The sequence below is a fragment of the Chaetodon auriga genome, chromosome 15 (genome assembly GCF_051107435.1).
Source record: "Chaetodon auriga isolate fChaAug3 chromosome 15, fChaAug3.hap1, whole genome shotgun sequence".
NCBI lineage: Eukaryota > Metazoa > Chordata > Actinopteri > Chaetodontiformes > Chaetodontidae > Chaetodon > Chaetodon auriga.
Window position 1 is genome coordinate 7,378,880 of NC_135088.1, and position 144,179 is coordinate 7,523,058.

Sequence of the window (144,179 nt, forward strand, 5' to 3'; positions counted from 1 at the left end):
GGGAAATTTTTTTTTAACTTTTACTCCACTGCATGTATCTGACAGCTTAAGTTACTTGTTACTTTTCAGATTTAAATTTTCTCATACTCTTTCTGTCCAGTGATGTGGTATTATTACTTGTAGTGAAGTAAAGGGTGTGAATGCCGTGTCCATCACTGCACTTAACTAATTTAAATGTGGAAACTCGGGAAGATCATCAGAAGCAGGGAATCAACTTGATGTGCTTGATTCTCACCACAGTACCTTTGGACTTGAAGCTTCCTTACATAAGAGCCTTTTGTGTCCAGATGGATGACACAACAGATTTAGAGGGTGAAGCCAGCTGTGAACAGGCAAATCTAAACTTGTGGCAGTACCTTCCTCATTTCTTGTCTTTTTTTTTTTTTTTTGTGGTAACATGAGCAAAGATTAGAACACAGATGTGAAGCATACCAAATAACTTATGCACTGTATGTGTGTGGTTACTGGCTCTGGTCAGCTGAACTTGCGTGAGATTACAAGGCTGTCTGAAAACGCCTTGTCAGCTGCCTAAAGCACACTTGTGGGGGCTGCTTACAAGGCAATTTGTGCTCTTGTTTTAGTAAATGATAATCTTCACTGACTCGTAAGACCAGAGCTGTTTCGGTGCGTTTACAGCGGAGACAATGTGAGTCTCTCTTGCAGCTGTGACAGTTTCAAACCAGGCAATGTGGCTGAGACAGAAAGCGACTTGTGGTTTTTAACTGGCAGTCTCACACATGGTTTAATTTCATATACTGAAATGTGTTGCCTGTGACAATGTTTAATGCGTCCCGCAGATGGTTCTGAGTAGTAGAAATGTCTTTTTTAAATAAAAGGTTTGGCTATACATTGAGAGACAGAAAGTATTTGCAGACACCTGTAGCTTCCTCAAACTTTGCTACACTTTTGTTGTTTTGTTTTTTCCTCTTTATTACTGAAGCATGTATTACTTATGACACAAATACAATCATCAAGTGGTAGTGTCTTTAAAGAACAGTTCACCCCAAAATAGAAAGAACATTTTTTTCCTCTTACCTGCAGTGCTATTTATCCATCTAGATTGTTTTGGTGGAAGAGTCCAGGAGATATCAGCTGTAGCAATGTCTGCCTTCTTTATATATGATGGAACTAGACAGTCTGCTTACTTTGCTTAAAGCGCCGAAAAAATTAGAAAAACTGAACTCTCTTCCTCTGTCAAGTGAGCTATCTGGGCGTCCCTGTAATTGTGTTAAGAATGAGCTTATACATCAAATCCTTTATATTTTCAATTGAAAACCTGGCTTAACTTCAGTGTGCACACCACAAACAGGAAAATATAGAGATCTCTCACTGAACCTTCAACTCATCTATTAAAGACAGTTTTCAAATATTTTACAGCATTTTCACTCCCTACATGTAATGTTGAATTGATTTGTTTGTACAAACACCGTGACATGAATGTACTAGAATAACAATATAATAACATGATTTGCTTTATGGAGCTGCACCGACCCACTGACAATCTATGTAACTCACCTCCAGAGCTGGATCTACATGTCTTTGTATATATCTTGTCTTTGTGTCTCTGTCCATGGTGCTGACTGATTCAAACTTCTTTCTCACAACTATATTTGTCACTGCTGCTACTGTTTCTGCTCGTATTACTGCTGACATTATTAGTGCTATCTACAACGAAAGAAGAAACATATCACACCCTAGCAATCACACAGCACAGCGCAGCACCTGCCTAGAATCACCACTTCAATCACCACATACACATCAGTGACCACCTCGCAACAACCCCAAAGAAACTTGGAACCACCAAACAACACGTTAGAAATATGGACGTCAACGATTCACTGTTAATTGGTTAACCACCGAGAATATTTCTGCTCTGGAGACATGTACGCCGTGTTTTTTGCTAGCTGTCTCACAGAGAGAGAAACAAAGCTGTGGTTTGTAAGTGTCAGTCTCACACATAGTTTAATTTCACATAATCTGAGTTTCCTGTTAGAAACCTTTGATACATATGGTTCTAAACTCAAAAAAGCGTGGCTGTCCTCATCGACACAAGAAATGTTCATTTTGTCTTGTGTTTTTGTAGAAATACATCACCTCATCTCCAGGCAGGTTTACAATGTGTTTACAACATAGCTAAATTAAAATAAAATAAAATTGAATATTTGCCACAATATATGTGATTTTTAGTATTTTGGTGGGTGTATTAAGACACTCTGTAAAGATGCTAAAAAACAAAAGTTATTTACTTTAGTTTAAAAAGTACAAAAAAAGGGATCCAAATCCAAATTAGACTGTTCCTTTCATTCTGTTCTCAGTGTCTCAATTCAGCACAGACTTTTCAGCTATGTGTTCTCTTGTGTCCCTCACAAACAATCACCAAGCACCAACTTACTGCCTGCATGTGTGTGTGACACATGTGATTTGTCACTGTCTGTGTGATAACTCCCTTCAAAAATGGTTTTATTTTTTTAAGAAGAATCAGGGGGAGACATTCCCCTTTATTGTCACACACACATGCACACAGCACACGGAGGTGAAATTTGTCTTCCGCCTTTGACCCATCCTGGTCGTCCTTCCTCCGCGGCAGACCAGGAGCGGTGGGCAGCCAGACCGGCGCCCGGGGACCCATCTTCTTCGTCACCATTGGTCAGGTCAGGTGGTGATCTTCTTGCATGTTTTTAGTGGGGGTATATTTTTACGGAGGATACCCCAGGTGAACACGGGGAGAACATGCAAACTCCACACAGAAAGGCCCTCCTCGAGCAGCAGGCACCGAAGCATGGTGGAGGACACACCCAGTGCCCGCAGTGAGATTCGAACCCGGGACCTTCTTGCTGTGAGGCGACAGTGTTGCCACTGTGCCACCGTGCCACCACGGCACGGTGGCACGTAGATTTCCATCTACGTGATCTTCATCTCTCTGGCAGCAACAGCTCTGGCAAAAGGTATTAAAGTAGTATTATATACATTTAGGAAAATGTGATCATTCACACAATGACTGGAATGTCTCAAACAGTACAATTATTTAGAAATATTAAAACTGAAGACAGTAAGAAATCACTACCAAAGACGTAGATTATATTGGACATTGTTTCAAGTTTGGGGAACCATCATTTATATCAGCAGTGTTTATCTGAGTACTGTCAGATTTTCATGTTTTGATGTTCATTCAGTTCAGAGCTGTCAAAGCAGTGAATCTTAGTACTTTGTTGACTGACAATACCACAACCGCTTCCTTGATGACTATCAAATAACAAGACAACAAACAGGCGAGCATAAACCAGCCTTCTGTCAGTGGAAAATTCACAGGTCAGTCTGACACGTGGAGAAGACATCGCACCATCGTGAAGGCAGTAAGTGAGCGACACTTCTTAATTTTAGTCCTGTACTTAGATTATCTAAAGTGAGTGGAGAAATGTCATTATTTTTCCATGATTTCACAGTTTGTAAAAGTTCTACATTCTTATCTGATTATCAAAAATAATATCAAAAACACAAATACACACACACACACAGACTTTCATATAGAATATATAGACTTGTTAACTTCAAACAACTACTCTTAAATTCTGTAACTGTACAGCATATCAGTGAAATTAAAATCCAAATAAATGTGGGATTTAAAATTTGATTCATGTGTTTTAACAGAAAAACAATGATTTCCATCTACGTGATCTTCATCTCTCTGGCAGCAACAGCTCTGGCAAAAGGTATTAAAGTAGTATTATATACATTTAAGTATTTAAAGGAGCACAAAAATATGTTACTGCAGTTAGCAGTATGATGTATAGACAGTAATATGATCTATGAACATAGAATGATAGAACACAATACATTGAAAGGGTTTCGTATCATTTCCATCTCCCTACTGCGATGAAATGCCGGACATAAACAATAACAATTTGTTCTGATCTGATTGTACATGAAGCCCTTTATTGTTTTTTGTTTGCTTTTAGGGTCTATTGAATGCAGTTTCCTTGAAACGACTCGAGTGCAGCAGTGTTTTGGAGCAGTGGGACAGCTGTTAGTTTTTCATCTATTGAATACAGCAAATACAGATGTTAGGTTGAAAAAGGATAATAAATATATGATATTTAAAGTCAAAAAACACAATGTGGCACTGCATGAGGAATATGTAGATCACCAAGCATCATTCACCGATGGAACACTCAGACTAGGAAACGCAATGAAGAAACATTCTGGAGATTACGTGTTGGAAGAATTTGGATCTAATGGTGCCTTGTTGAAAAATGTGACTGTGCATCTAGAAATACAAGGTAGGTAAAAAATAAATAAATAAAAAAAAAACATTTTACAAATTATTACAATTACAAATTATTTTCTGAATCAAAAATTGCATTAAGTACCGATTGCGGATGCAAAATAAATAAATAAATAAATAAAAGTATTACATATCTAAAACCAGAATTACAGAAGACATTTTAACCTTGCCACACATACAAAGTATGTAAAAGATTTACAATTCCTACCAATAAATATATAAATTTAGGTCATAAAGTCATCGGCCAACATACTGTATAATTGTAAACTGTATGTAAATACTGTGTTTTAACAATCAAAATAGGAATCGGAATCGGTCATTGTTCCATCCATATTTCATGGAATTGGTAGACGATACTGTACGTTATTCTGTGTTTGTCTTCCAGCTCCAGTTTCAAAGCCAGCTGTTTCTCAGGAGTGTTTGTCACCAGAACAAATGAACATCGGCTGCTCCTCTGAGGGAGATGCAGTACAGTTCATTTTAACCTTGGAAGGTCTCTTACCGAACCAGACCAAAGGCCACAGCCAGTCCCCAAGCAGCTGGACGGCAAATATGCAACCACAGGCTGTAAACAACAATGAACGCGGCAAACCCACCATTTCAAATGTTATCATCAGCTTAGATGGTCAGCCAACGGGAAACGTGGTGTGTCAAGTTTGGAACAATGTCAGCAGAGATGAAACAGTTATTCACCTGCAAAGCTGCAAAGGTACAGTTTTAAAGGATGATCAGACCCCAATTTTTGCTTCCTTCATTTAGCTTCCCTCTGCCATTTCGCTCATTTTTCCATGTTTCCAAATGGCCAAGCCATATTAACTAGCTCATCTCATGTAGAATAGCAGCTGTTCAACTTGAAAGGTGAATTGTTGTTGTCTTTAACCTAATATAATCAGAGACATTAGCCGCCATTGACAAAAGCCTAACTATGACCTCATTCTTCTGGTCGTGACCCAGGACTTTGACAGTGTTGTTGGCTGTATTACAACCGCTGAACTGAACCTGCAGTTTGTCTCATGATAGCTTTTTTTAAAACTGTAAATAAATCAAAGATTATCTTTTCCTCCACATGAGGTATTTTCTGGGCTAGATGGTACACATCAGCTGTTTCAAGCATGTTTTGTTTAGTTTTTTTGCAGTTAATATTGAGCATTGAGAATCAAATATGTGCCCCATGACACTGTCTAATTTGGTCTGATATTTGTGTTTTCCAGCTTTCATTTCTCACTTGTATGTCATTCTGGCAGTCAGAGCTGGTGTTATCACTCTACTTATTTTGGCTTTATCTCTTGGTGTCTGCTATGTACATAAGAAAACAAGGCCCATGACTGTCAAAGAAGGTAAGAGACTACAATTTAAATGGTAGCCACTGCTGCTATCGTCCTTCTTCTTTTGCTTCCAAGTTAGTATATTGTTGTTAGCCTTTCTATTATGTACTGTATGTATGTTTGGGCTGAGGTGGTTTGAAAATCATCACATTACAATGAGAAAGTGCTTTGAATATAGTACACACACTTAATTTTCATTGCAATGTTTGCCATCCTCCCTTTCTTTTACATGGGACTTTGTCTGTTTTCTTGTCTATTAAAACTAAAATATGCCATTAGCATGTTAATTAAGAGATCGTTATATGAACAGGCTGAAATAACACAGACACAAAGTCATTTCTAAAATCTAATTGTAAAATTCTAAATATATCTCTATTTATGCTCAGTTATGTTATCTAAATTCAGCTTTATCATTTCCGTACATTTAACATCAGAAAAAGAAAGATCCAGCAAAACGCTGAAGGTTTTCAAAGCTTGTCTGAATCTTGGACATCTCTGTCGTTGCATCTCAGAAAGAAAAGTCATTCACCAAACAGTCATACATTGTTACAACCTTTAATTCACATAAAGTTACACTAATATTTTTACTAAAATTAGAAGCTTATACTTTTTTTTTTTTCTTTTTTAAACTCATCCAGGAATTTCCAGGATGGCAGAACCATCCTCAGTGTTTCCTCTAGGATTTTCTTCAGCAGCGGGGGAAGGCTCTCCGGGGAGCCGTGGCAGCGTAAACAAATGACACTTGACAGCCGATTTACTTTTACAACCTATTTATTGAATGGTCAGTTGAAAATTGCTTTTTAAAGGCTGAATGTAAAAATAAAAATAAAATTAAATAAACAATTAAATTAATAAATACAAATAAAAACAATAAATAATAATTTCTTGATGGGGCTGTAGAATCAGTGGCAAACTTTTGGGATTGCTATTAGTTTGACCACGAAGGGTTATGTAATGTTGATCTTCTCAAAAGCTGTGCATTAATATGAAACCAGATGTATAATTGCATTGTTTTTTTTATTATTTTTTGGGGCTTTTTAGAAACAGCTGAATGTCTGTGATTCCCACGCCAGTCCTTTCTGTCACAAATATAGTTATACAATATTGCAATATAGACTGTTTGTAAATTAAGCATTTTTTTTCTTATGATTTATCGAGTACAATTTTGATATCAAATTTTTAAGCCCTTGTGCATTTGCTTTCCAAACATGACAATGCTATTTTTGAGTGACTTGCTTTGTACTTGTCTGGCATTGCATAAGATTTCTTAAATAAACATCTATTGAAAAATGTACTTGTATCAACTTGGATCAACGCAGTCAACAGGTTTGCTGTTCACTCTGGTGTTCTATTGTTCCTTGTCACTGTTTCACCATATAAACTAACAAATCAAGGTCAAATTCAAATAAAGAGAGAATAAATAAATGTTTCCAGTCTCCACAGACTGGGTAAAAGAAGGTGGAGAGAGATCTTTTTAAGTCAAATGGAATTTTACTGAGATCAGGTAAACAAACAGTTCTGGTCAATGCTTTACGATCACCTCTAAGAATAACATATTAAAAGACTGTGACATTAAAAGCTGTCTAAAAAATTCAACCCCTCAACAACAGTGCAGAGAGCATGTAGTTATTACTGGGGAGCTTCAAGTATGAGCTCCAAGTCATGTAGAGATCATTATTTGACCACAAGGTGGTGCCAATGCTGCCACCAGGTAACTACGTTTGGTCCAGTGCAGTACAATTTTACTTCACCATTATTTGACAACAATGTTACTTTGCAGGTGAAAGATATGGCAGAAGTGCTGATCTGAGGCCAGTTTGCTTTTTATGTCACTGTGAAGTATGACTTGTTAACATAAAGGGTTAGGTTAGTCCCCACACCACAAACAGGAAATGAATAGAGATCTCTCACCGAAAGCTCATCTATTTAACACACTTTTCAAATATTTCATAGCATTTTCACTCTGAAGAGAAACAGGCTCAGATTGTTATTCTAAGTGTCGGACAACATTATGGAAACGGTTTTTACAGAGTAAAGAGTAAGGCCTTTTGTTTAACCAGAAACAGCCACTTTATCTTGCCAAAGCTACCAGCCAGACGCCAGGGATCGTAAAACACACTTCATTCAAACTTGACAGAAACAAATTAAAACTCACCAAAACATTCTTGGTTTGTCTTTTAACAGTTCCACCAACAATCACCAAACCCTTAGAGTTAGAGGTCAGAGTAGAGTGGAGTGAGGTGGAGGGGGAGTGGACATCAGAGAAGCAGCGGGGGAAAACAGCATTTAGAGCCAGGATATTTTCATGAGCAGAGTGATCTAAATATGTCGGATGTAAACATATTTTCCTGGTAAAGAAACGGTAATTACTGGGTAACAGAAAGCCTGCTGTGGATTATGAATATTGCATATTATCCTGTAATTTAAGAAGAACTGTTTGAAGTTACTGATCTGAAAGGCAATGCTGATTTTCTGATTACTCTTGTTTTGATGTTGTTTTCTCATGAGAATTTAATTCATTTAATTCCAAATAAAATAAATCTTTGCTGAAAAAAGCACGCTGAAACATTTTGTGTTGCTCATTAAAGCTTGATAACATGTTGCTGATTACATATTCTCACATACATCATATCTGCAAATGCTTAAAATGCAAAACAATCTCTGGTGCAGTTGTTGCACCTGATTTTGTTCTTTACTGATGAATATAAGAAAATAGCACTTTTAAAAAATCTAATTGTTACCAGTCTGCTTTACTGTATTGTTGAATGCAAGATGAGGTGAATCCCTCCCTGGGCCTGTGAGCTTCAACTGAGGCACTGTGGTTGAGGAAGCGACAGAGACTGAAAAAAGCAGTGGTTTTTAACTGTCAGTCTCACATACAGTCGCGTGTGAGAAAGTTTTGTGATGATGTTTCGAAGTAATATATAGTGCATGGTTCTGAAATAAAACTGTGGCTATACTGTACAATGAGGCAGGAAGTGTTCATTTCTTCATGTGTTCTTTGCAGAAAAACAACTGCCCCTCTTCAGAGGGTTACGAGGCATAGTTAAAGAGTTCATAGCTAAAAGAAAAATGTAACAACAGCATTTTGCCTGCTCTGTGCCCTAAATTATAACCAATCCAGTTCTTTTTACCATTTGAAATGTCTTAAAAGCAGACAGCAATCAGTTTGTTGGCAAAACACCTTGATCAATGACAGCACAGAAAGCTGCCAGGTCCAGTAGAAAACTCCCGAGATAACTCCCTTCAAAAAGGGTTTTTAGGAAAATGTGATCATTCACACAATGACTGGAATGTCTCACACAGCACTATTATTTAGAAATATTAAAACTGAAGACAGTTAAGAAATGGCCACCAAAGACGTAGATTATATTGGACATTGTTTCAAGTTTGGGAAATCATCATTTATATCAGCAGTGTTTATCTAGAACTGTCAGATATTCATGTTTTGATGTTCATTCAGTTCAGAGCTGTCAAAGCAGTTAATCTTAGTACTTTGTTGACTGACAATACCACAACCGCTTCCTTGATGACTATTGCATAACAAGACAACAAACAAACAGGCGAGCATAAACCAGCCTTCTGTCAGTGGAAAACTCACAGGTCAGTCTGACACGTGGAGAAGACATCGCACCATCGTGAAGGCAGTAAGTGAGCGACACTTCTTAATTTTAGTCCTGTACTTAGATTATCTAAAGTGAGTGGAGAAATGTCATTATTTTTCCATGATTTCACAGTTTGTAAAAGTTCTACATTTTTATCTGATTATCAAAAATAATATCAAAAACACAAATACACACACACACACAGACTTTCATATAGAATATATAGACATTTTAACTTCAAACAACTACTCTTAAATTCAGTAATTTTACAGTATATCCGTGAAATTAAAATCCAAATACAATGTGGGATTTAAAATTTGATTCATGTGTTTAAACAGAAAAACAATGATGTCCATCTACGTGATCTTCATCTCTCTGGCAGCAACAGCTCTGGCAAAAGGTATTAAAGTAGTACTATATATATTTAAGTATTTAAAGGAGCACAAAAATATGTTACTGCAGTTAGCAGTATGATGTATAGACAGTAATTCGTAATAATTCAGTTAAGAAAAAAATAAATCATTCAATAACTGAAGTAATGAAGATCAGGTTACAAAGACAATAATTGAATTTTGAATCTAGTGAATAATAGATTTAATATTTACAGAAAACGTGTGACTTGTGGCAGGAAAATGTGATCTATGAAAATAGAATGATAGAACACAATACGCTGAAAGGGTTTTGTGTCATTTCCATCTCCCTACTGCGATGAAATGCCGGACATAAATAACAATAATTTGTTCTGCTCTGATTGTACATGAAGCCCTTTATTGTTTTTTGTTTGTTTTTAGGGTCTATTGAATGCAGTTTCCTTGAAACGACTCGAGTGCAGCAGTGTTCTGGAGCAGTGGGACAGCTGTTAGTTTTTCATCTATTGAATACAGCAAATACAGATGTTAGGTTGAAAAAGGATAATAAATATATGATATTTAAAGTCAAAAAACACAATGTGGCACTGCATGAGGAATATGTAGATCACCAAGCATCATTCACCGATGGAACACTCAGACTAGGAAACGCAATGAAGAAACATTCTGGAGATTACGTGTTGGAAGAATTTGGATCTAATGGTGCCTTGTTGAAAAATGTGACTGTGCATCTAGAAATACAAGGTAGGTAAAAAATAAATAAATTAAAAAAAAAACATTTTACAAATTATTACAATTACAAATTATTTTCTGAATCAAAAATTGCATCAAGTACCAATTGTGGATGCAAAAAAAATAAATAAATAAAAGTATTACATATCTAGAGACATTTTAACCTTGCCACACATACAAAGTATGTAAAAGATTTACAATTCCTAACAATTAATATATAAATTTAGGTCATAAAGTCATCGGCCAACATACTGTAAAATTGTAAACTGTATGTAAATACTGTGTTTTAACAATCAAAATAGGAATCGGAATCGGTCATTGTTCCATCCATAGTTCATGGAGTTGGTAGACGATACCGTACGTTATTCTGTGTTTGTGTCAAAGCCAGCTGTTTCTCAGGAGTGTTTGTCACCATAACAAATGAGCATCGGCTGCTCCTCTGAGGGAGATGCAGTACAGTTCATTTTAACCTTGGAAGGTCTCTTACCGAACCAGACCAAAGGCCACAGCCAGTCCCCAAGCAGCTGGACGGCAAATATGCAACCACAGGCTGTAAACAACAATGAACGCGGCAAACCCACCATTTCAAATGTTATCATCAGCTTAGATGGTCAGCCAACAGGAAACTTGGTGTGTCAAGTTTGGAACAATGTCAGCAGAGATGAAACAGTAATTCACGTGCAACGCTGCAAAGGTACAGTCAGACATCAGCTCTTCACTAATATTTCACATTTTTTTCTTCCTCAATTTTGACTTGATTTGATTTCTGAATTAATTAAATTCACTTGGCTGCATGTGACAGCTCAGCTTTGAGAGGTTTTGGTCTCAGATTTTTATTTCATACAGTCCTACAGCTGTGGAAAATACCACCTGGGATGTCAAACTGTCCCTGGTATAATTTTTTTTTTTTTAAATAATTTTAAGAATTACACATCCATTGCAACTGTACAGAGCTCCAGAATAATTTTTTCCACTGGTATCGCTGGTGATCCCTTCTAAAAAATGCATTGTTTTATCTTCAAGGAGTAGTCGTGTTTTCTGAGGAAGCCATTTTCCATGACTTTTTAAAGGGAAACTGCAGCAACTCGTAAAACCAGATATTATATAAAAAACCATCAAGTTCAAACTTAGTGTTAAAACTAGTGTTTTCCCCTTTCTTACTGTGATAGACGCTATATGTGTAGTGAACAAGTATTTATGGTGGTAAAGAAGACTTTTTTCTCCATTTATTATCAGATGCATTAGTCCATTATTAGATTCCTTGTGATACTGACTCTATCACACACAAAAGGGAGGAGGTGTGTACGAGTAAGTTTGCCAAGTGTCCCACCGAATCCAAGTAACAGACAACAAGGTCAGACAGACCCCTGGAGAGAGTTCATAAGTGCTGTTAAAAATGCTCACAAAATGCAACCGGTAGGTGTTACTATATGGCAGACACCTGATGGAAGACAAAGTAATGGACAAGAAATATCTGAGAAACATCCTGGTAGCTTAGGAACTGTTATCATTTCATTTGGTTGAGAGTTTGTTTGTATTTTCTAGATTTTTCCTCCTTCCCCGTTATGACTGTGGCTGTGACAGCGAGTGCTGCCACTCTCCTCCTTGTGGCCCTGTGTCTTGGTATAATATATCTTCACAACAAACCAAGACCCACGACCGTTAATGAGGGTAAGTGAAAGATTACCTCCTATGTCCCGTTTGTCATTGTAAAAGTAGGTTACCATAGTTTTCTAGATTTTTGAAATCTTTTTTCATTTCAGATAGTTATTGAGGTGACACTTTATATCTAGGTACACATATTCACCATAATTAGTTGCTTATTAGCATGCATATAAGTAGCATATTTGCTTCTTATTAGTCGTTATGAAAGCAATAATTAATTCCTTATTCTGCGTAAACAAATTCAACAACTACTCTGTCATTAATAGAGTTTTCCCCCAGTAATCTCCTAATAATTGCTTGTTGAAGTTGTTGTACATGAATTGCAACCAATAACCTAATTCAAACCGTTAATAACCCTAATCCCCTAAATTTCAAAATAAGGCATAATAAATGCTTTATAATGCCGAATAAAGAGCCAATATAGTACGAATGTGCACGCTAAGAGCAGTGACGTAATAGTGAATATGTGCACCTTAATATGAAGCATTACCATGAAAATAATTTTGTCAAGCCTTGCTTGAAAAAGATTAAAAAGAAGACATTATATCCTCTGTGACTGCCACTCCAATCCACTTTTCAAGTCTATTTTCATTTTTTATAGGTAACTCTGAAAATGAAGTTGTCTACGCAGATGTTAGAGTGATAAAAAATACAAGGAACACCAACTCACATAAGAATGCAACATAATCATCTCTTAAAACATTATTAAGCACCTGAACCTGAATGTTAATCTTGTTGGATATGAAATCTAACCCTTAAAATAAATAAAATGTGATCAGGGATCATCGTCTTTGTGGCTTGGAAAAAATGTGAAAATAATATCCCTGCAGACTGAAGTTTTTTTTTTCTGTGTGATTGGGACACTTGTTACTATATAGCTATGTTACACAATGGACTATTTTCGCAATAAACATAATTGTTTTATTTTCTCTTTTTGAGCTTTAGCCATTAAAATTGTGGAGTTGCTTCTCAGAAATGCTTGCATTGATGCTTTTTTTTAATCTTAATTTCCTGTTTTTTGCCTTGCAATTGTGTGAGACTATGGACAATTTTTGAAACATTAGGTCAAAATGTCTTTTTATTCCATGTATTTTTCAAATAAACATATATTCATAATATTGATGATATCCTTTTTTTCATACAAATCATTAAGGTCAAACAGAATGAAAAGGGGATGATAACTGTTTTAAGGTTTTTTAAGAGTCTTTTGCTTTGTATTGATCTTTGGTTTATAATTGGTCAACAGTGCAACTCATGAGTGACATTTAGTGGATACTGTTGCAGCGATCTGCCTGGAGATGTGGCTGCGCATGCTGCCCTGCTGCTCCGCGGCTCAAACAAATGTAAGCCATGCACAGGTCGTTTGGCTGGCAGTCAATGAAGCAGAGGACGGCAGAAACGGTCGCAGAGAGACAAAAGAAATCATTTCAATCACACACGGATGAAACACATGGTAAAGGACTTTTGATTCAGTGGGCTACCGGTAAGCTCAGCTTGCGAATTTCACATGGTCTGTTATTGATTGGAGATCTGCATAGTTTAGTTTTGATTGGGCATTGTGCTTATGTTCGTTTCTTTGCTACCGTGTTTATTTGTTTGAAGAAGCTGTGGCCCACATTAGTTTGCTCAAAAAGCCTTGTCTTAAAAAAGATAACTTGAGTTGAATTTATTTATTATTATTGGGGTTGATAAAAAAACATAAATAGCAGTTAATAGTAGTTAAAGGTTTGGTGAATTTTGCTTTGTTAAAATGCAAATTAAAATGATTTAATTTATGTATAAAAAATAGAGTATTTCTGTTAAAAAAAGGGCGGCACGGTGGCGCAGCAGGTAGTGCGCGTGCCTCACAGCAAGAAGGTCGCTGGTTCAATCACCAGGTCGGGCAGGGCCTTTCTGTGTGAAGTTTGCATGTTCTTCCCGTGCATGCGTGCGTTCTCTCCGGGCACTCCGGCTTCCTCCCACGGACCAAAAACATGCTCATTAGCCATAGCCACACCATAGGTGTGAGTGTGAGTGTGAATGGTTGTTCGTCTGTCTATGTTGCCCTGTAATCGGCCGGCTCAGGGTGTACCCTGCCTCTCGCCCATTGCCAGCTGGGATAGGCTCCAGCCCCCCGCAACCCCGAAAGGGATACGTGGGTATAGAAGATGAACGAATGTTTAAAAAATAGTGTTAAAATCGATGGTAAATTTGGTTCAAATATCTGATTTCGTGTGAGTTAAAAATAAGTTTATTTAAAATTGTGATAGGAATACAGAACTAGGTTTCTGTTAAAGATGTACTTTTTTGAAAATGACGAATTTCATTTACATGTGTTTATTTTTGTATGTTTGTAGGTTTTTCACCTGCTTTTTGCAGTGAAATCCAGAAATTTGGTCAAGTCCTTCCTTTGTCAAGGGTAGGAAGCCATGCTGTTGTAAGGACACTTGACAGATACACAACGTTGCTGTGCTTACTAACAGCGTTAGGTACAGCCTGCAAGCAACAAAATTATCATTTTTACCACAAAATGAAGCCCAAATTCCTTGCATGTACAAGTATGTAACAGTGATGACATACACTATTTATCTGTCATATTTTTATCATTTCATTATGACTTTTTACTGTACTTTTGCAGGAATGCAATGCAACATCATATACCAATGCACTGTGGAGGCCAAATAAACAAAACATGAACAATTGCTAGTAGATAGGACGTCATATTTCTACTCAAGAGTTCTAAAAATTCTTGTCTCAGAATTACAAACTGTCGTGCAGTGTTTTCGCATGTGAGAGATCAAACTGGCAAACTCCTGAACCGCGTTCAATTTTCTGAAGGGTACCTGTAACCACCACAGTCCCCTTGTTTGGTCTAATGCAGCTCTATTTTTGGTCTGAACATTTGCTTAAAGCCAACATAATTCATTTTCACTACCAGTTTTCTTCATGTTGCTTCAGTCCACAGGGTGGCAGCAAAATTCCAAATTCAATTCACAGATATATTTGTACACTCAACAAATATCTCAATTAGTATCTGTCATTTGTTGTGTACACCAGAGGTAAAGTGATTCTCTGCTGTGAGAGTTCTGTGCCTGGCAAAAGCATTGAGTATTAAGTTGTGGCTGAAATTACTAAGGCTTGTTTAGTCTTCACTGTGTTCATTCTCCTACATGTTAAGCAGCAGGAAGTGCTTATTTCGTCGTAGTATCTGTTGCAAAAATATAAAATTTCTCATCCTCACACAGTTTTAATATATGCTTGCATTCTAGTTAAGTGAGCAATAAAAAGATGACAGGTTTCTCTCCATGGGGTAGAAACGCTCAAATCTTGATTCCACCGGGCACGGCTGTGTCATAATAATTGCAGTGGAAAGTGTATTATACACCAACTGAGCATAGGAATTTTAATCTGTTAAAGGATGCCAAATAAGTTATATGCAATAGTAATCAATCGACTTAGATTTTTTTTTCCTATTTTGACCACAGGGTGGCAATAACATTCAACAAAACATTGCTGCCATCACAGGCCTTGAAAATCCAATTTTCATGATCTGAATACATTATCTTTTTACCTGATGAGAATGATTGCATGGCCAATACATTTAGACAAAGTCTAAAAATCTTTCAACCCCCTGAAAACTATTTCAATCGTTATGATAGAGTTTTAGCAGTGTATTTGGGGAAAATGCCTTATAGAAGTACATGGTGTTTAGGCAGATAGGGAGAAACGGGGTTTTACTAACATCATAATTAGGGGGTGGTGGCTCTAACTCTTTTAGCAACCAGGAGTTTTACCTGTGGGACAGAGAGATTTTGGACCTGAAACTTGGAGGACACCAAAGGCAAGCCAATTTGAAGACAAAAGGATGGACTTCATTTCACCCGCCACCATGAACTGTGTATGTACACCTTTATAATCTGAACAACCACATCAAAGAGTGGTTTGACAGACTGAAGCGACAGCATGACGCCCGAGGTAAGGCAAGTGAGATCGCCTGGTCCGAGTGAGCTGGTCATGGTGGCAAGACGGTGACCTGGCGGTGAGTTAACCACACACACCCTCAGATAGGAACCGTTTCATTCAACAGGGGAAGTGTAGGTCACATTTTCACAAGTAATGTAACACACAGGGAGACGAAGTAGGTTACAGACTTGCTAGCCTTAGACTTAAGATTTCTGAGTTTACAGATAGCTGTAGCTGTTTCCAGTGTAAGAGAGGACAAATGTGTATGCTGTTGTTGATGTCTAAGAAAAAACTGTTTTCCTTTCTCCCACCATGAACACAATTTTGACCTATTCTTAACCAAGCACGTTTGGTTGCTTAAACTTTAACCAGATCTTAACAACAGCGCTGGAAGATCACAAAACACATATGAGTTTTTAAAGAGCAATCATATTGGTAATTTTAGACAATGAAGAGCGACCTACAGTGTGACTTCATTACTGTGCCATTTTCTTTTCTTTTCTTTTTTAAAATTAGAACGTCCTCATAGTTTAGGAACACCTGGTGGCACGCCAAAGTATGATTTTGGCAGTCCATATTCAATTAATCAGTTGTTTCAGCATTTTGTAATGACAGGTTTCCTGCATCACTTCCTCGACTAACTCCTCTTACAATGTCAGACAACGACAGGCCATCACATCACTTAGTTATTACCAGATTAAACAACTAATCACATCTGCACTGTCAGGAAACCCCTTATCCCTTCAGCTTCATGGAGGAAAGTGTCTGTCACTCTTTGGTTGAAGAGGTAACTGAGTAACAGAGAAGGAGAGGATGTTGGAGGTTTAACAGAGTGCACTGGGTGATAACTGTTAACTCTATGCATGATTCCCTGTAACAACTACTCACTCTCACATCATTAATTACTCCTCACTATACAATTTAGTGCAAACCACATCCTTCTACTCCACAGACGCTCCAGACCTCCTCTGGAGCTGCACTGTCACTGTCTCTGTTCAGTCTGCAGTCTTTCACTTCTTCATTGCATGCTTTCTTTTGCAAATGTATTTTTTAATATTTCACTATTCATTACACACTAAATATCCTAAGCAGGCAGCCTTTTCATTGCCCTTGAAAAGAGTCTGTTATTTATGTTTGGAAAATCTTTAAACTGTATTCCAATTCTTACATGACTTGAGATCTACTAGTATAATCAACATAAACCTGTAGACTTGGTTTATTATCTTTCATTTATACCATCTTAGACCCAATCATCTCTTTCCATCTATAACGTTTGCTGTCATATCTACAGTTGCATGGCTAGAAAAAGGGGATTCCCAATGTATACTACAATCTTCCGTCAACCATCTGTCTTTCCATAGGCACCACACTAGAATATATGCCAAGCCATACCCACAGCCTCAACATTTGAAACTGATTTTACACTTAGGTCATATGGAATAACACTTACGACTTTCCCTTCTCTCATCCTACTCCATGCCACCCTCCCTCTCTCATCCTCTGTGTTTTTATGTGATGACTACAGGAGAAAGAAGGAGGGTTTCCCCCTCTGCTTGACGCCCCTGCTTGGAGAACATGTGGCCTCGGAATAATTGGGTTACAACTGCAGCAGTCCAATGAGCTGGCCTTGATTTGGAGAATGACTCCATTTACTTTTGTCAGACTGCCTGCTGCTTCCACAGCTGCAGCTTTTATCCTCCATTCAGGCTGAAGATTTTACTGTATAGGTCTGGCAGCCAGCCAGATGAGAGAGTGGAACACAATCCCAGCATTAATATACTAACCCACATTCAGTGGGTAAGACAAGTAAATAGTATGGTCCCTTTCTTCTAAGTCTAAGAATTGATGTCAGGCAAAATCCTGGTACTTCTTAAAACTGTTATTCTTTAACTAAGTCTTTGTTCAGACTGCAGGAAAATCAGACTGGCTTCTCTAATCAGATTTTTAAAACAGACTGTCCAAACTGTTTTTTACAAGAGGTCAGATTGGATTTGTGTGTCACATCAACAACCTATCTGCATAGCTTACTGCGGTAATGACCTAGGTGTCAGAAATGATGTATGCTGCCGACAGCTTTCCAAGGCGGAAGCATAAGAAATGGACATTCATCATTTTGCCAACGCTGTCACGTTGCAGAAGACTGTTCTCTGTGTTGTTTCCCTTTCCACTCTGCTAGTAGCAGCATGGACTGCTCTCTCACCCTGGATTTGATGTCCAGACTGAGACACACCAAGTCCAATTTGAATGGCGTTCAAACCACCCCCAAATGTGGCTTGGATTCGATTTGCAAAAATTGCACTTCATGGGGCTTTTTTTGTTGTCCAGACTTTCTAAAATCAATCCAGATACAATCTAGATATACTGCTCACTTTAGCAGCAATTGTGGACAAAGGCCACATCCTGTGACTCAATTCCCAATATAAAACAGTGTATATATAGAGAGTGAAATGCTTTTGACAGGTAAGATGGCGCTCATGTATGGTAATACTGAACTCGTGTATATATTGTCACCTGTGTACATTTTATTGTTTATATAGGACCATTATTAATCACACCTGTGCATTGCCTGCTGTGGCAAAAGTAGCTATGAAAGTATTACAACACTAACTGTTAGTGAAACGAGTGATTTTAGCAAATGAACATTTTAAAAGTAGACCTATTTTTCAGTATCAACGTCACAATCAAAACATGGTTAAGATTAACGTTGCATTAAATTGGGACTTAACGTTAATTTACGTTAGCTACACGTTACAGCTAATGTTTGCCAGTTGGCCTAACTTAATAGGTATTATACTTAGGTTAAATTTTAACTAAGTTTTACAGCAACAAGTAACACAAGGAATTATAATTTAAAATTCAGTAGTCACGTTACAGCCAGTAGTCCCAGAAACGGTCAGTTACACCGACATGTCTTACCGGGAGACGGGACCGTGTAAGTGGGTACAGCGGACAGACGTTAGTCCTGCTAGCTTGCGTTGCAAGACGCGAAGGAGGCGGTTAGCATCTGGAAAGAGACAGTAGGCCTTCTGAGTAACTCCAAAATTCTCGTTAACTGTTGCATCTTTTTAGCTGGCTATCTGCCCACCTTGACATAGACGACTTACCTGAGTTTTGATACATGATGGAGGCTGTGTTGAACTGTTGACGACGGTAATGTCCCTTCAGAGGTGCTGCGCCTGGTTTTCACCGGGCCCAAACTAGCCGTTGATGGAGTAGTCACAAAAACTGACGTTTCACCTCCACCACACACATTATTTGACTATATCCACCAAGATATTACCAACTAACAGTTTTACCTGATGGTCAGGAAGGAGAACGTAAAAGGTGACTGGGCACATACAAAACGCTCAACAGGACAGGTGAAGTTCGTCAGAAGCGCATCACTAGGCAACCTTCGAAATCTCGCGTGAATATGAAATATCGCTTAATGTAGCACAACCCAACGTATTTAACTTTCCGTAAGTTTATATTGCAGTAGTTATGAACAACAACAACAACAACAACAACAACAACAACAACGAAACACAACAATATAATTATGTATGCTGTAGTTTGAAATAATAAGAATCAAAGGAAATTTTGAATGAGATGGTGGATGGTGAACTGCATCTAAACTGTGGCACTGAAACCTGCTGAACTAGATTATAAAATAATTCTAATTCACTCATGTCACACACCATCATTTGTTCAGACATGTCATGATGATAATTCTAGTATGATGGTCTGAGAAATACTGAACAGAGGGAGAAATGCTCAATAACAACAACATATTTCCAGGCTGCTGTTGAAACAATAGTGGATGCACTGGGTGACCTTCCTTTGGCACTATGAAAGCAAAAGATTATACCTCCCAGGGTCATCCTTGTTGTTTTGTTTTCCTGGCAACCTCTCAACAATCCCCGCCTGTTGATTGGCCCGTCACACATTCATGACATCAGAGGTCAAGGTGCAGCAGTTGGTCACCAGATACCATCGGATTCTCTCAACAATGTGTACATCATGAGCCAAGGTTGTGGCAAAAACTTTCCTCACGCCTTCTTTTCCTTATCGGAAACTTCTCCACCAATCAAAAGAGGCCAAAGCTCGCTCATCCCTCTACTTGGACCACAGTAGCTGTTTCTTCTCAGCTGGAAATGAGGTAAAGGAGGGTCAAGGTCTGTGAGCATTGTAATTAATGTGGCATTATTCACGTTTGGAATGAACAGTAGTGGGTTTGGTCTCAGTCAAACTCTCAGGGTCATTCAGACAATGAAGGCTCTTATCTCCCAACAAAGGCTCCTTGGTCAGCGAAGTAGGTGAACAACCTAACACACCCAGTTAAGAGGCACTTAGTGGGGGAAATGCCTGTAAGTACTTAATAAAAAATAATGAGAAAAGCAGCCTTCAAGCCACCAGTGCCTTTGAATGAAATAAACAGTAATTAATCCAAAAATTAAACATTAATTTAGTTTGTTAAAACCTATTTTTCAGAAAGTAATTTACTTATTAAATGTTTTGACAACCAGCTTCAAAGCTTTGCCACCCATTATAGCTTTTCATGGTCATTACCCAGCCTGAATCGCAAGTGAATAAAATGGTCAAGTAAGCATTCATGTCAGCGTAGAACACAATAGGTCCAGTGTAGTCTCTGTCCAGAAAGGGAACCACTTTGATGCACAAACAGAACCTGCCGGAAAGTATTGTGTCACTGGGATTTCAGAGTAACAAGCCAGTGAATGACTTCACATCCCAAATGGTCTCATGGTGCGGGAGAGAAATGAGACATTATGTAGCTCCATTATGTAGCTCAGTAGGCCAAAAGGGATAGTCATTTAGACTAGCCCACACAGGTTGGAAAGTGCATGCACACACTCAAGCATGCATGCGCAAACACACATGCACATGCCCAAATATGCATGACATGTTCACATCAATATTGTAAATAAATACACGTGCATGGAGAAAAATATGTTCTCTTTCCTGCAGTCACTCTCACCCACCCACACAAACCTCCTTTAAGCTCCTGCCCGTGGAAACCATGGAAATGCCAAGCAAACAACTGCTCTCATTTGGCAGTCAGGCAGCACGCTGGCTTCCGTCTATGGGAACGACTGCATGAAGCTGCTGTGTCAGATGTATGATGGGACACCATTGAGGCCAGAGTCAACCATTAAACTGCAGTGAGGGTGGTGACGTAATTCACATGGATATATTTGCCCTAGATTTACTTACTCTATGTGCATATTTTAAATGATTAATGCCACACAGATTAAAGCACGAGTTAAACAAATTACCAACAGCAGCCCACTTGTGTGTGTGTGTGTGTGTGTGTGTGTGTGTGAGCTGCGGTGGTAAGCTGTTTTGTATTTTGGTTATGATAAGCTGATAAATAAAATCAGGAATAGACCCTAAGGACTAACTTGGACGAGCTACATTGTCATTTTCCTGGAAACCATTATAAATGCTGGCTAGTAACGCAATATGGGAATGCCCGGGCTTAGCATTCAAGGCTAACAAAATTTCTGTTTTGGATGGATTTGATCACTCAGCACCACTGAATTGCTTGCAACAGCCGTCGGATTTAATACAGATATTTTCATGCTGTGTGTCTTATTTTAGCTAACAATGTGTTCACATAGTATATAATTGTGCAGACCAAGATATTTGGCTCATGCTAAGGAATTGTAGCATCCATTTCTGGGCAAGTTGAAGCATTTCTTCTCCATTATGGCCCTGAAGTTGTTGTTCTGCTTGTTTGGTTTTGACTGTGGAAAATATCTGCTTTTCAACGGCCAAACCAACACAGACGGCCAAACCAAAACAGTCCTGTTTGACTTTCTCATAGTTGAGGCAGCTTGAGTTGATGATTGAGGATGAAAAATTTGATGGTAGACCAATTACAACCTAATTTTCAGTAATTGGACCAATGTCAGCGGCTTTTTGCAAGCTGGATGGTCTCCTTTCTCTTTGATGACCTTACAGCTACAAACCTCTCAGAAGTTTGATGTGAACTGGACAGCAACCAAGTTAAGTCCACAGCTTTCTAAATTCTGTGCTGAAGCCTCCTTTTTGAAAATAAGGTTACATTTTCATGGCATAAGCAGCAAAGATTGGTCTGACAGCTGCTGAGATATAGTCAGTACCCCAAGCAGTGTGCAGTGGGTTTATTGAAGGACTTGTTCTCTGGCAAGATGAAGCTGCAAGATATAAACCTTCCATATTTTAGCTTTCCACAATGCTGGAACTGAACTACAGCGTCCATGCAGATGACCAAAAAGCCAAAGTTGGACCTATTTGTTGTTTCCCTATAATCTTTGTTGTTCCGTGAGGCTTAAGACTGACTTTCAGAAGTGCTCAGTGATCCTGTACAGGCACTGCAGAAGTCACAGTGGTAGTTGTTTCTTTATGTTTTAAGGGAAAATACTGGAATAATATGCAGAATATGTGACTCCCGTGAGACAATTAAGATCAGAATATGTTTCTTTTTTTTAATTAATCAGATTTTATTCTTACCCAATCAAATTTTCACTCACTATTGCACATGTTACACATGATTCATTTACGTTTAGGTTTTTAAATTCGTTTTCAGTTGTACTTTAGGATCAGCGCACAGTTCACAGCCACGTCATCATCATGTCTCAGTCCTCAGCAAAGTGTGCATGGGTAGCAGATACAGCAGTGTGCTGACAGAAAGCAGAATTTATGAACCCGAATCATCAGTAGCTTCTCTGAGGCGAGGTGAACACCTGCACCAGCAGGTGAACGGGGCTTCTTTCAGGTCCAATACCAATCTTGACTCAGTTGACTCTGGAAAATGTAGGTAAGGTTTGTGTGTCTGTAGATGAGTGTGTGTTAGAGAATGAAAAGAGAGAGATGAACTATTGTAATATTACTTCTCTGTCAGTTGTTTTTATCTTACACATTTCAAGCTTTGTTACTCAGATGTCTTTCAGTGCTGCTCATCTGCCAGTCCGCTCCGACACCTGTGACATCACCCACTACTCAGATTTGTTCTGATCCGCTTGCTCAAATGGATTTATTAAAAAAAAGAAGAAAAAAAAAAAAACCTAAATCAAGAGATCGCATGTGTATCATCTTCCCGCTGCTATCGTAAAATGCTATATTTTACAGATACATCACCTTCTGAAGTGAATATGACTTGAGGGAAAAAAAAACAGGAACTCACTGTTCTTCTTCTCCAGGGCATCAATCAGCAGCAGAGTCGGTGCATCTGGTCCACAGATCCTGCTCCCATTCATCTAATGTTATTGGCAAGGATCTACATAGCTAGCTGAAATGGAAAGTTCACACCAGTGTGATGTGCATACACTGCAAATATATAAATGTTTTCATGTAAACTGTATCATGTAAGCATGTCCAGTTCACTGGAGCTGAGGCAGCTGCAGAACCTTGAGCACAGACTGTTCTCATGAACATACTGTAATGATAATGATAATGATTTGTGATAACACTTTTACTGTCTCTGTCTGTGATGTTTGTTTAGTGTTTCCATGTCTTGCAAGGTGCTTTACATCAAGATAAAGAAGTTACAGCATCGACAGACCCCATTGCTTGTGAGCTCTTGTCCCTGTGCCTTAGTTAATGCCTAACCTGTTATACTGCTCTTTATCTGATCCTTCATCTTCGCAAAGTTTTCACAAGACCCACACTTTGACATTTGAAGTTATTTCTCATCATTACGAACCTGCTTTCAGCTTGATTTCAACACTGAGCCCATCATGGCTTTGAGCGATTTCGAAACTAGAAACAACATTAAAATCAAATTTCAAGCGCTGCGCTTCCTTCAAGATATTATTCTTGGTGGGGTGGCGTGGCCTCTGAAATAACATTTATATGAGGTAACATTAAACCTCTGCCCTGAAACTAATCAATATTAATGAAATTCTGTTCATTGGCTGGCTGCCAGCTCCTCAGGGCAGCGTCCACTGTGGCAACTCAGTGATAGCTGGAAAAACTGGTAAGCTTGACCGTTTCAAACGTGGGGCTCTTTACTCAAAGGGAGAACACATAGGGTCAAAAAACATTTGCAAATAGCTCTTTGTATTTGTTTTAGATTATAACATGATGAGAAAGCACTTTAACGTTAATTCGATACACTTCTTCATGCTTGAAAACCTATGTGACACAATCCAGGCCTTCAGCGCACAGTGGGCCTCACCTAACTTTCACTCCGAGCATGTTAATGGATCCTTCTAGCTGCAAATCTCAATTCACTGTGTTGATTTGGAAGAGGAAGACGAAATCTTCACTCTTGACTGCACATAAATGAGCTTTCAAGCTCCAAGTTTGAGTCATAAGTCTGGAGATGGAGATGAGCTCATGTTTGCTGGTGACATGGTGTAGCTGCATGTTTTCATCCGGGCGGTAGAAAACCCCCACACATCTGTGGATGGATTGAACATTATGTCATATTAACACAACTATAATTACACAATCCCTGTCATTTACACAGGGTGGTTTACTGTAAACTCAGTGTGTGTGAGCGGATGAGTTTGGTGTTCTCAACGTATTTATTTTTATGAACTGTTCAAATCACTCCCATTTACCCTCAGGGAGACGAGTCTTGTGTTTCGCATCTCCCCCTTTCTGTATGCATCTCCGTATGTTTTTATGGCGAGTCTTAAGGTGAAAGCGAAGCTACATTTTCACATTGTGTACAGTTTTCAGAATGTGTTACCTCATAATTCATTGTGACAAGTTACTTTTTATCAGGTTTTATGGACCTATCTTGCACAACGTCCTGCCTCTGGTATAAATCCATTCTGTAGAGGAAAGCATAGTTTTACGACTTTTTATCAGTAAAACATGGAGACGTTTCTTTCTGCTTTAAATTTTTTCAAATGTGCAATAACTAATTTTTTTGGCCACAAGATGTGAACACAACACTGACATATCATCACTTTTTAAGTTGAAATAGCAAACAATGTCTTATTTACACATCCAGCAGATACAGAATCACATTATCGCTCATTTAGAATCGTGCTTATGGCTGCCTGGCGAATGTAAGTAGTCCAATTCACTCTCTTTTAGCTCTGTTTTTGGTCTCTACTAACTGTATTTGAATGTGTTTTAATGGTAATTTAAAGCTGAACTGAAGGTAGAACCTCAGCTTGCCTGGGCAGATTATTACAAATCCATTACAAATAATGTAATATTCAGTTTAAATGAGGCAGACCATGCTCTAAAATGATCAAAATATATATAAAAAAATGTCACTCTTGCAACGTTGATCTCATGATCTTCTGTTGATATTGTATTCCTTCGTCTTTAATATTGGCCATTTCCGTAGACCCCTTGTTGACAGCATACAGCAAGACTCCAGCCCTCCACAACCACTCTTAATCTTTGAGGACGTCAGCAGTGGTGTTACATTTTGATAGAAAAAAAGTACACACACACACACACACACACACCCATACACACACACACACACACACACACACACACACACACACACACACACATAAATAATGTTTGTGCGAAAGTCCAATGCTGTTGCTGGTTTTGTTTTTGTGAGCAAACCTCTTCCACCTACTGCCTGTTTGGTCTTGAAATCTTAAGGTGGAACCAAAAAGCAGACACAGCAGCGTCTGAAGCTTCTGTGAAAACTTAGATAAAATGCTTATGAGTGAAACCATAAAAATGCAGAATGGACAAAAAGGTGTCAGCGTATTTAAAGGTGAGGTGAGTCATTCTGGAGGAACTTTTTCATATTGCCATCTAATGCCATTACAGAACTGGAGCTGTGTACAAAAAACTATTAATGTGGCATGACTATTTCTGTTTTCATAAGTGGTCTCAGTGTTTTATTTGGTCTAAAACCTGTTTTCATTTTGGTGGCATGTTATCTTAAGACACCAATCCATAATCCAATGGTCCCAGGCTTCTGGCTGCCCTTATGTTCTGACCTCTTGCTGAAATCTGTTTATGTCTGTGTGTCTCAGAGGGACATGAAGAGAAACAAAAATGCAGCAAGCCTGTAAAATGGCAGTGAAATAGCTCGAAACTTGAAAAAATAGCTTCCTAAACAACAGAAGAATTACTCTAAGTAGGAGTTTTACTATTAATTGTTACTTTTACCTGTTCATATTCAGAGATGAATACCATCCTAGCTGTCTGTGTTTGAGTGATTCATACTGTAGCCAATGCCAGCAATACAAATAACTCCAGTAGACAGGCTGGGCCCACCTCCCTCTGTCTCCCTGATAGAATTATGACTCTCTTTGCTCCATACTTAGACCCTCAGACGATTGTATCTCCAGTCCGTCTGCTGCATGAGATCCAGACTGAGTTGTTTAGGGAAATAAAGGCCTTTTTCACTCAGTTAAAGATGTCTGGGAAGGATGAAAGACACAAAGGGGAGAGAGAAAGAGAAATAAAGAGAAAGGGAGGGAGAGCTGGCACTCGCATCTTGTAGCATTTGTCCTGTAGTGCCAACCGCTTTGGAACTTTTCATACAGTCACTATGGTATCCGCTGAAACATGTAGCTACTTCTTGTTAGGGTATTGAGAGGGGGGTATGTAAAGAGAAGTGTGTGGGAATGTGTGTGCTTCAGTTGTGTCTTTAAAAAGAGCACAGACAGGAAGAAGCAAAGAGTAGCAAAGAAAGCATAAAGGAGGAGGTCCAGTGGGTAGGATAAAGGGGAAAGAGAGAGGCAGAGAGAGAGAAACAGGAAAAAGACGAGAGAGTTCTTTAAATTTTGTTGACATCTCTTTGCATTCTACTGATTTGGTCGGGCGGTTGTGATTGGTTCAGTTTAACGAGGCTTTCCTGCTTCATGTCTCTACCTCTCTAACTTTGCCTAAATGTCCTAAATGAAGAGCCGAGACCAAGACCAAGCTCCTAATAAGATAAGATAAAACTTTATTGATTTGTTGCAATTATGATGACACATATGAAACGTACAAATTTAATGTATCCAGCAGGAATGAACAATATTTTTTGAAAAGCATGCTTTTGTCTTTTATTAGATTATTAAAACAAAGATTTATAAAATAATTCCGATACGATGTCAAAATACAATCAGCTAAACAAGCTGCTTTAAAGGAAGAAACACTACTGTTGTGTATAAAAATCCATCCATTGCTCCAATCGGTCAGACTCAGGAGAGCAGATATGCCTCTAAAACATGAGCCGTCTGTTTAGTTTTCATATCCTTTTTTTTTACTTAAACAGACTTGAGAGGACGGAGATGTGTTGCTTATGTTTGAAAATGAATAGAAAGTGTATCAAGCTCTTCTTGATGACTGGATCAGTGCCACTTGGCTATTTATACTCTTGAGAGTAAACAAACGACCTCAGAGGGAATCCGACATATGATCTATGTTCTGTAGATCTTATCCATGCAATCTCAAATAAATATTGACTGTAAAACATAAATGTTCTTCTGACAGACTGACTCTGTAGCTCTCTTCCAACACCAAATCTTTTGCACCTTTAGCAGTAAGGATTCTGTCACAGTCTGATCAAGTTGGCACAAACCTCAAAACACAGATAACATTTTGTAGACACAATTTCCAAGCACCTTATATTCTTCACAGGACATAGGATTTCCCTTCTGGACAGTTTTCATGTGGCTCTGTTAGCTCATTGTTCAATGTAAGCACTTAATCTAAACTTAATGCATACATCTGTCATTCAGCAAATAACATAAATGAGTCATTTCTGTATTCTAATAGAGGGAAATATTTTGATATGTTTAATCTTAGCATCAAAAATAGTGATACATACCCATGAGATAGGCGCGCCAGGTCGTATATCACTCAAGTTAGTTCATGAGAAAGTGAGTTACGTGTTCTTTGGCCCGTGATCCTACATTCCAGCACATTTTCACTGGAATCTGACCACACAGTTTTAGCCAGTAGCAGTTCTACCTGAACGCGGAAACCGCTGAAACTGACAACAGTTTCAGGAACTGTCTAGCAAGCCAAACAATTGGCAGTCCTAGGTCCACAGATTCAGGAAGGGCAAGGCGATAAACACAGTCAGGTACAGAAGGCCGAGGTAACTACCTGCGGTGTGATTGAGTGGTGAAGATTGCTGACTGAGCAGGTGTGTAGATGAGAACTGCTATGTTCGTTACCTTAGGATGAGCTCTTTATATCTTCATATATTACAGAGGGAGCTGGTCTACTTGGAATTTGCCATGTTGCACCCCATGTTTCCACAGTAGTCCAGAATGAACAAACCAAACACCATATGTTCTCCTATGTGCTTAGAAGTGGAGAGGTGAGGGAAAATTTGATGAAAAACTGCTGAATTGCACAGCTGACAGTCTGTTGGCACTGGGTGAGAAATCAATTTGCATCACTACAAATTTTGGGAAAATGATATTTCTTGCACCTTGTTCTAATTTTGCACACTTTTGCACAGCCCCAGGGACAGTGAACCCCTCATTATGGCAGCATCGGTGTCTTTTTCTGTCCACCAACCTATTCAGGACCACCTGGTGATATTCCTCACACAAATTTATGTCTCGTCTGAGAGCTCAGCAACTCTGAGGTCATCTTGTGGGTGTATTAAGATCAGTGACTGTCTCTTTGTAAATCCCCTTTTAATGAGAATCAAAGCAAAGCTCAATCAAAGTTTCATCCCTTCTCAAGGCCAACCAAAACAAGAGGAGGATCAAGGGGCTTCTTGTGATATACACAAAAATCCTTGCAAGCAAACCATGAGGGTACTGTATATACACAAACTGTGCACCTTTTCATCCTCCTGTGTAGTTTTTGTAATCATTTGGAGATATACAAGAATACACACACATGTGCATCCATAAATACAGACAAAACACAACCCTCATCAGACTTAAGTCCATGAAAGCTCTGCCAATTTTTGAATGAAAGAACCTGGAGTCGTTTTTCCATTTAAGCCACTCTTGCAATCTGCCTACGTGACATTTCCACATCCTTTTCTGCATGGTTCGAATGTGAGTAAAAGCAGCCGCATTCCAGCAACTTTTCATCCCAAAAAACAATTTGAAGCAGCAGATTTCACTCTGGAGAAACTTCAAGAGGCAGCACAAGCATTTGCAAAAATGCCCAGAAGTTGAAATAAGACAAATGTTCTAATGTGTCGGAAACCTGATGAGCCAGATGGTTTGTTTGTCAGAATCATCTGGAAAGTTGTCCTTGGAAACTATTCGGAAAAGGACTGGCACTTAAAAAGAAAAAAAATCTGCCTATCACAAGCTAACTTCAGCCAATCAAATCAACAAACCCTATGATGTAATGGGAGAGCGAACTCTTGCCGAAGCCAGTTGGGAGAAGAGCGGCAACATCTTTTCCATCCAGAAAATCCCTCAGTGCCATTATTTGTTCATCTGTCAATGAAGAAACGCTCTCCAGTTCTGATATAACTGATCTTATAACAGCATCCAAACCTCTTAAGGAACCACCATTGTTGTGTTCGACCACGCTTGTAGCTGTCAGTAGTTTCTCCTCGGACGCTGACTGGTCTGACATGACTGTGGTTTGGCCACAAGCGCAAACCTGAAGCCGGGTAAGATGGATTCTTGGCTCGCGTGATGTCATGTGATCTCATGATCTTGTGAATCGAGCTGCCTCGTAACGAAAATCTGTCCCTTTCTCTTTTGCCAAATACAATGCAAGCATTGTGACTCCATCTGTAAAAGTCTTGTCACATTTGATTGGAGTCAACCCTGAACTTTACCATTAGAGTGTGGAAACCAACAAGCTTTTAGTAACAGATAGAAGAACCCAGAAATGTTGAGGAGCTACACGGGCTCTGTATGGGCCCTACACGGCCCATACAGAAAGGCATTTTCTTCTTAATACTGTGCATTACATGCACACAGTAACTTCTTCTAACACGTGAGCTCATAAAAACAAAAATTTCTTGCATCAGTGCTCCAGTTTTACCAGAGCCATCAGAATGGAGCTTGATTACAAAGCTGTCAGCCCTCTAATATACACTAAACTGTCGGTGTTATTATGAAGCAAAACAGAAGATTATCTGGAGACTCTTTCATCATCGACCAAACACTCCTCCAACAGAGCTCCGTATTATACCCTCTAAGAACCCTCACTGTAATAAATTTTAAGTTTCGCGTGCTGCTTATGTACCATGCACCTTTTGAGTTATGGTCAAGTCTTCAGTTTATATCTGAGGAGGAATGGCTAGAATGCTGCCCTGATGTATGTAGAGTCTCTTATATAAAGGTGCAGCAGGCACTCATCCAGTAGGACTCTACAAATCATGGCTGTCACAGACACAGACAACATGTTGGTACCGTATGGGTCCACAGATCAGGAATGAGCAGCCTGCACCATAAGGATAGAAGGTGTACACAGATAAATGAAGTAAAATCGAGAGATCAGGTCCTGTTCTAAGGTTTTGTTGTGGACTTTGACCTGCAAACAAGTTTTTTCTAACTGAATATTCCATCGATGAGCATCATTGTGATATGAATTCATTGTTAATTGCAAGAGAGATGTACAGAAACTAAGTGGGGCAGGAGACAGGAGATGGATCCCACTTGACGGTTAGCTACATCAGCAGAAAGAGCTGTCAAACATCCAAATCAAGTCCTGGAGCAGCAGACACAGTGTCAGCAGTCTTAGCAAGAGAACGTAGGAAGAGCAAGGGAACGATCACAACCAATTTTTTAGGTTGTTTCTGTGCTCTATAAAAGCCACCGAACCTGATGCAATACGTATACAAACTTACTACATTTATTCATATTTATTGTGATATTTTTTATCCCATGGTCATATTAGAACCTTTATATTATTGATAGCTTGCAGGATAGCACATGCATGTAAGCGGCAAAGAGAGGTGTGGTTGTTTGTTTGTGTACGTGGAGATAAATAAGAGGAAGAGCAGGCAATCAGTTAACCAGTTCATGTCTCCATACAGGCAACAAAGTGAGGAATTTGTTCCTGGTCATCTTGGTTGTAAGCTGAGGGAAGCAGCTCAGTGAGTGTTCAGAGACGTGATGGACACAGCATGGGTCGCTGCAGCGTGCAGAGCAAAGCGAGCTCTGTTTCTGAGCAACGTGAAGTGTTTATCTTTAAAGCGGACTAAATGTTTATAGATAGAAGCAGAAGTCTTTCCACGTGGCAAAGTCTCGGTTTCTCTCCCTCTCCGTATCTCTCGTTGCCTCTGTTTTGCTTAGACTTCACTGTTTGGGTCTGTTAAATCAAATCCTTCCACAACAAATTTTAGTGAGTTTCATATTTTTTCACAAAGGTTCAGCTGAAGTACAAAGTGCCGTTTTTTTCATCACGGAGGTGTGGACACTGGAAGGAATGCAGACTACCATTTCTTCTGTATAACAGTAGTAGAGTGTAAACTCACCCAGGCTCCCAGAACTGACACAAATAAACCTTTTATCTTGGTCTAACTGAATACAACTGACGTACATTCTGTTAAGTTTGGGACTGAGGGCACACTACGAGTGTCATGCATGTGGGAAACATTAGCAAAGTGAGCGATTACACAAAACACTTCAGAGGGTAACTAACTGTTGGATCAGACAGCAGCGCTTTGTTTACTTCTACCTCTTTCTTGCCTTTTTTTCTTCAGTCCTGTCTATCTCTCTCACAGCTCACATAAAATGTGCCCGCATTCACGATGATTGCCGAACGAGTTATTACCGAAGGTGCGAAGTCATTTAATGGGGTATGAGTTGGCCTCGCGCCTCCTGGTTTTGGTTACAGGAATTCCCTCGAGTCTGTGCACTGCAGCTGTATGTGTTACAATATTTGACATCCTGCTCTGCTGCTGATGCACATACAGCAACACGAGAAGCCACAAACGTGATGAAAATCAACACATTTACTGCAAAGTGTGAGAATACTTCTGCACCACTGGCCCATTTCCCAGACAAGCATTAAGCTTACATCTTGGCCAAAGTGCCCTTTTAAACCAGATATGCTCAAACTGGCTTTTTCAGATATGGCTACAGTTAATGTGGATTCATTTTTGAAGACATCCAGGTTGTAAGCTTTTAAAAAGGTTTATTAAGATCACTGTCACTTTTTACAACTGATGATGGCGTTTGGATGAAAGTGTTGTTGAATGTTTCTTTTTTTTATAGTGCAGTAGTTTTAATAAACCTTCTTAAAGGCTTGCATCGGTATTACATAGAGCCTTATATAAATGAACTAATTAAACTATTTCCTGAAGAGAGATTAGAGTTGCTGCGGGACTAAATGAGGGCTTCATTAATCCTTCAAAGATGCAGGTTTAACTTCAGATTAATGCTGTCTGTCACTGGAGATGTGTGGATTATGTGGACTGCAGTGTGACATGGAAGACCTACAAGAACTCCTAACAGCACAAATGCTTCTTGACAGGAGCAATCCACCCAATAATTTAGATGAAAACTAATTTGCATGACTGTTTACATGTACAAAGATGGTCTGAGAGAGAAGAAGAAAAGTCTACAGACACACCAAGTCCTGATCACTACAAGGACTTTGGTGTTCACTTCATAAACATTTTAATGATGGCATCCATGTTTTCAGAGCCTCACGAGGCCAGAGCTGTCTGCACATACTCTAAAATATGAGGCCTGAAATAAATGGTTGAAATCAATCTAATTTAAGTTAGTCCAGGACTCCGCAGTCAAGAAGTCGCTCCTCTTAAAACAGTGTAACAAGACACTTTTAAAACAAAGATAAAGGCTTACTCCAGTCTTGTAATTTATACTCCGGCCAGACACAAGCCTCACTAATTGTAGTTTAATGAACAGAGACAGACTTTGTGTGTATTACCTCACACCCAGAATTCTGCTGTTTTTAACAGGATGGCTGCTGATATAAACTCAAAAAACACACTTTGTCTCGTGGGCAATAAAGCTGTAAGAGACGCAACACTATGAAAACAAGAGACCAGCTTTTGTACCCTGACAATTTTATGCTCAGATTTAAGGCCGCTGTGAGGTGGATGTCTGAGGATTTAGGTTGCAAGTCACACATATTGCAGTCCGGTGGTCTTACAGAAAAACTGCCATGTCAGAACTGGGGTGTAAAACTTGTTTTTCACAGCGCCGCACATGAATTTTTGTGGGCCATCCTGCAGTTAAGACCAGTGAAGAATGCGAACGATCATGACAGGGTAATGCACTTCTCATTTTATTTAGATCCTAGAAAAAAAAGCAAATAAGAAGCAGCAGAACAAAAACACGTGTTGGTAGAACAATAAGTTAAACACAAGAAGAGGATTTGTGTCAAAGAAGTCATTAAAGACATGGGTATGCAGAGCACATGTTATACACTGTATGTTGAATCACAATAAAACAAATATATACAATACCAAAGAAACAATGTGGTAGCAACAGAATTTTCACATAATTTACAAGATGACTAGACGGCATACCAGCAGGTACAATCACTGTTGATATAGAGAAGTAATGGCGGATATCGGCACTGCAAAATTCATTATTTCAGATTTAAAAAGTTGTTAGAAAGATTTGTAAAATCTAGAATAAGAGCACTCCTCTCCACCTTCAAGTTCACTCCACTATTCACAATAAGCCAACGCTGCTGGCCACACGTTGCAGTCATAATGACACGTTTCTGTCTTCCTGTCAAGAAAAGAGAATTCATGCCGTCCTGTCGTTTCTCTTTCTCATCTCCCCCTCACTGCCTCCCTTTCTGCTTCCCCCTCTTTCAGAGGAAATGTAGAAGTATATTTCATTTCATGGACTCGGCTGCGGCCAGAAATTTGAGTTCATAGTAGGAAGGGAATACAACTATGCATACTTCCAACTTCTGTCTTTCTCTCTCTTCCAACGAGGAACTGTAATATATCTGTGTTGTGGGTCCAAAAAGCTAAACAAAGTGAATATTACTCCCACATGTTGTAGGCTGTGGAGTCCTGGTTTACGAGTCTCGAACAGTTTTCTGTGGTCCGTGTCTCCTGTCTCAAATGCACACGAGCATTTTTAAAAGTTGTCATGAGAGCGTATTGGTGTCAGAATGGACTGTTTTTAATAAACAGAGCCAGTGAACTCTGTGCTCTTGTTTTTATGAACTGAAATTCTTCGGTGTGAACTTGAGTGAGAGTTGAAATTCCTCTCTCAGTCAGGTGCTTGAGTTACAGTCTTCTGCGAATGTGTATCCCACATGCCATCACTGAATGCATGCAGCGCATCAGGCTAAATCGCTCCATCATTTAAGTCTCTTTTCTTACAATTTGTTGTTTAGAAATCGAGGCTGTTGTGATCACATCTGGGAGAAATTCTTTAACGTGATTCTCAGTGAGACCTATAGCTCCTCACAGAACTTTGAGGACGTCTCCTGCAGGGTTTTGTTTACATTTCAGAAGGTGGTGCTTGGATAGCTGCATACGGAGGCATTTATGGTGGGTTATAGTTCAGTAAAGCCATTCACCAAAACATACTGTTGCACGTTCCAGACACGCACAAGTACACTTGTTAGAGATCTGCTTATAATGAATTATTGCTTATTGTTTCGCATAACTTAAGTGAGAAAAGTGACCATCAAACAGAGATGCTCCCCAGTTTTGCAAACATAGAAAGTCTGAAAAGTAAACTGCATAGATGTACATTACAAAATGAAAAAGTCCATCCACAACAGGAGTATAATGTGTAACTGCAAGATAGTTAAAAAGACGATGAAACCTTTAAACCCCTTAACCAAAGTTTAAACAAATATCATTATACCTTAAATGACTTTGCAGAACACAGAGTGACATCTTGGCGGCGGTGTGTGTTTTGGAGTTGGTGGCAGAAAAAACCACCAGCTGCTCTGCACAGCTCATCACAGCAAAGCACCTATTCTTCTCTTGTGATGTCACACACACACACTAGCATTTTAAAGTTATTCTAAGGCTTTAAGGGTTGTCATTAGACACTGAATATGATGCTAGTGATAAACTCGTCCTGATTGTTAGAAAGGTATGCCGGGCGCTGTAATTTCAAACTGCGTAAATGTCACATTCTGTTTTCTGCCCACTGTTTTGTGCACGTCTTTGCGTCTCGGTGGAATATTCCGGTAATATGCTGTGCTTGTGATGTGGATATGAACGTGCATGGGAACACCTTTTCCTTAACTGGTTCAGTATTTTTCTTGGATCTAGGATTTGATGTAAACACACTGATTGAGAGATGAGGCTGGGATAAAGCATACAATGTCAGCCTTTTTTTTTAATGGGTTTGAGTTTTGGGATACTCGTTGGATCCAGGCCTTGTTCTGTCAACATATTTCAATATACTCAATATACATAGCATTTATCAAGTCTGTCAGTGCAGCAGTGCTGATCTTGGATCACTGAAACACAAATTTCATAGGACTCTCCCAAAGGCAAAACTGATCCAAGATCTGCATGCCTGCACGACAGCCTGATAAATGTATGCTTGGATTCTCAGTAGCCCCATTCTCCCAGTTATATTACAGTATAGCCAGCTCCATCTCCGTCTCAGACCAGCTCCACCTTGGAGTTGGGGTAAACAGCAACAACGTCGTAGCCCTCTGGGGGCTGGACGCGTGCCATGGCGTGGGTCTCACAGTACAGATTGTCCTCGATGAAGAAGTAGCCTTTCTGCTTGAGGTTGGTGCCGCAGTCATCGCAAATAAAGCACTCGGGGTGGTAGAGTTTGTCCCTGGCCTTCACGATGGTGCCACTGGATGGAGACATGAAGGGAAACAGAGTGTGTTGGACTAAGAAGGCTTTAACAAAATGTAGAAACCTCATGCCTTAAATGTTGCTCATCATTACTTTCCAGAGATTTACAAAGTATGATCCTTTTGACATAACTAATAAAATTGGGTTTGTTTTGACGGTAGAGTTAGCTTCATAGAGCGTAGCCATGAATGATAGCAACAGACGTTTCAAAGGTTTAAGCAATGTTTGACAATTGTATATTAGTTTCCCTTGAAATAAGTTCATTTTAAGCCATATCCAGGTTTTGATTCATCCTTTTAAGGCTCAATGTGAGGTAGGTTTCCTGTCCTTAATCCCTCTCTTAATGTTCAGCCTAAAGAAGCTGAAAGTCGGACAAGTATTTACAGTAGAGATGACAGATTTTTATTTCTTCTTATTTATCTTGTGGTTTCTTTTTTGGTACGTTCTCCGCTGCACCCTGAGCCTGAATCTGAGTTCCCATTTTTATTGACAGTGTACAGGACGAATTACTTTACGACGCAGCTGGATTCGCAAAATCACAACATTCCACCTAGCCAAAAAACAGTCGTTTGGACCAATCAGCGTCCTTTTAGGAACTACTGCCAGTTACGGGGCGTGATTTAGGTGCATCAACGGTGAGAGAAGCGACTAAAAAGAAGTTAGATGCTCCTGTAGCATCTGTTATCTGAAAGTGCTGCCTTTTCCAAACTGTTTCAAAGGATGACTTCCCTGATGGTTCTGTGTAACAAATAATCTGCCATGCCAGGTTACAGGAAGAAAACAGCCTTATATGTTGTGTCAGGGAAAAGTGTAATAAAGATAGTGGAGACCAGCCTTACAATGGAGCGCCACAGGGTTGCACTACTCAGAGGGATGAACATGTATGAATGCATGATCGGAGACTCATGCAATAGAAAGCAAACTGCAACTTGCAGGTTTCCTTAAAAGGTGCTGCAAGCAGTTTTCAGGGAGGTGTCATCATCGCAGATGAAATACACCCTTTAAAGGAAGTAAGTGATAATGAGTATCTTATGACTGACTCACAGTCTGACTCTCTTTTATCTATGCAGATCAGCAATTATCCTACTTCATAGCGACTGTAAGCATTTGAATATATTTCATCGTATGTCATATTTATGGGATTTTTTTTTTGAAAGAGAGAGGAGTTTCAGGTGGAGGGAAGGTTACACACATTCATACTGTCACACCTGGGAGCTGAGTACATGTTTATTCTGCTGGCTGGCTACTGATCAGCACTGGTGCTTTTGAAAGTTGCTTCACTCGGTCACACAGTGGCGGCAGTTGTTAAGGGCGTTGTTCATTCACTGCTCCCAATAAGACTTTCCTTTCTGGACTGGGGGATTTGGGCCAGCGACTATTCAGTCATAAGCCTGCTTCTTTTTTTAACTGCCTTCCCCATCTAACCACAGCACTTGCAGGATAAAGTCTTGACACAGTGCTCTATATTTGTTTAAAAAGCTGTAAAATGCACCCAGGTCATAAGAGCCTTATTGTACCCCGCAAACTCCTACAATGCACGCTTGTTAATAAGTAAAGTAAGCCGATGACATCAGTGCTTACCTGCAGCTGGTTTTATAGAGGGGGGATTACCGGTGCATGTGGTTACTTTGGCAGAAGAGTGCGTGTGCACATGCTCGTGCTTACTGTTTAATGGAAGTTTGTGTATATGCAACTATGTGGATTGCGTGCAGGTATGTGTCTACGGCATGTGTGTGCGTGGGAAAGGGTGTGGAGGGTGGCTTGGTTTAATCATTAAAATGATAAATGGGAATAGATTTTTTTCTCAGTACTCGCGAAAGGCCTGTCGGTGCAGGTCGACCTGAGCGGGTTGTTTCAGGGAAACTTTGAAATCTTTTGCATCTAAAACAATGATTTTGGATGTATTGAGCGGGCTTCGCATTTCAAGACCAAACATGAATCACAGCCCTCTTAAAATGGGTCTCTGACCAGTAAGGCACAATTACGTACATATTCTATGAAATATTCCATGACTTTACATAGTCTATCTCTTAGCATTGGCTTAAAAATCACACCAGGATCTGTATGATACTCACACAATGCCATTACAGCAGCGCGTACACTGGGGTAGCTTCTGAAGTCCAGGCATGGGGCTGGGGATGGGGCTTCCCAGTTTGGGGATTGGAGACCTGACTGGAGACTTTAAGTTTCTCATTCTCTCTGTTGGGGACACACCTAGAAATAACAAAATAATCACAGAATAAATACAGGAAGGCTGGAATGTACAACATACTGTAACTCACTCAGAGGCCAGACCTTTTAAACAAGCATTAATGCTAGAAATGTAGAACATGTAGAACAGGATCCCAAGCGCTGGCATAGCATGAACATCTTCTATACGGGCCTCTGGTATCCCAGGCAACCCTGTTTATATATATATGTGTGTGTGCGTGTGTGTGTGTGTGTGTGTGTGTGTGTGTGTGTGTGTGTGTGTGTGTCTGCCAAAGGACAAAGCCTCACAGATTTATGAGAGTTGTGTTTGCACTCTGCAGGAAATTCCCTTTGAGTTCCAGGTAGTAAGACTAAAGGATGGCGGTTGTCAAGTCTGTAGTCCTCTGGTAAGTGATACAAAGATGGATTAATACTTCCCACACTAAGACGCACCAGGGGTCGGTTTCTGTTGCCTACTGAGCTATTTCTCACAATTTCTGGCCCTCCTCACAGATGTGTGTTACCCTGCTGACATAAGGTCACTGCACAGGAATCCATGTGAGAAACAGTTTATGTTGTTCGTAGTCTTCGTTTTGGCTCAACACACACATTGCAACAAATCAAAACATGTAGCTCACCAAGGACACTTGTGTTACTAATTCAGTAGTCATCAGTCACACAGTCTTGTTATAAATATATTGCATTATAGTGACAGGTGTTTCTATTATCTTGTCCACCCTATTTATATCAGTTAGGATTGAGTCGTTAGGAATGCTCAAACCAACTTCTCTTTGAAGTCCTACAACTTCATTATCGCCACTTGCAAGACTTTGAGTGTTGTAACACTCTGAACATTTTGGACTTTATAGTATTATACAGTTTTTTTCACATATTTTGCAGAGCAGCTGCCAAACAACACCCTAGACAGTATCCTCGATCTCCTGCCTGACATAAGGGCATAGTCAGCCTTAGTGTTTCTGTAAGTTAAGATCACATTTCTCATTAACTTTGTTACTTGCTTTCACAAACAGGATGTTGCCACTTGACCTGTTCCTCGGCCAGTCCACTGCTTTTATCTACATGTGAGTATTTTGAAGAGATTTATGCTCTTGCTTGCAGATTTCATCAAATACGGCCCAGTGGCACGCAACGTAAAATCCACCGTCGAGGGCGAAGCACTGTGGGATATCATTCTTCATGGTGGTGTCAAACTTAATGTGGTAAAGATTCACAGATATGAAAATACTACACGCAGCACATTCAGCTGTTGTTTTAGCCTATGAATAAAAAAATTGTGTTAACTCATAAGGTTCTCCGTGTCCTCAGCTTTTTTCTTCTGCTTTCACTTCCTTTTAGGTCAGGCAGTAAATATCTATCTCGTATGCCTTCCCCTTTCTTTGACCTCTCGGTGTCTCTCGCTCTTTCCTGTGTGCTCCATTCAAGACTCTATCATGGCACTTCCTAGAAGGAATTCATCCATCAACCCAGATGGACACCCGGCAGCGAAAACATCCCATGTCACAGAGCCGAGCTTCAGCCATCACACCAATACGCTACAATCGCACGATGTCTGTGATGGCATTCATCTTAATGGCACCAACAGTTCGAACAGGTAAATACACTCAGATAAAAATCACAACACCTCAGTAAGATTGCCTCTTAGGTTTAACACAGCTATATCTCAGTGCTGAGAATAAAGTTTTCTGTAAATACATGAGAAAAAACATTGACTAGAATACGCCAGCTCACTCACAACTCGTGGGTCACTGAAGCTGGTAGTTCTGGTGGTAGACAAGGGTTGCTGCCTTCCCACGGCTGGCATTTTTTATTAAGAGTGATCAACTTCAACCATCCAGCGTTTGGTTATGCCTGACTGGAACGCATGAAAGGGGCATACTTAATACTGGATATCTGGAGCCACTCCAGTGGTTCCATGTGCACCAGGGTAGATCAGTGGGCCACAGCTGTGAACTGCAGTATACGACTTCCCCTCACTGATGATGTGCCAGCAGAGGCTATACAGGCCAACAGGCCACCTAACACTGCCACTAACCTCAGGCTAATTACCTCGCATCTGGCACCTGACTCAAAGTACTTTCCATCCCTCACAAAGAGTTAGCCTCTGACTGCTCCGTGGTGTGTTTAAGAGCTGACATTAGCTGGGTATGTTATTTCTGGGATTAATACCAATGATGCACTCTAATGGAAAAGCTTTTATTCGCAGCAGTCTCATGACTCTCTCACAGAGGGGTAGGTTGACTAATAAAAGTGGCAGTCAGGAATAGATACAAGTGAAATGAATGAGTGCTTGTTTAGTCTTGCTTTTCCTTTTTTAAATAGCCAGACTACTTAGGCACCATATATTTTGCTGCCAAGTGCAGACAGACACCAGATTTTATATGACAGACAGTGACAAGTTGGCCGATTACAACACATAGCTCACCCAGCAGCACTCGTAGCACGATGTGTGTCCTCCACTGTGACTAACACCAAGCAGACATACTGTAAAACCGCCACGCACTCATGTTAGCCCCCATCCTAACTCAAACCTGTCAAGAACAGGGTGTGAAGCCTCAGGGAATTCAAGGCACACAATGTCGAGAGATGAATAAACAGCTGTAAAAACAGAATTTAAGACAGTTATTGTAGGATATCGAGACAACATCTAGATTTGATTCGTTCCTGAGCATGCTGAACATACTTTGGGGTTGTGATTATTGAATTATTTGTTTAAAAGGAGTTTGCTGCTTTCGTCTGCTTCATATCACTATGCATTAAGTGCTTCAAGGTAAGCAAATAGACCATCAAACAAAAGCTACAATGGCCGTACTCTTTGGTTGCCGTCAAAAGAAGAATTCTCCTGCGCCAACAGACAGTCGAAGGGTTAAGCCCCTCACCACTGGAATCACATGTTTACCCCCACTGGACTGGAAGTCTTGCTCGGGCTTTAAATCTTGTATCTTTTCAGCTCAGCCTTGATCCCTGTGGAATAACAATCTGAATGGAATGCTCCCTCTATTTTTCCTTGAAACAGAACTGAATTACTCCGCAGTGCCTTTGAAGGGGGACAGTTATGATGTTTGTCTACATCCTGTTACCTCTCTGAGTGGCGTCCATGACTACAGATCATTCTAATCACACTGTTCAGATGAAATCCCAGTTGGTTTGGGACAGATTCATTTAACTTCCATGTGACTTTTGAGGCAAAGCGAGCAAAACGTGATAAATATAAAGGTATGTGAGTACTCCAAGTTTACATGTTATAATCCAGGACGCAATCAATAACTGCACAAGTGTTATACTTTGAAAGTACAACATTTTCTTCTCCGCACAGTGGTGATGCTGATGGATGTCCGAGCACACAGAGGTCTTATTCTGTGACAGGACGCAGCCTGCTTCCCTCCCGAGCACTTTCCATGCGCTGAAACTGGGTGAAAGCTGAAAAAATACCCCCAGCAAGTTCATGGAAAGTCGCCTTTCTGCAAAGAGACAATCTAAGGTACGGTACAAAATAAGATATTTTTCAGAATTTCCTTTAAACAAATAAAGCTGGAGTTCGGGGAAAAGATGAGGTTTCAGAGAAGTCACTGGAATTTCGTTTATTTCTCTTTCCAACTGTTGAAGAAACACTCCTCCATCACCTTGTCTCCTGTTTGTCTTCCCCTTAAATTCACCTCAATTTTCACTGCTGAAGGCCGAGACTGAGCGATCCCAAGTCTTCATATTCAATAGTAAACAATTTCACTTCTGGTAAACACATGGAAACAGATCTGTTCATGTGTGAAGGCTGAAAAACAGACGCTCATATTGGTACAATAGGTACAACTTTCTATTATCTATCAATCTGCTTCAAACAGCCTCACTCAACACCAGAATGTAACAGTCACTCCACCCCTCTTCCATCCACATTGCTATCCAATCATGGCAGAGTCTGTGGAATTCTGGGTAAACTGACACTCTTGTTTGCTTTAACTTTAAAAGCCCCTGAAAGTCAACATGGCCTCTACAGGGTGCTTTCGCCTTCAAAAGGGGACCAACTACGGTGATTTAAAAGCCTGCCAGCAAGGTATGCCTTGAAAAACAGGATGATTTGACTTTAACCTGAGTGGCGAATGTGTTCAATTGTTGATCTCCTCCTTACTGATCTATTAAAAAATAAACCAGGACCAAGGGACAGAGATGAGCAACATTTGTGGCAGGATTTCACTCTCTCACACAGATTAAATGACACCAGATGCCCACAGACAGGTAGCTTTTTAGATGATCCCAATGTAAACCTGAGGTGTTTCATCGAGGGCTTAGCCTGTCAATCAACCTGCCAGTCTCCCGGCTCAAAGGCCACTGACAGCAGACAAAAAGAGTGCCCTTTAAACCTCTTCAATCCATCAGCAGCGTCTCTCTCCCTCCACCCCCCTCTCGTCTGTCGTTAGCATCAGTCTCTTTCTTTAGCTCTCCCTCTCTCTCGTTGCTTTGAGTGTAACGGTAAGTGCTAAATTAAGGAAACAGTATGGTCTGGCTCCGCTCCAGGCCTCTCTGCAGGAGCAACCAGTGTTGCTCCTTGTGCTGAGGATTATCCTGTCGGCTCTCACATCAAAGGTAGAGCCAGAGATGTGATAACGGAGCGGGAAGTTTTCTCTCCTGCCCCGGGATAATAATATTCTACAGTGATTGATTTATTCTGAAATATGAGAAACTGAGGTTTTTCCGTCTGAATGGCTTTTTGGCCAAAGATGCTGATTTAAAGAGCCATCAACGTGGTAATTTGTGTTTGAAATAGACCACTTTATCATTCCCAACAGACATGATCTATTAACCTTTGATTGAAAAGAGCACAGTGCTATTATTCTGGGTTTCAGAGGAGATGTTTAGGCCTTAATCATGTTTCAAACTGCGATATTTTCTTCTAGAGAGTGAGTTTGAAAATGGGAGGAACTGTAAATATTCAAAGACTGGACACTCTCCTCAATGTAAAGAATGTCAGCGTAACACCAGCCAGTTGTTTCCAGCCTTAACACTGTTAAAATACCGAATTACTTCAAGTCTGTTTAGTTAATTTTTTAATGTTTTAAACTAAAATTATTACACACATATTCCATATTGCACCTTTAAGAGTCACAAATAGATGACTGCATGACAAAATGCATACATTAAATCCATTATTTACCTTACAAAGACGGCTGAGCATACTTGCTGACTTTGACACTGCAGACTCGCACATTCACAGCTGGTAACACTCCACTAATAGCAGTAAGGGTTAAAGGACTTTAAGGACGCCTCAGCGTTAGTCGCTGAGGTTGAGCGAAACATTAATCACCATCAATCCAGAGCTAAGAGGTCACAAGCCCACTTCTCTGAGGTCCAGCCTGTTTCCGCTTTAGCATACCAACATTTGGCTTATAATTAGGACTTTCACATCTCTCGCCCTGCCCTAGTGGTAAACATGAAACCTTAAAAGAATGTTTAAGTTCAGAGGATTAGCCCTCCTCTGCTGCTGTCAGCATCACATGACTCCTCCTCAAAAGCTGGAATGCCGGGCGGTCGAAAGGCAGACAGGAAAACCATATTTCTCACTTTATTGTGCTATGTGAAGTTGTTTTTTCCAATAAATTGCCAAACCCAAACTTCCCTCCCCTGTTCATCCTCGTGTGAGCTATTTAAAGCGCTTCATCTTTCTCCTGCTCCCTCCGCCTCTTGTTTTCTCTCGGCTCTCTCTCGCTCTTCCTCTCTGTCCCCTAACCTCGCTGTGTCTGTGTCTTTCTATAAAAGGAAAACTATGCCAGTGAGACAGGCGAGCTGAAAACAGTCAGACAGAAGCTGCCTGAGCGAGACAAGATGTTCCTTTGGCTGGGATCATGAGTCCCCTTCGCATAGGAGCAAATATTTCCTGTCCACCTTATTCATAGGACTGACAGCACAGAAGAGTCCACGGCTTCCAGCTTCCCTTCATTCTAATAAATGAAGTATTTCGGTGTTTTGTTTTTAAATGAATTTTTAAGATTAACATCAATTGAGAAAATTAATGGATTAATCGATAATGAAAATAATTGTTGCAGTTAAGAAGCACCAGTGAGAACACACACACACACACACACACACAGACACACACACACAGACACACACACACACACACACACACACACACACGTGCAGCGAAAAGAAAGCATAATTCATATTGTCTGTACAACACATGACAATCGTTTACAGTAATTGTTCCGTTCCTGGAAAAAGCAGCATGACACTGAAGACGGAGGCTGCAGCAGAACCACAAGCTGTTTTTTTTTTTTTCTTCCACCATCACACAAAGCATTCACAGAAACACGCCCACACAGAAATCCCTACCTCCATCCTCAGCCTCCAGGATTCCCTGGAGGTATTTGAAGGAGCCGGACTGTTTGGGTTCAGAGACGGGCTCCACGTAGTCCTGCAGCATCTTGTAGACGTCTGACTGCGTGTCGAAACCATTACGGCTCACAGGGGACTGTATGGGAGGCTCTGGGCTGAAGGACACAAGGGGGACAGGATGTGGTATTACTGCAATGTAATCTGATAAATGATGACTAGATGACAGGTGACAAAAGACATCTATTTCCTTTGGTTTTCAGTCAAGACAGTGAAGACGTAAGCTGTAGAGGATCCACTGCTTTGGCTCAAGGAAACAACTCAATCTGTTGGGAATTTGGTTTTGTCTTTTTTGTGGCCTCAAATATGGCCACTGTATTTTTTTCTTTTATCAGGTGGTGTCACGATGTTTGACCAAGGGAGGAATGAGAGGAGCTGAAGGAGTCTAAACAAAAGATAAAGGAACAGGAGACAGATGCCAGAACTACCAAAGGAAGGAAAGAAAACAAGACAGAAAGGCAGCTGAAGAAACTAAGGCGGGACAACAACATCTTCCTTTTGTTTAAACAGACTGTAGAGCACACCTTAATGATTTTTCTTTCACCGAGGCTGCAGGGTTGGACTCACAGAGGGGAAAACAGAGGTGCACACTCCACATGTGATCCCACAAGCATGAAGTCTTAATCACAACAGCTCTGCGCTACGGTTCTGCACGTTAATCCATCCATCAAGTTATTCCTGAACCTACCAGGATGGATTCATTTGATGAGCAGGGCTGCTGTTCAAGTCCTGACACACTTAGCTGCACGTTAGTCTCCAGACTCCCCTCCAGGAGTCTGAAGGAAGCGCTCCACTGCAGCCTGAGTGTGTGTGTATGTGTGTGTGTGTGAGAGACAAAACCTAAGCTGGTGAGGGTGAAAGTGAGTAAGAGACAGAAAGAAAGACAGGAGAAAATGGTGAAAGTGAGTAATGAATGAGAGAAAGTGAGTCACAGTGGGCAATGAGCAGTGTTGGGGTGGGGGTGTGGGGGGTCAGGATTGACAGTGCAGTCCTGGGGAAGCCTGGAGAGGATGTTCACCAGGAGACTAAACACACACATTTATTGACCGCTTGAGGGGATGTACAACAACAAATGGCTTTTCCAGTCAGCGTGGCCATCTGTGCAGGTGTGTCAGGAGACATCTGGAGTGTGCCTATGGGTCTGTTTCTGTGTTCGCATCTGCTAGTGTCTTCACCGGAGTCTGCACATGCATGGTGGAGCATCACAATATGCTGGTCATGCTTTAAGAAGCGGAAGCTACTCGTTCCTTGTGTGATTTTCTCACAAAATTGGTATGAAAGTGGGAGATAAGACGACATGCCTGAACAGTTTCTATGGCACAGGTGAAGTTTGCTGTTTAACAGAATAAAGACTTTCTAAAGTTAGTTGATGTAAAGCTGCATTTTCTCCAATAATCACTACATTAATGAGATCTCCTTTTGTTCGTGTTTTACTCTTTGCTGCACACTTTGATCACCTCACCTGTGTGTGGCATTCAGGCTCAGGCCTCCCATCTTGCTCGGCAGAGATCTGTCACCATTGCTGCCATTTTGAGCATATAGACCTGCTGGGTTGTTGTACTGAGCATGCCCGGTTCCGTTGCCGTATCCGTAGCTGTGGCCGTTGTTGGGTCTGGAGTGGCCGTTGTTCAGGTGAGTGGGCTGGGGAGCCTGCGGGGACTGGAGGGCCTGCGGGGACCTGAGTGCCTGCGTCGACTGGAGTGCCTGCGGGGACTGGAGGGCCTGTGGAGACTGCGGTTCAGAGGTGTACGAAGGTTTACGGCTGTAACCGCCATATCCAGTGGTGATGGGTCGGAAATTCTACAAAGAAAGGGAAAAAAAACAGGCACACATTTACAAGACATCCACTGTTTGCTGCATGGAACTGCTTCAAAAAAGAGACAAACATGGATGGTAAGAAGAGAAATGTTGCATCAAAGAAAGAATTACTCATGTTGGGAGGAGAGAAGAGAAAGAGGGTAATGGACCTATTACAGAATGCCCCATTATGTTTTGGTTCAGGAAATGAGAGTAAAAAGAGGAGAGGAACGAGAAAACAAGCCCTGTGGTGCCCTGAGCAGAAAGCCACAATTCTTCAGAGGCGAAAATGTGGTTGTTCCCAAATGAGGCTTTGCAGCGGTGACGACTGAGAGAAAAGCTTTTTCCACTCCATTTCTGCCTTTCCCTCTTTAATGGTGAGGCCTATTAAGAAGGAGCTTGCATTAGATTTCCTGCAGATGTTTCTGTCAAAACAAATTAACTTGTGGGGGTGTAAATATTGAAAAAATGCTTTGTTTTCTGGCTGCCTCTTCTGTGTTTTGATGAGTTTATAGAAGCCGAGATACTGTAAAGGATTAAATTATTGTCTTTTTTTTCGCTGTTGTGGACTTTCCACATTTTTGCCACATAGCTGCTCTGCTGGAGCTGTTTTGAAGAATCCGCTGGAATAATGCAGGGCAGACACCTACACTTACACCACTGTATACTCAGCGAGTGTGTTTATGCTGAGGTCAACGCCCTTTCTCATGCATGTGCACAAACTCCGCAGTGATATCACCGAGCGTCTCAGTGTTTACCACAGCTATCAGCACACTCCAGCGATAACGCCGCTCTCTGCCAGCCCGGCTCGTCCGTCTCACAGACTGAACTTTACAGATAAAGCTTTATTGCACGGCTTGCGATGATGTCACCACCTCTGATAGTGCTTTGGTGCTTTGAATTTCAATTTCAGAGATAGCCAGCACTTTGAATGACCAAACAGGGCTGCACTTTATCATAACGTTAGACGATAAACATTTCAAGTGAAACCAAGTGACTTGTTTACAAGTTAAGCAATGCGGCAGGATGGGAGACAGTCAGGATGTTGTAACTATGAGCCACTGGAATGAGTGTGCGTGCATGTGGTGAGACTTGTGTGTTGCTGTGTGTGTTTCGAGCTCGTTTTTAAGTGCATCAGCCGCAGGAGGTGGAGGTTCACAGCTTCTCCAGACAGGACCCCTGTCATTTCAACAGATGGGTCTGCTGGATGTCATCCTGTCCTCGGCCCTTGCCTGGACCACACATGCACACACACAAACACACACACGCACAGGTCTTCTGTAATCAGTACTTTTCAGCGTGATGGACACCTCCTCTCCTCCACACCAACAAGGCCACATCTTGGACTTGGAAAAGCGCTCTGTCATTGCCCTGCCTCCTGCAGTTAAGACAGATGACTTTCAAGAAACTCAAAACCGCCTCTTCCTACCCTGCCCAGAAACCTCGCACAGTGGAGATGGATGAATCCCGAAACCCCCTGAACAAAATGCTGATAGCCATTCATGGTTAGAGTTCGGAGAAGCGGGCCGGGGAGTCAGAGCTCAATGCAGCTTCTCTCCCATGGCCAAACCCTGTTTGGGCAGGACGTCAGAAACACCCAGCTCTCTGCGGCTCCTTCTCCGAGTAAACCAGACACTCTGAAGCCTGGTTCTCACCGCAGGGCCGCACGGGCCAAACCAGTTCTTATTCGTTATCTTTAGGCCTGTTTGCACACATGCTGGACCTCATGTGATTTTAATCAAAGGTTCCCCCAGCCTCTATGTTTTGTAAATATGGAAGGAATAATGATATGTGGATGTTACTGAACTGGAATTTTACACTGAAAATGTTTTCAAAACTCCTTGTAGACTCCACTGCAGCATCTATTTTGCAATCCTCTCAAGGAAAACACTTCTCAGGATATTAAAATCTTCTGATTAATATATTTTAGATCATCCACACATTTCGTCTGAGCCTGGGACTTACACTTCAATGACTACTTACTGTATCTAAGGAGGGTTGATTTGCTGCCTGCCCTTTTGAACCTACCCATCTTTTATTTCACTGCTTCATCATCGTACGTTCTTCATATCCTGAGAACATAACCAGAACTGGAAGGGTGAAGTTCTTTAGAAACAAATCGCTGTCCCTACATGTCTTTTTAGTTTTAAGGCAAATCCATTATACACTATCACTACAATAACTGTATGACTGTCAGACGAGCTTATTCATGTCTGCGTTCACAGAATAAAGGAGGCAAGTGGAGGAAAATCCCTGAGAGTGTATTATGTTACACGCCCCTGCAGTGGCATGACAGTAAAGACATTTATGACTGCTAATCTGTACAAACATGACATGCAGAGCAGAGCGGAGCAGAGCAGGTAATCACATGTTCTGCATGTATGGTGATGTATTTAAAGAAAGATAAAGCACAAGGAAAAACACAGAAAAAACATTCAGTCTTGTTTTATAGACCAGAGGGGAAATTATCCTGAGAAAGAAATTTTACTTACAGAGCCCAGAATCACTAAGAGTCCTGTTTATTGCTGGTGTGCACATGAATCCTGAGTGATCCGATCCACAAGTGGATTATTGTGATGGCTCTAAATACAGGCGTGAATGCATCCAAGATGCGATGAGGACGCACTGAGATCTGATAGCTCAGGCCACATTCAGAGGCGGTGTGGGTCACATGTGGCCACATTATTTTAGCAGTATGAACGTTAATGTGTCCTGGGCCACAGTGACGAACCGCCCACACAACTGACGTCCTCTTTGTAAGTACACGAAACACACTGTTGGATTTCCATTTGGTTCAGTGTGTTTGGCTTTTCTACCTGCCAAGATAAACAGAGGATGTTTGTGAACAATCTGTCTGTTTCAGCTGATTTTACCACTGAACTAGTAACCGCAATATTTCAGACTCCCTTAAAAATTAGGCAGAAAGTTGAAAGTTGCTGAGTGAGGAGAAAATAAACTAAACTCTTAATCACGTCTGCCGTCTTGGAAATTCTGCATTAAATGCCACACATGATTTCCTTCTTGTAAAAAACTGTCAGTTTGTCGCACTGTTTATGTTTATTTGCATACAGAGCAGAGCAGTGGTCGCTGGAGATGCAGCCTAATGCCAGGTGTGGGCTCACGTACTCAGAGCTGTCAGCTAATGATTGGATCATCCAGGGCACATGCTAATACCAGGTGCAAACAGGCTCTAATTTGTCCCAGATGGGCTCAATCTGAGCAACACATAACAAGCTCCATCCTTACAGCCTTGACTCAGAATCAACATGTCCTTTAACAGGGAAAAAGGGAGAACCTTTAGTTTAACTAAAGCTGTCAAATACATTTATCAGTACCAGCTGAATGTAGCAGGAGGGTAAAGTAGCATAAAATGGAAATGCTTTTCTTACCTCAGTACTGTACAAAGTACAAAGTTTCTTCAGATTACAAATAACAGGTTAAAGTGATAACGCAAAAACAGAAAGAAATCTATATGTTGATAAATTCCTTCACTCTCACAGCCCCATTTCACTCCTTCAAGGAGGAAAAAAACCCTTCTGCTCAGGTGTTTCACTGTTGTCAGCAGAGACTACATGTTCACCCATTTTCACCCTCACACTCCTGGTGTGACCCCTTTCTGTTTCAGCTGAAACTGAACCCCCCTTCCCAACCATTCCTTTTGTCTTTCTTTCTCATAACACTCTTTCCTCTCTGGCCACACATGTCTGTTGCACAGATATGTGCTTTGGGTGGTTGGCAGATTTATAAGGCAGCACATCTGGTGCTTGCCTTATAAAAATGCCAGTTTGGTAACATTCAGGACCTGTAAGTGCTTTCAAGTTGCACTAAAGGTATGACGGCTTGGTTTCGCTTTATTACAAGAATCAGCTGTAAGCAGACTGTCTCATTAAAATGATTTACCCAACCTTTTCATGTCTAATGGAGATTTTGTGTTATAAAGTGACAGTCACGGTAATCTGGTGAATGCCTTATCACCCCAATTCCCCCGGTGACCTTATCTTGTTTTCCCAGTGGAGTCAAAACAGTTGAAATATGAGCAACTTTATTCTATCTCCAACAGAAACTCAACATAACAAGGTTGCTGAAAAAGGCCATCTGTGAGATCATCTATTTCCCAATTTTTCTTTGAGAATGGCTACTCTTTCATTTTCTCCCAAATCTTGACTGTATTCCTCTTGGCTCGTAGGAGGAGAAGCTTCGACAGGGGGAAAAAAGAAAGAGAAAGAAGGAAAAGGAGAACTAAAAGCAGTAACTATTTATGAGAACCAGCATCGTCTACTGATGTATGCACATAAATTCAGGCTGCCATCTGACTTCACTGACCTGTTTTACAGCGGTAACTAAGCATGGCTAATGATTCAGGATGACTGGCCACGCATGTGCGCGCCACAGAAGCAAAGAAAGAGACGAGGAAACAAAGGAAAGAAAGTATGCATGTATGTGCATTTTACCTCTCTCGGCTTTTACACACTGCGTTAACTGAGGTGCATTCAGCCAAGACGCACCTAGTTCCTCCATTCATCAACCAGAGTAAAAGTTAGCCTGATTAATAAGGGCCTGACTGGGAGAAGACTGCAGCTCCAGCTTTGGTACCTCGATCCACAGCCACAGTTTGGTCAGAGAGAGGAAGACGGACGAGAGGAGGAGGAGAAAAAGGTGGAGGACCCTAATTGAAATCATATGCCTGTCTTTAACTGAGGACCGAGACCTTGCATGCCTGCCTCACACATACACAAATTCACGATAGCACACGCACACACACACATGCGCACCGCCTCCTTCTTTTCTGCCTCCTGCATGGTTTAATCCCCCCGGACCTTTGAAATTAAGCTTTTCACATGGCGCTCTGCACCACTAACCAAACACAAACTGGCCCTTTATGGCTCCCTAGGCCTGGCCCTGGGTGTCTTGCTGGGAGGACAGACAGACAGACGGGCGAGAGAGGAGGTAGCAGGGAGCTGAGCTGAGGTGGGGGGGCGGCAGAAAGACGGGAAAATGGTTTTAAAGGCTTCTGGCCATGAGCCTGTCTCAGAGAGAAGAAATGCTCGAGGGAAGATGGATGTAGCATTAGAATTCATTGAGCATGAGATGTATTTCATCAATTTCCTCTGTTAAATAAAGCTATTAAGACACTTTCACCTCCCTTCCAATCATGCCAGCTCACCACTGAGTTGAATTAAACTGTATGTGATGTAGCCAATTACAGTATTTTACTACAGCCTGAAAGTTTCAGGTGAAAGTAATTTAACTTCAAGTGTGAACAGTAAAGAGAGGGCAACAACATGACTCAGTCTGGACTAATTGCACATCATGTTGTAGAGAAAACCACATGGATTAAAGTTAGCTAACAATGCTTACAGCAAGAAGCAAAAGATGAGCTAGTTTGTGAATGACTGAGCCCCTTAACATATGACGGCACAACTACAGAAGCTGAACTCAACATGAAAACATGTCAGAAATCCACTGATTGCAACAATTCCATTGAAATTAGTGGAACTCTAAGTACAATGGGTTAAACTTGGCCTTGTTTTCACCTCCAGATAAATCATTTATGTAATGGGGTTCACTATGGACCCACATGGTTGCCCTTTCTGTTGCTCCTCTCAAAACCTCACCTCTCAACAGATCGGTTAACGTTTGGTTAAAGATGACTAAAACTATAAAAATACAAGCCTGCTTTCCAGGTCCAGGTCGTTTCAGGGTTTAAGGATCTGTGTCACTTGTCCTGCTTCCCAGACCGAGAAAAGCAGCTGAAAACAGCTGGATGGTTTCTATTCTAAATCTTCCAAATCTGAATGAGTCTGGACGGCTGCAGCCTCTCTGGACCTTCCTCCCCCAGCAGCGAGTGCTCTCAATGACCCCGTCAACTCGCCAGCACACCGACAGCCAAGCAGAGCACAGAGGGCTCCATTAGGAAAACCTAGAGACTGATTTGGACATTTCTGCGGATTACTGACTGATTAGTGAACACAAACAACCAAATAAGTGGGGTCATAGGTCTGTGATCTAAAGGGCCTGCTGTGTAATGAATGTGGAGCTGTTAAAGAGACTTCCCAGTAACGCAACACTGGTCTGAGATTCCCTGGCATGGGATTAAGCAGCAGTGGACCCAGCAAACATGTTTTGGCAACCTATGAGAATCCTCTCAACTCTTCAGTGGCCCCATATTGTTGAAACATATTCAGGATCTTTATGGTGTAAATGTTTATCCAGTTTTTCAACAAAATCTATCATTCTAACTGGAGTACTTGGCTTTTTTGATCATAAATAAGCATCTTTGACAAATTACGTTTACAAATCTTGAACTCGATCAAGCTTTAAACTTATTACCATCGTGCGATTTTAAAAGGCGAATGATTCTTAACGGCAGTTATTGGAAAGCAACGTCCTTGTTCCATTCATAAAACAAATCTGTATCATGCACACATTTTTTTTGTCTGAAGTAAAATTCCGAGGGAATTACAGCCTGTAAGTCATGCAAGGACTTTGTCTGTCAGCTCCTATTAATGTTAGCTTGGAGAGTTGGACTTCAGCTGCCAGCTCCTGGGCTTGAGACTGGGAGCCTCTGTGACGTGCGATCCAGACCCCTCAGCTTCCGCATTGTGAAGCCTCATTCTTTCCACAAGGCCGTGGTGCTCGGCCACAGTGGCTATCACTTTAATAACGGGGTAGCTGCCATCAGTGGCATTCTGATATTGCTCGCCAAAAAATACTGTTAGGCTTTAACACTGACCAAAAGGCCATTCCCACCTACTTGAAGCTGTCACTGTGTAATTTAAGGGAAGGAATTTAAAAAACCTGACATGTCAGGAAGTGGTGGTATTGCTTTACTTCTGCTTAAAACTGTTCCAAGAGCAGGACCGACAGATGTACAACGAGATAACCATTTACAAGGCAGAGAGTCATTTTCTCCCTTAAACTGTCTTTCTCATTGGAAAAAGGTTTGGATTTAAGACATGTGATGAGGTTTTGAAGTTGGCAGCAGTATGTATACTAAAGCCACCAGACATTATTTTATCTAAGGACATCTCGCACAGCCTGATGTAATTTCCATCTTGACGATGGCCAAAGTGATAATTCCCTTATTTGACCGCTCACAGTTGAACACCACTGATGAAAATATCAGGCGAACAATGAGGATCAGATGAGGTCAGGAGCAAAGGAGAGCTGCTAAGCGAGGGCATGAAAGACCTCTCACAGCAAAGGGAGAAGCAGCTCTGTCACCACCCCTGAAAACTTGCATTGGGCAGCAAAGTCAGCCCTCCTGTTATCTAACGGGTGTTCGACTTCTTTTCTTTTATTCCCAAAGAGACATTATGGCACCGCTTCGGACTGCCTTCTGTTCAGGTTCGGATTCATAGCTGGGTTTATACTTGGATGAGGTCTGGCTCACGTTGTATTTGGATCTTCGGTAGGTGTAAATGCTATCCGTTAAACGTCCTTGCATGCATACTGAACATAACACTGATAGGCTACAGATATTTGTTTTTAGCTGACATAAAAAGTTGTGGAATGCTCCAAAAACACCTGTTTGGAACAGGTGATCATAGTTATTAGTAAAATAAATCATTACACACAAAGAGGAATTCATTCTTTTCAGCTTCCAAAGGTGGGTCTGAAAGAAAACATCTGACAAACAATGCTGTAGGTCAGGCCTTCAGTCTCCAGTGAAAACATCTTCAATGCCAAAAGCTGCTGACTGGATCAGTGACACAGATCATTCACCACACCTCTTTTTTTGTTTTTTGCTTGACCTTGTCTTAACGCCCTCTTTCTCAAGTGCACCGTATTGTTTTGCATGAAATGTGGAAGCAGCTTGAAGCATCTCTTTACAACTCATTTGTCTTCCCAGAACTACACAGTGGAGCTTAAATAAAAATGTGGTTGTCAAACCTACACATGCACATCATGTTTTACTTATGACACCTCATCATTATCTCATCCCTGCCACCCCTCTTTATCAAATTATTTCTATTTCAGGAAGTTGTGCATGACGTCCGGTAGTCTGTGGACAGTCTTGCCAAGACATGAGCACAGTTCTTTGGAAACACATCATACAGTTCCACTAAATTCCCCAAACTGATAATAAGAAACACTCAAAACACTGCTGCAAAAAGTCACGTCAACACTATCGAGTCATAGGCTTACTTATATCCAACAATGCAGCATTTCCTCATCGACTTTTACAAGAGACTCCCGTGTTCCCAAGGTGAAAGGAAACACCTCATAGCTTCCATGTGTCACTTCCTGCTCAGTAGCTAATTCCCACAAGTGAGACTGGAATTTCCAACATGGGCCAACAGTCAACAAAAAGCAGTCCGTGAATGAAAAGGGAAATGTTAAATACAGAATGTTCCAAAGAATGCCGTCATTATTCAGACGCTCTTCATGGGGCAAGTAGCATTTCTGATGCTCCTTTTGCAAAAATCTTAGCCAATGAAGTCCATTTGTAAAAACACAGATGAATGCATGTGTAGGCTGGAAATATGTTTGCTCATTTTCCAGAGGAACAAGTGTCCTGGTATTTTTTTTCTTTAAGAAGGGACAATGCACATGAATTACCATTAGCATGTTTAGCATATATTAGCCGAAGAGGCTAATTTTCATTGGTTTTTTTAGCATATAAAACCTAAAGAAATCATACAACAGCACATAAACACAGAAAATTAAAACACTGACATAGCTACCACTCCACATTATGACAGCGTGTTTGAATGTCCACTGTTTTATAGATGCTTTGAGCTTGCTGAGCAGAGGGGGGGTCACAGCATACTCCTTCACCATGAGTCCTGATGTTACAGATCACGTCACGTAACGATAGGCAAGTTGTAAACACACTGCTTCAAATCTTTGCCAGCACGATCAGAAATTGTGTTGTCGGACTCATTTTCATCATTTTTGCTGTCTGGACTGGTTCAGTTTTATTTGGTTCAGCCGGCGTGAGAGAGGCCCCGGCGCAGCTTTTGTTTCCACCTTGTCTGAGGAACAATCGGCATTGTTGTGTGCCAGCGTAGCCCTTAAAGCCGTATCTGAATACAGCAGGAAGCAAAGAAAGAGAAGAGCCTTGGTCTTTTATGTGACCCCAGGGAACGGATGTTTCCTCTTTTCATGCTAAGAAGAGTCCACCTGAGCGTGACGATAAAGTGGCCCTGACTTGGCAGTTTCCAGCCGTCCAGGTTCACTTCATTAAATGTGACGCCAGGGAACATTTTTAGACTTCAGCGAGGGGGAGAGGAAGGGCTGGATAAGATGTTACAGAGATACAGCGAGAGAGAGACAGAAAAGAGCACGAAAGGACAGATTTGCTACTCTCGTATTACCCACAGGCAAAGCCGTCCTCTCATGCACGTCTGTTTGTATAAACATTTGCAGCTGATGGCTCCTCTCACTCAGGTTGGGTATTTCCTCATGCTAAACAAGCAAGACACAAGCTGGTGCTGAGATTGTGAAACGAAGGCTGCTGCAGTAGAGTTCCAACCACGCGCTGGACAGGGAAGGCCTGGTGACTTACAGGCTGTTAAAACTATGAATTTATACCTCATGTCGCTTATGTTTTCTGTTCACCTCCACAATCATCCCTGAACTTTCAGCAGTGCATATAAACTTTTTTGGGATTTTATTTGGGACAGCCATAGATGGTGACGTAAAATGCTTGATGTAATGTAGCTCAAATTGAACAGTAGCAGTGAAGATGAACACTCAAAAGGTGACCAACACAAGAAATGCAGAATAAAAATAATGGCTGAAACTGAGGAGTTCCTTCCTTATTTATGCTTATTCCAACACTATGGTCATTGTTACGGCTGTGCTGTTCTTCCCTTTTCCTCTCCTGTCCTCTCTAGCTCTGCCCAGGTGTGCCACATCTGATTGTTAAACGAGGTGCACCTGAACTGAGACTGAAGTCCCTGCAGCAGAAGAAAGGCTCAGATTGGATTTTATTGACCTCATGTCTTTTGTCAGCTTTGATTTATTCTCTTGGTTGTTTGTATGTCTTTTTGTTAATATGTTAATGGTTGTTTTAAAGGGGTTTTTTGGTTGACTTGAGTCAGTGGTGGAGTGGTAGGCTGTGTTCAGATCATCATCTGTTTCCACTGAGAGTTATTTTCTGATGATGCAGCAGCATTCAAGAGCAAACAAGACAAGTCCACAGCCAAACCTCCGTGAGACTGTGCTTTAGCATGCTAGCATTAGCCAATCAGCACACAAAGTACAGGTTTGTGCAGTTTTTTGGACATAAACCAAAGTATTGGACAAATCATGACAATCCGTCCAGTAGATATTTAGTGTTGGACCCAACCCATTGAGAAAACAAAACAAGGAGCTTTACTAATAAATAAATGAGGATTACCCACAGTTAAACCTCCTGCACTGACTCAGAACAGTGGTTAGACTGTGGGCTGACATGTCCTGTCATACATTTAATGTAATTTCTGCGGCCATGGTCTGAAATACACTGAAGTTCCACTTAACACGAGCTTAATTTGGTAATTTCAGAATAAAAGTCCCCCGGGAAGCTGCTGAAACTCTTAATGTGAAACCATCTGATGAGAAGTCTGCTCCCACAACCACAAACCAGCCTGATGAATTACACGCACTGAAGCCTCTTTCACGTCTGTCTCTGCCACTGAAAACAATACTTTCTGGTAAGGTGTGAAGCTCCCACCGGTGAGTGGACAGATAGATTTCACTTCTTCGTCTTTGTGTGTCTGTTCCACCCTTTTTAGACAAAGAGACCCTGCCACAGCGAGGGCAGAGAGACACACAGATCAGTCCTGACTCCATAACCACCACAACACAATACTTGACAAATGGACGCTCACATGTCTGAGCTACAATATGCTCATTGTCTGTCACATAAGTGTCCATATTCACAGCATATGGCACACACACACACACACACACACACACACACACACACACACACACACACACTTCCTATTCTCTCTGTGCTCAGAAACCTGTTGGTCTGCCAGCTCTGGAAAACTTGGAAAAGATCATCTGCTCGAGTTCATCATGCCTTGAATATCCGTTTGGCAGCGTGTGCGATTGGAGAACAATCAAGACACTATTTCAAAACCGTTCCAGTGAACAGTGGGATGCATTATCTCATTTCTAATCATGTGAATGATAGTGTACATGCAATTTACGGATCGAGTGTTGTGCCCGTTTCCATGGATTCTGTTTATGATATAAACAGACTGAGAAGACTCGGGTCTCACACCCAGTGAACTGTGCTTTAAAGTCAGGACCCCAGATGTGAGTTATCCTCTCTTGTGGCTGATGCTGTAGGTGGCAAAGGACCCCAATGATAGAGGTACTCAGCATTAAATATGCATAATGAGAACTGACTGTTGCTGACGTCTCATCCAGAGTTACTCAACAATGAATATTTCAAACCCGAATTCCTTGCATGCTTGTTACCACAAGGGGTGAGAGGACGGATGGACTGATCCTTTCGATGTTTGAAGGCCTCTTTATCAGGATACGACCTATGTTGTTGCTGTTGTTAATGGTAGGGATGCATCAATATATATCAGCCACTGACTGCTTTTCTTTTCTTATTTCAGTAGATGTTTAATTTGTGATGAATTAAACATTTATTTTCATCCATCCATTTTCGAGCTACTGATCCTGTTCACAGTCACATGAGCTGTGGACGCTAAATATGATCAATCAGACATTTTCTTTCCAAAACACTGAAGCTGACATCATAAAACCTCAGTGGAGATTGAAGCCTGTGGAGTTGTGAGATGCGAGGGGCTGAAAAAACTGACATAATTTAAACTGGTGGTCATCACATAAACCTGCGGGATCATTACAGCATCAGGGAGGGTCACATGTTCCCATGTTAAGTAAATCTAAAGATATCATTTAAAAAACATTTTCAAATGGGAATAAAAACCATTTCTGGAACCAGTGACCCTTCCCACTTCAACAACTCCAGTGTTGTTGTTTCATTATAATATACGAGACCTCACCACTAGACAGACAATCCTATAAAATGGACGTCCAAGAGCCAACCAAAGAATTCACCATCTAACTTCACTGATTAGTCCTTTTTCTCATTTGTGGGCTGGTGAGTAATTTTAAGACTATTTTCCACCCAAGGCCTGACCAAACCCCAACCAGTGAGGCATTGGCAGCATGAGAGATTCAGGCAGATCAGTCCTGACAGCATCCTGGTGGGTGTGAATGTGAATCTTAAGAAACCCTTGTGACTTGTGCTTGGGTAAATCCAGAGTAAACAGTGGTTACCTGTGAGTCAGGCTCCATGTAAGGGCTTGTCTTGCCATCTTCGCTAACTGTTGGCGACCACACTCTGTCTCCTGAACCCGACCTGAAAGACAACACCCAACAGAGCGAGAGAGAGAGAGAAAGAGAGTCAGATAAATCTTGAGCCATCTGACATCCAGGCGTTGAAGCATGCAGTCATTTCTGCTGAGAAGCATGAATTTCTATTTGCTGACAGGTTTTCCACAGAAGATCCAACGTAATTATGACAGAGTGTGAATGTTTGAAAAGAAACTGAAGAAAAAGGAGAGAAAGACAGCATTTATTTTTAATCCTGTTAGCTGGGAAAGATGACGACTTTAGCGTCACATGATATCCCACAAACTGCCGTCCGCTGTACGTGCCAAAACACTCACATAGCTGCAGTTAACAAATCATACACTGCACTGGTGGCTTTGTATGATTGTATGTATGTATGTGTGTGTGTGGATTTGTGCATTTGGCAGGTTTTCACACTAGGAATGGGATAAAGCTTCGTTACTGCCTCCTCCCACTGGTACGAAGATAAAGTCATCATCACATCATAACTCCACCGTATGAACTATCCAGTATTTGGAATAAAGCCATCATTTTGGGCCATGGATTTTTCAAAAAGTAGTGATAACTGAATTACTGGTATTTGAGCCACCCCCCAACTCCCATTTAGATTATCAGTAATTGACCACAGTTGCATTTACTCACCAAAAAGTACATGACTTACTGGCTGGCAGCAGTGATAAAATACATTACTTACAGCACTGCTGAATGGGCCTACTGTGCATGCATACGCAGCGGTCCACATGATTTACTTCCTTCTTTCAAAGGCAGAGAATTACATGCTTTGGTGAAGCTAAGGGTGTGCAACTTATTTCTCATGCTGATAAAACGCCGCGATTAATCCACAATGGCGTCACTCGGATTCCTCTTTTACTTTCAAGTCGTGGCAGTTCACATTTCATATTAAAAAAAAAAACAGATCAGAGGGGAGTTCTGTGGTTCTTCGCAGGTTTCTGTTGCAATGGCGTTGGCTGATAAGTGGGAAAGCATCCAGCTTCCAAAAGGGTAACACCAGGACATCACGCAGAGCAACTAAAGGACAGTGTGTGTCTTTGTGTGCGCTTCCACCTACCCTCCATTCTTTCACACTTCCATCCACAGAGACATAAAAAGGACTGCACGTGGATTTGTCTGCCCCACAGTGGGAGAGTTGACGTCTAAAGAGGTGGGGTCATCAGGCTGCAGCTGGCACGGCGTTGGCCGAGCTGAGGCAACGCTTCAGATATGAACCGCGGAGGTGTTGCTGTCAAGGGCGCTCTTATGAGACGGCGAGTGTCTGGTGGACGAGCAACAGCCACTGTGTGGGATGACCCCCCCCCAAAAAACTGTCTCTCCTCAGCCAAATCCTGCAGAATCCCAGGACAGAAAGCCCTCATGTTTTCAGACTGTTTGGTTTCGATGGTTACCACACAAACAGCCCATTGAAACCAGTCTATTTGAATTGACATTTTGGACAGAGACATGGAATTTACCGTCCATCCATAGTGATGGAGATGTGAAGGCTGAGGCGTGAGTGGAAACTGTGAGAGACAGACCAGTTAGAATTCAGGCCGGTATTTCAGTCGTTAGCCTTCGTGCTTCCAACTGGATGCAGTCTCACACTTCAAATGTTGAGCAAAGGACATAATCTAGTTTTTTCTGGGGGGGGGGGGTGTCTCAAATTTAACGTAGCATAAATCACCACAGCAGACAGAAACAATCTGCTGTACACAAGTTCCAGGACAATGAACTTCATTATTTTCTGTTTGCCACTCTAGCATGTCCTCCACTATTGAGTCACTGTGTGATGGATCAGGACCATCTGTGAGGGATCAGGATCCTGCTGTCCACATCAGACAAACTGCTGCTGCACATTCATCAACCTGCTGATCATCACTGGAGCTTCTCTCTTTTCTCTCTTTTCTCGACTTCTTCTTTGCTTTTCTTCTTTCCTCTGTCTGGTTTTGCGTCTGATCCAAAGCTGACTCTAACCTGAGCAGTAAAACCCTTCCGAGCCTGGAAGCTTGATGATATATTAACCAGATCACCGTGATCTGCGAGGCTATAGGAAACTAGATGTTTTCAATTAAAAACCAGTTGCAGACTGAGTGGCTTTAGCCTCCTCTGTGCTCTGAGCTCTGAGTGGACAGATCTGTGCACTCTCTGTTTCATAATAGAGAATAAAGATGATAAATTGGACAGTCCCGGGCTCATTCCGAAAGTGTCCTCTTTAATTTCCAGCCTTTCAGCTCTCAAAGAAAAATGAAAGAAAAAGTAATGCCAGATTATTTCTGAAATATGGAGGATCCACATGTTCTTATTTTGGTAACCAGCGTGTCAAATTACCTGGTTTTTGTTTTCAAATGGCCACAATTTGAAGGAACTTAGAAACACGGGAGAATTTTATCATTAACATTGACAGCAAAGGCCGTGACAGTTCTGTAAGAAGAAATGGAAAGAACAAGGGAAAGAAGATTTAATCTCAATGCGTAAAAGAGATGAAAGCGAAAGAAGATCGGCTCATACAGATACAGAGGAGAAGGAGGAAAGTCTCAGGCTATCACGATGACTTTCCTCTTCTTTCCTTTGGTCATATTTTCCCCTTGCTTGACCTCCCCCTGCCAGGTTTAATTTCCTGATTGGGGAGATCTGGTTTTTGGAGCGGTGGATGAGTTTACTTTGGCTGCACAGGATCACCATGTTCGAGGAGGAGCGTGAGACTGATGGTTGAAACTGAGTGCCCTCAAATTAAGATCGCGGAACTTTTCAGGGTTCGCTTAGAGTCTCGCCTCGTTGCCTCTTTTCAGCCCGATTGTACATCAGACACCGCTGGAGCGTTTTGTAATGTGAAAAGAGTTTAAATGCTTTCTCCCCGCGGGGCAAAGGGAGACAATCACCTTTTAAAGAAGAGTTATGGGGGTCTCATCAGCAGACCTGAGGGGGTCACTTGGAAAAATCTGCATCTGGGTGATGACAAGATCAGTGCAAGAAGGCAGAAGGGGAGGGGGGCTCGTGGTCTGCAACACAGTCTCTCAAACGCCATTGATGTTGCGCTTAGAACAACCACAAAAAAGAGACCTTGGGAGAGCGTGAGAGGAATGATGCAATGAAGAGACGAAGGAGGAGAGGGCAGCGGGGTTCGGTAGTGGAGGGGCGTGTGTGAGTCGGGTCCCTTGGAGGTTTCTTTGTGTATTTGTCCCAGCTGGAGTCCTGGTGTTCCTTTGGTCCCATGCAGCCTCGTGCACAATTCCTCAGCTGTGAGTCACAGGTCCTTGAGTTGAAGCCAGACAGCGGGGGCAAAATCCTCCACGGGAGCGGTCTTTTCTCCGCCTGTCGTCTCTGATTCCTCCTGAATCCTCAGCCGGGTGTTTTGTTTTGATTTTTCTCCAGATCATTGTCAGATTTGTATTTCTCCCACTACATGCACAACACCACACCTTAAGCCCCTGGTGCACGCAGCACCATTGAAATAATGACAGGAAAACAAAAGTTAGCAATGCAGAATTCCTATGAATGCATCATACACTTTCCTGGAGGTTTAATTTCACATTTTTGATGCTGGTTTAGCAGCTAATAGCATTAGCTTTAGCATGGCTAGCTATCAAGGAGCAACATCTACTTACACAACGGTTCTTTTGTTTGGTGTTTACTGGCTGCGGTCAGTAAAAGAGCTACTTAAATCACACAATTGGTGAGTAAATGTTTTTTTGGGAGGTTCAGTTTTAGTGTGCTCTTTCGTTCAAAGCAGGGCTTTTATAATATACACAATATTTTATATATTAGGTACTACATATCCCTAATTGTTAGATATATGTCTTGTGTTATTTGGGTGACACGAGCCTTTAAACTCTAAACCATCTGTAGTACAATCTTCAATCCAGCCTGGACCCAATTCTAAATCTTCTTTTCAACAGTAAGTAAAATTGACACAAGGACGGCAGGGTGTCCATACTTCACAACTTTCTTTCCAGCACAAGAACAAGACACACAGTCAGAGTAACACACACAGCTCAGGCAGGCATCATGACTCATTTCTCAACACATTTAACTTGCCACCCCAGCAGGACTCTTTCCGAACAGCCCGACCGGCGGTGGAAACACACATCGCAACCACGATCATCTGTCTCTCAAGCCTGCAACCACATGGCTTTCTCCAATAAGCTCTGGCAGAGGGAGGGAAACTGCAGCGTGGAAAGGAGAAAGATGAAGAGGAGATATAAAAAGACGAAACGGCGCATGAGTGCTGTTTAGGTTTGGAGAGGGAGACGGCAGAATGGTGCACGGAGGTCAGGGAGGTAAGGGATGGAGAGGTCAAAGGAAGAGGATGAAAAGAAGAAAGAGGAGAAAATAGGAGTTTCCTCCACAGCTGGTTCATGTATTCTAAGTCACTGTTTAGGTCTGAGGATATACAGGCCGGGCCGAGCAGACATGGCAAACTCCAGTATGGGCCCTGTGCCTGTGTCCAGGGCTTCTGACTTTACAGTGAACTTGGACAGCGTGTGCGTGTGTGTGTGCATGCACGTGGCCGGGGTGGCAGCCATTTTTCCAACACCGCTCCATTCGATCAGCGATGCCAGGAAGTTAACAGAAACTAGCGAGGGTGTTTCACCTCAGAGCGGAGCGTTGACAGGCCTGCATCAGTAGGGAGGCCTGATGGAAAATGGAAAGCTGTGGTAAAGAGGTGACCTCAGAGCACTTTTTTCTGTTTACTTGTCCTTTTCTTGCCTCTCTTTCCTTCTATTATTTTCTTTCCTTCAATTTTTTTCTGCATTCATTGTCTTCTTAGCTTGTATGCACAGTAGATGAGTGAGGCTGTGCTTAGGCACAGCTGGTGCTTCCAGGTAAATGCTAACGTCAGCGAGCTAACATGCTCACAATGAGAATTTGTCAGGTCTCGTGTTTAGCATGTTCACCATGCATGCTGTCATTTGCTAATTAGCACAAAGTACAGCTGAGGTTTTGCAGTTATTTGGTCATTAACCAAAGTTTTAGACAATCTTCTTCAACCTCATGGTGGCGCTACAGCAAAAAGTCACCAGTCACCATCATCATCTGGAAACCATGTATGTCTGTCCAAAATTTGGGAAGCTTTTGGAGAAACAGCTTATAGACTCAAACAGAAAAATATCATATCAAACTCGAAGAGTATGTCCTGTATTGTCCTTAGCGTCAGTTCACAGAATGTAACGCAGCTACTACAAGAAGTGTTTTGATGAAGTGTATGACATAAAACTCCTGACTGTCGGCAGTCAGACAAATCTTCCTGAGGTTGTTGAAAAGATACTTTGGAAAATCTAAGAAATCTCCATTTGTAGTAAAAGTAGACAGGACAAAGCTCTTAATCATGTCAAAAATAAATTCTGGGAAGCTCAGATTAATGACATCTAAAAATATACGAGAGGTTGAAAAAAATCCTTTGGTGATGGAAAAAAAATATACACAAACAGCTGTCGGCCCAATTTTCATGAAGCCTCTTTATTTCTTATTCAGCTTTCATGAGCTTCCCGGGGCACCTTACCAGAAACCCCCCGATGCAGAGCGCTCTTAAAGTGCTCCAGAAGAGGAATTATGAAAAATGGGGGTTATGAAAGTAATAAATGTGGAGGCATTACAAAGAAACATTCTTGTGTTACACAGGACCTCAAGCTCAGATGCATCCAGTGTACTGTAATTGTGGTTCGCAGCAGACGTGTAGACTCATATATTTGTCCATCGGCAGCAACACAAAATTACAGGTCTCCTGTTTCTCCCGCTATGACTTTGTGACTGTTTGGAGTATTTTATGGCGTAGTCTTTTAATGAGGGCGGAGAGCTGTTGTCCTCTAAAATATTATTTTCTAGTGAGTCAGCATGGGTTCTTTGAGTCACTCCCATTTCTTTTTTGACTGCAGAATCAAATGCTGCACTTAAATAATCCGCAGTTATTCCTGCAGCCCACAACTGAGGAGTCTTTCCAATAAACCCCAAATCCCACATTTCACATCAGTAAATGTTCATCTTTTACATATGAACATGACATGCTCTGTGGTCGGTGAATGAGGTCCAAGCCCTGTGTTATTAATTATCCTGACAATGGGGATGTCATGTACACATGTTATAGATGAGTAATGAGTGCGGCTGCTTTTTCACAGCTCAGAGAACCTTTTTTCCCAGTTTTCAAAATGTTGAAAGCTGCCCAACACTTGCTTTGTGTTGTATTTTACTATGTTCATAAGTTCATTAGCGGCGGCCAAAACTGTGACCTTTTATCCTGCTGATGTGGGCGGTTTTATGTTGTTTGTCTGCTCAGTCATAGTGACTGTTGCTGTTTATGAATACGACTTCCTGCACAGCACTTTTCCTGAGAAAAAGCCACCTCGCGGGAGGTGTTCAGGACACCGAATGCGAAGCTTTAATCACCCAGCTATAGGTTGAAAAGAGCTGCTTTGGAAAAGAAGTGCATGAGACGTGACCCATAACCAGCCTTGATTCATATTTCACTGGGGAGAACGCAGGAAAAAAGTCCATTCATCTACTTTTTCCACAACATCCTGCAGGAATATTCAAAGATATTTCAAAACTCGTGGTGCCGTACGTCTTTAATCTCAGGCAGAGAAGCTCGGCTCGGAGCTTCACTGCTTTGTCTGTCTAATTGAATTTCCAGCAATGCACCCAGCAGAAAAAGCTGGCTGTAAAACAGAGCTGGAGGCAGAGACGGACGAGCCCATGTGGCTTTCTCTCTTGGGCTCTCTGATTCGCCGCTCCTCTCCTCTTTGTCTTCCTCTCCACACCATCTTATCTCTTTTTTTTTTATCATACTTCCCACTTAACACTTTTCTTTGCAAACTTTTCTTTTTCTAAAAATGCCTTTTTCTCCAGCTTGAACCCTTGTTGCTCAATCTTCCCTCCCCTTCACTAGCAGATCATTTCAGCTCTGCGCTCTGGAGCCAAAGGTGCATGCCTGTCTCTCAGACATGCCGTACCCTCCTCCTGTCCAGCAGCAGGGCAGCTCAGACCGTAATTATTCCACCAATATACTGCGGAAAGGTCACATACCAGCAGTGAGCCTTGTTCTGCCTCTGCTGTATCTTGTCAGTTCAAATTGGAAATTTCGAAGGATTTTGAACAGCATGGTCTGGTGGTTTACTTGTGGTTGTAATTTAACGGAATCATTTTTAACTAAATAAGGTAGCTGAAAGAGCTTAATGAGCATCAAATATCTATGCTGACATCAAGGAAAAGTCATTCAGTCATCCAGTCATAAGCATTTTGCCTTCATGTCATTACAGTTGACTGAAAGTTGCTTATTTTGATTTTGACTGAAAAAAAAAAGCTTTTCAGCATTAAAACATCAAGAGAGTGAGGTATTCAAGCAGGAACACTTTGTCAATCCACAAAGTGATTTTAACCTCTTCAACCCCACCCATTACAGAGTCATGTTGACATGCATTGCTCAAACCCCCTGAAATTATGGTCGAGATCCAACGGTTTCCAAAGACTCCGAATATGTCCGCCTAAAACTACATGGAAAATGTGTGAAAAATGATGCACAACAAATTTGCAATTTTCCACTTGAGTCTAACCATAAAAAATGGATCTCAGACTAGAATGTGACAGCCAGAATAAATGTGATAGAGCTCCAGTGAAGTGGGAAAACATGCAGCTAAAGAATCCATGTGAAGCAAAACGTCAGCTAATGGAATCACTGTGGAGAGCTCCTACTTCTTATCACACTACATTATTTCTTACGTTCTCGAATGTGTCTGACGGGGGAAGTTTAAGCCGAATTTGGGCACATTAGGGTGCAAGTGGTTGAGTGTGGGAGTGCCCTCGCAGTGCTCCTGCAGCTGTAGAGGTGCTGCCCCAGTCTCTGCGCTGAATACTACTTTATGTATCCTTAAATAAATTTACTATCCCTATGTGGACAAACCACTTAACGCTGAGCCGCTCAGTTTGATATATGGATGGATGGTTTCTACTACAGGCTGGAGGGGGGAGAGGCGGGGGGGGGCTGTTGCATGCTTGAGTGCATACTATAACACACAAATACAGTGCACAGAGAGAAAAGGGCTTTTCTCTCTGGATTTGGAGTTCTTGAATGTGAGAATCTTTGCTCATCTGACGGCTCTGATTACTCCAGGAGTGACTCTTATTTCTGCTGCATCGGCAAGTAAACTTCATGCTCCAAACAGGAGAGACTGTGTTGCCCTAAAAGGAGAGAGCTGAAGCACCAGTTGGCAGATGTCACTTGCAACCGAGGCTGAAACCACACTGTGTTCTTCATCTGAGAGGACAGGATTCAAAGGTTGCCAGATTCTCTTTGCACTTTCCAGTGCTCTGGCAACCCAAAGTAACCATCTAATAGAAATGTGGGAAGCAACTGACATTTCAGTTTTTCCTTGGTTATCCCCCCTCTCCCACTCCTCCTCGATGTCATTAACTGTTTAGACGGATGATTTCCGCTCAGCTATGTTGACAGAAATGCACTGCTCCTGTCCTCCGCCAAAGGCCAAATCATCCATCCTCCCATACGAGGTCTAAAAGAGACGCTGAAGAGCGGAGGTCACAGACTGCTTAGATGCATAATATCGACCTGTGAAGTCCATTTCTAAAGGTCACCGTCTGACTCACTGTATGCACAAGCCTCATTGACTCTGACGGCGCTCTATAGGAGCAGAGAGACGGTCATTTAAGCTGTCGTAAACCTGTCATCTGTCTCCATGACCCGACTGTGCCAAGCAGCAAACCCACCAGAAACAGAAACAATATGTTCCTGGACGACAGGCAGTAAATGACCTGAGCCATAAAAAATCAGTCAAGTTCCTCAACTCAATTCACTTAATGAGGCCAGGAGCAAAAACCATGAGCTGCGTCTGCTCGGGGTGAGAGCAGCGACGACTAAATAGAAAGTTATTAATGTTCAGCACTTCCTGATATTCAATTATTCTGAACGTCATGATTCCCATCAGTCATCCTCTGTGGAAAATGAACATGCCGGACATATTCTGAAGAATCAGGCACACATTAATCATAAGTCTGTAAGCAATTACAGTAAACATACACTAAACTACACTCTAATGATGGAGTAAACTAAATAAATCCTGCAAGGTTGCAGTGTCTCATATGTGTTAGGTTTTGAGTATAAACACATGCAGTACATGTGTATTTGGGCTTTGTCCTGTATGTGAGCATGTTTGTGTGTGTTTGTGTGTGTGTCCACAAGCCCTCGTACTAAACAGCAAACAAAGCTGTTGGTCAGTGCCTTCCAAACATCCCATATGACCATAACAAAAATTTTCCTGTATGATCTTTTTCTGATCTGCCGCCTCTGTGGTTTGGGTTTGAAAGAGTTCTCCACCGATTTAGCACTGCACTCCTACAACATGTCAGTTTGAAAGAAGAATCAAAACTGATGCTGCAGGAATCCTTAGAGAAAACCCAACATTACCAGCAATGCAACTCGTGTGCAGGCAGTTCAGTCGGAGACTCGGGTGTGTTATGCCTGTCGCAGTTAAAGTAGCCTCAAGCTGCTAGCCTCAAGCAGATGTGAGGAGCAGGCTTCAGAGGTCTGGAAAGCTCATTTCTTTTTAACCACCAGAGTTTTTTTCTTTTTCAAACATGCAGTTTCAGCCCTAACTGACTCAAGTGACATCACTTGAGGCAGTTTATCAGATTTCCTGATCTCTCTAGAGTGCACTGGCCCTTCTCCATGAGCGGGTTTGTGGTGCTATTGCCTCATCATGCTAACAAGACCACAGGAGGTGGACTGTCAGGTCTCTAAAGGTTTGATCAAATGACCAGCGCTGTCGTTTTCCTGGTATGCCTCGTGTTTCCATACCTGCTGATGTTGAGTGTGAGCTGCTGAGTGCAGTTTTTGATCCTGTTCTGAGCCTCCATGTGAGTCATGAGCTCCGTGCTGTCGCCGTTGATAGCCAGGATGGTGTCACCTGGACACAGGTCACCTTGGGCCGCCTTGCTGCCTGGTGTTACCTGAAGATAACATTCAGACACACACACAAAGGCAAGAGAAGAAAAAAAAGGGCTGTTACAAGTGGTGTCAAACCATCAGTGAAGAAGAAAGACAAAAAGAAAGGAAGAAAAGGAGTATTAGTGTGGGAGTGGCAAACCGGAGGCCAAATTCAACAAAAGCAGCTCTCTTTTGATTTATGAAATATTGCCTTGGGCAGCACTCTAAGTTTACATTTTCAAAAGCCAGCAACAACGACACTGGGAAGTGAGAGGCCACTTTTTGGAGGAGGTGAAATATTTGGAAAGAACTGGAACACTTTTATACGCCTGGCCTTTTGAAATTCACTAAAAAACAGACAGCGTGCAACTTTATGATCACGAAGCAATTGCATCAGACTAAACCTTCATGAATGATTTCAGGTCCAAGAGTAAGCTACTTTCACCAGAGTCTGCATACGAAGCTTGGACCTTAGCAACAGTCTCTGTGTAATGTTTGAGCCATTTGCAAACATCTGCTCAATATGTCCTTGTAGCTTTTTCTGATTTGCCACTTGGAGCGTTTTGATCCAGGCATGTCCGCATCGCTTTAACTTTGTCTTTTAGCCGCTGGACAGTGAGCAGGTTCCCCTCTGGATCCAGAAACATGCGGGTCTGCGGACATTTGAGCCCCACCGGGAGGCCGAGGGGTGAGGAGAGGAGGAGGGCGAGTGTCCCAGTGTGTTCGTTTCACCTTCACAGACACACTAAGCAACATATGATAACAATTTTCCATTATTACACACACACACACACATACAATGTCCCTGCTATTTCCAGGCCTGCCTCTGCCCAGTCGTATGGTTTTGGGTGCCATAAATAAAAAGAAACTACCAATCAAATCCTCCATCATCAAACCAAGACATCCACAGTAAAACAGTCAGTGTCATATGGCAGCAAGCTGCAAAGGAAAATACTCTTTACTAGCACTGAAACAGAAATGTAATGAAATGCGAACAATTGTCATCATGTCTCCGGTCTTCTTTGCGCGCTCCATGTGCTGTCAAGCTATGACACGTATGAGGATTAGTTTGACTGTCTTTTTCCGACCATTAAATGTGAGGAGATCTTCAGCAGCTGGGCGCAATAGTCGCAATGTTTTTGGAGGAATTTTGAGCAATAATTTTTTCGTTTTCGTATTGCTCTGAGTTGGATTTGCTTCTCTCGGCAGCAGACTGAAATAGCCTTGGGAGAAGTTTACATATCTAACTATTGTTAATACTTTTTGTAAACAGAAGCATGAGCAGTAATAGCAAGTGCTTGAAAGGGCAAAGAAAAGAGAACCGGCTGCCGGGGCTGCAACATTATTTTCATTGCTGATGACTGTGCTGATTATTCCCTTGATTAATTATTGTATTTGAATATAACAAAATATATAAAATGGTGAAAAATGTTGCACAGAAGCATCAAATTGTCAAATTTGAGAGGGTGAAACTAAAAATGTTTGGCATTTTAGCTGCAAAAAAATCAACAGGTTACTCTTCTGGACTGATTATTTCATCTATTGGCTGACAGCAACACTAAATACCAAGTAAACAAATAAAGAAAAAATGAGAATAATCTGCTTTATTCATGAATCTAAAGCAGGTGGGGGTTCAGATTCCAGCACTTCGTAACACGTCTGAGAGCTAAAAGGCTAAAATGACTGTCTGCATCCATGACCACACAGGGAGCAGAAGATTTAGGGTGATTTCCTGTTAACGAACCCTTCGCATGTCACGTCGGTGATTAATCTTCACGCTGTCGTCTGAGTTTTTAAAGAGGATCTTTGAGCTACAACCTCTTGCGATGGCTCTTATCTTGACAGCTGCGCATTAAGGTGTATTTGTTTTCGGAACGGTGAAACCTCACTTACAGATATTTGAGATCTAATCCGAGCTAACACGTTTGTTGAAAAGTCTGGAATAAAGAAGAGAACCCAGACAGAGAGAGAGAGAGGAGCAGCTTGTGCACGAGGAGCAGCCTCGCGAGCAGGGAGGAGCGTTTTAAGAGCAAAGGCACACAAGTTCACGCTCCATGAAGCACTAATAGCTGAGTCGTGTGGTTCAGATGTGGAATTCCTAATTTACAGCCTCTGACCGCTCCAATGTTCCTGACTCAGTTCCGGTAAACTGAGAGGTCAGAGGCATTGTGGGAAATGTGTGTAAATGTGTGTGTGTGAGTCGACTCACTTTTTTTTTTTGGCGTTTTGCCTTTATTTGATGGTGCAGCTGAAGAGAGACAGGAGAGGGGGGAGGGAGAGGGGGTGACAAGCAGCGAAGGGCTCCAGGTTGGAATCGAACCCGAGTCGCTGCAGGAAGGACCGAACCACAGACACAATGTCTTAGTGGACTGAAGTTCATGCACACACACAATGACAGAGTGAGCTACATAACCTGAGGGTCAGGCCATGAATTGTACATTAAATAGACTCATTCAGTTCCTGGAGACCCTAACCAGAACAAGAACCACTCTTACCCAACCCTAACCCAGACTCAAGCCTTCACTCTAAGATTATGGGGTCCAGCATTTTGGTCCCTACAAAGTTGGTGGACCCCACACCGTGAGTGGGCCTCTGGTTTTGGGTCCAAACAAATATAGAAAAACAAGGACACACACACACACACACACACACACACACACACACACAGCGGTACGCCAAGCTGCTGAGGTCGTCACTAGAGGACAAACATTCCCGTCTGTAAGGAAACGTAAGGATGGTGTCGAGTTCGGTGGTTCAGACATAATCACACTCTGCTATATTTACACTGCAGCGTGCTGTAGTGTGATGTAATGACTCAAATCTATGGAGCTTTAAGATGAATGTAATTTTGTAATTAAGTGTTTACTCTATGGCCTGGATGAGTGGCTTTGAGGACCAAACCAACATTTCTTTTTTTATCTCTGCTTTATTTTTGTCTTCTTACTCACATGAAACCACTGTTGGTAACGAACGCTAAGTGATCCGCTTCTGCTGCCTTCATTTGTGGGCCAAAATAAGACTAAATGCAGCAAATGTGACTAATAAAAAGAGTTATCAAGGCCGAGGCAGAGGATGTAACTAAAGTCAATCACTTTAGGAGGGAAGAAAACGATAATAAATTCAATAAAACTTTCCAACTTTGGCAGAAATAGGAACATGTGATATGAATTCAGTCCCACTTTCACCCAGTAAACCTACTTTTACATCCAGCAGACATTTGTTAAAAACAGCAGTTTTTGTTTTTTTTTGTTTCTCTGACAAAATGAAGTCCAAAAAGAATAAATCAGATATTAGATTATAGCTCCTTATACCTATACAGCCACTCCTGCTTCTAACAGCTATTGAGAAGTCAGATAATCAGTCACGTTCAGCAGTATACACAGTTACTTAACATGTTTTTTCAATAAAGGTCACACACTGTAAGACGTGACCGTGATGGTGACGGTGCAGAAAGCGACTTTGCTGCTTGTTGGGAAATCTAAACAGTCATATTATTTCCATAAGAGGCTGCTCCCGCGAACAGTGACATAGTTAATTGTTAGCAGAGAGAGCGGTTAGCAAATGACAGCCTCATGTCACACAGTCCTCATGTGGCACGCTGAAGCCCGACGAACGTGTGGTTTCGCTGTGGGCGCTTTGCGTTTTTCAGCGCGTTTGAGAGTGAAACAGAGCAAAGTAAAGGATGAATGTGCGTGTCAGTGTTTGTGTAAGTGCATGTATGTGTGCCGGGATGAAAGCTGCAGTGGCGGTTTCACTTGACTGTGTCGTCAGCCTCAGGGCAAAGTTTTCTGCCGCGTCATCATTGGTTGTCTCCCTCAGCCATAAAATTAAAACTGGCTTTCTTGGTTTGTGACCTTGAGGATTTTTTTTTCCTTCAGTGTTGTGTAAAGCACATATACGATCCAGGATGACTGTCAAAACCAGCTTCTGTTCTGCATTGAGCTTCAGGGAGAAGAAATTTGTCCAAAAAGAAGCCTATTAAGTATGTATGATGGGTAAAAATGTTCAAAATATACATAATACAGACAGTATACAATGATAGAAAAGAGGTCCCTTAAGGGAAAAGTTTGGGAACCTCTCTTCTGAAGTGTAGTAAGGAGCTGACTCCCATTGAAATACAGCCAATTAAAAACATCCAAAGCTACAGTTACAAGTAACCTGGACATCTAGATGTCTTTAAACCAGCGAATCGCTAAATGACCACTTCCCTGTTGGTTATTTATAAACTTTATGCAAGAAGAATCTGTCACTGTCAAATGTTTTCCTCATGCCTGAATTCCACAGAGACGCTCTCTGCTGGGTGGGAGCGCTCAGCAACAGGGAGAATAATTCCTGGCAACGTGTCAGACGCCTTTGTTTGCTTGCTGGACCTGCGATAGGAGCCATGGTTATGACCTTCGTGACGGAAAGCCGTTACATAGCCTGGGGTGTGAGGTTCTGACTGGAGTGTGATAATCACACTGAAACAAAGAGGCTGAGTCTGCCAAGACCAATAAGCAAAACTGCAGCCGATGATGAAATATGTGAGGTTTAATGAGAGCACGAGGAAATGGGAGTCACGTGAAATGAACTGCAGTCTGTAATGCATCTGTGGATGTCAAGGATGAGTAATTGCATGACTCATCAATATTAGTCATCAAAAAGTGTGTATCCATCCCTTTAAAAGTGATTCGTAGTCACATTAGTTCTGACTGGTGCAGCTTTCCATGAGCAGTTCCCCACATGTCATGCTTCAGCTTGCTGTGCACGCTTATAAGACCATCACAAGGATCGCATTTTAGATATTTCGCAGCAAATACAGTGAAACAACTGCAACATGAGAGCTTACAAGGAGAAGCAAATGACTGAAAACTCACTTCATGCCATGGGAAAAGATGCGCAGGGTGCTTTTTGGCAACAAAAGACCAACAATCTGCTCATCAATCACAGAGAGACACTTTCATACATCAGATAAACCACATGAGCAGGAAAAGCTCAGCAGCAACCCAAGGACTCGCATTGTTCTCCCACCCTTCTGTGGCAGGAGCTCCACAGCTTCAATGACAACAGGAAATCATTTGAGAGCAGCATCTTCTGCTCAGTCTGTTGTGGCGATGCAACTCATAACAGCTGTGATTCCACCCTGGAGAAAGCTGAGAGGTACAGAGGACTCGGGTCATTGGATGATCCAAACAGGTGTTTTTGGAGCATTCCACAACTTTCCCTGTCAGGTTGATGAGGTAGAACACTAAATATATTGTCTTTGTATTGTTTTGAATTGAGCATACGGCAGAAGACAAAAAGAGACCAGCTCCAGTCCTCTGGTAACGTATTAGTCTGCCTCAGGTTAGACTTTGATCCCATTCAGACGGAAACAAAAGAAGCCATAGAGAAAATGGTGAAGTAATGTAAGCCAATTACTGTATGTACAATGAGGTACAGATGGGGTAATAAACTGTTTCTACATGAATCTTTGTGAAGAATAAGCTTTAAAATAAGTTCTGCTGCGTTGGTTATGTTTTTGTGGTGGGTTGTGACTTGAATTCATGCATGCAGACATACAAAACTGAAGCAATTTGTCAAACTGCATCTATTTAGACATACAATTAATTGTTAAAGTCACTTTTCAAGTAAAAATGCCAAACATTACCTCCTTCCAGATTGTAAATTGTGGGGACTTGCTTCTGTTCTTTGTCTTACATGATAATAAACTGAATATATTTCATTTAGGACTGCTGGAAGGAAGTGAAAACAAGCAATCTGAAGCCATCAAATCTGTGTTTTGGGAAATTTCTTGCATTTTACAGACCCACCGATAAATCAATCAATCAATGACAATTTTTTTTGAAGTCATTCCAAACTGAAAACAGTTTCTGTTTCGAATTTGCCACCAGTGCTTTAGCATGCATTTAAAAGTACATTAGAGACATTAGAGTTGTTGCTTTTCCTTGTTTTGTGTCATGATAAACTTTGGGTTTTGGGAAATTATGATGGACTTTATTTGCTTGTCTTGCATATTTCAGAAACCAAATGATTAGTCAAACTTCAAGAAGGTGGCCTGTGCAAAACAAAACCACTAAACGTTCTAACAACAATCGTCTGAAAGCTGCACGGACCATTACCCATCATGCATCAACAAGTCAGAGCACACGTCAGGATGCACAGCATAAAGGTGTCAGAGGGGAAGCTGCACAGTGGCTCTGCACACTGCTTAGGTCATTATTCACCCCACACTCAGTTGTGAATTCCTGTCCAGAAGACGACTGTTTGCCAGTTGGCAGGACTGACAAGCGTCCTGCGTCACCTTCCGCCTGCACGTCAGGCTGACAGCGATTTACTGAAGGGTTTATACCACAGCTGCCATATTCAACGTATCCTCTCTAAATGCTTCTGCAGCTACATCAGGGATTTTATTAGGTTTAGGTTTCTCTGCCACACTCATGCACACGACGCCATTTGACAACCTACATGCACACACCATCAGGGCAAATGTTTCCAGACTCAAGCAGACACGCCATTAACTGGCTGGAGTCCTAATGGCCTGGCAGGGGACTAATGGGCTTATCCCGGGACATTATCACCTTCAGCAAAAAGAAAAAAGAAAAAAAAAAACAGCTGCTGCCATCAGAACTTGTTTTCTGGTATTTACAACTTTCACTGTCTCCAAGAGCAGGTGGTTCATGGTATCCACCTTTGTGCAGAAAGACATGGAGGAAGAGGGGAGGAGATCTGCCAATCTTGCAGGGCAGAGGCATGAATGGAAGGATTGCAGAAATACTCAAAAACTAGGAGTTCTAGCACGGACTATTTATGCAGAGCCAGCAGACACTGTTACACCATTCAGGGAGTTCTGGCTTGGATGAGGTTTACATGATACTAAAAAGCCCCCTAAAGAGGCATTCTGGTTACTGTAAGACATAAACTATCCTCTCTGTCTCTGCCTCCATGTATCTCCTTCCATGTCACCATTCAACACATAGTAATTGCCGCCTTGGGCACACACTGTACAGCAAGAATGCAGCAAGCATGTGATAAATTGCCAGTTTAGGAGATACTCCAGTATATCAGCAGCGATGAATCACATCATGCCTCAAGCTCAACATGCAACCAACTCCCATGAGGTGACACAACAGGATTTCTTTCCACCATTTCATCACTTCTCCTCGAATTCGATTCTGATTCGCTCACTCACGTAAACCTGCGCATTCCACACCAGGATAAAACAATTATCGTACCGTATAAAGCACATTTTGCGTTGTCAGCGAATGTTTCTCAGCTTGTGACGTCAGTTGGACTTTTAACTGCTCTGCAATGGCTGGCAGAAAGCAGAAAAAGTCTTCGAGAGGCAGTGTAATACTGGGTCTTACTGCCAAGAGACTGTGTGTGTATTTATGCCTCTGACATTACATATTTTGCTAAATATGCATGCATCTCACCAGCTGCTTCCTTCTCTAATTTTCCAGCCAAGATTGAGGAATTAGTCAAAACTCCTCTGTTCACTCTCGCAGGCAGCGAGTCCATGTGAGCGCTGGTTTTTATTGCCATCTCTGCTATGCACTGTAACTGTCTATGAAGTGCAACCTGTAATTAATTTCACTGATGCCATCACCAATCAGTTACACAATGTTCAGAATGCAAAAGACTTCCCAGTGCATGCCACAGTTTTCACCTTGGCGAGTATGCACTGATGGAACTGGCAAAAATTGTTAAAGCACTGATATTGAAACCTGCTGTACAAATTATTAAAGAAATTAGGAAGGTATGCATCACGAAACTGGAGATGCCCCGAAGCTGCAACATTTTGACTTAAATGCAGCTGCAATAGGCTGCAGTGTTGATTTTTCCTTTTTCCAAATGAATTCTGGTGAAGGACGTGGTGGAAACTCTGCGCACGAACACTCAAATATGAAGATCAAGCATGAAGTGAGAGCTCTGACCACGGAAAGCTGGATCTATCAGCGATAGTCGAGTCTCTACCTAAAGAAGACATTCAGGTATGACGAGTGTTGAGTCTACTAATGCCATGTTTGATTTCTGGATTTCCAAAGTTGCAAAATTCAGCTGCCTTTCACTGTGATTTGGAGAAGCTTCCAAGTGAGCAAGTGAGTCTTTAACGTAGAAACCACAACAGACGTGCGGCTGTCAAGACTCTGCAGTCACTGTGAGTCAAAGTATGCCTCACAGTTGCATCACAACTCCTCTCAGGGATACAAAACAGAGAGCACTCCAGGTGACCTTCGGGGGTTCGTCTGCTTCTCTCAAAGTCGTTAATCTCCCGCCGTAAATCTAAAAATTACACCTCCAGTTTGAAGTGCTAGGACCCTGTAGTTAAAGGGTCGGTTTGGGGCTGGTGATACAGCTGAGCACAACACCTGGAATCCCTCAGCAGCACCAATGAGCTCTGATGAAAAACAAATGTCAGCACCCCCCCTTCCCTCCCCTCCTCCTGCAAGCCCTGCAGCAGGACCGGCCTGTGTTTACCCTGGCCAGGATGAACTATTGGCTACTGCCAGATCCACTGCCAGCACTGACTCTTGACCCATATTCAGGGTCAGGAAAGTTCATGAAGGTTTGAGAATACTACTGCCACTACTGTTACTACTAGCCACTACTACCAGCAGTAATATTAACAGTGATTAAATAACACAGCAGTCATGAGCATAATTTCCCGCATCACTTTAAAAGGACAACCTGGGGTCACTCACAGACACACGGTCATAATTTGGAGAAAAAAAAAACAACTAAATCAAATCATTATACATGTAGTTATTTCAAAATTAAAGACAAATTCAGAGAACCATGTGGCATCTTTGAGGAGGCATTAATACAGCTTTAATCAAATCATGAAACAAATATCACCATCTTGTGTTTTCTTCTCGCTTCTGTTGAAAGCTTACAGTTTAACTGATGGTCGGCCAATTGCAGTGACTCACTCAATTGTCCTGGCAACTTCAGCTGCCAGGAATTAGACGGCACCGTCTGTCAGCTTTTACAGTAAAGCCCCTATTCACACACACATAATTACTGCTGTAGACCTTAGCGACCACTTATTCAAGATTAATTAATTGGGCAGCTTGACTCAGTCCCCCTCCCTACATCCCGCGCGCCCACCAATTACTGTCATTGTGTATTACTGGAATTGTTAAAGTCACTGAAGTCAGGATGAGTATCACAGTAATGTTGAAAAACAGCTTGCCAAGCTGCACTTGTGCGCGGCGCAATGAATGGATACAGACACACAGCGGAGTCACATCCTACCCTGGAGACGGTTAACGGCGTGCTGAAATCGCGTCCTCCCACCAGACGAAAACCCCAAGGAGAGGGTCCCTTTAGTGTCACGGTCTGGGGCATGTTTGGCCACAAAAAAAAAAACCGACTGCGAGAGGGAAACAGGCAGATGACAGGCGGGCAGAGCCGGGGAGCGTCCGCGGTTCCTCGATGCGTAAAAGTCGCAGGAGTCCTGTGCCCAGCTGCTAGGCAACGCTGTCCCGTCTGAGAAAACTTTGCTCCCCTCTTGATTCAACTTTAAATAACGAGGCCGCCTCTGACGTGGGACGACGGGCTGTCCTGCCCGCCCTCGGCTGGTCTGCGCGGAGTGGGAGGGGACGGAGCTGCACGGGGGGAGACCCGCAGGGCTCCGACGGGACAACTGTGAGGGAGACGAGTGGCAGCGCCGGAGGAGGTGCTCAGATCCTTTCCTGCCGTTTAACGCGAGTGCGACACTGTAGGAAATGTGACAAGTAAAAGGCAGCAGGGGAAGTGTTGCGAGAAGAAAAGTGCAATCAGACAAATGTACTCAGAGTATTAAAAGCAGTGGTGGGAAGCCACTAAGTGTCTTTATTCAAGTACTATACTGTAGTACAATAATCCCATTTTACTTTACGAATTGCCATGTCAGAGGGAAATATTCCACCATGTACTCCGTTACATGTGTTTTAAACCTTTGATTAGTGACTTTAGATTCAGACTATTAATACAATCAATAAATGATGGTGTGTTATTATAGATTAAGATCCATGGCAGTAAAAGATGTTTACACAATGCATCAGTAGTTACAATCCATTAATATTCTGTCATTCGGTACTTTTAAGTGTATTTTGTTGCTAATACTTTTGTATTTTGATTTAAGTTAAGTTTTGAATAGAGGACTTTTGCTTGAGTATTTCTACACAGTATTGCCCCTTTTTAAGTAAAAGATCTGATTACTTCTGCCAAGACTGAGTAAAAGTACTTAATGTAGGAAAATGTCCCCCTTTTGGTGACTATTTGTCATTAATTCAGATTAATCTGCTAACCATCTTCTTCATTGATCAATTGATAGTTGACATCAACCATGTTCACCTTCTTAGCGTGTTAGCATGCTAATATTTGCACATCTGAGGTAGGAATGCTATTAATTATGCAAATATTTTCTCATGAACCAAAGTATTTGTCAAGTTAAAATTTTTTGATCTGATGATTGTGCTGAATGAAAAGTCTGGATGACCAGAATTGTTCCAATTCATCTTGTGGAGGACATGAATATCTGTACAAAATTTCATGGCAGTCGGTCCAACAGTTGTCGAGACAGTTCACCATTAAAAAAAAAGAAAGAAAGTTGACTGACATTGCCCTCCGTCGAGCCACACTGCTAGCATGACTAAAAAGAAATGAAAGCGTAAAAGGAGGCTCATAGAGTACGCTGGCCTCTCGGGATTAAAAGGTAATCTGGACATGCAGTTAAAAGTAACGCCAGTCAGTAACTCACTGTTGAGGCTCTCCGCAAGACCTGAGCATTATCCTCACCAGTGAAGAGGTTGTGCTGTAATTTGGACGCCTCACTGGCAGAAAAAACTCTCATTTGCCAGTGGATTTCCTCTGTGCCCCACTCGTTTCGTTCCCCCAGCCAATGACACATTGAGCCACTGAGCTCGAATTCAGTTTTTCTCCTGCCGAGTGAATGATCTCATAGACATTCCTGGGAATTTGTGTTTCAGACAACTGCAGGCATGTGGGGCTCTGTCTGTGGGTCTGAGTCAGTTTGAGTCAGACACTAACCTATCCCAGTCACTGCGTAAAAACAGTGGCGCTGATGTCAAAACCAGTCGAATCTCAGCATCAGGTGTCGTCATCCGTGCATCATCCGAGTCCTGCATAAACTTTGCACAACGAGCTGCTGTGACGCAACATCGAGGAAAAAGATGAGCATGATGAAAGCTGCCCAACTGCTTTGAGAGAAAACAAAACAAGAGATTGATTCAGTATCACAAACCTCATCTCAGGGCCTCGGAGTCAGGCAAAACAAAGTAACTGACAATCAATCACATGCTGTCATTGTTCACTTTAAAACTGATTGTAGGAAAATAAGCACGTTCCTGTGTTGCCATTATCGCATCAAGCTTCATTTCTGTGCATCAGACTTGATGTACCTGTCCACAGCAAAAGTCCACGAGCAACATCTCAGAGTTAAAAAACAATTCAGTGATTCAAGTAAAGCCAATAATCATGTCTCAGAAGGTGTCACCAAACAGTATTTACAGACAGCCTCTTTACTTCTTACCCAGCGTACATCAAAGGATGACTAACCAGAGACCAAGAAAGGATGAGAGGGCTGTAGTCTGCACTGGAGATTTATTGAGCAGATGAACAGGCTGACATTTCGGATATGCGTCGTCTTCAAAGCCCGTTCCCAATAAATCTGAGTCAAACTACAGAGAGCTCCCATCTCTCTGTTCTTTTCTCCCCGGATGGTCATCATTCGACGTACCCTCAGCTGAGAGGTCCTTTTAAATCCCTACAAATCTATTTACTCGCTGAGTTTGCCTCTGCATTACGTAGCCAAGGAGGACCTGAGGGGAAGCAGGTAAGACGAGCGGTGTTGTAATCATGAGCTGTCTGCCTCCGTCTGGATTATCTCTGCTGTCTGTGAGGATGACGTCATCTAAACTGTTGCACAAACATTGATTCCTCCCCCTCTTTCCCTGGAGGTAAATAGACCCTAATAATTATGAATTATGTCAGTCAATACTCAGTAATTTACAATAAATTTATTTTCATGAACATAGCAAGGCCTTTCCTGCATGACACAAAGGTATTTCTAATAGAATATCATGAGTTTTTAACATCGTTCATCACCACTTTAAACTTTTATTGTTTGTAGCACTACAAGTCTGCTGATGATGCTGCGTTGCTAATGCTAAGTTTTTAAATAAACATCCATCACTTTCTATTAACAATGGATTAAATATTGTGAAAGCAGTCACCTGTAGTGATAATTATCACCTATCGCTGCTGTTTCTGTTAGCTCTAGCCTTTGTCAGCTCATTGTTTTTGTGTTAAGGCCATCAAGTGACTTGCGGGTCAGGAAAGTGGCTCATAGCAGCTAATTAGCCAGATATGTTACTTAGGAGGTGGTGGAGACCAAAACAGAGCTAACATGTGAGCGACTATTGGTCTTAAATGTGTGGGTAGGCCAGAAGCACAGCTCAAAATGAATCCTAATGATACGTGCAGACAAATAAGGCTTTTGCCAAGACAAGTTAATAATATGTCATGTCATGCTGCCCCAAAGAAGCCAAAAAAATCAATTAATATAAGTTTAAGTTAAGTTTGTCAGGAAAAACCCACATTTCTAGTTTTATTACCGGGACCTCATTAGGTGCAGGCTTTAGAATCACTACCATAACTTTGAGTGAGGTCCAGGAGTCTGCTGCAGGCAAATCTAGCAGCAGCTGTAGCTCCTGATTGGTAACATCTTTGGTGCATTAACAAAAAAACACTGCTTCTTCACTCCCATTTCCAGCTCACACAACCTCTGGTAGCTTTATGTCCCCTGCATCGAAAATGGTTAGCTCTTTGTAATGGCTGGAAACAATGGTGCCAGTTACAGCGCCGTGCCCCGAGCGCCCCACTGGGAGGCAAATAGTTGAAGGGAAATCATGAAGCTTAATTTATGTGGTTGCAATATTGTTGAGTCAGAAAAATGGAAAACAGATGATTTCATCGCAGAGGACCATGATATGCCCAAAAGCTATCTCATAAGAATGCTGCAGACTCAACACACTTGCCATCAGCAAGTTGATATGATTAGAAATAATTGATATGGAGAGGAGAATACTTACGTTTATCTGAAGAGACCTTACCCCCTAAATGTTCCAGTCAAGCTGCTAAGTGGCAAACCAGTTTAACACGCCTGTACTGAGCAGCTCCTACAATGAACCCCACATTGTGTATGAATATTTAAGCAATCTTGGCTGAAAGGTTTCTGTATGCTCAGAAAAATGGCAGAATGGAAGCATGATTAAATGTATTCATTTCACAAATCATTAATTTTACTTCCTTCACTGCTGCCTCTGTTTAGCTTTAGCTTGCACGACTGGGGAGGAAACAGTTTAAAGCATAGAAATCATCCTTTACGCACGTCTCCATCACTGGACTTGTAACTGAACGCATTTCCTGGCCACACACAGAGACACTGACCAGATGCTAGCAATGAATATTTAATGTGGTGCTGAAGCATCGCTGTTGTTGGAATAACAAACAGATGTGAACGGATCTTCAAGTGCAGTCCGTTAATATGAGATACAATCTAAGAAGAGTAATGTATTCACTCACCGACACGCAGTGTGCCGACATGAAGGCAAGAAGACTGAGTGCCTCCAGTTAAACAACAAAATATTTTCATTCTGTTATGTTTTATGAAGTGTTATCATTATATGCTTTGATGTCTGAATATGACAGATTCTTGTAGCACGGCTGCACTTTTTGTCCATGCATGTACCCACAGTTTATCTGTCAGTGAGAACTTTGGTCACTCAGCGTCTTGCTAATGACCCAAACGTTGTCATAACTGCAGCTGGAGTATTAATTGGACACACCGGCCAGAGCCTCAGAAAGTTGGACATCTCCTGAAACTGCAAAACAATCCCACACATAGACGGATCTCTCTGTGCGTTTGGCTGGAAGAACCGGACCTGGATCTCCTCATCAAATCTGGATCACAGATTTTTCCTGTAACGCTGCGAAAGAATAACATTTTCCAGGCACATGCGTGTCATAAAGACGCATGAATAGGTGCAGTACAGTAGGTGGTATGTGCACATGTGTTTTCAGGGTGTCTGCATGTGTCTAAAACGTGCTATTATGTACTCTTGCTATGTGTCACATCTCATTAGGGGCCCAGTTTTCCTGTTTGGAGATGTGGCAGAGCTGTTTACTTGATGTTTGGACATGTAGGTGACACACCAGGGTGACCTACAGTGAGTGCAACCATGAATTACATGCAAAAGAAATATAATAGGAGATTATTGTCCACAGTGGCTCTGAAGAGGAACTTCACAAGTCAGCGTTTCATTATCATGGAGTGTAGCAAACTGTTAAAAGTAAGAATGAGCCCTTCTTATCAATCTAAATGTTAGGCCCAATTCAGAAGAGACTGTCCAGTCTGGCCTCACCAAGTTTAACCCAAATCATGATATTTTCCTCAACCTAAACAAACAGTTTTGGTGCCTAAACCTAAGCAAAAAGCAACCATTTTACAACATTAATTATGTGTTTATAATTGTTAGTGTGACGGCAAAGATCCCCTGACTATGACTTCGTCTTTTCCTTCACATCAAAACTCCTAAAATGCGGAAAACGCTAAGAGACATGCGAAACAATTAAAATCTGTAGAAATTGGCCGCGGATTTACGCAAGAAAGCAATCATGAGTCTTGTCCATCTGTCGCAGAGGAGGAAGCAGTGTGATGCTCTCATACAGCCACCAAAAAAAGGTCGGCCGCCCGCTGTTAGTTTCTTGTTTCCTGCTGACAATCAACGTTGGTTTCTCCCAGCCGTGTCGTTACCCTACCGTAACCAAGTGTTTATTACCGTAACCATGACAACAAAGGTCACCTAACCATAACAAAGTAGTAATTTTAACCCAAACCATGGTCTGTCCCTAAACCTAACCAAGTCATGTTTGTGTCCAAACCGAACCAAAACTCGACCGTAGTGTTGACACATCATAAAACAGATACAGACTTACTACAGAGGTTTCTAACAGTCTGCGAAGAAACTGACAGATGATGTGGTCCTGCCATTAGGAGGGTCAGACCAGAAAACGCTTCTGTGTGTTGTTCTAGAGGGCACGGACAAACGATGTGCCATGGACACTTGTTGCTTTTCATATTTAGTCCTTTAACACCTGCAAAATACTCGCAGGCTGTTGTCCAGTCTGCGGGTCACCTCACGCATCTTAATGCACCTTGAATGCATCATCGGCAGCACTTCATCATATTTCACAACTGCACACGTTTGATTTTAATCTGTAGGGAAACTGTGACCTCTTCTTTTCTCATGCTTTTTCAGCCTCCTCCCTTTACTACACGCTCTCTTTCTAATTTCTTCTCTCACACATCTAATTAAGCTCTCTAATTAAGATGAATCATCAAACCATTTCAGCCAAACCATCCACTGAAACCTAAACTTAAACCTTAGATGAACATAGAGCACAAACTGGAATACGGGTCTGGACTACAACCTGGAAGTATTGACGTCTTTGCAGCTTTCTGACCATTGCTCTGCTGACATGTTGCAGCATGTCACCTTATAATATCCACAGTTTTTCTTGTAAGACCTTGACAAGGCTTTGTTAGCTTCATGATAATATAGTGTTTAATTGCAATGCAACTAAATGCACTTTGAGTGGGATCTAACGTCATGGCCACTCAAATTTGACTCTATCGGAGGAAACTTCTTCCTCGTTTTCTCACGCTTCTCCCTCCTCCTCCTCATTGCTTTCTAATTTCTCTCACACAGAGTATCTAATTAAGCTCCCCAGGATGAATCATCAAACCATTTCAACCAAACCATCCACTGAAACCTAAACACGCTATAGATAACCTCTCTCCAGGGTCACAAACAAACACCCTAATTGACTCCGAGCCCCCCTCATTACACCAGAGCGGCCAATCTGATGCTGTGACTGAGGTCTCAACCGGCGCTCTGCCGGGTCTGTGCTCTTTTGTAAACAATCTATCTAACAAGAGCCATCATTGGACAGACCCACCGCAACGGGAGAGGCAGGAGGAATTTTTCTCTGGTTGACAACAGCATGTTAGACTTAAGGGTGTCATTTTGCTTTAACCGTGGGAGACCGATGCAGAGAACTGCTCAAGCCATCACAGCTGATTACAGTTACAAGTAATGGCTAGGGTTACTGCAAGTTCACAAGTACGTTGAAGTTTTTTTGGGTTTTTTTCATTTGAATGTCTTTTTGTGCGAGAGAAAGGATGGAAACCTACAACTTTGTGAGCTACGTCAGCTCTCACACAGAGAATAAATACTTTAAATAAAAACATTGCAAGGTTCATCAGTTTGATGACTCACTTTATGTTGTCACTCAACATTTTCTACATCACTTTCGCCTGCACGCTGCCACTTTTTAGACGAGGAGTTATCGACTAGCTAAAAGGAAATGTTCAGGTCTGAATTTACCAGAACACAGAGAAAGTTAATTCTCCTTAAATAGTCAAAAATATACAAAACCTTTCAGCTGCTGCACGAATTATGACTTGTGTCCATCAGGAACGAAGGGGGTGATGTTGTTCGAGAGACAAATTCTGCAAGAAGGAGGCAGACAGGCTGGGTGAATGGGTTACAATGGTGGGAAAAAAAAGTGTGTCCATTTACCCGAAAGCCTAAAGGAGCAAAAACTCAGACTGCAGACTCTTTTTCCTTCATTGAATCTGTTGTTTGGGCGTAAATATAGGCTGGAATGAAACTACCTCATTGTTTGTCAACACACAGGAGACCGCTGTTAGTTTCCCGTTTCCTACCGAGAGTCAACGTTGGTTTCTTCTAACCATGGCCACATTTGTTCTCTAACCTTAACCACGTCGTTATTACTCTAACCATGATTACGAAAGTCCTCCACCCTTAACGAAGTCACTGTAACCCAAACTATCATCTTTTCCTAAACTGGACCGGGATGGTTTTGTGCTTAAACCTAAGCGAATCAAACCATGGTGTCGTCACGTCGTAAAACGTCAGACTTCTTCTGCACAGTGATTTGGAAAAGTTTTGAAAGGCTGCTGTTAGGCGCGTCAGATCAAAAAACACATGGACAAACAATGCTTGAGCTGTTTGACAGACATAATACTGAGTCTAATACTGCGTCTGGTTCTTAGCTCTAAATAATAGTAAAAGTCTGTGCAACCAGACCCGGGTTCCTACAGATGATTCTGAGCCAGCTGATTTATCTAAACAGTAAAGTTTTCTGCGAACAAATTAGCCACACTGATGATAACATTTTACAAATGTCAGATTGTGTGTGCCAGACAAATAATTGATCACAATTGTGGCTCCATGTGGAAGATGCCTGACTCATAAACAAAAGATTTGATAGCACTGATCTTCATTTGCTTTACAGATTGAAATAAGAGACCAACAAATTGATACCAGGACCTGAATCCTCGCGGGTAGAGAAATGAAATGAGAGGAAATGATGCTCCAGGCATCCAGTTCGGCTTTGGACTCATCTGATCTTGATTCAGATTCACTTGAATCGTTGCTGAAGGGCCCACACAGAGAGGTTAGAGCAGATCAGCCCTGTAACAATGCGCTCTTTGTCCTGACGTGCTGGATGTTTCTGACCTGGGAAACACACATTTCCCACCTGGACGCATGCCAGCTGCTGATGACTGACTTCAGCACATTCACGGCTTTGTTTGTGTTTACAGTTGATGAACAACAACACAGAGCTGAGGCCGTCGCTTTTCATGCTAGCTGGCAGGCTGACGTCCGCGACTGCCTGTTTATCCATATTTGACCAACCTTCTGATGTCAATACATGTAGTGTGGATTCAAATCGGTGACCCAGCTGTGCCATAAACAAACATGTGTCATCACAACATTATGTTTTATTTTCATGCATTTTAATAGAAAATCAGCATGTTAATTAAGTCAAGCACGCAAACTTGTTAATTTATTCACAAACCACATGTTTAAACCAAACCAAAAAGGTACTTACTTACTGTTTTGATGCAATATTTATCAAACAAATCATGCAGTGATACACCCACACTAGCAGATGTGGAAAGTATGAAAGTATACATGTGTTACACGTTGATATATCTGTATTTTACTGGAATATTTTAATTTTAAATGGAAAACGGATGCAGCTTACTGCTGCTGACATACTTTTACTTCTATGGCTTGTTCACACCCAAATAACCATCACAAGAAAAGCATTTCTCAGTTACCTCCAGTGACATCCAGCCATGCAGATTCATTACTTTAGTAGTTTGCAGTGAATTGCTGTGGAGGCAGAAATTGCTAAGACGTAGATCTCAAAACCTGGACCACTCGTCCAAACCTCATGGCGAGATGGGGTAAGTGAGGAAATATCTTATGCATTCATTTAAACACTCTGAATGCAGTACTTTTATTTACATTGGTGTTGCTGCTTTCACTTGAACGCCTCTTCCACCAGTGCACGCTGTTGCACTGGCATCGCGTGAGGTATTTTACAGTAGCTGTGTGTTCACCATCCGTGGTAGTAAGTGGGTCTTAAGAGATTTAACAAGCTCAGAGCTCTGTGATCCCTCTGTCTGTTAATCGTGGTAAGTAATTGGAAACTTCTTTGGTGGTTTTGTGAATGTTACGAAGCTCACTACGCAGCTTTGTACTGTATACTGGGGATTCTGGTTTGCCTGTAAAACTGCTGGGCTCATAACACGGAGAGTGAATTGTAAATAAGTACACAGTGTTGTGCAGCGTTTACCTCAAAATAGAGAAAATAAACAAAAAGTAGGGGTTGTCTGTACTGAAAAAGCGTGTCCCTGCAGTGTTTTCGTTCAGAGGATGAGCGTAGACCACCAAATATCAGTGCCTTTGACTGTGAGGCCTCACACGAGGAACAGGTGTTGTGAAGCAGAGCTAAAAGATTACACACACCATAAACCAGAGGAAGTCCCTGATAGGCAGAGCCCATTTCAGCCACATGAGGCGAGAGTGAATATGCTGCTGAAGGAGCCGCTCAGAGAAAAGGGGATTCAAGCAGGAGGATCAAAATATCATGTGAAATCACTTATTTTACCAGAAAAGCCTAATTCAGGTCAAAACTGTAGCCAAAAGCTAAATGATCTTGTGACATGAGCTCATGCTGAGCTGGTAAATCTGCCGTGTCTGTGTCTGCTTGATTTAATTCAAGAAAGGAGAAGGAGGGGCACAGAGAGGAGGATTTAAAGTACAAATGATATATATGACTGAGCCAAAGGGGGGCACAGGAAGGGCCTCAGGGCCACAGGAGCCCCAGCAAATTTAGACTTCCCAGTTTTATCTTTTGAATCTTGTCAGTCAAGTTTTGCTCCGTATTGAGATTTCATGCTCTTTTCTGTAGTTCTAGTTTTCACTCAAGAAATTATTTTCACTCAGAAATGGCATTTTAAACATTAGGTGGCTTAATGTAGACGTAGTCTGAGTGTCACCTGCTCGTACGCAGGTGCTTTATTTGTTCATGAATTGGGAATTTGGCAAATTTGGGCAGTTTTATGAAGTAGCTCCGATTCACACTTTGGCTAGCTTCGAGTTGGCGTGTCAGAAATCTGGTTTATCATTCAGCTACATGAGAGCTCAAAGGTTCCTGCATTTGAGTCAAGCTTCCTCTTTAACTCGCATTTCATGATGATGTTTTCGACGTTCATACTTCAGTGGCCCGCTCAGCAAACTGAGTACTTTCTCAGTTTAACGACCAGGAGAGTCTGATTTCAGCACGACACTGCTACAACTCAAGCACCTGTAGAAACATGACCACAACACACAGGCAAAAGCACACACATACACACGCCTGCACCTCAAATCCACACATAATACAGTGCATCAGCATCGAGGGCTTTGTCGGACGGGCCTGGTCTTGAATGTGAGACAAACAATTATGTGGTAGACTTAACCAGGAGGGTGGAGCAAGACTTTGACAGGGATGCATCAGCGTCAGGGCAAGACCGGAGTCCACGCACGCACACACACACACACACACACACACACACACACACACACACACACACCATGACAAAGGGTTAGTGTTACCCCGGAGGCACAGACATAACAGCAGTGACCAGTTACCTAAAGCAATTCCTCTGCCCCTTCGAGACAATGTCATGTCCCATCAGGATGATTTTCATGACAGCCGACAATGACACAATCAGTTTTTCATCGCATTTGTAATTATAACCTAATAAGATTAACTGTAAATGGAAATTATTATTAATTCACTGCGCTCTGGTTGTTCATGAGTACATATATTACAGTATAATCAGACCATTTTCTTTCAAATTGAAATAAAACACACACAGAAAGTCAAAATGGATTATGGATTCATGTATATATTTGTATGAAATGCTCACAAAGCGTTCAAACAGCTTCCTGAGATGATCACTTGTTTGTTTGTGTTAGTTACGTCTGTCCATGTCTGCATGTTACGCCGAAATCTGCCTTTTTTGTGGGGCATGTAGTGGAAACCAGTCTGAAGTACGAGAGTCTCCCACAAGAGTCCTGAATCACTTTGATTTTAACATACAGTCAGCAGTGTGTTTAGCAGAGGCAGCGCCCACATCACAGGATCACAGTGTTCGTCTATGAGGGGCAGTGGAGCATGGGATGAATTACAGCTACTGGTCAGCAGCTGCTGTTAAACCCACACACACACACACACACACACACACACACACACACACACACACACACTTACACACTTACACACTAACAAGAGGCCAACACACAATGACAAGCACTGACCATTTAAAACCTAGCTGTCCTTGTTTAATGTCCCGGTTAAGAAGTTTTGGCTTCCTGTGAAAATCATCCCAACAAACATGTGAAAAAGACAAAAAAAGAAAGCATTTGTGAGGTTTAGGGAGACTCAAGTTGAAACTAAAAGGGTTTATATAAATATGATCACATAAACAATCCCTCTTTCTCTCCCTCCTCTTGCCCCCCTCAGTTTCTCCTTCATCCTTCCCAAGTGCGTTGGTCCAGCCCTGTACAGGAATGTCAAACAGCGTTTGTGAGAGAGAAACATAAAAGGGACGACCCGACAGCACACACTCACACATGTACACCCCCACCTACACACCCACTCTTACAGCCACCCACTCACACACTCTCAGGAAATTACCCGGTCTGGCTTTTGTTTCGTTTCATTTCTCGAAAGCTTGTTTACCTGTTTTCCCCCCTTTGCACCAGAAGCAGAGCTGAACTAAACCAGGCTGCAGTGTGTGCAGTTAACCCCTCCAGTGGCTTCACGGACCACGGGAAGAGCATCATGCACACGAACCGCTGGCTCCACTGGTTGTTTTTCCTTTCAAATAAATAGAAAATAAACATTTTTTTGTTTAGCATCTCTTTGTGCAGGAATGAGAAATGGTTTCTGTCAGACACAGTTTGGTATCCCTTCTTCACTTTCTAGGAAATTAGACCACTTTTATGAAGCATGGTTGTCATTAGCTGTGCTTCTGTCAACATATTTTTATGTGCATATGTGAAGAAGAAGAAGAAGAAAGGGGAGGAGGAGGAGAAGAAAAGGGAGAAGAAGAAAAAAAGCAGCAAAGATGAAGAAGAAGAAGAAGAAGAAGAAGAAGAAGAAGAGGAAGAAGAAGAAGCTGTTTCCGCTGTAGACCTCTCTTTATTTCTCTCATACTTGGCCAAAGCAACCGGTTTTGCATCTTCTTCTTCTTCTTCTCTGAGGTTTATTGGCGGTTGGCAACCAACTGGTTTTGTTTCTGGCGGCCTCTACTTCTTCTATTCTCTTTATTACAACCGTGCATAATGTAGCTTGTATCGTCAACTTCTGATAAAACGACACTTTGTGAGACTTAGTTTCTTAATTCCAAACTAGTTGATGGTTCACATTTTATTTTTTGTTTGTTTGGGTTTTTTTTTCATCCACTCAAAAGTTTGCTTCATATTCGCTTGACACTCAGCTGGAAACAAGCCAATTGTGTCATCACCAGACGTACATAAACACTCTGTTCAAAAGCACTACTCCAAGTGCTCTTCTCTGATCCAAATTGGGTTTGGAATAAATCCACTTTCGAAAATTGACTTTCCTTTCATCACGCAGAAAAATGTGTTTTAAGCTGAAATTATTGTGTGATGAATACAATTAAAGCCATCAAAGTCTTTGACACAAAAGCATCCAAATGCAATGGAAAACAGATTGGCGTCACCCCCTTATCTTTTCACTGCTGCCAGCTGTGAGTTCACATGTCATTGACATTGTAAAGGCTTCGCTGTGTGTGTGTGTGTTTGTGTGTGTTTCTGAGACATCCCTGAAGAATGCTCTTAGAACCTGTTTACAGCCTTGTGGGGGCTTCAGGGACTTCAGTGGCTTTAGGGGGACTAAAAGAGGGAGAGCTTTAACCGTCTCTGCGTGATGACTTCCAGACTATCGCGTGTTGCTCCTCTTTTATGCTGCATACCCCTGTCAGGGTCCATCATCGAGTTTATCCCTCTGTGAAGCAAACTTTTTATGGCATGGATTTAGGGTCTCGCTGATTTATATATCAGGCAAAACTATTGGGCCAAACTGAGACATTCAGACTTTTATTGGTGATGTTTTCTTCCAAAATATGTCAGTGAAAGTTGCTGAGGCAAAAAAAAAGGCAAGCAAGCGAATCTTCCTTGCAGTTGCATGTTTTATTCCAGGTGGAAGCAGAGTGTGCTGCACAGACCGCTGAAGCTGCAGCCATGAAAACTGTGTGAAGTGTGAAAAGATGAAATATTAGACATAATTAAACACAATTCAAATAAACAGAAATAATGCATGTGAGTTAAAAGCCATTAAGAACATAAGGCTTTGAGTCCTGGGAACAACTCAATATCTAATTGTGAAGTTTAATTGCTGTTAAATGCAGGAAATATTTTACTGTGAATCATTTCAGGTAGTGAAATGTCTTGCGTGTGTCCAAGGATTTAAGTGTCCAACATTTAATAAAAAACTACATTCACGCTGCTCAGCTCGAGTAAAAAAATGACCAAATCAGTTAAATTCAGACACGAAAATTCAAGATCTGTACAATCCAGTTATGTTGTGCAAACTTTCTCTGAATTTTTCAAATTTGTGAACACCTTAATGTTATGAATTCAGGGGTATTAAAATTAGGTAAATTAGGTATTCAGCTGCTTTTAAAACAGAGGCTTTGCTTCCATGAGGAGTGTGCAGCGTTTGTTTCCTTTCGATTGAACAGGTCAGCGCTTTGTCAGTCGTGGTCAGGAGCTAAAATAGGTCAGCTGAGTTTGGGTTTTGTGGCGATTCCCCACCTGCCAAGAGCTACAACATGTTTCATTACAACGACTCCCAGTGGGGACAAAACTTCTCAAATTTAGGTCAGCTCCGGTTAAATCTAATTTATCTCCACAGGACTTTGTATAAAATAGGTTAATCTCTAAAAGTGCTTCACAACAGCAAGGACAGAAATAGCCCTGGAAAACAAAAGGCCCGCACAGACTGAGCGTATTTAGGAAACCTCTCAGTAGCTGAATCTCAACAATCAGGCCACTGTGGGCCCATTACAGTCACAAACCAGGCTGCTGCTGGGACGTAATCATGTAATTGAATCTCCGGCCGCTCCACCTTGAAGACCTAATTCGATTACAGGTGCACCGATGTTTGCCATTGGGGGGGGGGGGGTATTTTTTTAGCTACTTAGGTCCTGCTGATGTCTGTGACATCATGTCTGGTTTGGATATGTTTTAAGTCTTAGTCTGGAAATGAAAACCACCACAGTTTTGTTTTGAAAGGGTTCAGATCTTTAGAAAGTACCTAGAATATAAGTAACCCAGCCTTCTTCGTCATATCTGATTGGCGCTGTTCCACGCTCCTTCTCTTTCTCTTTCTGTCTCGCTGTCGATGTCATTCTCCCAGGAATCACCTCCTTTAACAGACTGTGGTTTCAAGCAGTTTTTGGCCTGAACGTGATCAAGTGTGACTCAGTGTGAAGGGAGAAGAAGACCCGGGGTCCTGCACTCCCCCTCTGCCTAAGCTCCTCTCTGAAAGGTTGCCATCCTCCCTCAGCTCCTTGATTGCTTCAGCACATGTCTGAGGGAGTGTGTTTTTCTATGCCTCCCCGTGCTGTTACCAGTCAACCAAGCTTTCCAAATGAGAACAAAGTGCTGTGGATGTCAATGTAATTTGACAGCCAGCAGCAGTTCTACAAACCCCAAGGTCACGCAAAAGTATGTTTTTGTGGATTTGGTGGGCTCGTAATTTACATAGCTGGATGATCTGACCTCCTTCCTGACGGGGAACCTTTTGACTGCCAAGCGGTGAGTCAGGTGGTCTCGCAGGACTTCATAGTTCTCACATTATGACTGCGAACAAAAATTGAATCCTGAAAATAAATCAAAACAGTCAAATAAAGTGAGCACATGAAAAATACTCGAGCGAAACAGTCAACAATGCCAACTGGGCCATGGAGCACCATCACGACCAGGAGAAGAGGGAAAGGACACAGCCAGCCAGCGTCTGCTAATCTGCCTTTCTCATTCGCATGGTTTATTGCTGTGGGAACTACTGAAACAGCAGACTGGAGGGAGCTTTCCAGTCCTTGTGCGGTATCGAGTCCCACAACCACCACGGCGCTCCAACAAGAGCGGCTCTCTCCGGAGACGCGACCTCCAGGGTCGTGTTTGCAAAGGTTCTGGTGCTGTCGCTCGGTCTTCCCCCGAGTGACGACCGGCTTGTTTGTGTTATAAACCAACTTGAGGCCGTGTTCTCGGGGAGGACGGAGGGTGTGTTCAGCGTCTTGCAGATCATAATTGATGATGTATAGGTGGAGGTGACCTCGTCGGTGATCCTGGACGGAGAACTCTGAGCTCAGAACTTCAGGTGAAAATAAACTTGGAAAGCTGACGTTGCAGATTTTTTGTCCATTTCTATTCTATGTGTTACAAACATTTGAGGCTGCAACAAATGGTTATTCTTCATTATTCATTCATCTACTGATTATTTTGTGACTAATTGGTTAATTAATGGCCTATAAAAAAACCATTCAAAATGTTTGAGAGCCAAAGGTGACGTCTCATTTTATCTGACTAACAGTCCAAAACCTAAAGATAATCGATCAACTATCACGAATGAGAAGCTGGAGCCAGTGACTTTGGTATTTTGGTAATTGATTATTTTTGAGATTCATTGAGAGCAACATCAACATACTGTCAGTGTATTGTTACCCATTAAAGTTTTCCAAGTTTTTAAAAATATAATATATAATAATGCCACATGATAGGAGAGGCTGAAGTGTTTTGTATGGTATTTAAAATAGAAGAAAATTACTTTTCATGCCTTAATTTATGCGTATTTTCACTTATACAAACAAAACGATGACCATTTTTACTCTTTTGAACAAACCCAGGGTCTGCATTGTTCAGCTTTTCTTTACAGTCGTATTTTGGGTGGACTTTCCCCCCTCTGTAAGTGCAAAACCTTTGTATAGAATCACACGCACCATCAAGGGAGGATACGCTCCAAACTCATGAGTTTCTCTGGGATCAATGACCCGCTTGGGCCTGGCAGGTCAGGGACGTGCCTCACCCTTCCGCGTCCTTCCCTTCTGTATTTCACAACCATAATAGGTCGTGGCCTGTTGGTGCATCTGCTCGAGCTGCTGCAAAGGGCTGAGTCAATATTGGTGAAGCCGTAACTCACTGATACGTTGAATGGTTAGATAATAGTTCGGCGACAGGAGCCTTTGGTCAAATGAGGTGTGTGCAAACAGACACACTTCCGCACAGTCACTCACAAATACAAACATGCACTTACATGCTTGAACACCGTAAAAGGAGGCGAAAGAGAAAGGAGGAGAGAGAAGGAGACAAATACGTATACGGAAGTTCAACATTATGTCATTCATTATTTAAAGGTGTCACACTGGCGGTTTCTTAGTTTTATACCACAGTAGTAACCCTGAGTAATCAGAGACAATGTAGAAAAATAGAAAAATTTTGTAGGCAATTCCCAAAATTTCTATTTTGTTTCAGAAATTACAGGTTAGTTGTGACTTATTTCTACGTTTTTTATGGTCATTCCAAACTTTTAGGGATATTTTCCACACTATTCAATAATTTTCCGTGATGGTCGGGCATGTATTACTTCAGACTCTTCGAGCTTCATCCATGAGGCCTCAATTATTACCCTTTAACAGATAATTAGCAATGGTGTGAAGCTGGTTGTGCTCTTGATTTGCATCACGGTTAGCACAGTCCACAGACTCCACACAAAAAGGTCGAGGTTAAATCAATCAGTGACTCTAAATTGCACATAGCTGTGAATGTGTGTCAGCCCTGTGATTGGCTGTCCGGGGTGTAACTCCGGCCCAGATGAGCCTCCTGCGACCCTGAACATGGTGAGTGCGTATAGAAGACAGATGGATTCACATGCTGCCGGTAAAGCTGTCAATAACACACCAATCAAGCTAACTCCACAATACATTCCTGTGATTTCTGAAGGTATCTGGTGTCAGACGCCACCATTTTTGAGTCCGACCACCCTAAAACAAATGTGAAGGATTAGCTCTGAATGCTGTTTGACATGAGTGTGGTGTGAACACTGTGTCTCTTCTGTCCCGAGGGGGCTCATTTTGTCTGTGCTGACAGACGGCTCATGTAACCCAATCCTCAGGGACTGCAGCCGGCCCTGACTCATTAGTCCACGTACACACACACACACACACACACACACACACACAAACACACACAACCATAGACCACATAAACAAGCTGTGTGCGCTTCACAAAATTAACGTTTGATTGAACTTACAGTTTTAGGAGATCTAAGGTTGGAACAAAGGTTTGAGCTGCGTCTCTCTGATGCGAATGCTTCCTCTCACACAGCAGACTGCATGATCCCTCCTTTGTGCTTTAAACCAGAGGCACTCACACTGAATTGTTTTCCTTGTGTCTTACTGTGTTGTTTAAACTCCCACCAGGGTGGAAATAATGGCACACAGGCTGGAGTCACTGTCAAGCCCTCTAAGCTCTGCTGATGAGGTTTGATTAAAGCGGCTGAAACCGCAAACCTGCTCCGTGTGTGTTCACTCTCAATCACCGAGTCTCGCGCACAAGCGGGAGTTCGCCAGAGAGAGGACACGTGTACTCCACTGTCTCTCCTGTGTGTCCTCCGTAAATCATCGCTGCAAAACAAGGGAGAATCTCTGACCTCGTGACCTTTCCGATGCATGAATTACCAGCCTGAGCCAAGCACAGGATGAGGCTGAACGTCAGGAAGCACTTGAAACATCTGGAAAACCTTAACCTCCACTAAATGAATGGGTGGAAGTAGATGCTCGGTTTTCTGCAGTCATTTTGCCATCATGCAACACTCACAAAACATGATGCCGTTGATTCCAGACGGAGCCAGAAAACATACTTTGTGCACTGACGTCACAGTCATGCAATAATGTCACATGTCAAACCTTGCACATCAAAGATGGACGGCACATTCCTCAGCCTTGCTTTACTATTTGTTTACTACTCTCTGATTGGTTTCTGTGCGTCAGCGTGTATGACATGCCAGACATTCAGTTCCCTGCGTGTAATTACTAAATCACAGTCTTGCAGCCTTTTTTTAGCACAAAGCTTCTGCTCAGGTGTGAAAATTACCTGATGGTTGGCATGTTATTCCTCAACCTTGACAGCACGGTAAGCAAAATGCCTTTGTGTTTAGCTAAGAACAGAGACGCCCTGTTGTGTCAACAAGGCAGGGTTTATGATAGGATTCATCATTCTGCATTATTGTGGTATCTGTGGGAAAGTTAGCTGGCTGCAACTGCAGGGATGACACAAACAAACCGGTTTGCTCTTTCATATGTGTTTTATTGGAAAAAGTAGCAGATAAAGTGAGACTGTGATGATTTATGGGACACTGGATGTTATTGCTGTGTGAAAGGTGTGCTGGGCAAAGAGTGACACCTGTTGGCCAAAGCATAAACAGCATGGAAACAGGTTTTGGATCACTGTCTTACGGGAAGTCAGGGCTTCCAAAGCTTTTAGTCTCGTGACTCCTTCTTGCATATGTCTCCTGCTCATGAACTCTTCAACTAATTAGTAATTCTCTCTGTTTAGATTGCTTTATTTGGATTATTTCTACATGCCCAAATATGTAAAATCATCCCTTCATTCAGATCAATTTATTCTGCAAAATAGATATCATTCAGATTGATCTTTGGGCCCCTTCAGGGGACTCTGACCTTCAGTGTGGGAGCCACCATTGTAAGCTGTTAAGCATTAGTGTATAAATAGTGCTTGTTTTGCTGATCTCTACTCTTAACACACACGTCAGGCAGCCTACACCCTGTTAAGAGAAACTTCTTCATACGAAAGCTGTATTTGCGAAAAATCTCTCTCTGCAGTGAGGGTGATTGAGAATTTAGAGGCGTTTGTCTTTCATCCACTGAACACTGCTGCCACTTAGTGGACATTAGTGAGCAGTGCAGCTCCTCCTCAGCAGTTTAAAAATCACACTTTGAACTTGCATTTGTCCCAGTCTTAGATGTTTGTTGTCATTTATGAGGCAAATATTACCGTTTGTATGTTTGTCATCTGTCTGTTTAAGACATGAAACAACATCAGCAGCGTAAAATCATTTCCTTCATGTTAGTTTTGGTTAGTTATTGTGTCATGCACATATGAGTGTTCAGCCTGCATGGACTTAAAAGGCACCAAAGACACTGTTACAGCGACTAAACGTTTCTCAGACATGAACAGTCCTCCATAAAAGTATAAAGTACTGTATTTGGGATTTTGGGATAGTGCTGCATAAATAGTTCTGTCTATACAAATCACAGCTATGCAGCATATGAAAATCCATGTATTTAACCATGTTTTCCCACCCAGGTCCCAAACATAAGCAATGCTTTATTTGCATTAACAGACCTCTGAAACATGTCATCACTTCAAAATCATGTTCATAAGCAAGTCTCATAAAGTTAAGACAAGTCATACAGAATCAAGCTGACTAATGTTAAATATGTCTGACACTGGCTGCAAGGTTTATTTGAATCCCTGCGGTTAAATGAATCCGTATTTGGAGAACACATTAGCAGTGTCTGCTCTTCTCATTAAAAATAATTTGTCCCCCGTCCTGGTGAGTAATGATGAGTCATGATGAGAGACGGAGCAAGAACATTCAAGCCATTAGAAAAGAGAGGCATGGGCTGTAACAGGGTCAGTTGAAGTGCACACATGTAATAATTGGTATCACAGAGAGAGGAAATGAATGCAAACACAGAATCTGATGCAGATTAACGTGGTTTTATCTGACAGTGTTGCTGAGGTAATATCTTATAATTTTCCTATTTGTATGTGACCATAATTTTAATCATCACTCTGTGTTTCCCTGTGTAAGTGGCGGTGGCAAAAAACAGTCTGCATCAATAATAATCTAATAATCTAATATAACAACCTCTCACTGAACAAAGAGGGATTTTAAAATTAAGTTCAGCTGTTCTTTCCTTCCATTATCAGCTAAGATTTGCCATGTTCTTCACTGCAGAGATGCGAGTGTATGCTGCAACCACAAGGAGTGTGTCATCACTTGTGCGTCAGCCTGCCACATGTACAAATGCATTTTTCCCGTCACATCCTACTGGCTTTAATTAAGATGTGCGATGGTCTTAAAATAAAGGTGTCAAAGCCACATTTCTCCCATTGCTTCCACTTGCAGATAATTTAGAACCAACAGAGAGAACTCAAGAACGGAAATCCAGAAACTTCACGAACAGCACATGATTGTAAATGATGTCCACATGCATGGGCGTGGTAGTGGGGGGAAAAGTGGACCTGACTACCCAGGGCCCGAGTAGGGAGAGGGGCCCATGACAATCCTGATTTTTTTTTTTTTTTTTTTTTTTTGTGATGTTTTTATTTCGAATGAATTGGGCCCTCCAATTAATTGGTGTCATAATTTATTTCAAATATATTTATAACATCAACTGAGAGAATGAACTTTATGTCACAGTCCTCCCAACATATTGGACATTCTGGGGGCCCCCCCTCTTGGACGCGCAAAATGGTTTAGTCCGCCCGACAGCGACCGGCGACAAGTGTAACGTCAGTGAGCCCAGATTGAATGACCTGGGGGTTAGACAGCATGCTGCCCAAAAAGCAAAAATCGGGGTATCAAAAGAAGAAAGAGCGGAAGGCAAAAGAAAAAATGCAGAATGAAGGGAGGCAGCTGTTGACTGCTTTCTTTCCAAAAGGTGAACCGAGTTTGCTTGTTATGCAAAATCCAATTAAAGTTAACGTAGTCCACTACAGACAGCTGCTGCTGATGTTTGTATGCTCATGTGAAGTCTTTAGCTTTGCTAGTTTCCAACCAGGCTGCTTGCAGCTTTTTGCAGCTTTAGATAACGTTAGTTGTCACTTTACATCTCATGTCAGCAAGGCTTTATTTCTTTTTCTGCAAGCTGAAGAACAATTTGACAGTCAACATTTTGTACTATCGCAGGCTCTGTTGATAAAATGACATAGGCCTTTAATGTAAAAAGCAGAAACCAGTCACAGCTTCTTTTTTTCACATTGAACCTTAATATTTTTCTGTTCATTTATACTGTACCATCTCATTACAAAAGTAATGCAGCTTATTTGATTTGATCCTAAGTGTGCAGTTGTCTCCTGTTCTCCTGTTCAAGAATAAATGTTTTTAAATCAAAATTTGCAAGAGTGTCATGGATCAAAACGTTAGTACAGAAACCAGATGTAGCCTAATGTTTTAGGTATTTGAGCAGAAGTAGACCAAATGCATCAATTCAGGTGGTGAATGAAAGAACCACTCATCAATATAATCTGATCTGGCTGTAGCTTAAAACCCTATTTATGCTTTTTTTTAATTTTAAATAAATACCCTCTTTTTGTCTTTTTCTTCTTCTTTTTTTTTTTTTTTTGCCCACGCGCCTCGTGCACTGGCATGGATAGGGGCCCACTGACATTGAGAGTGTACAGGGCCCAGAATTTGGTGCTACGCCCCTGTCCACATGTTTTCCTCCGTACGGCGTTCAGTCCATCCAGTGCAGAAACCCTGGAAACCCAGATGCAAACTGTAAACGTGACGAGGTGCATGGATCACATTACCGTAAGTATCCTAAAAGATCGACCAGTCGTGGCAAGCCATTACTTACTGTCTGCAAGAAGCTCATGTTGAGATGATATTTAGAGACTGGGGCTGAAACGCGGGTCTACAGCAAAATCTTTTGTTGCTAAGGTTTTACACATATTTCCATTTGCCTACACATAAATATCAGTTTATTTATGATTTATCACAACCCCATTAATCTTGTTTTGTCACACAAATAATCTCTACATCTATACACCAGTTACATCTTGTGCTTTCTTTTGGTGTAGTCTCTTGTTTAAGTCCCTGCCTTTTTTGTCTTTTAGACATCCTTAAAATGGAGTTGTAGAGTAAAATATGTCCACTTCCAGCTCAAATCAACAAAACCATCCATTGTTGCAACCTCCCAAATTCTTACATCAGCGCGCTCAGAAGTGAACTACAACCCTTGGCTGGTAACAGCAATGGAAATAACTAGGTGCATTTACTCAAATGCTGTACTTAAGCATAATTATGAGGTTGTACTTAACCTTTGTCTTCATTTCATGTCACTTACTTACTTAAACTTCACAACACTTCAGAAGCAAACATTTGACTTTTTACTTCACTATTCATCTGACAGCTAAGTCACCATTGATTTAGCAAAAATGTGATTCACACTTACAGATTAAATTGCCCAACAGTGCACAGAGTATCCCAACTGGGTATCACCTATAAATACTTTGCACATATTCTGCTAATGCTAATAATAACAATCCGGTAACATAATATATGAAATATTGCACAACACTCTGCGTGATGGGTACTTCTCATATCTCCAGTACATTTTGCTGCCAATTCTGCTGTGTTTTTAATGAAGTAAAATTTTGACACTGTGGTATTTCTAAAAGATCTGGTATTCATAATTTTAAATAAAACATAACACAACTCTTTGATATATTTTTAAATCACACATAAAATTATACTCTAATAGGAGTACAACACCACTCTGTGCTTTTTGGGCACCAGAGGTCGAATCCAAAGCTGAGAAATCGGAGTTTACGAGGCGCACTTGAGAGCAGCAGAGCAAAAGTCGACGAAGAATGTCCCTGCGCATCTACTTCGAGTATTACGGTCAGCCCTCCAGGAGGCTCTGTACGTGGCAGCGACCAAAACCCCTCTGTCCTACTCACAACCCCAGGGTGCCGGGAGAAACTGCGTCCACAAACCGAAGTGTGACGGTGCTCTTTAAACCCCCAGGAGATTAAAAGGTACGATAACGCTGAATATTGAGCCTAATTACCCACAAAGCTCTTGTTTTCATCTCTGGAAGCGGGATGAACCGAGGAGCTCGCGTGCCTAGCGAACATGCTGTGATGCTTGTCAATAACTGGGGTCAACAGGTTTTTATTGGGGTGGGAAACGTGTGTCCAGACACTGGAGACCTTGTGGTACGAAGAAGTGAAAGTAACAGCGGCTGTTTTTTTCCGTGAGGTGTGTGTTTATTTCCGACATGTTGGTGACATTGTAATGTAAGACTGTGCGCGGCGGTCGGGTAAAGTTTCCATGTTTCACAGCGAAAGCGCTCAAAGTTTGGAAAGTTTGTGCCAGAGCATCTCAGACGGTGTTATTTACGTGTTATTGTTTATTACAGACATGAGTTAAGGCTGACAGGGACCCGGGTTTTTGAGTTTTGGCGCAGTAAACAGCCCGTAGTACAGACTGCAAGAGGGTCGCGAGACCTTCGGGGCTGAAGTTTAGGGAATTTCTAGAAACAACCAAGCTGACGTCACCGGGGGAGCCAGTATCCAGCTGGAGGTGATGAGCAGACCCGGGATCAGCGCGGCAGAGCGCAGACTCTCAAGTCCTCTCGGTAGCTTCAGCGCTGCTCTTGCACAAATACAGTTAACGAAAGGTCAGGCAGAGTCTGCAGGTCGTTTCACGCTTGGCACCACAAAGGAAACCCGGTTTTCCACCAGAGACATAGTCCCAGTTAAAAGCCGTGAGGTGTGTGGATTGTACAGAGAAACAGAGACACTGTTTTTGGAAAGAAATGATGATTTACAAAATGTGAAATCTCAGAGATCTCAAACCTTGCAAAATATAACTGCATACAATGAGAGGTGAACCAAGAAGGTCTGCAACCAGCAAACATTTCCATTACGGATTAACCTGATGATTATTTTCCTGACTGTTTGCATCAGATGCAGTGATAGCTGAGTAAATCTCTGCAGCCATGTTACAACTGAAAGGCCGTCTGTTTTACTTTGAGAGACAGCCCTTTCTAGATGCTCTCTGCAGCCCCTGGACGTAGCAGCTGGGCTGTGGGACCAGCAGGAAACTGTCACCTGATTGATGTGCTCAGGTTCAGCTCTGTCCAGAAGAAGAGCTCACTCATACCACAGCTTCACTACAGAGTGACTCATTTTAAACCACAGATTAACCAAAAATCCGAATTACAGTTTCCTAAAACTCAACTTGATGTCTTCAGATTAGAACTATCCCAATTAATCGGCCAGGCTGATATCACCTGGTATTAGCTTATTACAGATATATCATGTCGGTCTGTAAGTAGCAAGAAATTGCAGAGCAGTCATTTTTTAATTTCTAATATCAACATTGACCCCCAAAATTCAGCACTGACAAGTTGATTTTCATACTGTACTCAGTATGTGTCTCAGTCACGATACAATAAGTCAAAGGGATCTGTACCAACATTGTTTGTTGATCAATATATCATTGTCAGACTTTTTGAACCCCCAAATATTGACAGTGGTCTCTGCCTCAAAAATCCAGTATCAGTCAGGCTATACTTCATATGTCTTACTTTGTGTGACAAGTTGCCTAAAGCCCAAAGATATTTAGTTTATAGTCACATAAAACAAAGAAAAACAGGAAATCCTCCCACCGGAGAAGCTGGAACCAGGTCATATTTGGCATTTTTGCTTCCAAATCTACTAAAATGATGAATCAGTAAACTAGTTAAAGATTCATTGTCTGTCCATCAACTAATAGAACAATTAACCAATCACCTCCACTCTAGAACCAACCCTTTAAAAGGTTATTTTGTCGATAAAAAGCTCTCGAAGAAAAGACATTAGCCTCGTCCACCGTTTGGCAAATGGCACAAAATGTCACTGTGCACACAATCCCAGCATGAAGGGTTAAATGCATGCCAGATGAGTGATGCACTGCAGTGATTTACAGTGGCAATAACTGGATGTGGCAGCCATTGGAAACTAATGGAGGCATTCCACAGATCTGTCAGCAGTAATTGGGCAATGAGGCAGGTGACATGCACACTTGAGATGTTGATGTCTTACTAGACAAAGGCCGAGACATAGAACTGCTTAATTAGATTGTATGAGTCACTGTCTGATCGAACCTTTTCTGTGTGCGTCTCCTTTTCTTTATATAAGCTGCAGCCGGTGTCCAAGTGCGGGTGTGTCTCTTCATTGTAGATCTAAATGTGGGGGATTTATATTTCTTAAAACACTGAACATTATTCATATGAGTCTTCAGTGTTTACATACCAGAAAAGGCTTTTTGGAAGTGGATGCCTCATTAAAAAAAAACGTGTGTGCGTGTTTATGTAAACTTATACATGCAGCTTTGAGCCTGCCTGTCTCCATATGTTAATACATGGTTTAAAATGAGTCGCTCTGTAAACAGTGACACTGCACGATCAGCGAGCTCGTCTTCCAGGCAGAGATGAACCTGTTTGCCACAGAGATATGTGGTGATACTTTAGCTGCCACGTTTGGATGTTTGGCCACGTTCAGAGGCTGGGGAGAGCATTTAGAAACGGGTGTCCCTCAAGGTAGAATAAACCCAGCCTATTTTTAGTTACAGCAAAGCTGCAGATGTTCTTTTCAGCCCTCGTTGCGTCTGAAACAAATTTCCTTTAATGTCAACCACATATGGCCAGCAAAAATCTTGGATGAGGACTTGAAAAGCCTTTTTCCCTTCACCCCTGTCCTCCCTCCCTGCATTACATGACATTACATGCGTTTGGTGGAGGCTTTTTGTCCAAAGCAGATTACAGTAAGTGCATTCAAACTGAAAGGGAACAAGAGCAAGAGGTTGTGTGGTTCACACGATTGGCTAAAATGTGTCGGAAATGCTCACTTCCATTGTCTCAGGGCGGGGAGGAAAATGCCAGTGTCAGTAGTATTTCTGTTAGGCTGGCTGCACGAAGTTGTGAAATTTCCTCAAAACTGGAACCTCTTGACCGCTCAAGTGAAGATGGGTGGAAGTGAAAGTCACAGCAGATTTTTGTGCACTTAGTTCAGAGTGTTCAGAGTGAATCTGGTGGTCACTACTGATACTAAACAGAGACCAACCCCTCAGGACATCTGCGGTCTTATCAAATGATGAATCAACATTTCATCATCCTCGTTAGCAGAGCCAAAGATCTTGCACGACACATTTTCTGTAAGAGATTTATTTTAATCTGAGTGTGGTCTAATCGAGGAGGAACTCTGACAAGTTTCAAGTTTGAATCTGAAATTGTTTTCTTTGCTGGCGGAGAGTTAAATCTCCCCGAGTCTGACAGGCAGCGACTGTCTGAGCGTGTTCACAGCCTGTGCATGCTGTGTGCACATGCACACACTGAGCTGTATGTGGCGTGTTATGTAACATGCACGTATCGTTTTGCACACGTGTGTCAGCGTGATTTTGTGTGTGAATGTTGAGTATGCCTGTGTATGGGAGGTGTAGGCCAGTCCTGCTTACTGATTAACATCAGAAAAATACCTGTTTAGCATCAACCATGCGCTGTTTCTGTCAGCGCCGCTCTTACAGGCTCAACAGTGTGCAAAAAGTTGGCAAGCATCTTGTCTATCCTATGAGGAATTCAGTTTTCTCTGGCCTGCAACTCCTAACATAAATAGGTGTTTTCTTACTCTGGACTAGTTTTATCACAATACTGGAATTCGGTCTTGATTTCCAAATGCAATGTAGAAAAAAGGGAACTGCCGTGATAAGTAAGAAAAGCCAGCAAGCGGAGTGTTTCCAGGCTTGAGTTTCACAACTTTTGCAAAGAGGCGTAGAGGTCATTTGGACAGTCGAGGTCTGTGAGTTAATAGTTCCATATTTTGCTCTAGGAAACATTCATTTTTGCCAACATGTTAGCTGTTTGAGTCTGCTGCACTGAGGTCTGTCGCCGCCTCCATAGCCAGGCTGCAGTTCAAGCTTATGTCAGTCTTTTGCCTGAGCCTCATCTTTATCTCCTTAATCTTAATCTTTGTTTAACTATCCCACTTCCTACAATTATTGAAGCTTTTTAAAAATATTGAGCGTTGGTCTTTCGCAACAGGATTGAACTGCTGCTCCACTCGTCTCTCCTGCTCACATCAGCTCCAGTATACTTCCCTCTTGTTTGGAAATTCTCCTTTTGTAAACTGACTGGGGAACAAAGGATGAGAAAGATCAGTATTATCTTTAATTGGTCTTTAAAAATAAACTTCATTCTTTCATCTTGACATACGTTCTTCCCTGAAAAATGGAAAAGAGGTGTGTTTTAATAACTTCCTCCAACTGGCACTTGTGTGACCCAAGAACAGCTGTTGCTCGGATCAGCCAGGTTTTTCTCTGTCCGTTCGTTGTCAAGTGAGGTCCAGCAGAACGGAACAAGACAGATGTTGAAAATGTTCCTGTCTGAGTTGACGTTTGCTCCGTGGGAACCCCTGCCCCACTGCAGACCTTGGATCCTGACTGCTTTGCCAGAGACAGTGTTACTCTGGTTTCTTATCTCTCGTAGAGCCACACCTCCATGTAAAACAGCGAAAGTCTGGAAGCACTTGAAGCCGATAGCTGGCTGCAGACGAGTTCCTGAGGTTTGCTGTCATCGTTCACTCCAGGCAAATTGTGAACACAACTCAAGTGCTCACCTGTAAATCAAGGAAGGAACCAGGAGAGCTGTTGCTGTCACTTAAAAATGTCTGTCAAGGCGCAAAAACCATGCAGACCACGCCAGTTTCATTATCGATTTTCCTGGTTAATTTAGTCTAGAAAATGTCCAAAAAAGTGTTCATCACAATTTCCCAGAGCTGAAAGTGATGTCTTCAGATTACTCAACCGACTGATCGTCTAATTGTTGCAGCTCTGTTTTGTGGCATACTGGATCATCCTCGCATGTAGCTGACTGACTGGTCTTACGGCTGCCAGGCTCAGAAATTTCTCACATGCTGATATCTCACATCTAGGATTTATCTTGTTAGATTTGGTTCCTTCCTGCGATGCTGCGAACAACAACAAGCACTGTGAAAGCACATCAGATGACACACTTTGATGTCGAAGAAAGTGTCCGCTGCAGATGAGAAACCTGATGAGAAGCCTCGTCGACTTCAGCAGGTGCACTGAGTATTTCTGCTGCTCCAGAATTAAATCTTGACCCAAAGTTATACAATAAGTTGGTGAATGTCCCACAGGTGTGAGCAAGAACACAGTTTTTGTCCAACAAGCTCACATTTTTTAACATTTTGCTGACCTCTGTTGTATTTCGAAGAAAGTGAAGACAGGTTGTCGTTGTCTTACGGCTTCATTTAATACACAAAACGCGGGTCTGCCGCACAGGAGGACATGTTGCCCCGTGTGTTTAAAAATACAGCTGTCTGCTCCTGTCCTCTCATGACCTTCTCATATCATATCCCGTCCCGTCCTCTGTCCTCTTCCCTACATTTGCCAGAGCTGCTGGGCAGGGGTCCGGACTGTCAGGAATGTGGTGTAGTAATGGTAACAGGCCTCTTTCCAGGAATGTGATATGGGTGTTACAACCTGCAACAACGGGCAGGACTGTGTTTGGGCTGCGTAATAACACAGGCTCTAAATTACAAGGAGAAAGATTTAATCCTTTCATTTTTACTTTAGGACTCTGATAATAGTTATCTGAGCTGGCACTCATCAAGTAAACCAAAAGCCCTGCTAGATATAACATTAAATACTATTAAGAACACATTTCCCCGAGACTTCAAAGTCACTGTCAGCTAGAGGTAGAAGTTCTGCTTTTAGACTGATTGATTTCACTGTTTTACGCACTGAAATGAGATCTGTTTTTGCGACACGGATAATTCAGGCAAAGCTCTGGTCTTGGTCTGCTTTGGTCCATGTGCACCCAAGCCAACTGACCACAATTATCATGCATGCATAACCAATATGTGTTTAGTCCTTTCAATGATCATGCTAGGTGGCTGAAAATGATTCAGTGTGCATAGCGTAGGAGCTGGTTCAGTCCTGTAGCTGTATTTTCCCAAATTCAGTGTGATTTGTGACAGGCATAGTTTTGTATGTGACACAAAAGAAGCTGAAATCCATTGACTCAGAGGAGGCTTGATTTTAGTCCAAATGTAACGCTCTGCATTTCCACATCTGTGGAGTACGTAGGCATGTTTGGAGACAAGTTAGAACAGCTCTGCAGCTCTCACACGCTGGGGAAGAGACAGGATGACTGCTCTGAGCTGAGAAATTGATCACATGCCTTCACTCCCAAGCTAAAAGGTAACACCAAATATGTGTTGCTTTGTGAATTTTGGTGCTCAATTACAGGCACTGACCTATCCACTGACAGTCCAGGCAATGCTTTGGTGCATTCCAGCGAAATTACTATAATTGTGGTGCTTCAACTTGGTTAAACAAAACTATAAACTTCAGTTTTTCTCTTCCTGTTTAAGATTTATTGTTAAAAATGCAGTTAAAGCTCAGGACTCTCTTATCACTTCATCTGGAGTTTACTTCAGTCTTACAGGGCATGCAGGGCTGAAACATCTGGGAAAGCAAAATGAGTGTTCACCCTGACGTGCTAAAGCCATTTCACAGCCCCTCAACAATAACAACTACTGTTTAGTTAGTACCATGTGGCGTGGTTGTCTTGATGTTTGCCTCATTAAAGGACCCATTTGTCACAAATAGACCAGATTATACCTTCTGTTGCCTTGTTTGTTTTACAAAGGACTTGATGAAGGGTCCACTCAACACGTTTTTTCCCTGTAGATACGTCACATTTGTTAATGGCTTCTCGAACATGATGCTCGTGTCTTTGTGTCTCTCTCTGTTCCTCCTTAATGCACTGACTCTGTCTTGACTTATTTTGGCAACAGCACAAAGTCGGTTTGTATTTTGTCAGCAGGTGTCACACAAGTGAAATGATTTCTTTTCACCTGGAGCAGATTCCTCACAAAGTCGTTTCTACACTAACGATTAAGGTGGTCCTTTTGTGCTTCAGAATGTCTGTCTCTCAAAGCCTTTGATTAGACGGCGGTGCAGACAGAAGTGTGTGTGTGTGTGTGTGTGCGTCTGCATGCTTTACACAGCCACCAGTAAACAGTCATCATTGAGAAGTGATGTATTGGAGCAGACTTGGATGAAATCCAAGAGGAGAAAGTGGAGCAGTGTCGCTTTTCACCTCAGCAAACCTCACAAAGCTGATCTCAGTGCTGGACTGGGAGCAGAGTCTCTCTCATGCCATATGCCATTGTTTAGTCCTGCTTTTTCAACCTCAGCTCTGTTGTTGGCTCTGCAGCAGCTGAAAGTGCACCCAGCTCATGTTGCTTTGCCCTAGTTAACACTACAGTTTGTTTGATAGGACAAATATTAGTGAAGGAAATGTGGCAACTTCTGACAAGAAAATCATAACAAACCGAGAAACAATAGGCTTTGCGACGCCGTTTGACCTGAGACAACAATCTTCACTTAATGTTTAGTGTGTATTTGCTTGATACTTTTTTCCTCATCGTGCCAATTGTAGGCCTGCAGCTAAAGATTATTTTACATTACTGATTAAAATGCATTTAATCATCTTGATCGTTTAGTCCACTGTAGAAAATAGAGAATTATCACCCAAATCTGCAGCTGTGCCCAGCTCTGTTGAACTTCATTTCTTGTGTAGCTGTCCGGCCTGCAGCTTCACTGGTTTGTAGGGCTGAACAATAAATGGAAATAATATGTAAATAACAATATGGCCAAGTGCAACATCCAAATCAGGAGCTGAGAACAGCTGAATGTCTGAATAAGCAACTGTTTGCTAGGCCAGCATTGTGTTCATATCTTGTTTATGGTGCCCCCTAGTGGCCAAAAATGTCAGTTATTGCAGGCTTAAACAGTCAATTGATTATCAAAATCATTAATTTAAGTTAATTTAAAATAAATAGATCTTTAAATCCCTAATCAGCATGTGAAGGATATGTCCTGTTGTACCTGGTTTGAGGATCAGTTTTGAAGGAGAGTTACTCGTAAGTTTTTTTGCAGCGCAAGCTCTGGTTTTTAATTCTGCCTGAGCTTTATTTAGTCATGTTTCATTAGGCATCTGGTGGCCATGTTGAATTCCAGAGAAGAACAAAGAAAAGGGAAATGGGATTTATACTGATGTTACGCTCACCAGATGTTTGCACCATGTACTCAGGATTTTATTATATACATTTTGTTCTTATGGTTGCGTCTGCCGTGTGAATATTACAGATACACTCCATATATTTTGCAGATGGAGAATGTTTTATTGCAAAGAACGCACACAAAAACAAAAGGCTATTCTTTTTCCACATTGTCCTTCCTTAGTCTTTCTTAGTGAGAACTGGGCACAGAGGCCATTACGACAGCATGCCTCCCAGCAGGGATTAGTGACTCATTTATAGGAAACACACTGGAAACTTTGAATATTGTTGGACCCTCAATTCAGCGCGGAAACACAGCGTCATGCATAAAACTGTCGACTCAGGGTAATGCAAATTGCAAGTTTGTGATTTAAGAATAAGAAGGACAGTTTTTGTTCACAGTACTTTTTGTCAGTTTTTAGCAGCGATATTAAAAGCACAGCACAGTGCGGATTATCAATGGATGCAATATTAGAGGAACAGCTGAACTAAAAAAGAATAACAGATTATTTTGCAAACAAAAGAGTATTTTGCTACATGAAAATTAGCTTATATTGTGTAAATCTGCTGTGATTATGTTTGTCCTTGCAGGTCAAAGAGACAGAATGAGGAAGTTCCTGTCGTACGTCCTCTCGGCTCTGCTGTGGTACTGCTGCTGTCAGACGACCAGGGCAGAAATCTTCACTTCCATAAGTAGGTTCAAAAAGCTATTTTTCTGTTCTTCTTGGTATTTTCTCAGATTTAGATTAAATTTACAAAGCTTCCAGCTTTCATTTGATCCATTGTGAGAGTTTGTGGGCTCAGTTTGGCACCAAATCTGCTTTGACACATTCTTTCTCTACACATCAAAAGTGACATTGAAGCCAGCTATTATGTATATTGAACTCAGAATGCTGTAAAACCCTGAATGTTGCCTTGAAAGCTACAATAAACTCGTCACAGATTGTCCTGTATGGACGGCTTGGATACATATTGTCCCATTTTGATTTCAGTTTCTTATGAGTGTTGTCTTGTCAACTAATGATGACACTGTTTACCTCCGTGTGGACATTTTTGTATGCCACAGTTACATTGTTTATGCATTATTTTCCTAACTATCAGCATGGCCATGACTCTTGAAAAAATTAGAGTTCAAAAAGTCCACAGGTCCCTTTAACTAGGCCGTTGTATGCTGAGGAACTGAAGGGGAAACTGAAGCTTGTCACTCTCTGTGAATATGAGAATCAGCAGAGCGCCTCATGTAGAAGAAAAGAGACTTTAGGGCTCAAGAATGCACGTCTTTCTGTTAGAGGTTTTCCATGGAGGAAGTGGCGAGGAGGCCAGAAAGTCTTGACCTTATTTTGAGGCTCCCTGAATAGCCTTTAAAAGAAATAATGGTGGTCCATTAATTCCTTAAATCTGTTGAAACTTAAACTGCGTTTGATATACAGTATGCATGACAACACTGAGTAGGCTGCATTTCACCAGATGAACAGTCGCTTAAATCATGTTGATTTACCTCGTTTGACTCTGCTGGTTACACACAAAAACAATGAAAGTGTTTCATTACTCATCTTCCCTGGCAACCCCTGTGAATTAACCATGGCTGACCGTTTCCATGGGATTGTTTACGACGCACGCTCAGCCCCTCGAGGGCTACAATCAAAGCCCCGCAGTTTGTGGCTGAGGATTTATTTTAACTTCAGTTTGAGTCTGCGGCGAACAGTGTTACCAGAAATACATTTTATAGGCATAGAACAGCAGAGGTAAAACATGTAAAAGTTGTTATTACTCACATCTCTCATCTCTAGTTTTAAATTAGAAATGGGAAGATTTTTTGGGGAAATACTAAACATGCACATAACCTGAATTTGTAAAGGAAGTTAAAAAGCGACACGTCTTTTCAGTGAGAGGGGTGATGCTGATTTTATGACTCCTCTCACTCATTAACGCTATCTGTCTCTCTCTGTAGGCCAGATGACAGACCTGATCTACACAGAAAAAGAGCTGGTCCAGTCTCTGAGGGAGTACATAAAAGCAGAGGAGTCCAAACTTGCTGCTGTCAAAAGGTACATTTACACACTGTAGACTGAGTACTGTGCTTGAGCACAATTTTGAGGTCATTGATGAGTATGTACTCGAGACTCCTCGTCACGTTTAAGATGTCTACAAGGCGTTAGCAGTTCTGCCGTAGAGACATTTCCCCTCTAAAGTGCTCAGATGGTTTGATTTAAACACGTAGCATGTAATTTCTGCAATTAGAGGTCTCTCAGTCCAGGGTTTGGGACTGTGTCATGTGATATCTCTTCCTGTGGATTAAGGCATCAAAATCATCTCAATAGCGCAGACGCGAAGTATAAATATTAATTAAAAGCCAGCAGCACTAACAAATTAAAGAAAACATTTATATCTGTTACATCAACTATCAACAAAGACATTTTGTTAATATTAACAGGGGTCTGAACTGTGGAAGTCCTGCTCGGTGTTCCCACCTTGTATTACCCCAACACAGTTAAAAAGAGCAGAACATCTATTTTCACATCACTGTGAAGTAATATGGAGAAAGAGTACAGTGTGGTTTGTAAGTTGTAACAACACTTTGTCTGTCTGTCTCTTAGCTGGGCCAATAAACTGGATGATCTGACCAGAGTGTCCACCTCTGACCCAGAGAACTACCTGGGCCACCCAGTGAACGCCTACAAACTGATGAAGAGACTCAACACGGAGTGGTCTGAACTGGAGAGCCTGGTGCTTCAGAACCCCTCTGATGGTAAGAAAAGAAGGAAAAGAGGGAGGAGAGGAGCTGGACTCGGGTGGTGTGATTATGTATGCATGCTTTGTTTGCCTAAAAATGACTCCTGGAGTATCTGTGAGGCTGTGTTTTTTGGCCACATGCAGCTATGGGTCTGTTGGGTCTGAGTATTTGCTGCGATAACAAGCCCAGACTATGTGTGTGCAACAGCTCAGACCAAAACATACCAAAAAACTTGGATTACTTCCGTCCAGACTAGTGTGGTTTTGCGTCTTTGCCGTAGCCACAGCTGCATCTGTTAGCCTTCGTTCTTGCCTTTCCACTGGCATGACATGCACTCATACCACATGCAGATATCTCCTCATGTCATATAATGCATGAGGGACAGCATTCACCTCGTTTTTTTAATTCTTTTTCTATTCCCAGATTTACATTTCTGCATATGTGCGTCTGTGCGTGTTTGTGTGCAGAATGAATTTAGGGGAAACACTGAAACTGGCACTCTCATCACATAAGGAGTTTCCTTGAGAACGACAAAGAGGTTCATTCAAATCGTTCGCAAATTGTTGATTTTCCCAATTAATGGATATTCGCTGTTATTTTTGCCATTAAAAAAAAATAAAAGATTTTCCTTGGCTAGGCGGGGGATCCCGTTGTCCTGGCCTGTGCAATTACAAGGGAGACACTTGGGCAAGCGGCAAATGTAAAATCCATAACGGATGTGAGCAGAGAGGTCATAGCTTCGTCTGCAGAGTGGAAATTTCTGCTTAAATACTCCAAACATAACCCCAATGAACAGAGAGACAACAGAAGCTGTCATATTTTAGCTACAGCTGTTCCTCATCTCTGCACACTTGGCAATGTTCTCCCTGTGTGTGTGTGTGTGTGTGTGTGTGTGTGTGTGTGTGTGTGTGTGTGTGTGTGTGTGTGTGTGTTGGGCTTGGCTGTAGGTCCATGTCTGTGTGAGGCAGATAAAACGAGCATCAATCATGTGTCAAACGAGTGAATCTGTATACGTGGCCGTGATTCAGAGAGTGAGAGAAACCTTAGAAACATGAGTAGATAGTTTGCACTTTTCTTAACATTAGCAGATAGCGAGCAATGATCTCGTTTTCCTTTGCCTTTATCCGTATTTCTTTTCCTCTTTGGCAGCGCTGATGTATTCACGTCAAGTCAATCAAGCAAGTTAAAAGAAAAATTGAGAGAAAGATGGAATTCAGACCTTGGTCATTTATACATGATATGTAGTTTCACTGCAAACATACTGAGACAGAGGGGAGGAAAATAAAGAGGAGATCTACAAAGAATTAATCCTATTACAAGCAAGGAGTGCAGTTTTGTTGTTTGATGTATTTGCATTTGATAAATTAGTTTCAATATCGTTTATCTTCACTTTGCTGTAAGAGGAGCACTGACTCATTAAAAGATGTCCTGTTCAAAGTAAAGGGAATAAAAAACGGGAATAGAATCAATCAGGGGATGCATGTTCTTCTTTCATGTTTTTATGTTTAAATGAGGTATAATAACACCTTTCAAACCTTCCTTATGTGCATGCACTGTATGACATGTGGCCTTAACAGAGAATTTAACTGGCTGTGCATTGAAGCGCTGTTGTTTTGTGTCTGTGGGTGATACAAAGTTAAAAAACTGGCTAATAATTGTGAAAAACCAAGCGATTTGAAGCAATTTGAATGCTAAGTTATTGCATAATTGAACACCTTTTTCATTCATTCCTTACACTGTTTTCTTACTTCCTCTCCAGGGTTCATTTCCAACATGTCTGCACACAGGCAGTACTTTCCAGATGAGGAGGATGAAACGGGTGCAGCCAAAGCGCTGATGCGTCTTCAGGACACGTACCAACTGGATTCTGAGGCTTTCTCCAGAGGAAAGCTGCCAGGTAACCGAGGAGCGTGCACTGATCATTTCAGAGAACGTGAATATATTAAGAGGTTTAGACTAGTGTGTGCAGAAAAAAAGGAAGGAAGGCTGAACCCGCCCATAAAGATTTTTAAATAGTGTGACTGTGTGTGTTTGTACTTTACTACACTAAATTAGGTCATGTTGACCAGTCCTCGCTACTTCAAGTGTGCGGCTTTGAGTTTAAAGTTAAAATTACAGTTAGTTTCATGTGAGGTTGGAATTAAGTGTAAGGTTATTTTAAGTTTTATTACTTTGGTTCTGGGTCATTATTGGATTTAGGATAAATGTGCGTGTGGTTAGAACAATAACGACTCAATTATAGTTCCATCATTTCAACATATTGAATTCATCAGCCTCAAATTCAGCTGTATTTGTTAATACAGCCCTTCATCTTCAAAGGACTTCACAGATCTAAAGGGCCTAGACTTCGCAGTACGCCGTGCTGCCTGCTCCATGGCTTTGTGTTATACACCTATCACCTTTAAAGCCATGAATGATCACTTGAAATACACTTGAAGCGTAGCCGCTAGGTTTGAACTGTAATCACATTTCAGTGTCATCTAGACGCTTTGGATACCACACAGGTATTAAAAGGTGTGTTCTTGTGTGTACTTCCGCAGGTATGCATGTATTAAGCGCCACAAGCCTGTTTTTGTACATGTATCTGTGCCAGTTCATGCTGATCTTGGATCCAGCAACCTTGACTGATAGACTCTACATGTCTGAATCTGCCCACCAACAAACACACCAGTACACAATGGATAAACGTCCAACATGTGACGAATCAGTTGTGCACAAGAGTCTTACATTTTCACATTTTGGATGGTGTTCAGTTGTAAATAAAGCTTAACAGCTGAACAGGTGGGACACCGAAGTGACACCAAAGTACCATCATTAGCCTCTCTCTGCTTCATACGTTGGTCAAACTTTTGTGATCTCATGCAGGGAATTTTATTTGTATAAAATGTGATAAACGTGATTCTTGGTAAGTAAAATCACAGCACAGCATGGCCACTGTTTAAACTGAGTGAATCCTGTACCCAGGTATGCACTCCAACGCCCTGCTGACAGTGGACGACTGCTTCGACATGGGAAAGACGGCTTATAACGATGCAGACTATTACCACGCTGTGCTGTGGATGCAGCAGGCCTTGAAGCAGCTGGATGCCGGGGACGAAGCTGTGGTTTCGAAAGTGGACATTTTGGATTACCTCAGCTACTCTGTGTACCAAATGGGAGATCTACCTCGAGCCATTGAGCTGACACGCCGACTAGTGGCCATTGGTAAGGTGCAACACGTGCACACTAATTCACATTACATATGCTATCTCAGTCATTAATCTCAGCCCGAGTCAACCTCATTATCCGCCTCTCTTGCAGCCCTAAAGGATGGGTGAATGGGTTCGTGGTCTCAGTTTTTAGAAATCTTAAATGGCACTTTTGACATGTATTTCAGGAGCATTTTTCAGTTGCCTCCCATAACACATACAGAGACCACTTAGCTGACCCATACGGCCACAATGCTCTACTGTGGGGTAATTGATGGGTTGCCTTCTTGCTGTTGCACTAATCACTGCAGTTCACCCTCCTCTCACACGGCAGTGGCCTTGCCAGAGCAGCAGGGTGTAGTCCATCCAAAGCAAGGGCCTGTGGTTTGAAAGTGTTATTTTAGTCTCTGCATCAAGGACTCCGCTGACAGCTGCAGGCCATCATTTTAGAGCTGTGGTACGCTTGTTTACATGTCAAGTAAAATGAATTGAGGTAGAGCAGATGTAGCAAAGATAGTGAAAATTCACTTATAACAGCTCGCACACATCCAAAAAAAGACGTTGGAAACAGTATAGAATATAGAAAAGCTAAGAAGCAAGGTGTGGTCCAGATTAAGCAGCTGAAATGTAACTAGAAAATCAGGAAAAGGAAGAGCAAAGGGCAAAGCAAGCGATCACATTCACACTGTTTTCACATGTAAATGCTAAAAGTCGCAGACAAATACAGCACTTCCATTTGTTTAAAGGAGCAACAAAAGTCAACAGTGACAAAACAGTAGAAACAAAGAGCATACAGAGTCAAAGGTCGACAAAAATTCACATCGTGCTCGTGTACTAACACATTAATGGGACAGTACAGCAAGCAGGTGGGCTTGCTAGAGTTCGACAATGCAATGAAGACCACGTATGGAATGGACGAAAAAGGAAGAAAAGGCAGAAAAAAGCGTTATGTCACTGTCTAATCACCCACATCACTGTTACGTCAAGCACTATTTAAATCGAAGTTCTAGATAGTTTTCTTTGGCAGATCTGCATTAGTAGGAAACTGTCATCATGCTGGTCATCTGCCAGGACTGAATTTGTCTAACTAAATCAGTAGACTGCAGCACTGTCGGAAAAGTCTGAGCGGTGCTCTCCCTGCTTCAGATTACCTCCACAAACACCTCCAGCATATTTACTTCCTGCAACAAGAAGCTTATGTAAGTTAATTCTTAGGACACACTTTGGTTATTGTTTATGTTCCTCTAATTTTGGTACACAAGCCAGGTTTGCTCATAAAAATGACAAAGAGGCACAGTACGCCGCTCACTGTGGATTTAGTGTATTTTCTCAAAGCTCCGCAAGGGGGTGTACTCTCCCTACTATGCCTGTGTTATTGCTGAAGTACATCAAACATTAACTGAAGGACATGAGGGAGACAAAGGATTTACTGTGCTGTGAGACATGTTCAAATCATTTACTAAAGTAAACAAAGCAATACAGCTCCATAGAATACTCCAGTACAGGCCAAAGTGCATGATTTAACTCCTTCATATGCGGTCGGCTAGCTTAATCCACATTAATACATCATATTTTATAAACCGAGCATATGTTTTTATTAGTCCTCATAGTAACTTGTAACTATAGCTGTTGATGAAGGGCAGTGGAGGAAAAAGTATAGTATTTCCCTCTGAATTGTAGTGGAGTAGAAAAGTACCTTAAAATAGAAATACTCAAGTGCAAGTACTTTAAAATTGTACCTTAGTGCAGTACTTGAGTAACTGTACTTAGTTACTATCCATGACTGTAGACAGAGTTAATTGAAGCTGAACGGTGATGTCCACATTAAATCATACAGTACTTGGTTAAAGTGTATTTGTTGTTAAAGCTTAAAGAAGCTCAAGAGTTGAGAGACATGAAGAGTCACAGTTCAAGTTACTTCATGCTTCTCAGTCGAGATTGAAGCCGTTGAAAACCAAACATTTATTGTACCGACAGACTCCAGCCACCAGAGGGCAGGAGGAAACCTCCGTTATTTTGAGCGGCTGCTGTTCAAGCAGCTCAACGAGATGAACCAGAAGTACGAGCCTGTCTCAGAGGAGCCAATCCAGCTGGGAACCTACAGCAGACCTAAAGACCATCTGCCAGAGAGAGAGGCCTATGAGGCCCTCTGCAGAGGAGAGGGGCTCAAAATGGTGAGACACATACAGGAAAATAATGGCATGTTGAGAATTAGACCTGTAGCAGACAGGATAGAGTAAGTGTAGTGCAAGTGAAGCTTTTTTTTTTTTCATACTAAATCGTCTTTGGTCAAAATTTTGATATTAGATTATATACACATCTCATCTTAAAAAAGCAGAGCTGAAAAAAGGGATAAGTCAACTGCAAACAGTTGAGTGTGTTGCTTGGGTGCTTTTCTTGGACTGTATTAACAGCTAAATTGTTTCACAGTTAGAGCTTCAACAGTTAAACAAGGAATGTATTTAATATTAAAGTGCAATGTGCAAGAACCTGCAGCTCAACCATGAGTTTGCAACTACTGGCAATCCATCAACTTGTGCAAAAAAAAGCTAACTGAAAGGTTAAATATTTTCTGTTTGTCCTATGTATTTTGTCAGAACGAAGCAAGGCGCAGCCGTCTGTTCTGTCGCTACCAGAATGGTAAGATGAACCCTCGTCTCCTGCTGAGGCCCATGAAAGAGGAAGATGAGTGGGATAGCCCCCACATTGTACGCTACCTGGAAATGCTTTCAGACGAGGAGATTGAGAAGATAAAGGAGCTGGCTAAACCCAGGGTTAGACAAGAAGTCTATGTTTTTACAGTGTTACTCTGTATTAATTTGTGTGGCTGCACCTAGAGACACTTTGAGCTGTCCGGTCCTATGTGGACTTGTCTGCTCACTTACATAGCAGTGTTTTCTCTCTTTCACCTTTAGGGCCACATTCTAGGTTTACACGTGCAGACTTCAATCACAACCGTTTTTGCTAAGGATGCTTCTGAAGTCATCTTCCCAGAAAAAGTGCCAATACATCTTTAAACAGGCCTATTTACATTGAAGAAGGCCAAACCAGTGCATGTGGCTTCAAATGCCGCCTGCGCTAGTGTAATCATTTGTCACGTAGTTGCTGTGAATATGCAAAATACATGTTTCGTGGTACATTCCTCGAATAAAGTGCGCTTCTGAGTATCTACTGTGTTTTACACTTAGATCAAATCACAGCATTGTGCCTGCTAGCAGTCTCATCAAGGGCTGAGAACAAAAACATCCGAACTCTTCAAGCAACAAAACATTTAGTTACTCAGAAGTGAAATAAGACTCAATACCGAGAAGAGAATCTTTTGCCCATGAGCTTATCGTTATCAGCCACTGGTACCAGGTGTTTCAAAGGCACATGTAAAATACATTGTGCAGACCAGTGATTCTTACTGCATGTATAAAAGATGTTCTCTTAGAGAAAAGTCTCCAAATCTGCAAATAGAATCAGAAATGTGTTTGGTGTAGAATGTTTGGTATATAACAGTATATTTATAGGATATATTAAATCAATGAGAGTAAATGAAAATACTTTCATGGCACAGCATAAGATATGAATATGTGTTAAAGAACAGTGGATAAACTGAATTTTAATGTTTATGATGACAAGCGCTTACTTTGGTTATATCTTTGTGTTGCTTTCGTTTTTTAAGCTTGCCAGAGCGACTGTCCGTGACCCAAAAACAGGCGTCCTGACCACAGCCAACTACCGAGTGTCAAAAAGGTAACGCATTCAGGAGAAAACTTCCTCTGGTATCATTTGGTAATCGTATGATTTCAGTCATGGTGAGAGCTCATTATTATTAGTTTTGCTGTTGTTCATTCTTAATATAATTTGCCAATGAACTCCAATAATTTACAGTATTATTTTGAGGGATTTTGGAGCTCTGCGTTTTTACCCAGAAGCATTTACTGAGCAACGCTGGCTACAAGGCCTCCGTGTTCACTGTGAACTGCGGTGAAATTTATGTTCTTGGTGCATCAATTTAAGTGTGTTTCCATCCACCTGTTTTTAAGCACATTCACATGTGCATGAAAAAGCTTGTGAGGAAACGGCAGGAAGGCGAAAAAGTCAAGTGCCAATAAAAAGAAAATTCAGCCAAGAAATCATGACATACATGAAGCACGTGACTGATGTTCACTGAAGCCTCCGCTCAGATGAAGAGATGATTGCGGATTTCTTTCGCAGATTTACTCAAAATTCTCTTAAAATTTGCAGTGCGTTTAGATGGAAACCTGGCTTGTGACAATTTTCAGAAAGTCCATGCATATCCATCCATTGTGTACGAGTCATACGTGTACATGTTTCTGTGTTTTCAGTGCGTGGTTGGAAGGAACGGATGATCCCGTCGTTGAAAGAGTCAATCAGAGAATAGAAGACATCACAGGCCTTACAGTAGACACTGCAGAGTTACTACAGGTAATGTAATACAAACCACAGAATTACAATACTGGATTAATGCATCATGTCACATATTACACATACACTTGCTGTCCATTCTTCTATTTTTATTAAAGATTCACACTCATAATAATGAAAGTGACGTACACAGCAACAGTAACACAAACTATGTAAAGAGCTATTGAGTAGGTAAAATAAACACCACATACCTCACATAATAAGACAAAGGAGTACATAATATTCTTACCACAAGTCCACGCATCATGTACATGCATTGTAGTTTTTTTTAAAAATGTATATCACCTTTGTCAATGGCTGACCAGGTTGCCAACTATGGAGTTGGGGGACAATACGAGCCACATTATGACTTCTCGAGGGTGAGTTCACTTGAGTGAGTGAAAAGAGTGGATGTGAGTAAGTGTGAGTGTGAAAATTTAAGTGGCATGCTTCAAGTCTGCCTGGAAAGAGGACAGCACTGCACAAACATACAAGAGGCAAAAAGCCTTCTACACAGACAGGAGCTGTGAAAGAACAAGCAATCATTGAGAGTTAAGGCGAAAAAAATTAAGTTTGGACTTACTAGAAAGTTATGCCAGTGGATGGAGGCATGATAGGAAAAGGCCCTGCAGCCCGCTGACTTCTTTTAACTCTGGAGTCAGACAGGAACGATGTGATCTGAGTGGAGAGTGTACAAATTAGATGACTTACAAACCCTAGGAATCAGTCTATGAATTGTTGTGGCCCTTTCTCCCGACGGTGAGGGAGAGGACAAAAGGGAATGATCTGGGAAACAGGATGAGGGGGGATATTTAGGGTGCACTTCATTGTACCTCAGGAATTTATGGTATAGTATAAACCCTAAGAAACAGGATGGGTGCACTCCCCAAATGGTCATTGTTATAGGGGACTGATTTGCCAACACCAAGTACATGTGATAACCAGTTGTCCTTAAATTGCTGGACAGTATAAAAGCCAAGACATTGTGGAGCTCTGCAGAGAACACTCTGCATGGGTCTTCCCTCCATGCTGCATGTATTAAAGAGACCTGAATCACCACACAGAGTCTGTAATTCTTCAGAGAATTAGCAACTCTCAACGACCAACAGGGAGAGGATGTAATATAAGATTTAAGGAGATCAGACAAGTATGAAAGGGTGTGCCAAGTTACAATTTTGTTAATCATCACAAGCACCTTAAAGTCTGATATGACATGGATAAGGAGCCAATGACGGGCAAAATTGGTGTAATATGATCAGATTTTCTAGTTTTAAATCAAGTTTGAGCTGCAGAGTTCATGCATCAGCCAAGATGCAAAGACCCAGACAGAAAACAGCTAATTTTATCTATGTTGGTTTCAGATAAATAAGGCTTTAACCATGCAAGATCCAGGCCAGAGAGGAAGCAGAAGCAGAAGAAACAGATTGGTGGTTTCTTCAGCAGAGGTTTAACCAAAGCAGTCTAAAAGCTCGTAGGGACGGTGACAGTTGTTCTGTGATAAATTAACAAAACTCAGCACTGTTGGTCCCACGAGCCAAGAACAGCTTGTGAGGAGAGGGAGAGAGGTTAGAAATCTGTTTCACATAAACCAGTCATATCCAGACTACAGTGAGGAATCAGATCATACTTCAGTGAGGTTTCAGTGTGGGAATACAATTATAATTACGTCTCATCATTACCCCTCAACATTAATGGACCACAGACTGTTAATGTTATGTAGCTAAAGCTAGTGGTAGTGTGTGCCCGCCTTCCTATGTGAGGCTGGCACCATCAGATTAGCTTGTATGTTGGAAGCTCTGGCCCTGTGCACATGGTAAACTGTGGCTGGTGAAGCTGATTAAATGTTGCTGGAAACAGAGTTCGCTGAACTGGTTGCTTGCCCTTCCTGAACAGGGACAAACTCAGCATTACCTGCCAATGAGGCTGTCACTAACAGCCCAGCTATCAGTCTGTGGCTAAAGCTATCTGGAGTGCCTGTGACATTGAAGCTAATAGTAGCAGAGATGAACTGTTTGGACAGACACATCTCTCTAGATAAGACACCCAATCTGCAAAGGCGGGACAGTTAACATAAACTATTTCAACACAGTCAGCAACATGTTAGCTGTGGGTAATTAGAGGCTCAGTAAGTAGGCTTGGCAAGGCTCTGAGCTAAGCTAACTAGGCAGCAACATAGGCTGTCCCTTAACACTGAGATTGTTTCAATCTCAGTGTTAAGGGATTGTTTATTGAAACGGAAAATTGAGAGTAACAGCACATGGTTGTTAACTCGACATAATTAGTGTGTAACAAGTTGCAAAGTGGTTCTTTGCACAGTAGTTTGGTGTTTCAGTTTCCTCTAACAATTGCAGGATATTTAAGGATGGTGAACAAGAGAAAGAAATCATGGTTTGAGTCAAAATAACTTTCACATGGGACACGAACCCCAGTCTCTTGTGTGAAAGTTGGTGTTTGAGTCATTTGTTCATCCCAACCTCCTCCACACTTGTTGGCTGTTCATACTACGGTCGTCCTCTGCTTACAGGTACTTACGTACATAATTATTTCAACCCAAACCATGATCAAACCATGATCTTTTCCTGAACATAATCAGGTGGTATTGCTGCTAAACCTGACCAAACTGCAACTTAATTAATATAATTAACTACCCAGTCATCACGTCGCGTCACGTATGTAAGCTCCAGCATATCAATGCGCAGGTGCAAACGGTGCACCAATGAACAGGCTCCGTTCTTAACATGTCGTCAGGTAGCGTCTATAGTTTTTCCAGACCAGTTTAGATGAAACCACAAGCTCATCCGTAAGACAAATGCCTGCATTCCCATGGACTCCGCTCCGGGTCACTCCTCCTCTGGAGCTGTAATGGGACTCTGAGTAAACAGTTGGGGTCAAGCAGAGAGCCTGTGTTCTCTAGTCGTGTCTGTGTTTTTCTTGCGGTTGGCATGTAAAACAAACAGCCAGTGCTGATTCAGCGGATTGTGAGCTGTGGTTTCCCCAGTAAACACACCAACCTGGAAAGTGCCAAACTCAAAGCCCTTCTGCAGCTCCTTGGTAAATTATTATCCTAAAACAACCTCCCTTCTAACAACCTGGTCACGTTCACCTCTGAATCTCCTCCTGGAGTAAATGTCCCTGACTTTTAGCTATAACTCTGTTCCCTCTGTGTGTTATATGTGGTAACCTTCTATGAATTTCATATAACCTAATGCTGTATGAGTGAGTTCTTATGTATATATTATACAAAGGGTCATGCAAGATGATTAATGGTCATTGTTTATGTGGATACCCCTTAAAGGAATAACTGACTATGATTCATGCATCGTCTATAGTTCAAATAAATACTCCATGTTGTATGTGCGTGATGAGCTTTTAAGCATATAATGTAAAGTATTCTTTCAACTAAGATATAAATAAACAGAATTTATTTGTGATTCTGTAATGTTTCTGGCAGATAAAAGAGTAGATGTTATTCGATGTGAGTGCAGTCATTGCCCTTCGTGGCGGGCTCCAGGTGTTAGTCTCTTTGGTGATGGGTTAAAAGTTTCAAACGTCTGTTGCAGCGCCCTTTTGACAGCAACCTCAAGGTCGATGGAAATAGACTTGCTACGTTCCTAAACTACGTAAGTACGCGTGTGTGCGAGTGAGCAGTGTTTTCATCTTGTATTTTCACTCTTGAATTTTATCTTCATAGAAAGATGAGCCTGATGCTTTCAAAAGATTAGGCACTGGAAATCGTGTGGCAACTTTTTTGAACTACGTAAGTACGTGTATCCAGTACAACTTGCAAGTACAGAGATAATACCCTGTAACTGGTGCTGGATAAATATACTATGAACTGGATGACTGAGACACTTCATAGACGAGTATCTAATCAGAAAGTTTTTTCTGTCAGTCCCAGTACATAATATGGAGAGTTGCTGATGTAGAAGCCATTCTGTATTTTACCCTTGCTAACACTGGGTTGCGTGAAATAACATGATAAACAAAAAGTGAAAAACCGTGTCAACCAGTGAGTGGTTGAGGGTAGTTGTTCACTTTGATTTGTGATGTTGATGTGCTACATTGTTGACCTTTGTCATAAATGTAACTTGGGGGTTATGGCATCAAATCATTGCAGGAGGCATTAGAAAACAAGTTTACTTGTAATAACTGTTTAAGAATAGACCAAATATTCTCACAAAGTGACATTGTACACCATCACTTCACATCAATTAACTAACATTTTGTGTACCCTTGCTAGAAGTCATAGTCACAGGACCTGGTTTTTATCATGTAAAACCCATCAAGCAATAATTAGCACATTTTTTCTGATGAAACACTTCTAACTTTTAAGTTGTCATTTCATTAGCATCCACTGCTACTGGAAGCATATACATGTTCTCCAAAAGGACATTATTGTCTTTCAAAGCACATGTCAGTAGCAATATGTGCTGCGAATGATGCCATATACTATGTGGCTCTGAAGGGTAAAACAGATGCTTTCCAAGCCACAAATACAGATGTGTGTTAAAGAATGCACCCTTTGAGGATTGTTGAATCCCTAAGTGTCCTCCTTCAGGAGAAAGTCTACAACCACTTTGTTGTCTTTCCACAGATGACTGATGTCGAGGCAGGAGGTGCCACGGTCTTCCCTGACTTTGGAGCAGCAATCAGGCCTCGAAAGGTGAAAGGAGAATGTGTGCACTTTTGAGTGAATGCGTGTGATGAAATACCGTAGGCGACTTGAGTGTGTTTATGGGGTCCTCAGTGGGAAAGAGGTCTAATCTGAACAGCAGTGCTGTTAGTTTAGTGGTTAATGTGCTGAGACTCGCTCAGTAATAAGTCCTGGCAGAATGACTGTGAGGTCCCTGGTGCAATATTCTGTGCTGCATGGCAATTTGCAAAAGACAATATTTGGTAATGGAAATTGATGTAAATGGACTTGCTTTTGACAGTAGAGACAACAGGCGCCTGCAAATTGTCCATTGAAGCAACAGCCTGCTGTTAACAGACTTTTTGCACATGTGCGCAGTTGTGTTTTTTATCTAATTTCGCGAGTTAAGAAAATCAACGTTGAAATCCTGGCATGTGAACAATGTTTTTCTCTCACTGATCTTTCCAGAAGTCTCTGAAAACTTACTTTAAAATAGCTTTACTCTCTCTCTCTTTACTTATCATATATTTCAGATGTTTCAGGTGTACATTCGCGACACCTCCTCCCTCTGTTTGTTTGTTCAATTCATGTAATAGTTTGCAGCTCCCATCTCTTGATTTGACCATGTTTCCAATAAAGCTATTAATGTGAATTATTTATTTAAATATTCATCTAATAAAATTGAAATTGAATAAGTTATCTTGTGGCTTTACATAGTATACACTAAAGTGGCCATTGGTCTAATAATTACATGTCATTGATGCCGTTAAATGCCATCCAGGATCAATATCACATTCAAAATAATACATGCTATGCTCAATAGCAATTTGTAGGCACGCAGTAGGTCCTCAGATAACTTCCTGCCGACTCGACTTTCAAGATCTTCACATTTCATTTGACTCATCGCTGCTAAAGAATCTTCTCATGCTTTGCGTGCAGCGTCGCTGGCAGTAACATTTTGTACCTCTCTGCTTAAAGGACATGAGGGTTCAATTGTTGCTACATTAAAATATTCGCAGCTTGAAGCCAGTAGTTTGCCAGGTTTTATTTCTGCACATTACTACTGGTGTTCCGTCTGTCTCCTGCACTTTGGATGTTACTTTACATTACATGGAATTTCTCCACAGGGAACGGCGGTGTTCTGGTACAATCTGTTCAAGAGCGGGGAGGGGGACTATCGGACCAGGCATGCAGCCTGTCCTGTCTTAGTAGGATGTAAATGGGGTGAGTCAAAAAAAAAATTCTGATTAATCACAATTATGCATTGATACACTGAATGAATGAACGTTACGAATTACAGTTGGGCAGTGTGGCTGAAATCAACTCATAATGAACAAAAACAAAACATCGTGTGCAGCCGCTTTATCTCTAATTTCAGCCTGATACAAATATTTGTAGCTCAGAGGGAACTTTAAGACCAAACCGGAGAAACAAAGCTTTGGCATCCTTGTAATCATCATAAGTCTTGCCAGGCCAGCCAACATGTTTTTGTCATTTTCATCTGTGTTTCACCCCAAATGTTGCTGACAGAATGTTCCCAGCAGGAATCAAATGGGGAAAAACTGAGAATGATTATGATTTGGCAAGACGTCACATAAGAGTCATTAGAGCTCTTAAATCACTTTCGTAACTCTTACATTCAGTTTTCGAATGTACTACGAGTTCGTTCAGTGGGACAGTTTCATGCATTTGTATATTTGCTTGCACAAGCACAAAACATTCCTATGGCTTCAAGTGACGTACAGTGGCTTGCAAAAGTATTCACCCCCCTTGGCATTTTTCATGTTTTGTTGCCTCACAGCCTGGAATGAAAATGGAATTCATTTACAGAACATGCCTACAACAAATAGGACAAAATAACAGAAAACTTCAGCGTACATAACTATTCACCCCCCTAAAGTCAGCACTTCGTAGAGCAGCCTTCTTGGCAATGACAGCTCCAAGTTGCTTTAGATAAGTCTCTATGAGCTTGCCACATCATGTCACTGGGATTTTTGCCCATTCCTCAAGGCAAAACTGGTCCAGCTCTTTTATGTTTGATGGGTTTCGCTTGTGAACAGCAATCTTCAAGTCTGACCACAGATTCTCAATTGATTGAGGTCTGGGCTTTGACTAGGCCATTCCAGCACATTTAAATGTTTCCCCTTAAACCACTCGAGTGTTGCCTTAGCAGTATGCTTCGGGCCATTGTCCTGCTGGAAGGTGAACCTCTGTCCCAGTCTCAACTCACAGGCTGACTGAAACAGGTTTTGCTCAAGATCATCCCTGTATTTAGCACCATCCATCTTTCCCTCGAGTCGGACCAGTTTCCCAGTCCCTGCTGCTGAAAAACATCCCCACAGCATGATGCCACCTCCACCATGTTTCACTGTGGGGATGGTGCTCTTAGGCTGATCGGATGTGTTGGGTTTGCGCCAGACATAGTGTTTTCCTTGGTGGCCGAAAAGTTCAATTTTAGTCTCATCTGACCAGAGCACCATCCTCCATACATCCTTATTTTTAACACGAAGTAATCCTTTTTTTCTGGCTACTCTTCCATAAAGCCCACCTCTATGGAGTGAGCGGCTTATTGTGGTCCTATGGACAGATGCTCCACTCTCTGCTGTGGAACTCTGCAACTCCTTCAGGGTTACCTTTGGTCTCTGTGCTGCCTCTCTGATTAATGCCCTCCCAGTTTCGGTGGGCGGCCCTCTCTTGGCAGGTTTGTTGTGGTACCATGTTCTCTCCATTTGAAGAGAATGGATTTGATGGTGCCCTGGGAGATCATCAAAGATTTGGGTAGTTTTTTTTATAACCCAACCCTGACAACTTCTCAACAACTTTGTCCCTGACTTGTTTGGACAGCTCCTTTGTCTTCGTTGTGTGATGCCTCTTGCTTAGTGCTGTTGCAGCCTCTGGGGCCTTTCAGAAAAGGTGTGTTTATACTGACAGCTCACGTGCCACTTAGACTGCACGCATGTGGAGTTCATTTCACTAATTATGTCACTTCTGAAGGTAGCTGGTTGCACCTGAACTTTTTAGGGGCTTCATAGCAAAGGGGGTGAATACATAAGGACATGCCAATTTTCAGTTTTTTATTTTTTTTAATTCTTTTTTTATATATATTTGTCTCATTTCACTTCCAACTTAGACTATTTTGTGCACATCCATGACATAAAATTCAGATTAAAATAACATTTAACTTACAGGTTGTAATGTTAACAAAGTAGGCAAAAAGCCAAGGAGGGTGAATACTTTTTCAAAGCACCATAAACCGCAGCTGCTGTTTAAAAAATACACATTTCACAATGTGATGTGAGGAAAAGGACTTAAGAGGCTGGTTAAAGTTTTTAAGAAAACACACCACGGTACAACAGCACACTGAACTGCAGCTGAAAGGTTCGTATTTGTAACTATTTCACAAAAGCTTTCGCGCTAAAAGCTCACTGTCGTCTGCAGAGTGGAAGCTCATACAGTTTTTTTTCGAGGGTCATTTCAGCCAATGCACAAATACTCTTAAAGGTATTAAGCCATGTAGGTCACAGCACGGACATGTGAAAACTATGCTGCATAATCCACAGACTTTACTGTGAATTTTTTCTGTTGAAGAAATAATGCCAATAAATGTACACTAAAAACATATATTGTTATGTAATTCAAAGTTAGTTTAATTTAGATACATGTGAAAGCAGTTTTTTATTTACAGGGTTACTTCTCATTGGATGAACCACATTGACATTTTCACACCTGATGTTTTTGGCCAGTTTGTTACCACATTTCTCGTTCTATTAGAAACACCTTTCGCACACAGAACAATGAACTGTACTGTGGGAATGCTTTTAAATTGCTGGCAGTGAAGACTTATTGTGCTTTTTTTTAATGTGTACGTGTATTTTTTTCTGTTTTGTCAGTGTCAAACAAGTGGATTCATGAGCGAGGTCAAGAGTTCAGGAGGCCCTGTGGCCTGACAGAAGTGGATTGAAGTTTGACTCACAGCAAAGGAACTTGTGAAAACACTCACGTACACACACCCATACACTCAGTTGTGCCTTAACTCTGGCATTGATGCAGCTTGCACACACATTCTACAACAATTACGATACCGAACCCTGTTCTCCATCATGCATCCCTGCACCACCCCTGCTGTATTAAATTACAAATTAAGTTACAGATTAATAAAAAACATGCACAGTATTTCAGAGTCATTCCATTTAAAAGCCCTCTGCCAAATCTTGCTTCCACTGATGTCAAAATACAGTAAGGTGAACAGTTTGTCCTCCACGCTGCTCCGTTAAGCTTTGTCTTTGCACATTCAGAAGAAAACATTAACTTTTCAAAGTAAAAGCGTTAGCATTAGTGGTGATACAGAGAAGCCCTTTTTCTTTTAGCTTTTTTCTGGCATTTAAAAACACCAAAAACATGCAGGAGGTGTGATGAAAACAAAACAAATGATTTGATTGATCAATTTATTATGCACATATTCCTGAAAGAGTAAAATTTTTATTTCTATTTGACATATTTCTTAATAAGAAGTGGTAACTAAGTGAAGAAAATTGCTGCTTTTGGTGGACTTACACATTGTTGCATAATGCCACAACAAACATTTTCAAGTTGTTTAGCTAGCTTTTGGAAGGGACTGAAAACGTGTTCATTAATATTTTGCTGCCCGCTGTCACACATGTCAGTTTACATAAACTCCTTGGTTGCAAAGTAAAGATGAGAGCTGGTATTGGCTCTATTTAGAGGTTAATTTGGGAACCATACTAAGAAAAACAACCTATTTCAGTTGGTTATTTAACAAAATAGAAGACTTTTAGTTACATGTCTTTAAAAAAAACTTACTGTATCTTCATTGCTGGCAGTTTTATTTTATGATTATAATGTCTCTACTCTTCTGTCACTCCGGTCTTAATCATTTCATCTCAATCAAGTGTTTCACTCTCCTTCAAGCCTGACAGAGAAATACATTTCCTCCAAAACATGTCCATGATGTCTTTATTTATAGTGTTTAAATTATTACACTGTTGTTATATTTTGTGCTCCTTCTACAAGATGGCAAACAAGCAAGTCAATAAACAGTGTCTTTTATTAAAATGTTTTGTCTTCATTCACAATGTCTCCTCACTGGCCAGGATGATCCAGCTTTCAGCTGTCAAAAACGCAGCAGCAGGTGTCCAAGGAGGGATGAATCAAGGGCAACTAGACTTGAAACATTTCACCTTCCATTCGAGGGGCTCTGACTGACGGGGAGTGGCAGGTATTAAATCTCTGTGGGGTCATTATCAAGATCATGGGTACCATCTGGGTCGTTACTGCCCCTGAAGGAGTCATTACTCTTGGTTTCAGGTGACTGTAACGACTCCAAGTTTCTACAACCAAGTCCATTTCCCCAAAGATTCAACCCTCCTTGGATAGCCATGACCTGGATGATTGAGAATCTTCACAGACACAGCAGTAACTAAGTAAAACAGAGGAGGTTCAGTGAAGTATGCTTTAGGGATATAGCAACTCCAATGTGTTTTGCTGGAAGCCCTTACACACTCCTTTTAGGCGCTAACTCTGCCCTAATTGATGATCACCAGGGACTGACCCATCCAGAGCTGTTATGGTAAACCCTGTATGACAGATCTAACTGCACAGAACTCATACAGATGCTGAAAAAGTGACTTCCTTACTAAGTGGATGTCATGACCTCTGGATGAATGCTGAGGATTGATGGCAGGGAAAGTGTTTAGATGAATCGTGCAATATTTTCAACTCAATGTCCAATCGAGTGGATTGTTGAATTGTTTTGTAATTGTGCTGCTTAGATAACTGAGATAAATGTACAGGCCCAGAGCACCGATGCATTCATGAGCAAAAATGATTCATACTGAGAAAGATACTAGTTAATCTAAATGATAATAAGCACCTGGGATCACTTTACATGTATGTATATGTCTGTGTATACCTTATTTCAACCAAAGCTGTTTTGGTCTTCTGTTTTCAATTCTTCTGTTTTTCTCTTTGCTGTTCCTGCCCCAGTATCAGCCATAACCACAAACCCCTCTAAATTAAAACCTTCTCCTGCTTCCTCTTAGCTGGCTGATTCGCTGCTCATTAAGAAACTTGGCCTGGGAGAATGTAAACACTGGCTCTTCTGGTCTCCATACCGTAAATTGTTTCATCTGTTTTTCTCAGGGATCAGATTCAGTGATGGGCTTTAAGAATAACTGTGTAGGAATAGCCAATCTTCTCACTGATGGTCCGTTTGCTTGTGGAGGTCATAAAGGGGCATCAGTATTGAGGCTTTCATAATCGGCTTAAATCTCCTCGTATCGCATTTAAGCTCTCACGTGGACATACATTGGACACATTTTAGGGTATGCGCCTGCCTCTGCTAAACCGAGACTGTCAATTTTTGTCCGGTTCGATTTTAGTGTACACTCCGCTCCCATGAATCTTCACATCCACCGTGCAAGGCAAACCTGGAATGTTCTTCATGACTGCTGCGCTTAGGCCCACGGGAACTGTGGGTTTGGTGAGGTTACTCTGTGAAAGTGCTGGAGCTGGAATGTGCGTAGTGGGACGGCGTAGAGACATGGTAGAGAAACGTGGAGGGAAGCATTTATTCCATGGGTCCGGAGGCATTAACTGAGTGGCTTTTGGAATGTGGTGCTTCTTTTGCTCCCAAACTAAACACCATGGTTCTGATTTTATCTAACAACATACATATGATAATGATTTCATAGGGATGATCACATATTAGGGAGTGACTGCTGCTGTGCTGTATTATTAGCAAGCATTTGGCTCAGGGACCTGCACCAATAGCCAAATTGGAAACAAAGCCTCTGTTGGTGTTTTATATCTGGCCTTCAGTAAGAAGTAGACTGAGATGGAAAGAAAGATTATGTAACTCGATTTTGAATTCAGAAATGCTGCAATAAATACCTCATAGCATGGAAGTGATTGTGGCTCTTTGTTATTGATGCATTGTGTGTGAAGAGAGTGCACAGACATAGAGAAACATAAAGAAAGAGACCAGAGGTCAGGTAGACAGCATAATTCTCCAGTCAGTGCAGCCTCCATTTTTGACATATTTCAAAACATTTACACCATTTTTTCTCCAGAATCCAAACAATCATTGTACCCAGCTGTAGTTTACTGTAAATCAGTTATTCAGATATTGCAAGATGTGCTACAAAAAGGTTTGACTCTAGAACTCAACGTTGAACTGAATTTCTAAAAAAAATATTTAGAAGCCGATTATAAGAAATGAACTTTTTGAACTGACATAAACCTACTGTATAGTTGCAATGGAGAAGGGCCTGAATCAAAATTTTGGGCATCCTGCATGGTCAGAAATGAGTAACGTCCCTTTTGCACACCAGGTAAATTGATTTTTAAAAAGATAAATGATTTTAAATAGTTAATTAAGAAAGTCTTGAAGTGAAGTGAACAGACTTCTTGTTCTTAAGTTGTTGTGTGACAACGAAAGAATGTCTGATGGAAACACAGCACATCTCCTGATGGACTGTTACAGAGCTGAAGCCGTCTGGTCTATATTGCCTGGCCTTGGCATAGTTTTTGATTTTAGCAAAAACACTGTCAGGTATGGACTGCTGGAAGAAAAGATGCCTTCCAGGCTAAAATAGCTGTTACAACTGATAATCAGTACTGGATGTACTAAACTGTGGAAAACCAGATGTGCTGACTGCAATGGATAGCGACGTGGTCATCAAGCCAGCCTTGGGACGCAGAACTTTGGATGAAAAACAGAATCCGCCTTGATACGTACGAGAGACCTTTGTACGCTTGAGGAAGTGCTCTCAGGATGAAATGACTGCACTTCAAGTGCTTCAACAACTCTTTCTGTTATTATATTTTCTGTATGTGTTTTCTGCTTTTCATATGTTAAGTACTAAGTAAAAGTAAACATGAAGACTTTTCAAATAATCAGTCTTACCACACCATGATTATATACTGTACCTTTGACAAAATACATTTTCTACTCACTGGTAGTGTTCCTGTTTTAATACCACAGAGTAATTGAAAGGTTATCATCTCATAGATACAGCTTCTTTTAGTGAAATTTAAGTATCAAAAAAATCCTGCGAACAGTCTTTGTGCTTGTTTATGAGCTGTAAATGTTTAATTCCACACACATCTTTGCTAAATGTTAACCTTTGTGAGTGGCTTCAAGGCTAGAAATTGTCATTAAAATGCTAATGAGTCTGTGTGCGCAGCAATGTACTGAATCATCAAAAACAAAAATCTATAAAAACATCATTAAATGGCTGTTGTAAATAGTCATGTAACTATTGCCTGTAAACCTGTCAGTCCAGAATCAAGTCAAGACAAGTTCTGCCTCTGCATCTCGAGACATGAAGATGTGACGGTTAAGGTGAGGACTGTACGGTGGGAGCCATGGGAAGCAAAATTCAAGAGTCAAAGCTGCAGACATAAAGATGAAAGAGGAAGAGACCACTAAATGGTTAACAAAATAGCCTACAGTGAGTGTATATACATACGTGTATACACGTATATATATACATGTGTATATATACGTATATACACGTATACACACGTATACGTATATATATGTGTATATACGTATACATACACGTATATATATATACGTGTATACACGTATATATATATATATATATACGTATATACACGTATATATACACGTATATATATATATATATATATATATATATATATATATATATATATATATATATATACACACGTGTATATACGTGTATATACACGTGTACGTGTATACACGTGTGTATATACGTATATATATATATACGTGTATATACGTGTATATATACGTATATATATATGTATATATACGTATATATATATATACATATATACGTATATATATATATAATTTTATTCTGTTTATATCAGTTAATCTGTGAAAAATAACTGCTGTTTGTTTAAATTTTGTAAAGTTCTTATGTGGGGAAATTTAGATACTTAAACAGGGCGTCCAAGTAAGCACCAATGTTAGCATTAGCTTTAGCTAACATTGGCTTATTAAACGTAATCTACTTAACATTAGCTAACTTACTTTCTACACGCACACTTTAACAGTGGTGGTGACTAATGTAAACCTTGTTGATTAAATCTACAGGTAACAGCTTAAACAAGGTGCAGCTAACATTCAGGTAAATATTTCTAAAGACTTCAAGGGGTTTAGCTTACATACCACTTGGCTAACTTAGCTAATGTAGCTAACTATTAAAAAGAAGCAATGGCTAGAGCCAGAATGAATTTGTGAGATTGTCATTTGTCTTTAAAGTTCTATGTCAGTGATAAAAATGTAGGCATCTTGTATTACTTTATTTCATGTGTTGGTTAGATGTAACATTAGCTAGTTCAGTCTTCAGTGTGCTGAAACCAGTGTCTTTTTCCCTTATCATAACCATCTACAGTTGGAGTAAGGGTTTAGATTAAATTATGAGCAGGCGTCACAAAGTTGCCTCAGTTCGTCTTGAGTGGATGTTTTGCATCACAGATCATGGACAAAATTGTGGTTTGGAGCTAAAGGTTGGGTTCAGGTTACGGCGAGGAGAAACTTGGCACAACATCGGCCACCCCTGCTCTCGCAGTTATGCTTCAGCGCCCAGAGGCATAATGTTTTCAAGGTTGTCCATCCATATGTAAGTCCCATTCTTGTGAACACAATATCTAAGGAAAACCTTAAGGGAGTCTCTTACAATTTGGCACAAATGTTCACTTGGACTCAAGGATGAACCGAGTAATTTTTGAGGTCATAGGTCAAGGTCACTGTGAACCCATGTCCGTCTGATTTTCTTTAAAGCAATATCTCTGAAACGCCTGGTGGGAATTTCATTACATCTGGCACAAAAGTCCACTTGGATTCAAGAATAAACTATATTAAGTTTTAAAGCAAGGAGGTCAGGTCAAAGCTAGTTACCTGTACAATCGATGTGGTAGAGACAAAAGTAAGTGGTGCTCAGTGGCCATTGTTATGATACTGTGAATATTATGCTGTGTGTGATCATGTAATTTTTATTTTTTGCTATTTTATCAGATTTCAGACTAAACCAGTGACTTCGTGAGCCTTTAAACGTGCGTATTGTCTTGAATGTTTTTTAAGAGTTATTTCAGAGTTAACTCTCTGACGACATTAGTGGTGTAGAGGAGTGTTAAAATGTATTACTTAGCTGGCCAGACTCAACAAAACTTGGCTCAGACAACAGCTGTCTGTAGCCTGCAGTTATGTACCACAAACAATTCACTCTGCCACCTGCTGACAGGTGCAGCATGTTTAACCAAGAAATAAACATAATGTTAACTAAAAGGATTTGGGCAGGTATTACAAATGCTGGCTGTTTTTTCTTTTAGACTCATTGGATGACTGCTATCTAGATGACTTTCTGTACTGTGACCGAAGTAATAACAGTAAATTAATTCATGGACGTTTTGCCGGATGTTATTGTGAGGTGCTACTTGACCACATGCTTGTAACAGAAGACATGCTGTCTTATTAAATTCAAAAGTGTCTGCGTTTCAATTGGTACATTAGAATTAAAAATGTTTGTAGTTGTAAAGCAGGATTTTAAATCGATAGAGAGCTGTGTTTACGATTTCTAGTGTTGTTTTAGTCAGCTTGTTTTGCATGGCCCTTTGTAGATCTGTTGCAGAGGACCTTCCAGCAACTGACTGATCGAGGTGATAATGGTGAGTTTCCAAATAATTATCATCATGTACATAACATATGATGCATCGAGTTGAATAATAGTAACCTGACCATGTTTTAAACCTTGATACTTGGACATTTTTATGTAAATTTGTATTTTTCACATTACTTTAATGATGTGTGGTTTTCTTTGTTGAAGGGTAAAAACAGTGAAAATTGGCACAATCTGTGTTGCTAAGACAAACATTTTCTCACATTTGATATCATATGCCAACACCTTCACTGCTTTGTGCAACTCCAACCATGTATCTCTGCAGGGACATCAGGATCTAACACTGCACAACACTACCAGCTGCAGTTCCCACAGCAAGCAAGCAAGCACCGGTATAACATCCCACTCATTCTTCAGTGGGGCGGGGGGGGGGGGGGGGGGGGGGGGGTCTGCAGAAATCCACAATGGAAACGGTTTGAAGTGTGTTTGACATATTCAACACCATAACTCAGGAACAGAACTGTGTTGACATTTGGTCGGATACTGAATTAGCGACACAAATCTTGGGTGTCCATGTTGAAACTGTGGTGATAGTAGAGATATTCTCTGCTGCTGGGTTAAACGTGTGTGTGAAGCATCCACGCTTTATAATTTGTAGCTTCTTTCCAGCAACATCCATTTTAGCAGCATTGTAGTCAAGACAAGCTCATAGGTTTTGCTGATATTGAGCTTCAGGTAACTGTCCTAGCACTGTATAATGAAGCTGTCAGTCCTCTGTACTGTAAAAACAGTCTCTACATGAAGACAGCGTGTTTCTCACTGGAAGTTATTCACTGGAATTATACATGTCAATATAGTGTTAACTTCCTAATACTTACTACTACTTAATACCTTTTATTAAATTCCTTCAAAGTCCACACTTAAAACATGTCTGGAGGGCAACTTAAAGTATCAGGCAGACATCCTTTGATGAAAAACTTGTCAAAGTATAGTCAAGCAAGTGTCAAATTTGCAGCTCAGGTTAGGTCTCTTTCTGCAAATACTGTATATTCCAATTGCATGTGTTTCAGTGTCTTTCAAATTTTCCGGTCACAGGAGTTGACTGACAACATTGAGGGGCCATTAGGCCAAGAATAGTTCTTTTTCCTGTGATCTCAGATTTATTCCTGGAAATAAACTAAGACATTGCGAAATCTCATGTCCTGCTGCGCACATCTCATATACGTACGGAACATATCTCTGTGTTCCATACGTGTACAGCTTCACCAAAGCATGTTAAATGGAACTCGTAAATCGTACTAACCTTTAATGCGATGGCTGGACAGCTTTCTTAAATCAGGTGTCTGATATCACATGGTAGTGATAATGCTGGTCTCACAGCTTGTTTTCCAGGATTGTGTCAGTCCCTCAAGAGCAGAATTAAGTCTTTGCAAGCCTCGGTTTTGTAAAGAACTGCTCACAGGAGTACGTTGTCCCAGACTTCAGTGCATGTCTCCTCAGAATGGGAAAAATCCTCAGGATGTACATACAGCTTATAGACATCGATCGCAGGGAGGTTGTTGTCCCTACCTGGCTTGTCGTTCCTTTGCAGCTCAGTGGTTTCATGTCATAGGTTGTCAAGCACATTAGCTGGTTGCACAGCAAATATGTTCAGTTCCTTTTGTTTACTTTTCTTGTCCTGAAACCTCTCGCCAAATGTCTGAAGGAATTTTCACAATCACCAACATATTTAGATATCATTGCAGGCTTTTGTTCTTGCAGAGTGGGAAAAAATGCTCAGTGTTACCCCTTTCCAGGTGCCACTGCCACTGCATTGATATCACCTAAGGTTATTTCACATTTGACAGCAGAGAGCTGAGAAGCTGGCTGACGCAGCAGGTTTTCCTTCATTTCCATGAATACTTTAAGACAAACTTAGCAGCAATTCTATTTTGTCTTTTTGCAGCGGCAAAAGGCATTCCTTCATAAATTCTACTTCTGGATGAGGTTTCAGCTTTGTCACTATTAGATCACCCTCCACAAAACTTGTCTCTGTCAGAATGTGGTCTTGTGACAGCTGCTTGTCAGACACCCAAACTCCACCGAAGAGTGCCCCTTTTTTTATTTAAAGAATGTAAGATATAATAATTATAACTTGAAGCCCAAAACCCATGTTTCTGTCATAAATCAATATTTGTTTCAGTATTGTAATTTCTGGCAAAGAAGATGAGCTGAATAAATGTCATGACCATAAAGCACAAACGTTAAGACGCATTCAGCGATTAAAATTTTGATGTGACTCCACCTGCAATAATGTGAGTCTTGGCTGGCTCTTCGATAGAACATTCCCACTGGCTTGTATCCGCTCGGGGGCATGTTGTCTTCTTCACACCAATTTGATGTGAACGGGGCTCAGCATTCATTAGAAGAGAACAACTAAGGACAGACTGGATGGATAACTTTAAAATGAATGACTGTACAGTTGGATAAGATTGAGGTTGGGTGTTATGGAATGTAAAGTGGGCGGGGTGGGAATGTAGAGCTGTCAGTGTCAAAGCTGCAGAGGTAAACAAGATATTAACGTTACAGCGAGACAGATGCGTGTACGTTATAGTTTGACTTGTTTTCCTGAGTGTCTGATGCAGATTGAAATATTACAATTGCAGATGGCAGATTGATTTATATCCTAGTGTTTGGCACTTCCAATCACCCGTCTACTGAAACACCAGAAAATAAAAACTGATTCAAGAAGTTCAGCACAAAATAGTACTGAAACCACTGCCCCTTTATGGGAAGCTTAAACCTAAAGCCTGTCTGAGGGTCGCTGCTTTGCCATCAGTCAGAAACGGCTGCATTTCCGCAGAAGAAACAGTCGTAGGCATCCGTCATGCCTTCACCCCCTTCGTGTGAACTTCTACATGAAACCTATTGCATGTCTGTGTTTTAAATATTGCAGTCACAGGAACTGTCTGACAACATTTGACATTTTCAGATGTCAAACCTTCTTCCTGGAAATGACCCAAAAAGTGTGGAGAAATTCCATATCCTGCTGCTACAACATCTCTGTGTGAACTGATTTATGTCTTTATTGTTAATGCAGTTTATTCATCATGACATATTTATGTCTCTTGAGACAGGCTATGTTGTAAAAGAAGATTTAAAGTACGTGCCCTGTGGTTGAGGTAACATATGCACAGGTTTGGCTACGGTGCTCATGTTTGAATTTGTACATATTTTCTCCCTGGTAGTGTTCGGTTATTATTCCAGTACTAGTGCATTTGGAAAACACACATTTAAAGTGCTTCTGTAGTAATAGACATTAACATTAAGATAAAACAGAGAAACAACAATCTGACATCAGCATTTGGATTTCTGGGAAACAAGCTGAGAGGGACCCTTGGACGGGAGCAGGAACCTGACACATGCCAGGGTTTATACACTACCTGTTGCCAAAAGGCACAAAATTACTAGTGGCAGCATCCCTCAACAAAATTTCTGCAATTATTTTAATTCTGAGCCACGTTTTGCTTTCAGGGTAAATTAGATAAATCTACACTTGGTGCTTGTACACTGTGATGTGTGGATTGGCATACCTGTGATGTGTTGTGATGGGTTATTATAGGTATAATATATAGAATGCACACCTTTTCTTGTGAGGTGTTTACTCGCAGGCAAACATCAGAGAATGCAATCATTTACTTCATGTGATTGCTTTACGGGTGGTCTCTCTGTTGTGACTCTATTTCTATGTCTTTCAAGTCGATTTCCCTCATTGCTCTGATTTGAAACGCCTGTCTTAGTCTTTACAAATGTTTGTCAGGTGGCTGTTGGATTCTCTCCTGAATGTGGTGCGCCAGACTATTGATATTTAGACTTCTTCAAATAGTCAAAAAGGAAAATCAGCTTTGATAATGGTGAAAACTTTTGCAGTGTTGCATTACGTTACATTGCATGGAGGCAAGGCTGGATCAGATTTGCTCGAGGTTGCTTAAAAATGAGTCCAGAGACATTGATGAGTCTCGACTGAAATGAGAACTAATCTCATACCACATGGGTCCATGACCCAGCTCAAGAGTATGGCCTGTTTAGCTTATAAAAGAGTGAATTCAGCAATAATAGGCCTTTTTCACAGGCAACATTTTGGTATGTCATCATAGGAAAAGACCGAGTGTAAACAATAAAAAGACTGATGGTTGGATTCCATTTAGCTGCTTCACTTTCAGGCTGCTGGGATTGTGCTTGCTGGCTGACTGGTGATGCACTCTTAATGATAACAAAGACACCCATTGTAAAAATCAAGCAGTTGGATGAACGTTGTGTGTGACAAATTAAACCTAATACGTTTTCAGGTGTGTATAAACACACCTGTCCAATCAACACTCCCAAACTGCAGTCTGCTGCGTGTGAGTTAAGACAAGAAAGTCTTTGACTCTGGGGTCACAGTACTGTATATGAAGGTGAAATAACCCAAAGATGTTGCAATGACTATAGTTTTAAGATTTATGCTATATAAAATCACACTTTATAAAGGCAGTGTGGGTGAAGTAACTTACATAACAAGACCACTATCAGTTCAAAGCAACTTATTACCTACTGAGGAAAGTACTGTTGTGTTGCCAAAAATGAAATGAATGCGGCTCATTCTGTACGTTGGTTATTTTATCCAGTGGCTGTGTAGTCTACTGTTCATTACCCCTGAATGTGCAGGATTGACTGTAATGTCATTGCATAACCTAGTCAACAGCCCATAATCTATAACAGGAATGACAGATGCAATATCCCCTTCACAGCTCTTTATTAAGGTATGTGTGTGATTACAAGTGAATATAAAATCAAAAGGGTACCAGGGCTCAAAGCCTAAAGCCTAAAAGTTCATACAACATGTATTTTTGTTTTTTTGCAATTCAACTGCAGTGAAAAAAACGTTGAATTGTTTGAAGTACATGAAAGTAAACAGGATACCTGAGGTTTGTGGAGCTGAGCTCTTTTCAACTGACAGACACACAGACAGACACAAGATGCATTTAATCATGACGTTCTTGTCCCTTTCACCCACAAATTTAAAATATTGCTAACATGTCGATGAATTACAGGCTGTCCCCTCCACCATCTTCCTAGCTAGGCTGCATATGAGCGCTGACACCACAGGATTGGATACAAATACAAATATGCTTTAAAAACACCACTGAGTGAATGGTTAAAAGAACATAGCTAGTACATGTTCTAAAATACAAAATGGGCTAATGTACCATGCAAAATACGAAAAACACAATCCTATTTTCATCAGAATTTTGCTCAAGTTACAGGCGGTGGAAAAAATACACACATTTAAACACGGCAGGTCAGAGAGAAGTCAACAAACTGACCTCTGTGATCTCAGCATGTGCAAAAGCTTTACATGGTGCATATGTTGTCTTCATAATACAGTTACAGCTGTAAATCCTTGCACAAGCCAAGTCCATATTGTGGGGAAACACATAAAATACATCTTCACCAAATGAGATGATTTCATTATCCCTGTTAAATAATGCTTTTATTTTTTTTAATTTATCTAAAATTAAACTGACAGCTGTGTTGTGGCGATGAAGCCTGGGTCAGACTGCTTAAAGTGAAATGTAGAAAAAAAATCACCTTTACTCTCACAGTCAAACCTAAGAATTAAGCTATATGTCAGATTGCTTTGGACTTACAAAAACAGCTCTTTCAGCGAGCTCCAGTAGTCTCCAAAGATGGTTGAGAGTAGTCTGTCAGGGTCTTAGATGGCTACAATACAGGAACAGAAGCAAGAGTTCACCCTATGAGAAATGCTTCGGAATGACTTCACAATATAGTATTACTAGCCCATTATTTGCAGTTGCTGTGTTCTTGTCAGCTGTTATCTCCAAACGCTGTTATCTGTTGTTTTTGCATTTCCCAGGGGTGCGCTTGTTATTGACCGAAAGAACCTCTTATACTCCTAAGTCGCTTCTTTTTAGATCATTCTGATGTGTAATTCTTAGAAGTTGGATGAATATGGGTCGAGAAGACCACACGTTAATTTACAGTACACCTCTCAGCTGAACAATCTGTGTTCACTGAGTGATTTCCTCGGGGTGGGATAAGGGTTTGAGCTCTGTGGGTAAAGTGGTGCTACTGGTTTCCGCCGTCGGAAGACATTTTTGTTGCAACGGGAGTTCGTCCACCGGCTGGCAGAGCAACAACAATCGCTGAGGAACAAACAGAGATACAAGGCTGAAGTGAAATTCGCTGAGTGGAATGCACAGTGTTTATTACTTAGCACATACCAGGATTGATTCTTTGCACTAATGCTCCGGTATGTACATACCACAGAGCTCTTTATGAGCAATGGAAAACTGACCCAAACAACCTTTTAACCAATTAAGACGTGTTTTTTAAGGCACTCTCTACTGAATAATCTCACAGCAGCACAGTTTAATGTAACTTCTAAACAAATGTCATCTATGTATCAGAGGTTTGAACAGCATTTAAACAACTGAGAGAGAAACAATGCTCACCTGCCAAAGAGTGCCTTCTCCCTGACTTAATTTGTAAAGCACAAACAGTGGGATGAGGGACAGGGAAATGGTGGCGATAAACCAGCCCAAGATGTTGGCCCAGAGTGGATAAACATAAGTGTTACTGAACTTCAGCGGGGAGTATTTGACGATTGAGAAGATGAACGTGCCCTGTGATTGGAGAAGACAGAGTGGGTTAACTTTCAACACTGCAGTTTGTAATTGCATAACTCAACAGAGAAGACACTTACATAAATCAACCCTGGCCTCACAAGCTCTACTTTTCCAAAACGTCATTACATACCAGACATCTCAAATGGGAGATGCAAATCATAACATATAGACCCTCAGAGGGAGGGCATATAAATAGAACATGAGGATAAATCCTGTACATGAACATGGATATTCACCATATTCACCAACAAACATGTTGTTAATTTGATGGCAGCAGTTATGCTTGCGTGTTTTGGGTGTAATATTCAGCTGGGTTAACGGTCGAACTGGGAAAAGGTAAGGAGAGTGATGTATGTTACATTACAATGCAGTAAGTCCACCACCTCAGTGTATGTTTTCACAGCTGTGCGCATCAGTGCCTGTGACTGATCTGCACGTAGATCACCCCCATTTCCACTGGGGGTGGTGGTCCTGAGCCCTCGTTAATGTACATGCTTGCTGAGAAAGAATAGCAACACAAAGGGAAGACACAAATCAATGAATGAAATGACCGAGTGCTTACAAAACAGATGAATGGAGTGATGTAAGCCCAGCAGTACTTCATAAACGGCAATGGACGATAGCCAATCATGTCTGTGATGTTGCTGTAGAAACGGTCAGCGCCTTAAGTGAAAAAAAAAAAAAAAAAAGATATTAGAAAGGTCAGTCTTGGTTTTGAGAGGAATTTATCAGAATACGAAACGTGTCTGTTTTGTCAAGAGGATACAGTTTTTTAGTTCGGTTGGTTGTCATGTCAAGGACTTACCATACACCCATGCAATGCTGACAGACTGGCAGAGGGAGAGGAGGAGCAGGGTGGTGCCGCTGCAGACATGATGGTCCAGCAGCTGGAGCAGGTACATCCCTCCCTATAAACAAGGAAGTAACCAATAATATGATTAGCGGTGACCCAGCTCCATATTGTACATTGTGTGTGGCCTTTGTTTCAAGCTGTGCCGTGCTTGTGTGTATATAATTTGAGAGGAAAATCCCTGAACCTCTTTGACAGCTGCTACTCTTTTTTGTTAAGATATCATGTTGCTAAATCATGTCAGTTCCTTTTGTACCAAAGATTGAGATTTCTCATGTGGAAGAAAATAAATAATCAGAATACTGGCAGCAAAGACCCTGCTGGAAGCTTTGGGAGGTTTTCCTGTAAGCCCCCGGGAGCAGAAGCACATCTGAGGCCAATGTTTTTATGTAAACTAATGTTCAGTAGCATGAATGTGTCTACTCTTGACAGAAACATGGCTGTAATGAAGGCTACCAGTACTGTAGGGGGAGTATTGCTTTTGGCAGAGTAACTGGTGTCTGAACACTGGATCCAGGCTTGTAGACAGTGTTGCAGTGCACACAACTGGAGAGAAATGGCAGTATCTAGCAGGTGATATTTTCAACTCACACTTACCAAGAAATTAAAACATTTACTAGTTTAGAGTGGGGAAAAAAATACACTTGACACCACTCCCATATCTCTTCCTTAAATATGAAGCTGGAACCAACAGTAAGTTAGCTTTGCATGAAGTCTGGAAAGAAAACAGCTAATCTGGCAGCCAAGAAGCCACTGCCCCTGACCACAAAGTAGTCTAAGACTCAGAGTGTACTGCACTAACCTCAGTGACCAGGGAGAGTCCCAGCAAACAGCAGGTAGAGCAGACAGCCAGCAGAACCAGCTCACGTCTGCAACCTTTGCGCAAGTAAGTTGGGAACAGATCAACCAGTGACGTCATCAGACACTCCAGACCAACAAACTGGAAGGAACCAGTGGAAGGAAAGAGTCAGGTCTTCCTTCATTCATTCATCCATTCAGTCATTCATTCAGAGAGGTTTGGAGTTTCACCAGCACCTGACTGTCCAGTCCAAGCAGAATTATCATGATGAAGAAACACACCGACCACACCTGAGGCATAGGCATCATGGCTACAGCCCGTGGGTAGACAATGAATGCCAACCCTGGACCTACACACACACACACACACACACACACACACACACACACACACACACACATACATCACAAGTCAAAGTATTCTACCAGCATCTCTGCCAATAAACACGTCAGTTGATCGTAGGGTGTGCTATGATTATGGCTAGCTGCAATGCTGGGCTAAATACTAATGTCAGCATGGTTACATGCTCGTAAGGACAATGCTAACATGCTAATGCGAAGCAGATGGAATGTTTATGATGTTCAGCATTTTGGGTTAGCATGCAAACATGCACTAAGTGCAGGTGAGGCTGACAGAAGTGTTCAAAGGTTTGGAGAAGCTGACATGTTGATATGATGATGGTGCTACATGAAAAGTCACAGGCTCGCTAACTTATCGTACTGATTACAATTCATCCTGAGGAATGTGAGTAGCACAACCTAAGACCTGTGGATTCAGTTTTTGTTCTGAGTTGTTCTCAAAAGTCAGCACAGCTTAGGATTACTTCATGATTCCTAAAACCTAAGTCATGATTAATGCCAAAAGTGACTCTCAGTAATCTTCTTTTGTCTTTAGCTCTGCATTCCTCCTGCTCGCTGGTTATCTGTAATCATGCTCAACATGCTGAACTTGACCGAACGTTTCAATTTTAAGGAGAAATATCAATCGAAAAATAAGATGGCAGACGAACATATCAAGCCTTCTTAGGAGGGAAAGACAAGGGGATAAAGATTAAGAAAAAGAATCACATGATTTGGCGCAATTTCCACACGGGGAGAAGCGGCAGGATCTATGCAGGGTGCAGTATTAGACTAGCTACAAGCTATAAGCTACAAGTTCCACAACAAGAATTACAGGAAATGATTAACACAGCTTGTCACTCTAATGCTCACTATAAAGTTGAACTTAACTGACTCAATACTTGCCTGATTCAGCTACTTCAGCAATATCCACCCCTTGTTCATAGGTCATGAAACCCAGAACAGAGAAAATGGCGAAGCCTGCCACAATGCTGGTGGCACTGTTCAGCAAACACAAGTAGAAACAGTCCCTGAAAGAAAAAGGAAGAGTTCTCAGAAGTGTTGCAGAGGTGATGCTCATTTGATTAGCTAATGTTAATTACAGGCCCATGAACTGATTAAACTTGATCACCACATTCATGTGCAATCAAATGAGTGTGCATGCTTTTTTTAAAGGGTTCAGATATACTGCTGGTAACAGTTTTGACAGATCAGCCCTACGCCTACCTGTAACAGTCGTTGTTGTATGTGTTGTAACTCCCCAGAGAGGTGAGGAAGCTAAGACCGATTGCATAAGAGAAGAAGATCTGAGTGCCAGCATCCATCCACACCTGAAGGTCAGACAAATACTCGTGTGTGTGCATG

The 144,179-nt window shown here is 41.5% G+C and overlaps 3 protein-coding genes across 5 annotated transcripts in view; 1 reads left to right on the top strand and 2 right to left on the bottom strand.

Moving 5' to 3' along the window:
- Positions 1 to 33,000: 33,000 nt before the first annotated feature.
- On the bottom strand, positions 33,001 to 77,647 carry pdlim4 (PDZ and LIM domain 4). Its single transcript, XM_076751257.1, has 7 exons — positions 77,407 to 77,647; positions 68,041 to 68,192; positions 58,173 to 58,254; positions 45,583 to 45,920; positions 44,061 to 44,218; positions 37,607 to 37,745; positions 33,001 to 35,529 (listed from the first exon to the last, which is right to left on the bottom strand). Exons 1-7 carry the CDS (start codon positions 77,497 to 77,499, stop codon positions 35,325 to 35,327), a joined length of 1,167 nt encoding a protein of 388 aa, XP_076607372.1. The 5' UTR covers positions 77,500 to 77,647; the 3' UTR covers positions 33,001 to 35,324.
- A 22,732-nt stretch (positions 77,648 to 100,379) lies between these two features.
- p4ha2 (procollagen-proline, 2-oxoglutarate 4-dioxygenase (proline 4-hydroxylase), alpha polypeptide 2) lies at positions 100,380 to 128,600 on the top strand. Of its 3 annotated transcripts, XM_076751306.1 has the most exons (16): positions 100,383 to 100,463; positions 109,149 to 109,250; positions 110,509 to 110,605; positions 111,155 to 111,306; positions 113,051 to 113,188; positions 114,256 to 114,495; positions 116,457 to 116,653; positions 117,077 to 117,253; positions 118,147 to 118,217; positions 118,814 to 118,913; positions 119,219 to 119,272; positions 122,453 to 122,512; positions 122,584 to 122,649; positions 123,487 to 123,555; positions 124,653 to 124,749; positions 127,416 to 127,625. In XM_076751306.1, the coding sequence occupies exons 2-16, from the start codon at positions 109,163 to 109,165 to the stop codon at positions 127,484 to 127,486; spliced, it is 1,677 nt and encodes a 558-aa protein (XP_076607421.1). In that variant the 5' UTR covers positions 100,383 to 100,463; positions 109,149 to 109,162; the 3' UTR covers positions 127,487 to 127,625. The 3 variants fall into 3 exon arrangements, with proteins under 3 accessions (XP_076607422.1, XP_076607421.1, XP_076607423.1); XM_076751307.1 differs by lacking the exon at positions 122,453 to 122,512 and having other exon boundaries at positions 100,380 to 100,463; positions 127,416 to 128,600; XM_076751308.1 differs by lacking the exon at positions 122,584 to 122,649.
- A 10,323-nt stretch (positions 128,601 to 138,923) lies between these two features.
- The window catches only part of LOC143333028 (sodium- and chloride-dependent GABA transporter 2-like), a 10,115-nt gene continuing 4,859 nt past the window's right edge, over positions 138,924 to 144,179 (bottom strand). Inside the window, exons 7-14 of the mRNA XM_076750948.1 lie at positions 144,042 to 144,145; positions 143,721 to 143,845; positions 142,713 to 142,825; positions 142,480 to 142,617; positions 141,633 to 141,735; positions 141,390 to 141,490; positions 140,654 to 140,824; positions 138,924 to 140,344 (exon numbers count right to left, since the gene is read on the bottom strand). Of these exons, the coding sequence (XP_076607063.1) occupies positions 140,210 to 140,344; positions 140,654 to 140,824; positions 141,390 to 141,490; positions 141,633 to 141,735; positions 142,480 to 142,617; positions 142,713 to 142,825; positions 143,721 to 143,845; positions 144,042 to 144,145 (990 nt within the window). The 3' untranslated portion in view covers positions 138,924 to 140,209. The remainder of the gene's footprint in view (positions 140,345 to 140,653; positions 140,825 to 141,389; positions 141,491 to 141,632; positions 141,736 to 142,479; positions 142,618 to 142,712; positions 142,826 to 143,720; positions 143,846 to 144,041; positions 144,146 to 144,179) is intronic.

Excerpts from the sequence above, each read along its gene's own strand:
- pdlim4 (XM_076751257.1), bottom strand. The coding sequence starts at position 77,499 with ATGCCCCAGACCGTGACACTAAAGGGACCCTCTCCTTGGGGTTTTCGT. Across the intron at positions 44,219-45,582 it reads AGCCTGAATGCCACACACAG|CCCAGAGCCTCCCATACAGT; the intron begins GTGAGGTGATCA and ends TGTGTCCTTCAG. Across the intron at positions 37,746-44,060 it reads CCTGGAGGCTGAGGATGGAG|GTGTGTCCCCAACAGAGAGA; the intron begins GTAGGGATTTCT and ends TGTTATTTCTAG.
- p4ha2 (XM_076751306.1), top strand. The coding sequence starts at position 109,163 with ATGAGGAAGTTCCTGTCGTACGTCCTCTCGGCTCTGCTGTGGTACTGC. Across the intron at positions 114,496-116,456 it reads ACGCCGACTAGTGGCCATTG|ACTCCAGCCACCAGAGGGCA; the intron begins GTAAGGTGCAAC and ends TTGTACCGACAG. Across the intron at positions 119,273-122,452 it reads CACATTATGACTTCTCGAGG|CGCCCTTTTGACAGCAACCT; the intron begins GTGAGTTCACTT and ends CGTCTGTTGCAG.